Source organism: Glycine max, chromosome 7, assembly GCF_000004515.6.
Source record: "Glycine max cultivar Williams 82 chromosome 7, Glycine_max_v4.0, whole genome shotgun sequence".
In the NCBI taxonomy this organism is placed as follows: Eukaryota; Viridiplantae; Streptophyta; class Magnoliopsida; order Fabales; family Fabaceae; genus Glycine; species Glycine max.
This window is the reverse complement of record NC_038243.2, coordinates 38,872,770-39,012,476: the sequence shown is the minus strand read 5'-3', so window position 1 is coordinate 39,012,476 and position 139,707 is coordinate 38,872,770. Positions and strand designations below refer to the sequence as shown.

Genomic DNA, 139,707 nt, shown 5'->3' with positions numbered 1-139,707 from the left:
GAAAGAAGTAGAAGTAAAAGGTAAGTAAGGATGTTATAAAGACATATTTATCGATACTAATATTTTCATATAATTATAAAAATGTTATTTTAATTGTCTTTTTGGTCCTCATGTTTTTTTTTTCTTTTCAGTTTTCTCCCACAAATTTTCACACTCTACAGAAAAAAATATTTAGGTCTTACACACTTTTCTTTCATGTAACTTCTCTCATTTTTCCAACAATATAAAATTTTATTGGTTTATATATGATTTTGATTCCTAAAAAATAGGGTTATTTTTAATTTGATCCTTAAAAAATGATTTTGGTACCTGCACAATTTAATATATTTTTTTAATTTTAGTCTTTATTGTCAAGTAACAACTTGATGACATAATAATAATATTTACAACTCAATGACTCATCACATCACATACATTAAGGAGTATGTCATGGGATGGATACATGTACTATAGTACTCACCCCGTCCCGCCCCACACATATATACATACATATGCATATATATATATATATATATATATATATATATATATATATATATATATATATATAGTAATTTTTTTATGTAAAAGAAAATTATGCATTTTTTAATTTTATGACTACTAAAAAGTAACAAAACCTTAAATCTAAATGTCTAATCCCTCCAAGCCTTCACCTTCAATCTTTCACGTTCATGACTCACGAACGAGTACTCACTATCACTATTCAATGCATCTCTTCTCTTCTCAAATCTCAACTATGATTGTGAGTATCGCCACCACCGCAACCCACGACACCATGCCATTGCGACCTTTGCCAACACAACTTGTGCCACTATGCTACTGCGACCCGTGCCACTACGACCCCGAGCCACCACGACCTCTGCCACCGTACCACTACTATATATATACTAATAATCTTCCTACAACTATATATGTATTGATCTTCCTACAATGTACATTGTGCCTTTTTATTTGATTTTGTCTATCCACCCAAGTTAGATTCAAGTGTCTTTCTTTTATTCTAAATGGTCGGTAACTGGTTTCTGGTAGCCTTCTTTTGGTAAACAACATTAAGGTGAGAGAAAATCGAGAATGAAAAGACAAGATACATACATTCTTACATTAGTGATTTTTCTTTCTATTTTCCTTCAATGCCCCAAACAAATCTTCACCCAAAAAATTTGTCCTGTTGAAATGAGAAATTTAGGTATTTTATTTACGAATCAATATTTTTTTTTGCTGAATATTCTGTTTGGTGCTTCAATTGTGAACTAAAAATTAATTATAATATACTATTTGGTGCTTCAATTGTGAACTAAAAATTAATTATAATATTCTATTTGGTGCTTCAATTGTGAACAATATTTTGTTTGCTAAATTCAGGAATTTTAATGCTACGATGCATGTTGTATTGTTGTTACAATATTCTGTTTGTTATAATATTTCTTCAAAGTGTAGATATATACTATTTGTTATAATTTAATGCTCTAAATTTGTATTCTTTATGGTTTAGTGCACACTGTAGTATGTAATTTTTTTTATTGTTTCCTTTTTTATATAATGTTAATTATAGATGGAAACTCAACATGACGTGCCTCCTTCAAAGGAATCTACAAGTAGTAATCCTATGGATAATTTGTGTGTTAAAGATCAATCTACATTTGAAAACCTTCTTCCTATTATTAATGTAGATGAGGATAATGAATCTAAAGATAATGAAGTAACCGAGGATGACAAAAAAGGAAGATATTTGTTGTTTGGAACCACTTCAGGAGAAGAAAGATCAATGGTGAGGATAAGACGATGTGCAATTATTGCAACAAGCATTTGACAGCTAAGAGATCTCATGGAAAAACTTATTTGCATAAACACTTGGCAACTTGTAAAAGAAAACCATATATGCATATCAGACAATCACTTTTGTTGAAAGAACAAAAGAAGGTAGATGGGTCAAGTACTTATATGTGTAACTATACTTTTGATCCAGAGCAATTAAGAAAAGACCTTGCTTACATGATTATAGTTCATGAGTATCCACTTTCAATGGTGGAACATTTGGGGTTCATAATATATTTTGAAGGTCTTCAACCTTTGCTTAAGATTCCAAGTCGAAACACAATCAATAGTGATATTGTGAAGATATATGAGTATGAAAAGGTGAACATCATGGGATATTTAGAAAGCATTGGAAGTAGAATTGCTTTAACTACAAACCTGTGGACAGTTGGTAATCAAAAGAAAGGGTATATGACCATCATAGGTCATTTAATTGATGATAATTGGGAATTGCAAAGTCGCATCTTATGGTATGAATTTAGTTATTATTTTTAAAATCCAAATACACATGGCATTTTGCATTGTATTGTCATTTAATTAATTATTTTGCATGATATGTTTGTATATGTAGCATGTTCGCACATGGTTGAAGTTCTTTCTAAGGTGTTGTTACAGTGCATTATGGAATGAAATATTGATACAAAGTTGTCCACCATTACTTTGGATAATTGTGGTACTATTTATTCTCTTGTTGGATTGTTTGTTCAACCAAATTGATTCTTCTTCTCTTATGCTTGCTGGTCAATTATTTCACATAAGATGTTGTGCACATATTTTAAATTTAATTACCCAAGATGGGTTGAGTGCTCTTGGAGAGGGCATAGCGAAGGTTAGAAATAGTGTTGTATTTTGGACAACTTCACCTAAAAGAGAACAAACCTTTAGGGAAGTAGCACATCAAATCAAAGTTTCAGTCACAAGAAACTTATTCTTGATTGTAAAACTAGATGGAATTCCACTTATTGAATGCTTGTTGTTGCATTGACTTACAAAGATGTTTTTAATCTTTTGAAAACAAGAGAACATTTATATACATGTTTGCCTACATTAGATGAGTGGGAAATTGCAAGAGAGATTTGTACTAGGTTGGAAGTTTTTAATCGTGTAATTGAAATGTTTTTTGGGACACTATATCCAACAACCAATGCATTCTTCCCTTTGATGTGTGAAATAAAACTCTCTTTGCAGCAATGACGAATTTGTCCAATTGTAGCTATTAGAAATATGACTTCAAAAATGATTGCCAAATTTGAGAAATATTGGTTTGTTATTCATGGAATTATGAGGATTGCTATTATTTTAGATCCAAGATACTAATTTAAGTTGTTGGAGTACCTTTTTCCTAAGTTTTATGGAAGTTCATCTTCAATTGAAATTAACAAATAGGAAGTTGAGTTACTCATTGTTTGAAGAGTATCAAGTTAAGGCTAAGGGAATAGAGGAAAAATCAACTTTAGATATTGAGTCAAATTTGGATAATCTGAATGTTAGAAATTTCCTTAGTGACTATAACTCATTTGTGAAGGAAACAATTGAGATACAAACAAAGTATAAACTACACCTCTACTTGGATGAGAAAGTTTTGCCTAGGAGTGAAAAACAAATGGGATCAAATATCCAATTATGTAGAAAATTGCTAAGGATGTTTTGACAATCCCAATTTCAATGGTTGCTTTAGAATCTGCTTTTAGCATAGGAGGTAGGTTGTTGAGTCCTCATCGTTCTAGGTTTCATGAGTTTACTTTGAAGACACTTATGTGTGCACAACGTTGGTTGAAACATAAATAACAAGGTAATGAAAATTACATTATTTTTTCATTCAATTAGAGTTGTTTTATCTTCTATTGGTAGTTTTATTTATCATTTTTTATAGTCTAATGTATTCGTCTTTTTGTCATGTTCTAGTTTCTATTGGTATTAGCAGACCAAAACAATATATAGACTTTGGAGATAAGTGTTTGCAAAAATATGGAGAAGCTGATGATGAGATCAAATATCCTATCCATTTATGTTTTTTTAAAATTTATAATATATAATTATAAGCTAATTAGTTTTACTATATATTTTTTTATAGGTCTTGGAGAATATTTTCACCACATAATGTCCATGTTTAATTAGTGTTTTTGTAAAACGATTAAAACATTAACTTTAAGAATTGCGCTATGTTGGATGATTATATTTATAATGTTGTTTATTTATGACTTGAGTTTGGATGTATCAATGCAATGTTGCTTGTTTATGTGTATATGTTCTTAATGTTATATTTTTTAAATTTAAGAATGCATTTTGAATTTTTAGTAATTGTTTTGATTAATTTTTATGTTGATTTATTAACTTTATACATAAGTAAAGTGCAGGTTGCACGTGCAAGTATGGGTATGTAGGTACCCAACGAGTATGAGAATGATGATTAAAGTTACTACCCATGCGGGTATAGGACCATGTATGAGGATTTTTTTAAAATGTATGAGAATGAATGTTATAGACCTACCCATTGCCATCTCTAGGAACAAGTAGGAGGAAGATGATGATAAATCAAGAAAAAACATAAAAAGGTAGAAAAGAAAAAGAAAATAAATCTCAATAAATTAGTATATCTAGTGGTACAAAATGACTTTTTCATGACGAGAAATATGAAGTAATCTCCCATATTCAACTGTATCTTACCATCATGTTGCAATACTTTGATTTCGGATTTTCTTGCAAAAAAGCACTACAATTTATAAATGTCCTAATTATTTAGGGACTACTTTACAAATTCCATTACATTATCTCTTTGACCAATTCTACCGGTTAAACTTTAATGATCTCCCTCGTTAAATTAATTATGTTGGACCACATAAGTCATGGATCCAAAAATTTGAAAGTTATCTTAGACCATCTCTATCACTAGTTCTTAGTGAGTTCTTGTGTGAAGAATGATTCTCAGTGTGGGATGGGGAGGGGAAGCGAGGAAAGTGGGGTGAATCATTTTTTTTTACCATTGCATTTTCTATGGTTGCTAGTCAAATAGTTGATTAGTTGCTTATCAAATAGCTTATTAGTGTAGTTATAATTTGGAACCTTTCCTACAAATTTTTCTATTTTCACTTAAAAATTTAATGGTTTGCTAGTGTAGTGAAGTGATTTTTTGTAATTTTTCAAATTAAAATATTGTAAAATTTGGCCATGTGAAATGCTATAAATCGTTATTGGTGATCATATTTTGCACAACATCTATCATTCTCATTCTTAATTTCTCAATCTCAAATTTTCAATTTCAATCTTATTCCCAATTTCAATTCTAATTTTATTTCTTTATTGATAAACGGATTCAATTTAATTGTCACTCTTATTATAATTTCTTGCAAAATTATCAATTTTCTCATGAGAGTGAAAATTCCTAAAATCCTCTCTGTTTGATAAGCATATTAATGAAAGATTAATTCATTGGCAACATGATGGAGTATAGTTGGTAACATTTGAGGCATGAGAATAATGAAAATTAATTTTGATGTTCACATAATGTTATTCATTTGTCATCAATTTAACTTTTAATGATAAATTAATTAAATTTTTAATATTTTTATTATTTATGTATTTATTGTTTCATAATTGAAATTTATATGAATAATTATTTCAATTTACATCAAAAATAATTCTTAAAAAATATAAAAATGTTAGAATCCATTATGGAAACCACAAAAGTAAGTTAAGAATCTAAAATTAGTTATACTTTTAAAGTGAAAATTTATGTGAGTTCTTAAATTTTACATATAGTACTAAAGGATCCAAAAAAGTGAGTTAAAAATCTAAAATAAGTTCTACCATTAGAAATACCCTTATAACATTTGGAAAGTAATATGTGAACATAGAAATTTAAGGGGTGATTTGGTTGCAATCAAATGTATGAGAAGAGTAAGGAAAGACAGAGAAGTGAGGAGAAGTACGGGGATGGTGGTGGTTCAACTGCGATGAGATGTAGATAACTTTTTTTTTAATTAAATTAGTGGGACCCATAGAGAAAAAATTTCACATTAGAATGAAGAGATTTGCAAAGAAATTGTACTTTATCCACTTGCTGTTGTGCTAGTGCTTAACCGGCAAGTCTTCTCCTATTCTATAATAATAGTAATAATAATATATTTTTACTTAATATTAATTTTTTTACCTACTAAAATATTTTAATTTAAATATTTCTATTCTATTTCATCTTATTTATTTTCAACCAAATCACTTATATTTTTTTCATATTAAATCTATTTCTCTTCTCACTTATTCTCTTCCATTTCCTCATTTCTCTACTCACAACCAACCCATGACAAAAGGATAGTAAGATTCTTGAGAAGGAAACAAGAGACCCAACGTCAGGTGAAGACTAATAGAAGGTAAAGGTCAGTTGCTTTGAGTCAAAGTGATGGGAAAGTAAGTGGTTGAGATCAAAATAATTAGAGAAGAGAAGGGAATATAGAGTCAAAGACAAAGTGATGGGAAAGTTTCCAATTTGCCTGCTCCAACTATTCCACGGCTTAATCATAGTCAGGTTCAGGTGCATATGCTTCTCTTGATAATTCGTATCTACTTTTTTTTTTTCTTTCTGTCAACGCCTTCTATTCGTGAATAACTTAGTATACTGAGCTAGGTAAAAGAAAAGATTAACTAAAAACTATTTCATAGTTATTTAATATGTCAAAAATATCATTATATATATATATATATATATATATATATATGTATGTATATAAATGAACTCGTTTTTTATTTTGCTTTCCATTCATTTTTTTATTCTCTTATTTTACTAATTAGTTTGATTAGTAAACTCGACCCACTCTGCAATTAACCTACCTGTCCCCGTGAGGGCCGTGACAATCATAATGTTTTAAATAGATATGAAATTGATAACGTTGCTGCTTGTCCCTTTCAATGGTATACTTGATTTTAGACTTTACTAAGTTTACTCCATCTGGATTCTATCACGAAAACAACATAATATGTAAAATAGAAAACAATAAAAATCATTAGGATAATGATTTTCATATGAAAAGAAAATTTATGATTCTCAAACCGGTTCTTAATATAGTAAAATAAGAGAGAGACTATAGGAGTGGTATTATCTTAAAAAACAGTAACTCTCACATGTTAAGTGTTAAGTCCAAAGATTTTGTGATTTAATTATGCCGAATCTTTTGAAGACAAATTATAAGCCTTTTAAGTTAAAGTCTTGGCGAGTTTGCGTATGTGTATTTCAAAATGAACAAGTATGCAAGAGGTTTGAGATAACTTTGAAGATATTGATGTTTTGATGATTTGTATCTTCTTAAGCTAGTTTTTGTTGGATAGTTTGTATTCTTTTATACAGGTTTTCTTATGCATGGGAAATTACCCATGTGTTATGTATATTATATCGTTGCATAGGAATGATGTATGAATTTACCGGTTGGGTTCTTGAGTAATAATAATCATATATGATGTTATATTCACTCCATGATATGAAAAAATAATTGTTTAAGGTAACATTCCTTTAGGGTGTTACAAAGAGTTCATTTCATAAAGATTTTTCATCCTAAGCTATTCCAAGTGATCCATAATGTGCAAGACGTACATGTTGTAGACATGACTAGTGTACACATTGAAGTGAGATACCCCTCGACTATATTGTAAATTATCATACAAGACTAACTATCCCCCAACCATAGTTCAACATCCCTTGGCCACGCCCAGACACCCCTCAACCATAGTCAAGCCTTTCTTGACCCTAGCCAAGTAAGTATCCCTTAGCCATAGTTGAACACCCATTGACCATGGCTAGCCATCACTTGGATATATGGTAAGATAGAAATTGACTGAGTGAAGATTAATGGATGAAGTTTACTTAAAGGTAATATAATCATTATTAGGTAACTATGGACTAAGACTTCCACTAATCTAACATGTAAGGCCCATACATCATGGATCCATAAATATGTATATATAAAACGTTAAATTTTATAAGTAACACGTGTTGTTCATTTTAATTACCCTATTACTCTCGTGCCGTACATGCAACATTATACATTATGATACAAAGTCCATAATGTGGAATATATAACTATTGCCATCCCCTATGTTGGAGAGGATCCAAATTCCCCAACATGCCCATTAGGTTCCTCAATATAACCATAGAATACCATTCCTTATTCCAAAAATAATATTTTAAGCCTAACTTTGGACCGTGAAAATTCAAAATAGAATTCTTGCTATTTAGACTATATTGAACTCCTAACCCCATTCACCCTAACAAAGGTTTTTTTTTTTTTGCAATTACTTAGTCGAAATGTAGCTAATGCTTCTAACTAAGAGTACTTGTCCATTTACTTTCACCAAACCCCAAACTTTACATTAGTACTTACTTGTTCCTTACTGTACACCTCAAAATCACCTTACAGAGCTAAACCAAGAGGCTACCCATCCAAATGCTCGGCCATTTAGTGTGGTTTTCAATTTATCTTGGAGTCAAATTCGGAACCTTGGTGCCTTGTTGGTTGTTATCGAAGACTGTGAGGTTACTATTCTTGAAGAAAAGTGACGAAGTTAAAGTTTTAAGTGATCATAGTAAACAAAGAATCTCAAATAAATAAGTTAATGGATTAAAAATTTAAACAATTGCTAAGTACCACTATTTCATCTAATTAGAGAGGGATAGAAGTGGTTTTGTAATTAAAATTATTTAGATAATTTATAATGAAATTTAGAAAAATGCTGTACAAAAAGTAGGTTAAATGACCCTAGCTAGTTTTGGTAGAAAAACCTACAAGAAGTTATATAAGGTTTTTTTTTTTTATTAGCCAATATTAGTTATTAATTTTGTTGAAATATTAGTGGGAGAAATTCAAACCCACAATTTCTTTTTCTTTTCCTTTCAACCCTTAAACTCTTCTTTCCAACCCCAACCCTTTAAGTTATAAAATTGTAATGTCTCATCTCAATAACTATTGTTATATTATTATTAAATTAAATTCACTGAGAATAGATTTTCTTAGAGTTTATTTTGTATTTTTAGGTGAAACAAGACTATTTACTTGATAAATTAAATGAAAGGTAAAATGGTCATTTTACATTTGTTAAAAATGTATTTTAGATTTAGAATAATTTTTCAATGGTTATTTCCCAAAATTTTCAAAATTTAAGGTTTTCATAATTATTTATTTATTCATCCCTAATTTAGTAATTTATTAAGAATTCAATGACATTTTTGCAATTTTTAATTTTACATATATTTTAATTTTGAAAATTCGTTATTATAGGAGAAAATTCAGAAACTAAAATGTAAAATAAAATTGATTTAAAATTTGCAAGTAGAATTAATTTGACACACATAAAATGTAATAACATATGTTATTGTAGTAGACAATAAAAGTGACCAAATAAGTTGGACGGGTAGAACTTTCTTGAACTTGTCCGATAAATTAAATATAGGGCTTGAGCTCTAAATTTTGAGCCCAAATTAAATGTGGGTATTTTTAGCCCTATCGGTAAAGCTCGTAGCATAATTGAACCATCACATTTCAATTTTTTTTCTAAGTGTAATAATATCATAAAATAATTATCTATATTTTATTTATTGCACTAAAATAAACATGTTAATAAACAATTATCACTATAAATTTCAATCTTAAATTTTAAAGAAACATAAATATGTCAACCAGAGAAAGAAAATAAAAATGATTGGTCAACCCAAAAAGCATGCACATTGTTATATCAAACACTTTTAACTAGAAGGCATATTACACCAATTCCAAAAATGGTGTTGTTCAACACAATGATAAATGTAAGTATATTAAATATTAGTTCCAAACCAATGTAAAATCCACAAATTCAACATTGGTTCCTCCAGAATCCAACGTAGGAAGTGAGTCATTCTACATATCAAGCCACTTCCTGCATTAGTTTGGTAATAATCGACATGGAATGTGATTTTCTACACCGCTTGGCACTAGAATTCATGTAGAATATAGGTTTTTAAAATAAAAAATTGACATTTTATATTATTTTCATCATGACATCATCCCATATTTTATACCCATAAGTATATTTGTTTATACAATGTGAGCTATATGATGTCACTTTTAGATTCATACATGTACTATACGATACTTGCAGGTAGTTGACACCAGATAATCGACTACTACTCACCACACGATGTTTTAATGTATATCATGGGGAGTTACCACCTTGGACGTCGTCACTCCCTATAAGATGACAAATGACGTATATGCATGTAAGTTACTCTCCATTCACCATACTCATCCAAAACAGACACTGAATTTAGCATCAGAGTCCCTTTTCAAGTACCTTTCCCCGTCATTGAAGAAGGAGCTCAGAAGCATTGGAAGAAGGTTACTCAAAGATCAGATCTAGGATAATCTGATAAGAACATTTGGTGTCCATCATGGGACCGAAGTGAAATTTCCTTCGATCACAAGAGTATAGTGACTAGGATTTCCATGGAAGAAAGTTCGGTGATGGAAGGGTACAAAGAGCCGTTGGAGGCTCTACAGAAGAAGAAAGCATAGAAGATGGCTAGATTAAGACAAAAGCAAGGAGCATATTTGCAAGCTCTACATGAAGAGAATAGGGCCATCCAAGCCCAGTTACAATAGTCTTAAGCAAACACATAGTAGACGATTCCAACTCACAATGTGGTAATAGAAGGAGAGCACTCTTCACACGATACCAACCACCATACAAACATGGCTGATGATCCACTCAAAGATAGCAAAGCCAACCAATCGAGTTACGTCAGCGAAATCTTTTTGTCAATGAAATCCTCGATGCTCCTCTTCCTCTAGGATGATAGCCTCTAAACATTGGTTAATATGATGAGACCACAAATCCTGGTGAACACTTGGAAATGTAGATTACCCAAGTAAATTTGCACACTACTAATGATGTCATTTTATGCAGGGTTTTTCCAAGTTCCTTGAAGGGATCCACACTAACATGGTGGCATCAACTGCCCCCTCGGACGATTGACTCGTTTGACACACTTGTTTAACGTTTTGGTGCCCAATATGCCATATGTTGACCTCACCACATGACATCGGTAGCATTGATCAACCTCCAACAAGCAAATAATGAATCATTACATGACTTCGTGGCCCAATTTTCGCAAATCGCGGTCAAAATCCAAGATCTAGAGCCCAGAGTGGCCCTTCATGCCATGATAGCAACAATGAAACTAGGAGCATTTGCAAATAGTCTCTACACCTCATATAACATCTTACTTGGCATACCTACTTTGAACAAGTTAGGAGCCATTGTCTCTACACCTCATTTAGCAATGAAGTTTCCTTCATCCACTAGGGAAATTGTCATTATGAAGGCTAACCAAGTTGACGCTTGTGAATGCTATGTAAAAAGTTGCAAGATTGAGATGTACAACATGGTAAAAGAGATAGACAAAGGAAAGGCACCGATCTTTAGTATCAACACTGTCGTCACCACTTTGGAAGATCTTAATCCTCGATCAAATTACGAAGATTGACGACCAACACCTACAAAGGATATTGAGCTTTTCCAGATCGACAAGGAATCAAATCAATGCACACAAATTGACAAGAAAATGGAAGATATAGTGCAAAAAAAAGTAGAGCAAGTGCTTTTAAGCAACATCGACCTGTTTACTTGGAGCATATCCGACATGCCAAGCATCAACCCTAGATTCATTTGCCACAAGCTTGCAATTTTCTCTGATGCCAAACTAGTAGCTTAGACAAAATGCAAACTTGGTGAAGAAAGGAGAAAAACTATGGAAGCAGAAACCAAAAAATTGTTGAAGGCCAACTTCATTTGTGAAGTAGACTACACCATTTGGTTAGCCAATGTGGTTATGGTGAAGAAATCAACTGGAAAATGGAGGATGTATGTGGATTATTGTTAACGTTTTAATTACATTAGGATTTACGTTGGCCAAGTGTAACCAAATCCCAATTGTAGTGAAGCTCAAGTCATCTCCCAAGGGAGTAGTGCAAAGATGAATATTCAAATTAAAACCTTTCGGATAAAGATATTTTTGTGTTTTTATATTTTAAACTACCTAAAACTAAAACTAATCAAAACAGAAAATAAAATATATATTTTTCTAGAGAGATTAATGTGCTAAAAATTTAATAACATAAATTAAAAGAAAAGATAAGAAGTTACTTGTTGATGCAATAATAATCGTAGACAAAAAGAATAATGTTGAGATGCTAAGATTGTACTCAAAATCCCCCTATTTGTTGTAATTCCTCACACTTCTACGTCGTTATATCATTCATCCTCGATTGACTAATGTATTATATCCCTAATCCCTTAGGTGATAGACCCTAAATCAGTTGCCTTGATTCCTAATCCCTTGCCAAACCAACATAAGCAAACAATATTATCGTTGGGAAATAGCAAGGCTTAACTAGATTGTTCTATCCTTAGAGATAACCCCAATTAATTATCCAATTTAGTTTAGGTTTCAACGAGACTTGTCAAAGTGCACATCAATTCCTGAAATCATCTATAAGGTGTACAAACTCACAAAACATTAAGTATAGAAGGTGAATAATGAACTCAAACAATATATTAATGTAAGAAAATTGCATCAAGTATGGTTCAATGCTTTCCTCTCTTAGCTAAGAAAGAAACTAGCCACTCATGAAATACAATAAGAGAGAAGAGAAGAGGATTTTTCAGTGAAGGATTATATGTAGAGGTGTCTTTTGTTGTTGCCTATGTCTCTCTATTTATAGAATCATATATGTGTTTAATAGAGACAAATAATCTCCTTAATTTACAAAATAATGTAACCTATACATGGACATTATTTCTATAATGTTTTAATTGTTGCAATTATATTTGAGCTTCAAGCTATATCTCCATAAATATCTCTATTTTGAATTAATTCAATTTCTAGACGCATTGCCTGGTGCTCTCCTCACTTAAGCGAAATATCTTTTGTAAAATTTCATCTTCTCCTCTATTTGAGCTGGCTTGAGCGACCTATATCTCTCTTAAGCGAGACTACCTTGTATAATTGTCCTATTTCTCTGTAAAAACTCACAAAATCATATTAAAAACTTCTAAAATTGTAATTCCTATTTAAAATATATTAAAAATGAAAACATAACAAATTTGATTCAAAACAAAGCCTAAAGTATACTAAAGTATCAAATAAACGTCTCAAATTGCATATGAAAAATATGGTAAATTTGACGTTTATCAATTACACTGACCTCAACAAAGCCTGCCACAAAGATATTTATCCTTTGCCTTGCATCAATAGACTAGTTGACGAAGCATGTGGGTTCAGATTAATTAGTTTTTTAGATGCCTATTCGGGCTATAATCAAATCAAGATAATCCTACCTGATCAAGAAAAAATGACATTCATTATTGATGGAGCCAACTTTCGTTACAAGGTAATGTTAATTGACCTTAAAAATGCAGGGGCCACATACCAAAGGTTCTTGGACAAAGTTTTCAAGGAACTTATCAGAAAGAACGTAGAAGTGTATGTAAACAACATAATAGTGAAATAACTCTTTCTTGATTAGCACACTTGTGACTTGGCTGAGATCTTCACAGAGCTCAGAAAGCACAACACGAGGTTGACCCCTGAAAAATCCACTTTTAGGGTCAGAGGTGGTAGGTTTTTAGCTTTTATGCTAACCTATAGGGGAATAGAAGAAAATGCAGAGAAATGTGAAGCTATAATAACAATGAGAAGTCCAAAAAAATGTAAATGAAGTCCAAAAATTGATAGTGAAGCTAGCCTCTCTCTCTCTCTCTCTCTCTCTCTCTCTCTCGATTCTTGCCCAAGATGGTAGAAAAGGCAAGGCTTTTCTTTAAGTTGTTGAAGAAATAAAAGAATGACGTTGTCTAGAATGAAGATTGTGAAAAGATGTTTACATAATTCAAATATTTCTTGGCGACCCCTTCATTCCTCACTCGACCCACACTGAGGGTTGAACTCCTAGTTTATTTATTTGTTTCCAATACAATTATTAGTTCAGTGTTGATGCAAGGAGACAGTAAAAGAAAACTACGGATCTACTTTACTAATAGAGTCTTACAAGGGGTTGGAAAAAGGTACCAAATGATTGAAAGAGATGGCATTATCGTTAGTGAACTCAACAAGGAGGTTGCACTCATACTTCCAAAGTCATTGGATTAAGGTTAAGACCAACCACCCTATCAGATAAGACCTTCAAAAGCCAAAGCTCATTGGAAGGATGGTCGCATAGTTCATGGCGCTATTTGAGTTCGGATTGAAATTCAAACATCGAGTCCTCGAGCTACCATATCCCTTCCTCCTAAATGCATGCCATAGATTCCTCCTAAATCGAGCAATAGTGACAAAGGCGGAGATATCTCACTTGATTAATCGTTAAGGTTTGATTTCAAAACTTCTAACAATCAAGCTAAGTATGAAGCTCTGATTGTAGGGTTGAAATTGGAAAAAGAGTTGGAGTGAAGAAAATCAGTTTCAAAAGTGACTTCAAACTTGTCACTAGATAAGTAAATGGAGATTTTGAAGCCAAAGATGCACAAATGTAGAAGTACTAACATCTAATGATGCGTTTAATCAATTGCTTTAATTAGTACTAGCTCAAGCACATTCTCAGAGAAGACAATGATAAAACTTATGTGTTATCAAAGTTGGCAAGTTCCAAGAAGCCAGTGTAACACAAAACATTCATATAAGAGACACTTGTTATGACAAGCATATATGAACCTGATATCTTTACAAATCATATTGGTAGTGATTCTTGGATGAGTTGGATTTGGAATTATTGGTGAGTGATAAATTACTTGTAGATGAAGTTAACGTGAAGAAATTATAGTTCAAGTCAACCCACTATATTTTTGTTGATGGAGAGATTTTTTGACAAGGAATTTCTGCCCCATTATTGAAATTTTTGAATGATGATGAAGCCAAATATGTCATGAACGAGATTTATAAAGGCATCTATGGCATGCATTTAGGAGGAAGGGATATGGTAGTTCGGGTTCTCCGAGTCGGTTATTATTGGCCTACAATGTGTATTGACTGTGCAGAATTTTAAAAAAAAGTGCAAAGAATGCTAGGAGTTCAACAACCTCCCCACGCACCACTAGAGAAATTGCACTACATTCATTCAGCATGGCCTTTTGCATTTTGGGGCATGGACATTCTTGGTCCCTTTTTTATCGCAAAAGGCCAAGTGAAATACTTACTAGTGCCCATTGAATACTTCACCAAGTGGATTGAGGCAGAACCACTTGCCAAAATCATTGCTCAGATTCAAGAAGAAGCTTGTAAGAGGAGGGCAATTCGAAAGCATAAGTCAAAATTGAAGAGAAGGAAGTTTTGAGTTAGCGATCTAGTGTGGAGAATGAAAGAAGAAGCAAGGAAAGATCATGCAGAAGGAAAACTTGCTCCGAATTGGAAGATCCTTTCAAAATCACTGCAACACTACAAAATAGAGCATATTGACTTGAAGAGCTTGTTGGAAAGGTCATTTCAAAGACCTAAAATGCAACACATTTGAAGCAATACTTTAGATAGAAAACCAGGTGTCAAACTTTTTTTTCCTTACTTTAGCCTTTTTTCCATGTAAAAAATAATGGGGTTTGGTTGAAGAGGTTTTAACGAGGCACACTTAGGTCACATATAAAAGGAACATACTATCATTTCAATACTTAGTGGAATCGTTTTGCATAAAACATCTTTTTTTCTCTATCTTTTATTGCTTGTTAATAGTTATTTGTTGCTTGAATCAATCACTCAGAAATGTCTTACACAAAACTGTGTATTGACTTATTTATGTCTTACACAAAATTGTGTATTGACCTATTCATCTTGTACAAACACCATGTTAACCTTATGTCTTTATGCAAACACATAATGACCTTTAAAACCAAGTATGACAAGTACATCGACACAAAAGTAGAAATATGGATTATGACATGCACGTTAGCATAACTCTGTCTTATTTCTTTTTTTGTTCATACGATTTGTTTCTGGTATGCTTTAGAAACTCATGAGATCAGATTTACTTCCTTTCTCACTCTATTGTTAGCTAATATCTCAAAACACTTAAGTTAAAACATAAACACTTAAAACTTTGGGATTTCTGCAAACACTAGTTCCATTGAATATCAAACTTAATACATTATGCTTCAATGTCTTAATACATAATAACTTGAAAAACAAAACAACTAGTTAGAAACACCCTAAATATCTTACTCTTCTGTCTTTTATGGGAGGATTCTACAACATCTACCCCTCATTACCACCACCAATAGCCTCATCTACTTTTGTAAGTGGTTTAAATACATCAACTTGAAATCCCCCCACGTCGGAATCCACTGAAACGACGTTAATATCGATGCCGCTGATGATGTTAACACCATAGGAAATTTCTAGACCTTTCATCAAATTCAGAAATTTCTCCTTATTAGAAAAGGGAAGAGATGCAGTAGAGTTCGAGAATGATTCTAACTCTTCCCCTATGTCTAAGATATCTTTTTTTAGCATAGATTTTCGATGGGAAACTGGAGATCCATCACTATCAGAACCAGAAAAAGACATCTTAAGAGTAGAAAAGAATGAATGACAAAATGCTCAACACAAAAGAGACAAAAACTCAAGGGCGTACCTAGTAGAAGCGATAATAGAACACACAACAAGGAGATGATGAAGATGACGTAGAGAAAAAGAAGGCATAGGCTTTAAACACCTTCAACTCAACCCTTCACCGGAAGTTGTCAAACCCAAAAACCTTGAGATAAATGTGAAAGATAAAGTGAGTGGAAGAGGAAAATATGAACACGCTTTAATAAGGCTCAAAAACCCCAATTGAAACCTTCTGACTCCTCACCATAAGTGGTGACCTTAAGAGTTAGAAACCCATGGAGGCACAAAAACCGAAGCACCACCTCTATCAAGGGTTTCAACTTTCTCTCGCTGCCATTTGGGGTTTTTCTCCAATCGAAGCCACATGTTTCATTTATGACCACAAACGTGATGACATGTGGCATAATCAAGAGTCACCTAGACTGCAGTGTCTTACATCGAAAGGTCATGACACTTTTGGTCTAAAAAGTCATTACTATGTCTAAACACCCACATCATAACATTTGATCGAGATAAAATCGGTTGTCTAGTTTGCTCTTTGTTAATTGAGATAACACAACTCAACCATTTGAACAAATCAGTTTCATTTTGCTCCTATGGCATATCAAGTCAGTCTTAAAATAACTCTTTGATAGATAGATAGACTAAGGTAAACCATCCTTGTCAGCTATATTTTAACCTCATCTACATGACTATCACATCGAACAACCCCCACTAGCATAAATTATGTTGTCATCAAGCTCTTTCGTCTTCATCAAACTCGAAACTTGGAGGATTTGTGTACTATACGGGACCTATGGGTAGTTGGCACCCACTAACCGACTACCACTCGCCCGCACGATGTCTCAGTGAACATCATGGGCAGTTACCACCTCGGATGCTACCACTTCTTATAAGATGACAAACGACGTATGTATATGTAAATTACTCTCTAATCATCATACTCATCCAAAATATACACTAATTTTAGTATTAGAGTCCCTTTTTAGGTACTCCTCCTCGTCATTGGAAAAGAAGCTTAGAAGCATTAGAAGGTTATTCATAGATAAGATTTAGGAAAATATGGTAAGAACAATACAAACACATAAAAAATATAAATTAAAAGTTATAATCGATAAAATTATAAAACAAAAGCTTAACAAAAGACACAATTTTTTTAACGTGAAAAATCTTTTAAAATAAAGATAAAAATTAAGAGCCATCTTTTTTTTATCCGTAAAAATAAAAAATAATATCAAAAATTTATAATAACACACGTATTTTGGTTTAACTAATTCATACAGCTTAAATGAAATAAAAAATTTCACTATTATCAATAAATAATATAAGATTTCCCTTATTAATTTCAGTGATAGAATCCTTTACGGAAATCATCATCGATCTTGAAGAATACCCACATTAATGTGCTAACATATTTCTCGACTTCCTGCTAATAAATCAATGTGATATCTTTTTAGAAGAGACGCCTATTGCCCTAACAATTTGTCAGAAAAAGAAATCTTGTTGTGAACAACCTCACCACCCCATCTAATGACTCAAGTAAAAATGATGAGCTCTAAGTTTCCTTTTCTCTCTATGAAAGCACTCATTTTTCTACACAAAACATTTATTTTATTTTAAAATAATTATCATTTTAAACAATAATTGAAAATCATTAAATATTTTTAAAATTAATTTATTTAGTTCTACTATTTCTTACTCCATTAATGTTCTTTTATTTTATTTAAGAAATATACTAAAATGACAAATAAAATTAATGTATTTTTTTTATATCTAAAGTGGGAAATAATTTAAAGCAAACCATAACCTTTAAAATATAGTGACTTTTAAGGATTATTTTCTTTCTAAACTTAAAAAAATCATGATAGAATATTTTTCAGATTTTATCCTTTTTGGCTTCCCTAAAACACAAATAATTTTTCAAATTTTGGAAAATCATAAATAATAATTTTATAAATGATTTTTAACATATTTCTAAAAACCATTTCCCCATAAAAATATTAACAAAGAAATAAATTTTACACTACGACTAGTATTTCATAAATTTTATTTCTTCTTTTACTTTTAATCTTAATGAGTGCAAGAAATAAGACCGGAGACCAATATGTATTAACATAAACAATTAATCATAATAAAACAAAATTCTCGTATTTTCCACAAATATAATTTAGAAAAAGAAAAACTATAAGATTAGAGAGAATATTCTGTATCAAGGGGAATAATAGAATTAGTAATGGTATAATAATAATATTATTTTTAATTTTCTAGCAACACATAATTAAACCAACGTAGCAGCATCTGTCTACGTGTACGAATTTCACAGTTGAGTTGAGACCCGAACCCAAAGTCGTTATTATTAAAACACTCTCTCTCTCTTACAAAAAAAAAAACTTAAATTAGTGTTTATAGATTACTGTACGCTAGGTACTCTGTCCCTTTAATCCCTTTCTCTCTCTCATGTTTCTTTCTTTCTCTTCCCTTGTCGTGTTCTCATTGCCCTCTTCTGTTCAATAATAATAAATTAATAAGAGAAAAAAAAGAAGAAAAAGTAATTGAAACAGCGGAAGAATCATCATCATCGTCGTCACGCTTCCCAATCAAACCCACCACCCATCTGAATCAATCCAGGGATCCCCTTCTTCTGGTAATAATTTTTCTCCATTTCCAAACTCTAATAACCTCGATTTCCTTCGTTAATGCTTATGCTAAAGGTGGTTATGGTTGTAAAAAACTAAAAATCCCTTTTTGTTTTCTGGGGCTTTGAAAGTTATCTGAATCTGGGTTTTTCTGCTGGCAAGTTCTTGCACCTCTTTTATCGGGTTTGGGGGTTGGAGGATCGCGTCAACCCATTAGGTTTTTTGTCCTCAATTTTGCTTATTTCTTTCTTTCCGCCTTTTCTTTTTTAATTTCAACCCTACCCTTTTGAAAATTTTAATCGATTCGAAGGCATGCCTTTTGTTTCTGAAAAATTTCAATCGAAGTTTCAATTTTTTTATAGTTTGGATTCGGCTTATTTTGATTTCCTAGGTGGATTTTGCATCCTAGGAATGTAGGGTTGGGTATTGTGAAGTTTCACTCATTTGATGATCTGGTTGATCTTTATCCTCGTCCATTTTAACCTGATTAATTTTAAGCTCATGTAGTGTTTTAGCTTTGGTGCCTTAGGGTACAGACATTGAGTGTTGAATTTTTACCCTCCTTGGTATGGGTGAAAATTAGGGGAAAGTAAAAGCTTTACATTGAGATAGACTTTGTACATTTTAATACTTTCTGAGGTGCTGATTAACAACCATTCCCTGGCCTTCTAACAGCTTTAGCTTTTGCAATGGTTTGTTCTTTGACATTTTCAACGGGAAGTAAACGGGTTGGTGGACATTTCTTAATAGCTTATGATTTTGGAGCATTTGATTTTTTAATAAATAGTTGAGTGCATGATGAATTTTCTCCACTCATCCCACTTAACAGATACATTCGTTGAGCACACTTCCTATCTCCTGTTGTAGTAAGATTATCTGTCGTCAAGACTACCGAATTTTACCTCTGAACTTGTCTCCCAATCTGCCCAAGTCTTTAAGGCTCTGGTGACGTTGATTTCAGAGGTTTAGTCCTCCATGAGGCCACCTTTCTCCCTATCCTCCCCACGTGCTTGCATCTTCTATATAACCGCCCAAAAAAAAGTTGACATTTTCCTTCTGCCTCTACCGTAAATTTCATAACACTGGCTTCTAGTCATGTCTTTTTTAACCACTTATCAAGAATCCAATAGTTGTCAATGAATTTAAAGTTGGCAATTTCTCTATTTATTTTGCTCCTGTCTTTTTGTGACTTTGTGGATACTTGGCACGTATCAGTGAGGAACCTGCCAGTTTATTATGGCTGTCTGCTTGGAATGAATGAGGGGTGTAAAATTGTCTTGGAAATTGACAGAAAACTGGCATCCTATTAGAAAGAATACAGGATTTCTCCCTTGAATACAGTGTCTCACTTGCAAAACTTCAAGGGTCTGCACATTCCAATGCTCAAGAGCCTTGATTATCTCACAATGATCAAATATCTCAACCCCTCTTCTTATTTATAGGCAACACACTTTAATGTTTAACATCTTGGCGCAAGTAACTAGAGTATGTAGCTAACTAACTGATGGATATCTGTGAATACTCCTCTCCTAAAGTTTCACCTTGTCCTCAAGGTGAACATCTTGTGGCTGCTGCCTGAAATAAAGTCCCCCTGAAGTTCTAATTGATTGAAGCATGATGACCATGGTTTTAAATTGTTGTTGTGGTGAGTCAGAAAACCTTCACCTTTTGGGCAATTGCGGGAAAATGCAGCTGATGCGGCCGCAATGCGGTTGTGGTGAGTCGAAATACCTTGACGTTGTGGCCGCAATTGCGGTTGTGGACCGATATTTAAAACAATGATGACGACTTAGTCAAACTTACCCTGCAGGTACCTCCTACTCCAGGGTCAAACACGGGAATGCCCTTGCTTCTCTAGCGCCTCTTTTTTTCACTGTATTGTTGGTGACTTAGTCAAACTTACCCTGCAGCCCACCTCCTACTCCAGTTGGTCATGAAACAGAGCATCAAAGCCTTTATAGTTATATCGAGAAGATCCCTTAGCTGAGTTGGCTCTCTTGCAAACTGCACTAGTGCACATGGTCGTAGCTGATGATTACCAAGGTCCTCTTCTTTATTTTGCTGGACTTTGCCCATTGGGACATGGGAGCAATTCAATTGTTGTAATTTCCTGTTTGCTTCTCAATAATTTCCTCTACTAGAATTCCAATTCTTTTCCTTACTCTCCTTTGGGCTTGGTCTATCAAGCCTGAAAATGAGTTCCCTTTGTGTTACTCCAACCTAGCCACCATTTCCATAGGCACTTCTTCTGCAATTCTTCCACAAAAGTCAGTCACAAGACTCCCACAAAGAGAACTATTTTTTCCTTTTCTTTCACTCTCCATTTGATACCCAAAAGGTGATTATTACAATCCATGTGTTGCTTGTTGGTTTTCATTTGTTCATTTTCTTCCATTGGCTGATCAGGGTCTTCATTGACCACATCTATTTCATGTCCTCAAGATTTCCTCTTTCTTTCTGTTTTCTTGCTTCCATGATTCTCTTCCCTCATTGAAATTTTGACTCTTGCGCTTAAATCCTTCATTTTCCCTTTCACTCTTGCTCACTTCTGGTTCTGTTACCATTCACTGCATTCCCCTGGCTTTTGCATGCCATCAAAGGTCACTGATTCGAATTTTCAGAAGTTGTGCTTCGTGGAGCTCACCTTGTTTGGATTGTTCCCCATGGGTAAGCTCTGCTTCCCTCCAATCTTCTTCCAAGCTCCATCATAGAGCTTTGACACTCTTCTCTAATGTCTCTAATCGACCCTATATGGTCATGTTCATCCTGAATTCCTCCCAACATTTTGATTTGTCAGCTCTAACTTTCCATCATTCTCTGCTTCCACAGTATAGCTTGCTTCTCCCCCAGCCTGGTTCTTGATTTCAAGACCATCTCTGCTATTTTCCAGCACCTAAGATTCTTGCTCCTCATCTTGGACCCACACTAGTAGATCTAGATCAAGTCTCAGCTGGAACTCTTTGAGAATTGCCACCATGTTGCACTTGGATGGTCCCCTTTCCACCCAAACCACAAATAAATGCACATGTCCTCACATAGGCTTTCCAATCAGTTGTATATTTTCTTCCTTGGTTATTCCTGTGGCCTCAAATTACTACTACACATTAATCAGCCACGCTCAGGCTCCTTTTGCTTAAGAGTTCTGGAATCAGCTTAAGTTTTAATACCCACAACTCCAACATTGGAGTTCTGATACCAGTTGACAGAAACCTGGTATCTTATTTGAAAAAATAAGGGACTTTCCTCCTGAATACAGAGCCTCATTGCAGAACTTGGAGGGTCTGCACCTCCCAATGCCCAAAGGGCCCAATTCTCTCAAATGAACAGATATCTCTCCCTCTCAACCTTTCTTATTAATAACTGTCAAAACTCAGAAAACAGCAGGCCAGAAATCTGTGTTCTACTGCTGGAAAATTCTCATATATATAGTATTTAATTACAAGCTGACATGCTAATTCTTGCCCAAAATATTAGCTATTAAGATGATTTTGGGAATAACAGAACTGATGACCCACTCCATGACTTTTGAGCATCTTTTATCGCTTATTTGGCATGTTCATCCTTATGTTTGTCTTTATCAGGAGCAGAAGCACTGCCATCAATGTGATCCAATGATCTTTTCATTTGCCAAATATCTGGAACTGGAATGCCCAGGCTAGGTAGTTCTTGCCATTAAGGCGAACCATTAAGACATTTAGTTTTTTTGAAGACATGACAAAGAACCAAACTGGACTGGAAAATAAAAATAGAACAGAACTGAGACTGAACGACAAAAATTGTGAAATCTGGAACTAGGTTGAAAAATAAGAGAGAAAAACTCTGACTGGGTTAGGACCGTAAGCCAGACTGATACCATGTCAACCTCTGAAAACTGTGTTCTGCTGGAGGATTCTTATATAAATAGAATATAATTACAAGCTGACATGATGATTTTCTGCCCAAAATATTAGCTAACTGACATATATACATTCATCCTAATTAAGAAGAGAATAACAGTTACACCTCCAGCTGTGGTATCATCCTAGGAGAGAATAAAAATTACAAAATGTACAATTACGCAGCTAATTTAAAGTCCAGAAAATTTTCCATTTATTCTATTAATTTTCCATTAATTCCATTGACAAGAGCATGCCTTAATTCTTCTATTCATCTTGGCCCAGCTAACTAACTGAAGGGTATCTTCGAGAAATATTCAGTAATCAACATAATATTAGAGTAGTTGGTTTTCTTAGTGACAATCTACCTGTAAAAGGTTCATTTTCCTTTTTGTTTCTCTTCAGTCTAAATCTCCCATTGAGGATGTATTTGCACCATCACACTGAAACAATAATTTTGTCCCAGAAAAATGCATGTTTGAGTTCTCTGGGCTAGCTCTATCTGATTTATGGGTTACTAGAGCAGTTTTAGGCTTTTCAGCTAACTATTTTACTCTCTAATATTTGTATATCTTACCTCATTCATTTTATTGCATTGATTACATAGCTAAATTCTAATTATATCTGTGGCAAAGCATGCTATACCCTTAAGTTTCACAGCCGTAGTTGTCATCTATAGGTTATATATAATATGACTCTTGTGCACCTTACTTATAGCTTGAGATTTGAGAATCTTATATATTTTTCCTGTTGATTAGTTTAGGTGGGATAGCTTGATTCTGATGCAAGGACAAAGGAGGACTATTGGATCATTTCCAGCAATTGTAAGTATGATGCAAGGGCCCAGTTCTAGTGGCACTGATATGAGTCATCAGTCTTCCTTGAATCATGTGCAAAATGCAGTAGATTTCCGGTTGTCAGATTACAGGGGATCTTCTGGTGAGACTGCATGTTTACGTGGCACTGGTCATAATGTTCAGAGCTTCAATGGCTGGAGTACTGGTGAATCTAGTTCTAGACTGAATCTGATCAACCAAGTCAATGATGAAGGTCTAAAATCAGAACATGGGCTGTCTTCTTCGTATAATGCTGCTACTGAGGATGGTCTCAGGTCTGAGGAAAGACAATTCGAACCAAATAATGTAATTTTTCCTGTTAGTTCAAATACTAATCTACATGGCAATCAATCTAGAGTCCACCCTTCCTTTTTGCAAGGTTCCAGTTCTACTCGTATTAGCCAGAATATTAGTCTAGATATGGGGCATGTTACTAATGCTGCTGATCGTGGGAAGGGCAAAGAAGCTGGTAGTAGTGTTAATGCCAACAATACTAGTGGAATAGATAGAGAAAAGACATTGTTTGGCAGTGCTTCTTGTAATCACATAGGAGCTTCATCTGAAAGCTCTGGATACATGGCTCAGGGTGATAGTGCTAATTCAAGTTCTTCTTTAGTTAATTGGGGTCCTTCCTGCAAGAGAAAGGCTCTTGAAGGTAGTTCTAGGCAACTGTGCTCTGGAGGAAGCTCAAGCACTCTTGTACAATCTGGTAATGGTTGCTGGCCTATTGACCCTGTTGATCTTAATGCTTCTAGCAGCTTAAGTGATTCTACACCTATAGAAGATATTCCTGTTACTAGTCCTCCATTATTTCAGAATGCAAGAAATGAAGTGAGACAAGAAGCTTCCAATGCATTTCCTTTGATAAGTATTGCAGAAAATGTGGAAAGGCCTCTAAGAAACTTTGATAGAAGAATGGGCCATCTACAGCATCAGGAATCTGTACCTCTCAATTTACCATCAACAGGGAGTGCTAGGCATCATAATCATTCTTCTCTGCATCAAATACCTGGCTCTCACTCAATCAATGATTCATTGGAATTGAGGTTAACAGCTGGAGTGTCATCTGCTAATTCTGGTGCTTCTCTGAACCAATCACCTGCCTTGCGCATCCATTCTTTTCCTTGGAACAGAACTGCCAATCGTAGAGGGGCCAGGTCTTCAACTTCTTATAACTCTGGAGAAAGAGCTGTCTGGGAAGATTTTAATTTGAGAATGTTTCCAAGAGATAGTACTGAACACCCCATGAATGTGCCTGCGTCTTCAGGACATGAACCTACTGGTTGGCATACACCATCTGGTAATGTGAATAATTCTGGAGGTGTACCTCCTCCATCCTGGATTGGATCTAGTTCAAATGTTCACTCTCCCCCTAACCCTAGCTGGATTTTTAATCATGAAGTCCCAGCAGAAAATATGCAGAGTGTGTCAGAGTTCAGTCCCTGGTCCCTTTTTCCATCAATTAGCTCTGCATCTGGTGTTCATAATGGCCATTCAGCCCCATCTTCTTCTGGTCCTCCTTCATTTACCCAGGGTTCTAGCAGCAACCAACCATATGCAAGAACAGCATTGTTGATGGAAAGAAGGGGTGGTGATGTTCTCTCTGGTCCCCATTCACTGCGAGCATTAACCTTTGACAATGAGGGGAGACGTCGACTAATATCTGAGGTATCTTTTCTGTTTTCCTTTGTACGTAATATGTTGCACTATTATTTGAAGGCTACACCATGAAGGTATGATGATTTTCCTATAAAAATATGCTCATATAGCCAGGATCAACAATTTAAACAAGAAATGTGCACAAGTGAATAAATAGTACAAATTTTTTAGATTCATATTATTCTTTGATGATACATACGGTCTTGATGCTTGTCTAATTTCTAGTGCTGCCTCATTTTCTCATAACCTTTTTCAGTTTACTTTTCAGCAGAATAGCTTTTTTGTGGCAGCCCCCTAAGTACTCACAAGCATCTCGATAAAGTGAAATTTGATCAACAAATTAGCTAAATTTACTGCCATCTTTGTCCTACCTGAACTAATTATCTGATTGTTTTGTGTGCCAGATTCGCCAAGTCTTGATGGCAATGCGGAGGGGTGAGAACTTACGAGCTGAGGTTCGAATCTAATACATCTTGTGATAGTTTATGATGTTAGTTTGTTGTATTGTGAAATTAATATTAGAGTATGTATTATCATTGGATCACACTTGAATGACTTGATGGATTTTCAATGTGCGTATTTCTCTTTCATCTTAGGGAGAAATTCATCTATGGATATAATACTGACACTAAGGTTGGGCTAGTAGTATGTGAGCAATTGTCAATTTAGCGACAGTAGACTCCATTTCTCTTGCAATACTGATTAGATCATTGTTGTTTACATGTTTTTTAGATAAAACTTGTTTTGTGCATGATTCTCTTCAAATTGGCATACTTGTTTATGCATATAGTTATGTTGCAAAAGAAAAATTTGCATTTGAAGCAAGCACAAGCCAGCTTGTGTAGGCTATGTTCCACTGGATTTTGCAATAATACTCTAGACTATTGAAAATACTGACTTAACATTTTCCTTTGACATTTGTGAAATGTCAGGATTATATGCTCTTTGACCCTTTCCTATATCATGGCATGGCTGAAATGCATGACAGGCACAGAGAAATGCGCCTTGATGTCGACAACATGTCTTATGAGGTAAAAAGGGGATATATGGTATTCCCATCCATCAGTAGCTCTCTTATTTCTTCTGACTTTAACTGGGGTTGCAGGAGTTGTTGGCATTGGAGGAGCGTATAGGAGACGTGAGCACTGGATTGAGTGAGGACATCATTATTAAGTTGATGAAACAACGAATTTACGTGTCTGTCATGACAGACTCTTCTATTGATTTGGAACCTTGCTGTATCTGTCAGGTATGAGCAATGTCTGTCTCAGTTTATCCCTTTGACCCTTCAAACTCCCCTTTCCAACCACCAAGTTAACCTTATAACTTCATGTCTCAGATAGGAAAACTACAAAAGTAAAGAGAACATTAAAACAAATACAATAGTGTGTGTAACTTCTGAGCTAGATACGTAATGCATTTTTCTTATTCTTTCATGATGGCAGGATGAATTTGCTGATGGAGAGAATGTTGGATCACTGGATTGTGGGCATGAGTTCCATAGTGGCTGCATCAAGCAGTGGCTAATGCAGAAGAACCTCTGCCCTATTTGCAAAACAACCGCCTTAGCTACTTGATAGGGAGAACCTCTATCCTCTTAAGCTGGTTCTACCTATAGCTTCTTTTATTTTTTAAACTTTATGAACTTCTTTGAACTGGACCTCTCATTTGTCATGATTGGGGACGATAACATGTCCCCTAAAAAGAAGTAAACAAAAAACATTGGTGGGTGAACTATAACTATTGTAGAGTTTCATTTATACAGTTGTAATGGATGATTACATGTGGTTTAGATAAGCTATAAGCACTTGGATATTATTAAATTTCATTATAAATCTAAGGTTGGTGGCTGATGAGACTTGAGAGGATTATATAGATTAATGGATAGTCTTATTGTGTTTAATTCATTTATGCATTGTTTGGATGAAGTTTTCAATAAGTACCTTTAGGAAAAGAAAAAAAATAAAACTTTTATGAGTTAAAATCATTTTATGTATTTCTAATATTTTCAGAACTTTTGTCAATTAAGCTTAGTTTTATTATTTACGTTTTTAAAGATTGTCAATGCTACATAGAGTCGATACTTAATTTCATCGGTCAACACTTCTTGGTTTGTTGATATTTTTAATCGGCAATTCATGTCAAGTTAATTATTTTTATTATAAATTTTGAAATTGTTAGTCCAAAGTTTAAATAGTTGAAGATTGCCCGTAAGAAAAAAAAAATAATCCTTGAAGAATGAGATTGTAAAGGATTGAGTCACCATAAAGCGTTCGGGCCTATATTTCGCAGCAATCTTTGTGGAAATCTTGATAAAACAATATTGTCAATTGACAAAAGGTATATTTTAAAAATTATTTGATTTTTTTAAAATGCAATGAGAATTAATAGATAGGGGTCAATTTGAAAATTTTCAATCAAATTTTTGTGAAGGGAAATTGTAAATCTACAACAAGGAAAATCAATAGTTTCACCATTCCTTTTCAAGGAATAGTATCTTGTGCGCGGATACTGTATATAAGTACATTAACTAGAAATTTAATATTAAAATATTTGTTAGTCATTCTATTATTATTTTAATATACCTTGCTTTTAATTGATGGTATTCATTAAGAGTCACTCAGAAAAAAAGTGTTGCGGGGAGATGAAAAATGATCATAATTAATCAAACATATATGATCCCCAAATTTTAGATATTGTTTTTAAATGATAATTAAACAATTTAATTATAATTTCTGCATGTTTGGACTTACTTAAGTACATTTAGCAGCAATTTTTTATGATTATTTTATCACCTCGAACCAAATCACATTAGGGTGTTAATTTATTTGCCCCAAGCCCGCAAATAATGCATGGTCAGAGCATCTTTAAAGCAGATATTTTTATGGGTATTTTATGATGTTAATTTTTTTTCTTCTAATAAGAGCAAGCCTATATGATATAGAAGATTTTTTTTAAAATACAGTTTCTTACAAATAAAAAAAAAATCATTTTATTATATCAATTAAGAAATAATTAATATTTTAATTTGAAACAAAGTTAAGTGTAAATAAAAAATTACAAAAAATGAGTTATTTAATTTTTTTTAATAAATGAGTCGTTTAACTTTTTCGATCATTAAAACAAATTTATTCATAGATTGCTTAAATATAATGTAGTACTGCGTCCTTGTAAAAAAAATAATGTAGTATTGAGAGGTTCACTTTAATTGTTTTTATATGAGATAAGATATTCAATTATACTTGAACACTGCATGCACCTAATCATTAGTCTTTTATATCCTTTTCTGAGCCAATCAATGCTCCACCCATTTTTGGTTTTTCAGCTTTGAAGTTTATGCTTCTGCAACGTTAGAAGTTGGCTTTGTCACCTTTTAAGAACACTCTATCAGTGAAATCGTAGTTTAATCTGTGTATTCCAAACATGATAGTGATTTGTCTTATTTGATATTATAACGTTCGTATTGTAACTTGTGTAGTCGGTGCCACCATCTATATAAGAATCATGACACCACCATGATTCCCTCAAAAGTAAAAATGAATATGCCTCTACGATATCGTATAATAAACATAAGTATTCTACACATATAGAGCTACGTATGTGTCGAAAGCATTTTAAAACCATATCATAATTATAGTGAGTAATCCAATGTGCATTATTATTATTATTATTATTATTATTATTATTATTATTATTATTATTATTATTATTATTATTATTTTTTGTGTTGATTACTTTCTGAACTAATTAATAATGTTTCTAACTAATTATCGATCTGTTCTCCATTCTTTAACAATGATTAATTAACATATGTTAAGAAAAAGTTAGTGAAACTCTTATTTTTGTTTTTCTTTCATCAAACGGAAGCAAAAGGTGCAAATAAAAGAGAGACAATGCCATTTCATACTAGTGCAGAAAGTGCATTCTACGTCGATTATTATTGATTTTTTACGCCAGTTTTGCATCGTCTTTGAAGTTGTCATCGTTGAAAGCAAAGACTTTCGATGACGTTTAGTTAACAACCGTTTTAGAATAATCAACCATTCTAAGACGTTTTTTATTTGAAGACCATCTTTGAATGAGACCATTCTAAGATGATTTTTAACTAAACATTGTCATAGAATGGTACCATTCAATGGCGATTTTAACTTAAAAATCAACTTTGAATGATTCTATTTTACGATGGTGTTTACTTAAAAACCATCTTAGAATTCTCACATTCAAAGACGATGTTTATGTAAACACCGTCTTAGCATGCCATCATTCAAAGACGGTTGTTAAGTATTACCTGTCATTGAATGCTTCCATTTTAGGATGGTGTTTAGTTAAAAACCGTCTTTGAATGACATCATTCTAAGACGATTTTTAAGTAAGCACCGTCCTCGAATGGTATAATACAACGATGATTATTTGCTAATAATTGTCTTTGAATGCGTTCATTCTAATTATAAGTTGTGTTTTTGTTTCACTGCACCTATTTCACCAAGTTTGATTGTAGCAATGAATATAAAACAAACTTAAGGATAACAACAAAATAATTTGTACAAATTTAATACCATTCATGATTGAGATTAACATACAAACAAATTAAGCAGCTAATACTATCAATATGGAACATCCAAAGCAAAACAAATTACAGAAAATAACACAAACAATTCAGCTGATTATGATAGCACCATGGACATATAAATAAATAAATAAATCAAATTCCGAGAGGCTTCATAAAGCGCTTCCTTAGGAGTTAAACTTCTATTTGTCCATATTTTGAGCTTTTGTTTTTGGATTCCCATTCACATTAGAATGAATTCTATGATTTACGTTTGGAACAACCATAAATGTGGCATCAAATGCTAATCACAGGACCAAAAGTATTATTAAGAGGTCACAAGGGTGGGAAGAATTTGTTCACTAAAGCATCAAACCATTACTCAAATTCTGTTAGTTGAGGGTAATTCCACCTACAATACAAATGAAAATAACAATGTTGCTAGTGAAATATTCATCACTTTTTCATTCATTTTTTTTTATCAATGGTAGACATTTATACATTGATATTCCATATAATCAACTATAGACTAATAGATAATCAAAAGCAGTTGGTCACAAACAAACAATTGATATGGTGTAGGATACCTAATTGTATTCTAAAAATGATGAGTCATCAAATTTTATTGTGAAATTTAGAACAAAAGTAATACCTATAAATTCCATAACCAGAACATGTAGCCTCAGAAGATATGGTGTGGGACACCTAATTCCTGCTGCCTTAAGCTTGCAATCAAATATAAACAGGGTTAAATAAACAAACAACTCAGGCCAGCATCACGAAATCAAACTTTTTGTTTTTGTTAATTGGAAACAACTAAAGGAACAAGCCCATAGGCACAACAAGTATATTTGTCAAAAAATATCTCAACAGAAAAAGATGCCCAATAGGAAATTAAGGGAATCGAAGTCAGAGGATAAACAACTGAGTTTAAGGGAGTTTAAGGCAATAGGCAATAGGCAATTAAGGGAATTTAAGGGAGTTGAAGCTATGAAAACAAATGATTGCCCAAACTTCTTATCAAACTTCGATTGAGACATCAGTGATGACTTCTTATTCAATACTTTTCCTGTGATCGAGGTTTCAAGACGAATACAAAATGTCATTAAAAAACTAATAAGTTGGATAAGCATACGAAGACCGTAAAAGTATGCACATAAGTACATTATAATAATGGATCAAAACTCAACCAAATGCATCTCAAAGTACTATTTAGAGGCTTAGAATACATATCAATGTTTCCAAATGAAACACATGGCTAATTTGAGACATTTCGTACCTTCAATTCCTTCTTCAATATTTTGTATTGCATGCATTTGCTTTAAATCATCCTTATTCTTTATCTTCTTTTTCACACTTGACTTTGCTTTAATCTTTTTCTTCTTAGATCCACAACACATACAACACCACCATTTAGGCCAACAGTTACATGTCTTAGATCCATAACATTTAGGCCAATACTCTCACCTTCACAATCAATCAACAAAGCATTACAAAAATGGTCTGATGATGGAGAAAGAAGAAAACTAAAAAAGTTTTCAATTTTATAGTTAGAAGGACACTCTACCAAAGCATTCATAGGTCCACCTTTTTTGTGGTGATGATATCCAGCTCTTTTCTCACAAGACACATACACAAGACGAGGTAATTCATTTCCTTCAATGTCATGAACACCATTTTCACCAAGGAAAACCTGTACAATACCATCACAGTTTAACACTTCAACTCATACAAACATGCCATGTCAACAAAGCATTTTCAATCTACACAGAAGACCAACATTGCATCATAACATGGTACTCACTTGTATCATTTCGAGATGATCTCTGACATTGTTCCCAGGCTATAACCATCATTTTCTTTATAAATGAGTTCAATTAATACGTAGGGGTAATCAAGTAGGACCAAGTGGTAATCAAACTACATAGTCCCAGGTCTTGGATATGATTCCTACTAGTGGTGCTCCATTGGTAGATTGCCTCAAAATATCACTATAAGCTCGTGTTGAGGCTTAAGGCATGTTTTAACGAGTTGCAGATTGGTCATCAAATGCACTGTAGAAAACCTTGTAGAATTTATTCCTATAATTATAGAGGTGGTCAAGAAAACTGGATGTTATCCTGTTGACAAGCAATTACATGAAATACTTGTGAAGATATTGCACAAGAGTAAGTACCGACATGCTTCAAAACATACATATATATGCACACACACACACACTACCTAAATGATCAAATCAAACAAATAGCTAGCTAAAACTATGGATAAAAACAAGATTAGTATATAATTCAAATTGTATAAGTAACAACAACTCCAATATGATTGATAATTAGAAAAACTATGGAAAGCACACTATATAAAACTGAAAGTGTCCATAATACCCCTATACTATTATGATAAACAAAATCTCAATCTCATCCAAACATGTTTGTCAACTAGAAAGGAAGGAATCCATTGATATGGCCAAATAATAATAATGCCTTATGCCCACCATAATGAAGTCGTTGTTCAAAGTACCAAGTGCATAAAGAATATCAAAACTTCTTTGACATTTCCAAGGTTGGTAGTTGAATAAAAAAAAGCTCACTGCCATAGCAAGCAAAACACATTGGAGAGTTTGTCGTTCAACATCCCATAGAATTTTAGCAAGTGGATCATCTTTCAAGTCAGCAGTCACAATCAATAGCAGATTACTGCCTCTTAAATAAACAGTAAAGGGTATTGCGTAGAGATTTTAATCAGCCCTTTACTGCCAGCATGATTTACTCAATCAAACTTGCTTGTAAGACCAGTGACGATAACCCTTGATAGTCTATTTATAATATATCATGACTCTGTTGAGAATCCCCTTGTTTAAGTAGATTCACATGGATGGATGCTAGACTACATAAATCGACTCTGGCATCAAATCTGCAAATTAAACTGAAATGACCAGATTCTTGAATTTCACCCACCCAAAGGTGCAACGATCTTGGTCTCCTGTGCTGTTGATGCTGCCGATTTAATCACCGCCCTAGTTTTTATCAACTCTTTCTCTATCGGTATTCTAGATTTTGCCTTCATCTGGAAGAGTCACGTCCAAAAAAATATGATTAATAACTACTAACCAAGTTGTATAATCAATTAATCATTCTTAAATTATTTAACTTGAATAACATATAGTTAACAAATTATCTTGAAAATCTGATTGGTTTGTTTGCTTAAGCTTTCAACAAATTATTCTCATTAAATATGTCCTTGCATCATTTAGTAAGTACCTTTTCTATACAAAAAACAGTATCGAACACATGGAAAAAATATGAGAACAGCTTGTACAAGTCTGCTTTTATGTACTGAAAAATCAAATAAATATTTAGTTAATTCATAACACTAAAGCATTAAGGCTTCACTATTATAATCTATAAATTGTTAATTTTCAACAAGTTCATGGAGTCAAACCTTTCTAACTAGACGCCCATTGTAGCGAGGATAATTTGGACAAACAGTTCCTCTCTTAGAATCACAAACCAACCGATGATTGATACTTCGCATTGTATGCTTACATGTTTCATCATCACACTAGATGCAAAATCAGCCAAGGATGATGAAACCTAATTTTTACAGGCAATTAATAGTATAATATATCTAGAGAGGTGCTTACCACTAGTAAACCTCTGTAGTACATTAAAACAAACCTCTATGCTTGCCTTTTGATCTGACATGAAGTAAAAGTATAATGAACTGTTAAGTATATTCTCAAGAATAATATTCTATGCTAATTCAAATCAACAAACATCTTAGTGTTATTGCAAAGTCTATTTTGAAGTTAATCCTAGGATTTGCAATTGGTGTAAGAACCTTCCTAGGGTGAAACGCTGTTGAACAAGCAAAATTTTGGAGGCCTTAAATCTTAAATTAGTCAAACCTGATTAGCTATCATTACAGGAGAAATTTTAACATCTGGGCATTTAGGATAGCACAACTTACGCCAAAAAATTGTACTCAGCTTCCTCCGAGGCTACATTGGTTGGTCTTTGCCTTTCACTTCCCAACAAACAAATAGATTTAAAAATAGGTGGGTAGTCAAATGTACCAGAGTAGCTAGGGTATGACAAGACCAGCGGCTCACATCCTCGATACCTGTAATTATTTTAAAACATCCAATCAATTAATAATTAAGGATAGGGAAACCATTAAGAAAATTCCAACCATAAATAATAGTGAACACAACCCTAAAATTGAGGAAAATATAATGCAACACAAAGATATAGAAGAGAAATGAGTGAGTGGTTAGAAATTGTAGGTGAGTAAAGATTCATTTGGCCTGTAAGGCTACATGAATGGATACATCAATACATACATAGGGAGCCTAACAATCACCGAGTGCATCACATAAATTCTCTATCTATGTTGTATTTTCTCTCAATGTTGTTATTAAGAATACTTGTGATTAGAAGCCTCCCCATATATAGGCATTGGATAGAGTGAGGGACTAGCAAAAGGAGGCCACAAAACAACTGCAAAGAATTTGGCTAAGTTAGAGAACGTTGTAAAGGGGATTGAAATGAGTGAAAGGACAAGGTTGGGAATACTCTTTACAGTAAGTAATTGAAAAACCTGGAAACGATTTTCACCAAAATCATAAAAGAACACTTAGAAGTAGAAGCAAATAAAGTTCAGTAGTAAGTAATGAATGTACACATACAATGACTTGCTTGTGGATAAATTTGTCACTTTTCCTTCCTGTACAGCTTCAAAAGTAGCAAATATGGGTGGAAGAAATCCATAGGTTGTTCCACCAACAATACTTCCAAGGATACCAACAATGACATACACAACCAACACCACTGCTAGTACACATAGGCCAATAACAAGCTTCAGAATAGGCCCAAATTATTTAGTTCTCTCCATTAGGGAAATCACTATGACAAAGTAATCACAATTTCATAATACATGGATAGAAATGTGAGCAAAAACTTGAAAGAGTGGTAGTCAAGGAAAGCACCACACAACAATCTAATATATTTATTGTCACATAATTGTCAATAATACTACAAACTTGTTTACAATATTTAAACAATTGTATCGAATACAGCACATTCGATCTTCCTATGTCATGTTTAACTTTCTACATCGGATGTTTTTAACTTCTAAAAATATGTTGTCCATTTCTTGCAAATTGTTGTCATAGTCTCGTCTAACGGCGTGCCATCACCAAACCACTACAAGTTATAATATATACAAGTTAGTGGCGTAGATATAAAATGAATTACAAATAATAGTCAACAAATAAGGAATTTGGACAAGTAAATATACCATGGTCCAATCAGTCTTCAACTCCCTGCTTACTATGTTTCACATCCAATGCATGACGTAGTAGCCACACTCATAGCCTCCGGTTTGAATGTGACTCTACATTTAATATGAAAAATTATTAAATATGATATACATTACAAAGTTACAAAACATCAGCAATACAAAATAAGCCCTGAATGATATCACTAACCTTAACTTCAATCCACTTAAGTGCGGCTTGATTAGTATGACCATGCAAAGTAGTCTTTAATGTGTTCATTGCACTACTTACAAAAAAACATCAACGTATATACAAGGACAAACTATTTATGTATCAACGTTTAATAAGATCACATTATAAGTTATATGTTAAAACTTGTTAATAGTATGAACATTAGGTTTCTTATGCAACGAATAGAACCAAACGACAACATCCTACATAGGACACAAAACAACCAGTTGTCATTGGGTCCTACCTGAATTTCAAATGAATTAGATACGTATAATACAAACATTGTTTAGAGGCATTTCATAAATATGACTCATTGATTGAAGTAATTAAAATGAACTCTAATGGAGTCGATGAACAAGCTAAGTTTAAAATTAGTAGTGAATCATATACAATTATTTATATGAAATGATATAATTAAATTTGATGAATTGTTTTCATTTTTTATGTTGTAGCTTTATAATTCTAAAATTTTATTTAGAATTATTAAACCCTATGGTGTACTATGATTTATACAGAAAAAGAAGAAAATTGTTATTTCCACTCCTCCTCTATGCTAATGCACTACCCTTTTAAATTCGATTACCCAAACCACCCTCTAACTGGAAAATAGATTCTGGAATTTATTTACACTCCCCTCTTTCCGGAATCTAATTTCCAGAAGACTACTCTATTAAAGAGAGGAGTAATCAGAACGTAGTATCAATTAGTGTATGGAATGAGTCATTATGATGTGCAGAATAATTTGCAGTGTATGGATACAAGTATATTGCACCAAGATAAAAGCTACAATAGCGTTCAAGGAAACACACAAACTCAGCCTATTAAAAAACCCCGAACAGGATTGCACCAAGATATCGATCTCTCTATTGAGAAAACACACAACACGCAACATCATGGACCAAGTCCAATTCTGAACTTTCTTGTCTGATCTGATGTAAACAGGATATAGCGAGAATCACATACCACTAGCATCATTCTTCATTACCAGCATTTATGCCTTCCAACTGTTCGATAAAACGTCCAGGCCAACTGATCCTTCTGTTTTAATTAAAGCCACACAAATCCCGCCTATCTCCATAGGCCACCACACATCCCCTGGAACTGCCTGATACAAGGTCAACAAAACATGCCTACCAAAACTCAATATGACCACGAACCTCTTTTCCACACCCATCTGTCACTACCTCAACATATCTGTCTACCCTTCAAGCCTCCCAAGCAAGACATATTTAAAAGGCCAAGCAGTTTACAAGATTTATTGACCATGATGAAAGTGGATAGAATATTTAGAGTATCGAAAGTCAGAATGTTGGGTGCAATTAGTTGGCGACAAGGACATTATTTCACAATTGGCGTAAAGCTTGTTAGTATTGAAAGAGAGATAAAAGGATAGCTTTTTGATAGATGTGAATTTTTGTATTAGGTGGAGAAACATATACGATTCATGCTGCTTGAATCTTTTTGTATCGTGGTTTCTTGAATTGACACTTCTTGTACTTTTTTGGATTTTTTAATAAAGATTTTGCTTATCCAAAACAACAATTCCAGAAAGAGGGGAGTGTAAATAAATTTTAGAGTCTATTTTTCAGTATGAGTATATTATGGGTAAACAAATTTAAATGAGGAGTGCCTTAGAAAAGGAAAAGTGGAAATAGCAATTGTAAGGAAAAAAACAACAAATAATGTAATTTGGGTCAACAGTAAATTGGCCGCAAAAAATGTAAGTGGGCCAATAGTTAAAAATTTTACCATATAGTAGGAAGATACTATTTGCACTACCAGAATCGCTATTTTAACTACCCGTGTTGGTGAATTTTCATGTTATTTCAAAATTAACCTTCCCACAGAAAAATGATTTTGTTGTAGACTTATACAATGAAATCATATTTCTGTTGTACACATGGGGGCGAAAAAAAATAAAACAACAAAAATACAATTTTGTTGTATAGTGTACAACAAAATCGCATTTTTGTTATTTTTACTTTTTTTAGCCCTCTACTCAACAATAGAAACATAATTCCGTTATACTGGACAATAATAGAATCATATTTTTGTTATTGGTTCAACATCCCCGATCACCAGAACAACAACCACCTTGACACCACAAAACCCTGATCACCATCTCAAACCCATTAACAGTCACAAATCCAACAACACAAATTCAAAATATCTCACTCTCAAACCCATAAATCGCTCAACAAAATCCAAAATTGATAAACAGACAAGGGGTGTGTGGTGCTGCTTGATCTTGACAAAGCAGGGTGGTGTGGGACAACGAAAAACTTGTTGATGTCCCTCACCATCATAATCTCGGGATCTGTACATCAACAATGTTGGATGCTTGGATCTGAACGGGGGAGGGATGCATGACGGTGGAGTTGTTTGGGTGAGAAAAAATGGAGATGGAAAGTTGGGGTGGGGAGAGAGTCTCTTAACAAAGAGAGAGGAAGGGGTGTGGGGACAAACAAACAAGAGCAAGGATGTCTTTTCAACAATACTGATAGTCAAAATAGCAAAAGTGGTAGTAGGAATAATAGCTCCCTAATAGTAGTATTTATGATATTGATTTAAAAATAATATAATTTGAGTTTCCTGTGATTTTGGGTCGATGGTTTCCTACCCCAAACTCTGAGGATGTTTAAATAATATGGCCCAATTAAGAATTTTAAGTGGGCAGCCCAATTAAATTTAGTCTTTTCTGTCAAGACCACAAATGATCCATAGAGATTTCCTATTGCTAATTGGTCATTTAGTAACATCTAATCATGTTGATGCAAGAATTTTAGGCTTGGCTGTAGAACTATTAATTGTACTAAATTATTTAGTAAGTCACCATAAAAAATGATATTTGATTTCTAAGTTTTACGTGTAAATACTTCATTTTATAAATAAATGTATGCATACAAGATGCACACTCACCTCACTATGACAAAATCAATAGTGAAACAAATATACAAGACGCACACAGACCTCACTCAGTGTGTACTTTAGATGAAAAATTGCATGTATGTTATATACAGAACAATGGTCACCATCAAGGACAATGGGACCTTCTAATCACTCCTAGTCCTTGACAACAACAGTTCCAGTGTTGGTCTCTGCACTCTAAACAGCAAGTGCACTATTCTGGAATCACCGAACTTTTTTGTCAATGAGAAAACTTGAGAACCAAAGCAGTGAAGAGAAGAGCACGTGTGGTTGGTTGGTTATTCACTTTTGTAATTTCAATAGTGTGTGAATGTGATTTTTGAATGCAAAAAAGAACCCAATATGCATGGCAAGGTGGCAATATGGCATGCACATATGTATATACAGTACATACAGAAGTAGTAGTAGTAATAGTAGTAGTCGTCACTATATAAGACGAAGACCCTTCTGCTAAGTGTTTGAATTGTTGTCTACAGAAAGCATTCTTTAACTGTACTGTAGGACTGCTGAAAACAACTTATCATGCACGCGCATGAACAGAAACAACCTCATTGTCAAGGGCATCAATGATATCATATCCTCTAAAATAGGGGAAACAATGTAAAATATCAATTTGACTTCTTTTCTTGGAGACAGCCCAAAAGCAGCAAGGCACAGATAAATCATAATTCATGAATGAAATCTCTCACCCTACGTTTGTTTCTTTTCTTTACATACAATACACAAACAAACAATCTCTGACCCGAAAGAAATTAATACTTTTATTGTTGAAAACTCGCTGGAAAGGTTCCCCCATCACCTCATCATCCCTTAGGTGACGTGTTTCACCTTGTAGAGAAGAAAAATTGAGTGGTACTGGTTGGTGTCCCAAAAGGGGGAATAAAAGATAATTAGAAAAAGCTAAAAAGGGTGACAGTAGATGATGGGTCCCTAGTGCTACATACCCTGAAATTTGAAGACAAAATAAATTCTCAGAAACAAAGTTGGGCCTGAGCATGTGATGTGTGAGTAGTAGTAGTAATACACAAATAGCCATCACAAAAATTGAAAAAAGGGGGTGAAGAGAATAACAAATAAGCAAGCACCCATGTGACAGCATGGTTTGATTCTCATTTGCCACCAACATGAGATGACTATCACTCCTAATATTTGTATGCCACATAAACCATTTTTCCTAGTCCTTGTAGTAGGACCCTCTGGGCCCCACCATGTTCCCTCACATGTGTACCCTCTTTTCCTTTTCATTTAAAGACTTTTCAAACCCCTTCTGCTCTCTCTGTTTTGTTATTGCTCAAACTTCGTGGTCATAGACTAGTACGCTATTCAGCTACAGGTTGATGGTTATGGCCCCATACAGATAGCCCTTCCACTGGAATGCAGCAACTGCAGTTTCACTTTCACATTTTTTTTTATCGTGTTCTGTTCTGTCAAATATTAAAAAATATCACGTAAGTTTGAAATTACCTTTCAGATTTCCAATTCAACCCAATCCACATCTACGTATCATTTTTCACAGGGTTAAGACGAGAAAATAAAAATCTTGTTGAGGTCGCAGAATGATCCAGAACAACGTTCGAAATTGATGTACAAAAGATGGATTAAAAAAAAAGGTAGTACTATTTTTCTTCTTTGGTGAGCGATGGAAAGGAGTCCCCAACATAATGATTATATTCAAAATGATGTTCCTCGGAAGTCAAAAACACTTCCGTCTATGGAGCTAACAAAAATGTGTACTTCACGGAATGGCAGTGAATGTTTTCTTTCCACCCAATAAAACCACAAGCTTCCCACATGCAAAGCAGATTCACAAAGATACTCAACCAACCAATTCAATCATAATTACATTGCATTCCTAAACACAAACTTTACCACAGACAAAACAAGAGAAAAGAAAAGGAGAAAAAAAAATAGAAAACAGAAAAAGTTAGCTCTATATTGATAAATTTTTTCCATCTTACAAAAATTACAACTCTCTGATCAAACATTTTTGCTTTCGTTCTTCACAATAATCGTTACATACAAACCAAAGAGAAAAAAATAATAATTAAATACAGAATTACATTGCAGATCTATTTATTTACCAATCTAAACCAAAAAAAAAAAACTCCCTAATTAAGCTTTCTTTTTCTTCAAATCTAAACATTTTTTTCACTAAAATGATGGAGATTGTTACAAAAAATAAAATCGGTCAAAAGGGAACCACAACGACCTGACTGCATGCAAAATCGTCAGAGTTTCCGACGGAATCTTGCGGCCACGAATCCCGAAGAAGCTTCAGCAGCATCTGCGCCTTCCTCTTCGCTCTCTCCGTGCAATCGCTCTGCATGAGAAGCAGAAGCTGAGTCAGCACGCCCGCCGCCACCGCCTCGCGCTGGCACCGCTCCGACTCCGAGCACAGCGAGAGCAGCGCACCAGCGGCGTACTCCGTCGCGCGGTTGGAGATCTTCAGGATTATCTTTACCAGCATCGGCACCGTCAGCGCGTGCGCTGCAAACGCCGCGCATCCCGCCGGAATCCGGCAGAGCAGCTCCACCGTGGCCAGCGCCCTCTCCGCGTCGCACTTCTCAAAGTCCGCCAGCCGGTCCACGAGCACCGCCGGCGCGCCGGCGGCCACCGCCTTCTGCCGCGTATTCTTCACCAAACAAAGCGCGAACAAGGCCTTGATCCCGATCTTGAGCGCGCGCGGGTGAGAGATCGGGCTCCGGAGCAGATCCACCACTCCGTCGTAGATTTCGTCGACACTGCTCACCTCCGCGCGTAACTCCGGCGAGTGCGTCCCGACGACGACGATCTCAACCAACGCGGCCGAGTTGACTCGGACGTCGAACGAGTTATGCGCCAACATCCGCGATAAATAGCCAATCTTCATCGAATCAGATGCGAGCGAAGCACATTCCGACTCGCCGAGCGGAAACATAACGAGCAGCGCGAGCGACTCGTGACTCAACTCGTCAGAACCGTTGTTGAAAACGATTGGGAGAAGGATCTGGAGAAGGTTGTGAGAGGCAATGAGAGAACGATTCTTGTCCGAGTCGCGAGCGAGTTGTCTGAGTCGGCGGAGAGAAGAAAGGCGAAGGTGAGCAGGGGCAGAATCGGAAGAAGCTTGGTTGAGGAGAGAGCGAACTAAGGCAGGGTCTGCGGGCTGTTTGGGAGTGGGGATTCGCTCGACGCCAAAAGCGCGGTTAGCAACGCACCACTCTTGGATAAGGCGGCGAAGGGTGTGGTTCGGGATTAGGGTGAAGTCGGTGAGAGTGGCGCGTGTGACCGGACATGTGGTGTTGCCGGTGCTGACCCATGCCTCGATGCTGGCGCGGTCGTAGGTTTGACCGGTGCAGACAGTTACTGGGTCTCGCATGAGTTCGAGCGAGATAGGGCATCGGAAGTGGTAGGGTATGTGAACACCCAAATCTAACGGTTCTAAACTCCCAGGCATTGTAATGGGATAAGAGAGGAGAAGAGTGTGTTGTGTTTGGTACGAGAAATGATTAATGAATGATAATAATAATAAAAATAAAGAGGTAGCTAAATCTGAAGGCTCTGCAAATTCTCTTTAGCTATGTCACGCTTTGCTTTCTCTTATATGAGATGGAACAGAGGAACATACCCAACAGGCAGAGAGAGGGGACTGGGCCTGCCACCCTCTCTGACCCTCATCTGACTTCTCCCACACGTGTGGTGGCATGGCATGGCATCTAACTTGGTTGGGAAATGGGATTGGTCAAACCCAATATGCCACTTCTGGGTCCCACATTTGCTGCTCTAAAATCCTACTCCTGTGAACATCAACTAATTGCGTCCTCCTTTTGATTTTCTTTTCCTCTCCTTCATTTACTATTATTGTTTGGCTGTCACTTTTTCTGCACATTCGCCCCTCTTCTTTTCATTCTTGATTTTCTAGCTTCTTTTTCATGCATGTTTGTAAATTAGGTGAAAAAAAATATGTTTGAAGTAAAATTATTTTTACAAAAGGATTATGTTTTTCATTTTTTCTTTCATTTTATATTTGTTTGTTGAATTATATTAAAATGTGCATTACTATCATTTTAACACCAAATCAAACATGTGTAAATTTATCCTTGTGTTGTATCTGTAGCCTTTTTCCTTGGCTCTCCTTTTGCTCCTCTGGATGACCCTGCTGCCACTCATTGTTTAACTATTGAAGAGAAAGCTTTACACTGTTCTATTGTAACTTGTTTGTCATCAAAGGTTTTTGTAGTGTACAGGAGATAAATGTGTATGATTACTTGATGGCTCATTCAATCTTTCAATATGAATGAAATTGACTAAATCATTGTTTATTTTGATGGCCAAATTAATCATCTTGCCGAAGCTTTTCTAATGAATAAAGAAAAAGTAGCAAAGCCTTTTCCAAAATTTAGAATCAAGTAGGAAGGTGCCACCTTTTTTGTAAAATACAATACTTTTACTAATAGTACAATGTGAAGTGGATAGCATGTGTCACTCAACCATTTGGAATAAAGAAGATTTGATTAAAAAAAGAAGTGGTAAATAAGTTGTATTATATATTTACATTTCATGAAGGAAAAGTGATGAATAAATATTTTTACATTTTTTATAATTTAATTGTGAAATAAATTGAAACCTACTTTGAAATTCGATTAAAATTTGAAGTTTAAAAAGTTGAAATGATGAAATGAAAAAACATAAAGCCAATACTTTTTTTGGAAGAATCTAGAAAGTTAGTAGCTAATAGGGTATAATACAACCCCCCTGCCCTAAACATATAAAAGGATCCAATAACAAGAATCACAACATAAGGTAGATCCAATAACTAGAATAAAGACTTAGAGAGTTATATATTTAAATCGTTAGTGACAATTTTTTTTTAGAGTTAGTGACAAATGATCGTTGGAAAAATGGAAATGGGAAAAACAAATGGTTAAAATTTATCGGTAATTAAAGGCTAAAATAAATAGACATTGTCCATGTACATGTTTTGGACACTTGCTTTTATCAAATGTTCTAGTTAATGACAAGCACTTTATCAAATGTTTTGTAATCTTTAGTAATCTCGTGCTCTACTTCTTTATTTAATAATATTTAGCTTTTAAAAAAAAATACAAGCACTTTTCTGATCAATAATATGATCATTTTTTTCTTGATAGGTTTATCCTTTCACTTTTTTAATAAAATTACCAAGAGTTTTATTAATTTTGGCATACCATTTGTGTAAAATACTATCAAGTAATTAGAAATATTCCACATACGACTGTTAAAGTAATAACTTTTTTTAATAATTTTCAATTATATTATAAATCGTGATTAAATGGTACTGTATAAAACTTTTATAGTATTAATATATTTTAATTAAATTTAATTACTAAAATTAAAATTCAAACAATAATAAAAGCTATATCTTAGCGATGGAATTAATTTCCATACGATTTGATTTAAGGATATATATGAATGGAGTAATACATTAATACTTCTCAAAACAGTGCATTTAGAGAACAAAATATTGAAAATATCACTCTTAACAAAGCATTGCTACTTTCGTTCTTACTTATAAGATTTTTTTTAAAAAATTATTTGCCTATTTTTATAAGACTTTTTATAAATTTCTAAATATGTTAATTATTTTTTTTACATATATTTTTTTATTTTCTCTTCAAACATTAATGAGAAATAAGTAAGTGGATAAAGAGATAACAAAATAATATTTTTAAAATAATAGTATAATTAATTAACTAAATTTAATATGATTAATTAAATTAATTACTTTTCTTAAGAAATATAAATTAATTAAAAAATTATAATTAGGATAATAGGAATACATAAAATAGAGAATGCTATTAAATTTTCTGTAGTTATTTTGCTACTTTATATGGTTGGATGATGGATGGATGGATGGGATTATGGGAATAGAAAGAAAGCACAAGGAAGAATTTGGAAAATAGAAAAAATGAAAGGGGCAGAATGCAAAAACAACTTTGATTAGGAAAGGAAAGTGGGGGGTCCAGGTTGTCTATCCACCTCTTTATTGTGGCTAAAACAACTTTCGTGTGGATAACAATAAACGAACGGGTGCTTGCCATCTTAACAAAAGTGTGGTCCCTCCTAAGTGTACGTGGTTCGATAAGTGACACCTGCATCAGAAATTCCTCCATCTTTAAAAATTAGTAACTCAGTTAAATAATTAATTGAATTTTGAAAATTTAATGTTAAAAATTACAGTAATAAATTAATTATTAATTTATTTAATTCATGAATGTAAATTAAATAGCAGAAAATGACATAATAAAGTAATTTAATTAAATATATTTTTATTTCTTTGAAGTTAAATTTAAAAAAAAATTGTGTATGAAATTTTTAATAAAGTAATTATGTTTTTCATAATTTTAATTTTTTATCAATAACAATTAAATATCTTATTAAAAATTAAAATAAGTAATGATATAAGTAAATAAAAATCAATGCAAATTATTAAAACAGTAATTAAAAGTAGTTTGGTAATGACAAATGATGGCACGATCGGGTGGATCACCACTGATTGAATGAAACATTGGAGGCATCGAATGTTAAGAATTAAAGTAAAATAAAAATAAACGAAGGATTATAAAAAAAAATGTTAAGAATAAAAGTAAAATAAAAATACTTTCAGTTATAAGCTAAATGACGAAATTTTACTTCTGATAGGATTTCAGAATTATTTATTTTGAAGGATCTGATGAATATTTTACTTCGCGTTCATCAAATAATAATTTCCTTATCATTAGTCATGCATATTTTGAAATTTTTAGACATTTGTTATTTTTTTTAAGGATCTGATGGCTACTTCATAATTGTTTCATGCCTGACAACTTTTCAAACTTTTGTTATTTTGTTAATATTTCAAAATTCTCCAACATTAATGTCTATTATCGATGAAACAAATCTTAAACATTATTTACTGTTTATTACTTGTCTTTTCTTTCTAAATTTTCAATTTAGTCTTCACGGTACTGTTTTTCCATTGAAATTTTTGTTGATGGTCTTTGGACATTTCAACAAATTAATGAAGAAAAGGTGTACACAGTCAGCAAACAAATCAAAGAATAAAGTTCAATCTTTTAATAATTGAGTGAGATATTCAACCATTGAAAATTTTAAATTAATCAAGATTACATTGATTTAACTTTTAAATTTATAACTAAGGGACGTCTGTTTAGCATATTATTTTTTCTAATCCTGGAAATATTTTTTCCGAGGAATAATACATGAAAATGTTATTTTTGAGTATTTCAAAAATTGTTTTATTACCTCATACTTCCTCCATTTTAGAATATACGATATTTAAGGTTTTTACATAAATATTAAAAAATGTAATTAATTTGTTGATTTTTTTTTAAAAAAATTAGGTAACTTCTTAATATATTTTTTTATCTCTGTAATATGAATTATTTACTTTTTCTATATACTATTTTCACTGGGTATTTATTAAGGATAGTCTTAAAAAAAGTATTTAATGTGACATTAATTTTTTAAAATAACGTATATTTTGCAACATTTTTTCTCAAAAAAACCATATATTCTGGAAATATAATTAGTTCATAATTTTTCGATCAGTTCATAATTAATTTGATCCAATTTTTCACTCATTCGAAAACATTGCACAATACTCAAAATACTGATAAATTGATGGTAATGCTGATATAAATTGTCAATAAGCAAATTACTAGATTTTGAAGTATGTTTTTCATACTCTTTAAATCAAATGTCACATAAATTATGAGTCACAGTAGATTACCTAATAGGAAAAAAAAAAAAAAAAACCTCAACGACAATTTACGATTATTGCTGCTTATTTTAATATTTTTCTTAATGATTTTTCAAAAGGTACGTACTATGTAATACATGAAAAGAGTAGCTACTAAAAATTCTCTGTGATGATTATTTGACCTCTTAATTTCTTAAAATTTTAAATTCAGAAAAAAATATGAATGAAATAATTTCACAAAGTTAACCATTTCGCATTTTGTCAATTTGTTTTTGACAAGGGGAGAGACAAGTCGGAGAAGAGGGATTTGCCCCACCTCCGTTCACCTCGGGGACTACGTTCACACTAGCTCACCAATAGGTAATTTATGGTAATTTTAACACAATTACTACATTGTGTTTGGATAAGAAATTTTTTAGGGAATTTAAAATATATAGAATTTGAATTATTTTGATTTTAATTTTGATGAAAATTTTATTTCCTTCATATTCAAAATTTTAATTTTATATTTTAAATAGATGAAATTTTAATATTAAACTTTATAAAAAATAAATACAATTTAATTTTGAAATATTAATTAAAAAATATTTTTCAATTTTTAGTAATTTATAAATATAAAATATTGATAATTTTAACTATGGTTGTTTTGTCTAACCACAACTAGTGATGTTTTTAAACCACATCAATTAAGATTATTTTTCGATCGACATCAAATAAGGTTTTTTTTTTTATCAAAGTATGTTGGGAATATTTGTCAGCTGATGTCAGTCGGGACTATTTTTCGGCTAATGTTGGTTGAGTCCATTTTTCAGTCAATGTTGACTAGTTTTTTTTACCAACGTCGACTATGGTTTGTTTGGCCGACACCGACTAGGATCTTTTCGAACGACATGACAACGATCTCATTGTCATCTCTGCAGTCTTGATGAGGTTTATGTTAGAAAATTAAAATAAAATAAATAAGAAAAAAATACAAAACCTTAAATTAAATAACAAAATAATAGTAGCAAAATAACTTTAATTGGCAGAACATGAATCAACAATGCATTATATAATACAATAAGCACAAAGAAAAATAAATTAGGAAAAGAAATAATTAGTCTGGGTTGAAGCGCGCAAACGTTATCCTTAGAGAGAAAACGTCCCCACTGCACTGGTAGGAAAATCTGATTGCGCTTCTCTCCTAAGATACGACAACCCGTTGGTTCCAATCATGTGCAGTGAAAGGATCCCTGAACCTTTTGAACACCAATGCTCTTTCTCTCAAAAATAAAATTCACAAATGCAGACTTCAAAGGTGTCTCTCCACATGACAACGATCTCATTGTCATCTCCGTAGTCTTGATGAGGTTTAACATCCAACACATTCTGTTTGACGGAGGTAGCTTGACTGATGTGATGTATTAGGGCGCTTTTGTTGACTTGAAAGTCCTAAAGAATTTAATGATGCCCCGAAGAGTTGTCGATCGACGTCCGACTCCGATAGAGGAAGTGAAAGAACTAGAGATTGCAGAGGGGAAGAAGGTAAAGATCGACACGACTCTTATACCCCTGCTTGAAGATGGCCTTTTAAAGGTGCTAAAGCGTAACTCGAATGTTTTTGCATGGTGTTCTAGTGACATGCTAGAGATAGATCCAAATTTCTTATGCCACAAGTTGGCTTTGAACCCCTCGACAAAGCCTATGATTCATAAGAGAAGGAAGCTTAGGGAAGAGAAGATGAAAGTAATCACTAAGGAAACAAACAAGCTAATATTTGTCGACCATGTAAGGGAGATTCAATACCCCACACGGTGGTCCAAGCAAACCTTTGATTTTTGCGTAGGTAGCAAAATAGAGGAAAGGCCTCATCGGTCGACCTGGAAAGGAATCTTGAAAAGGAATTTATCCGACCCAACAATTGTTTAACCTCTTTAACGTTGCTTGGACTCCGCATGAGCATCAATCAGGATTAGCCTTGATTCATCGATATCTGAGCATGAACTTGAGGAACTTGCCTACTCGTACCCCAAACGAGCACTTCTCAAAGTTCAACTAAAGTTGGTATTGGCCTAACATATCAAAAAGTTTTTAGAGGTCAGCAAAACGTTTACCAACTTCTAAGGACTTTACTACCAGTTCATTAACATAGGCCTCAACAATTTTCTTGATAAGTTTGGTCAAAATCTTGTTTATCAGTTGTTGGTAGGTTGCCCCTGCATTCTTTAACCCAAACGACATGACCTTATAGCAATAATTGGATTGCCCAGTTATGAAAGCCATTTTGTCCATGTCGTCTGGGTGCATCCGGATCTGGTTATGACCCGAGTAAGTATCCATGAAGCTTAATAGTTGGTAATCGGACACACCATGCATCTACCAAGCTATCAATGTTCAGTAATAGGTAGGAGTCCCTAGGACACGTTTTGTTCAAATCCGTGAAGTCGACACATATTTTCCATTGCCGCTCGACTTTTTCACCATCACAACAATTTTAATATTAAAAAGAAATCATTTGTTTGTTGTTTACAGATAAACTTTAATTTTATTATTGTTCTATAGTAATGTGATTATTTTTTATGTGGCAATGAGAGAAATATATACAGTATTAGAGTTTAATTAGTATGCACGGTTATATACAATTTTATATTACTAATTAATGAAAAAATTCTTATTACTGTAACTTTAAAAGTAGTTATTATGAAAATTAATAAGTTTATTGTATATAATGATCTGTAATTACTATATGATAGAGTAAAAGACATCTACATTTTTACTATATAATTATATGACAGTGTGTTATTATTTTTAACTATTAAGTTTTATTGTTATGAATTGTCAATATTAAAATATACTGTAAAAATTTATGCGAATTTTTTAATAAATTATAGTTTAAAAACGACTATATAAATTTAATGCAAATAAAATTAATGCAATAAATTGGACAAACTATAGTATATGTCACTTTCTAAACTTTGGTGTCCTCCTCTACTGGTTGAAAATAGAAACAAAAAGGGGGCCTATGTTGCGTGGTTGGGTGAACAACGTGACTGATATTAATTAAGGCAGTGCTAGTGACAAATGACAATAAGAGAAAGAAGGTTTTTCCTTATATATATATATATATATATATATATATATATATATATATATAATCATTTAATATAAATTAAAATGATTTTATTATATTTTTCAAAAATTAAATAATATAAAAATAATATTTAGTTTGATTTAAAAGTTAGTAATATAATTACAACAAACAATATTTTAACGATAATAAGATTTGTTAGATTTTGAAATAAAATATAATTTAAATTAACTTTAGTGATAATTACATACTCATAGTAACAATAATTAATATACTCTAATTTAAGTTTAAAAATAGTAATACTTTTATATTTTAAATTAAACTAGAATTAATTTATCTGTATTTTTTTTATTTTTTTGTGTGCTCTTAATTGATCTGTATATTGTATAAGATAAATATATATTTTATATTATTAAAATGTATGATAATAAATATTTTGAATATATAAATTGTGTTTTACTTAAAAATCATAATAAATAAGTATATTCGAACATATAAATTATATATATATATATATATATAAATAATTTAAATTGTAATATAAGATTCTTTTTAACTATTAACACTTCCTTTAAAAAATACTGAAATTTAATGTAGAGATAGAGATATATAATAGAGTTCCAGTGAAAAGATATAGACAAATAAAAATAAAAGGAGGATATAAATTTAATATGGATGAGAAACAATTTTTTTCCTATGAATAGTGTGTGAAATTGCACTTTCAAGAAAGATAAGAGAGAGAGAGTAAAACGTTGAGTGTATAAATGAGAGTGAGAGTGTCACTCTTTAACTGTTTATTCTATTTTATAGTATAGGAGTACTAGAAATACGATACTACCAAGCACATAAATCAATTAGGACAGTATTGTTCATACTTTGTAAGTTTGAGTTTGAATCTTAAGAATGTATTTTCTTTAAATATCTGAAGAAAAAACTGTCACTTTACCTAGCTTGAACAAGCATGCATTTAATAAAGGAGTTAAAGTTCCACTCTCCAAAGTAAATACTCAAATTTATAATATAAGATTAAATTTTTAAAATAAAATTCCATCATTCAATATAGTATGTTAATGCTCGTGAGAATATCATGAATGCAAGTCATGCTACTATTAAACTAATAAAAAAAGTTGTCTTAAGCTCAAAAATATGTAAGGTCTAAAAAATATTCACACAATTTAAAAAAAAAATATATCTATCATTCATTTGAATTATCATTTGATAATTTTTATTGTAACATGAGATATTATCTCCAATATATCCATTTAAAAACTTGTGTAGTTGAGCATGTGGAATAATTGGTGTAATGTTGTTCTAATTTAATCAAAGATTTTCAGTTTTTTTATCTATGGAAATTATAGATAATGTTAGGAATTTGTAATAACTTGTGCACCCGACTCAATCAATTAAGTTAAATTTTTTGATAAAGATTTTAAATTTGAATCATGGATATGTTGTTGCATTAAATACTCAAGCTTTATCACTCATAATGATCCTATATAGCTCAAACAAAATAATTTATAGTAGAAGATATGATCCTAAAAAAATATGTATTTAAATATTGTTGTAAATCATTTAAGTTAATTTAATGTTATTATTTCTTTTTAAAAGTTAGGAAACTAGTTTACACCTATTTTAAACTCTACTTTTTCCTTCCAAAAAATGTTTAATAAAAATAGGATTAAATAAGTTTTTGTCCTTCAACTATTTCAGATTTTGAGCTTTTTTTTATAATTGATTTTGAGTTTAAATATTGGGTATGAAACAGAGTTTAATATTCTACAATAAAACTTTATAGTCTATAATAATATTATCTAACTCATGTAGAATTATTTTTCATAAAAATGACTTAAATATATTTTTGATCCTTAATAAATATTTGATTTTTGTGTTTGTTTCTTAATATTTATTATTTTTGTGTTAAATTCCTAATAAAATAATAATTTAATTTTTGATCCTTAACACATATTTTTTGTCATACATAAATTAACGAATTTTGTATTTATTTTTTATAATTTTTTTCATTTATTATTAGTTGAGATTAAAATAAAATTCGTTAATTTATTATAGAATAAACATAAAATTTATTAATTTATCAGGACTAAAACAAAATATAAAAAATCAAGAATAAAAATATTATTTTATCAGGAATTTAACGTAAAACAAAAATTTATTAGGAAATAAATATAAAAATTAAATATTAATTAACGATAAATACATATTTAATCCTAAAAAAAATGTATGTGATTCTTAAAAAGGTTTACAAATTTTGTTTGCATTAGTATTGAAATTTCGAACCAGCAAAAAAATACTATTGAAATTTCTTGACAAATTGAAAAACTTTAACCCATAGGCTATATATCATTTATGGTCTAACCTTTTTGACTATACATTCATGAGTATAATAATAATAGGAAGATGGAGGGAACATATGAGAAAATGAAATCCATTAAATAAGAGTGTACAACTGTATGTAGAGTTAGGTTGAAGGTAAGTACAATGCATGTTTTGTGTAGTGTTGTATGAAAGTGGATGAGAGGAAGGTGGGGAGGATTTGGACGCACGCGTGTGGGGAGAGACAAATGCGGTCCAGGGGCACGAGCAGGATGGACGCCAAGGTAGTATGACCCTGTTGTCCCCGGTCAACCCGGCAATGTTTTGCCGCTACAGCTTCTTCCAAAACCCCACTCTTGTTGCTTCTGTTTCCCTTCATTGCACGTGTTTCCACCTGTTTCTTTTTCACCCTCTTTCTTTGACTGCCTAGAATCTTGTATCCCCTGTCCGTACCTTCTGCATCATCATATACATGCATGGAATTTCTCACTTATATTCTGTTATATATATATATTAAAAATGGTTTTGTTTTTGATGGCCTCAAAGTGTTATCGGTGAACTCGATCCCCAATAGAAATCCCAATGCTTGCATGGGTATTGACTATTGTGGAATAAGAATCTAGAACTTGGTCGAGAGAAAAAATGTGTAATATGATCATAAATTAATTTTAAAAAAATAGAAAAAATATAAATTTAATTTTTTATTATGTAAAATGTATTATAAATTAATTTTATTGTTAAATTTGTAAGATTATTTAGTCATTAAATTATAATATTTAAAAACTAATTTAATAATAAATTATGTTTTTAAGAATTAATTTGTCATTAATTAAATTACAAAGTTAAAATCATTAAATTGTCTGCAAGATTAATTGCATATTCATAAATTAAATTTAAATTTTTTATTTTTTTATGATCAATTTGTTAACATTTTATATTTTCAGAGACGAATTTAACTATTTATCCGAAAAAAAATAGTAAAATAATGGATACATATATATAATCATTAATTTTTTCATCATTAATCATTAATTTACTTTATTGTCAGTTAAAAAATAACTATTCATTTTAAGATATCACTTAGAAGTATAAATAAGTCAAATAATATTGTGAATATTGTTCAAATTATAATAATCATGTAAGAGAATAACATTATGAAAAATAATTAGGAAAAATTATAAACAAAAACTTAGTCTACACACATGAATTATTTTATTTTTACAATGATGACGTTGAGGATTAGATAAAAATATTAACATATAAATTAAACTATGTATTTATAAATAATGAATTTACTTAGATAAGTAAAATATATTGTGAGTATTGTTCCAATTATAAATTACCTCTAAGTATTACATTATAAAAATTAACTAGATGAAATTATAAACATTTTTTACTACAAAGGAGTGATTTATTTTTTGTGTATGATAACAAAAATTAGATTTTTTTTGTCACCATGAAATTAGGCGGTAAAAGTTGTTGGATGCTGTGACAGTTAATTTCATTGAATGTGGCAGATGAGATTGACAAGTGAGGTCGGTGTATCCATAAGGCATGACATCAAGAGTCTATCCTCAAGAGGATGATCGTGGCACTAAGATTTCGATGCAAGATAAAGAGTGAGGATGTTTAGAGATCACAGTTGTACAAATGATTAGATGAATGGATGAGAGTCATCAATCGTGAGGTTAAGGGTTGACCTGGTACACACACATTTGGTTGCACTTAAATAAGGGAGGAGAGGAAGGAGATGTTGAAATTTTTAATAAACCTTATAAAATATCAAATGAGTACTAAAACACGTTACGTCAGATTATAAGAGGTTTTAAGGAAAACCTAGATCTATAAAGTTTGATCAACACGCAGTGGAATCTTACAGTGGTCACAAACAATTGGTTTAATGATATTCCACAACCAAATCACTTTCTTCCTTATGGAACCTTCGTTTTCTCTTCAGAGGAGAGGAGAAACTATTTCTTGATTTGGTGTATTGGGGACCATAACCATACCTTAGATTTTAACCTATTAGGGTTCTCATTATCCCCTAATGGGTCAAGTTGGTTTCCGCTTATTAAGTCCATATCAATTTTCAGTTGGTAGTCTAATGAGCTCATTGAATTAGATTACTTTATATTGAACCTATTTAAATGTAAATAACGAATATAAATGTTATAATATAATATGTAGTCCATATTAATTAATTAGGAATTATAAAATTCCTAACAATCTTCCACTTGGGTTTCATATTAACATTAGATATTTATATCACAAAATTCTTTAGGCGCACAACCGTATATTATTTACTTTTAGACTCCTTTTGTACAATCTAGTCCATCTCATATAGCAATAGGAAATCATTGCAGTTTTCATCACAATTCAGCATGACTAAGCCACAATGATCACCATTGTTACTCATACTCGATGACATAGATCAAATATGGATAAGCAACATGGAAATTACATACAATGTGATCTTAATCATGTTTATTTCCAAATAGTCCAAACTTTATTCTTTATAGAGATCAGTCCAAAGCGTAATACAAATATTGCACACAAAACAAGCTCAGAATAGAATGATAAACATCAACTTTATTTTTGTAGAAAATCCAAACAATACAAATATCTAGAAAACATAAGATATAAAACATAAATAGGACTCCCACTAAACTAAGGTATTGTTAGGAACTACACCCATATGAGCAATGTGCTCATGAAAAACTCTAGGTATCAAACCTTTAGTAAGTGGGTCAGCTAGCATGGAATCTGTCCCTATATGCTATATGGAAATCTGCTTATTCGAAACCTTTCCTTCACAACCAGAAACTTGATGTCAATGAATTTTGACTTGGTTGTACTCCTATTGTTGTTGGAAGCAAGATCAAAACCAAGTGCACGAGCAGGTCTTCACCAAGCTCTAACTTAAGTGACTTGAGTTTCGATATGAGATTGGACATCTCCGTAATGTACTCCCTTATGTTCCCTTTGCCTTTATACTTCATGGAGATGAGTTTAGCCAAAAGGTTACTCGTCTTTGCGTTTTCATTTTTGGCAAAGCATTGTTCAATTTCCTCAAGGAATTTCTTTGCACTTTGACCCTCAGAAATAGAGCCCCCGAAACGCCTTTGGAATAGAGCGCTTCATGATCATAAGGCACATTCAATTGGACCGATCCCACTTCTCAATCTTTACCTCATTAGAGGTTTCCAGAATGGAAATGGGTCGTTCCATCCTCAATGCCAAGTCCAAATCCATACAGCCAAAAACAATTTCTACAGCTTCCTTCCAAACCTTAAAATTTGTCCATTCAACATTGGGATAGAATTCACTTGGACAGTAACATTTGCAGCACTAGCAATATTAACTAAAGAGAGAACAAAAACTAATAACATGTTCACAAATAATCAAGCAAGTCATATAAAGTATATATAACAAGACATGCAAATATTTCCCATAAAAGATCCATCACAAGATACCCAGCACAACATTAATTCTAGTCTTTGGACAGAGAAATTAATTTGTAATTGGTACGCAATGATCAAATATTGACAATTAGTTCTGTCAAATAATAGTCACATTATTTGGCCAAATTGTGTCTTCCTTTGGGTCGAGCACAATTCGCATAAATAATTTCATACTAACATTCATGCAATTTAATTAAGTCAATTTACACAATAGAAGTTACTTTGGCAACGTAATGATTCAATCAATTTAATTAAAATTACTGGACACGCAAATAAATGGAAAGGATCCGTAATGGTTAAATTTGCACTCAATTATGATAACAGTAAATATTTGAAAACAACATTATAGTAAACTAATTATGCATTTGAAACGAACATACCACGGTACTATCACAAATTTATACTAATCACAAGAATATCATAAACTATCAGTCTATCACCGATTCATGACGAAAAAGCAGTTGAAAAAAAACAATAAATTATTCATATAAGACAAAAAACCATTGCCTCATTACTGATTTATATATATATATATATATATATATATATATATATATATATATAATTATGCTATGTACAAAACATCATGATAATGACATACATATAGATTCACAAATTGCACACAATGACCTTATATAAAAATACAAGTCCCTGTAGCTTTGTATTCGATGTAAAGAGTTTTCGAAAACTTTATATGTATAAAACAAAAAAAAACTTTCTTGCTCACGAAATATATATTGTTCAAGAAAACCAACGCCGGATACGTAAAACCTTTATCCCAAATAGAATAATATGTAAGCACAAGTGACATAAACCCGTAAATCAAATGCAAATACCTTTTATTCATTTGAAACAAAAAAAGAAAAACTTTACAACGATAACACATAAATTTACGAGTTTTACTATTTTATTGATCGAAATAGTTTCTCTCCAAAATAAAATTAGGGTTCATATAACTAAAACGATCCAGATATAATACATATCAAACAACTTTAAATCCCAATAATCTAACAGTAATGGTGGCTCTGATACCACTTGTTGAAATTTTTAATAAACATTATAAAATACCAAATAAGCATTAAAACATATTACGTCAAATTATCAAGAGGTTTTAAGAAATATTTGGATCCATAGAGCTTGATCAACACGCAGCAATTGATCAACACGCATCTTACAACGGTCACGAACAATTGATTTAATGACCTTTCTCAACCAAATTACATTTTTTCTTATGAGACTTTCGCTTTCTCTTCAGATGGGAAGATGAGAAAGTGTTTCTTGATTTGATGTATTGGAGATTATAATCATACCTTAGGTTTTAATCTATTAGGATTTTCATTATCCCTTAATAGGCCAAACTGAATTTCTGATTATTAAGCTCATATTAATTTTTTGTTAATAGTCTAAAAAACTCATTGAATTAAATTATTTTAAATTAAACTCTTCTAAATATAAATAATATTATAATATAACATGTAGTTCAAATTAATTAATCATGAATGACAAAATTCTCAACAGGAGACGCGCGAATGAGCGGAGAATTCAATGGACTTCGTGATTTGGTTGGGCAGAGGTAGTGAAGAAACTTTTGAAAGTCACGTGAGACCCAATGGTTTCATCTTCCTCTCAAATGAGAAAATTTGCAGAGGAATACAGCTTTTTACTTTATTGTCCTTGTTCTCTCTCTTCATTTCTTCTTTCATCATCAAGGTCCATCATTCCCGTCATTGGAATTGTCCTTGTTGACATCAGACGCCTTCAAAACGTGCAACTCCTCCTTGCTGTCGAGATCCGCCGTAGCGACGAATGCCATGACTGTCATTGAATGCCTTCGAATCATGCAACTCCTCCTCATCATTGAGATCTGCCGGGCAACAAATGTCGTGATGGAATTTGCACTTAGTGTGCATGGCCAGATTTGTTTGTTGGTGGAAAGAAACTTCGGTGGTGGAATTGTTTCTATTTTTCGACACCATTACATCAAATATGGTCTATCTTGCTTAAATTAGTTCTTTATGTTCGGTGTTGTGTTTTTTATTCTCATATTTGTTTTTAATGAATTATTTTCAATGCTATTTTACTGTGATCTATTCTACCAATGTTAATTTTGTTGAGAAAACCGCAATTGACTATTACATCTTTTTTTGATAAAATATGAATACAAAGAGAGCAAAAAGTGACGAACAAAATTCTATCCTCTAGGACTGCGTCATTGGAATAGTAAAAAACAATTATTGGATTTATGGTTAAAATGAAAAAAATATTAATCTTAGGAGGATAAATGAATATTTTCATAAATCTTATTATTCTATTTTTATTTTATTTCTTCTCTATTTCTCTTCAATTAAATTACTTCTATTTTTATTATATTTGTCACCTATTTCTTTTGTCACATATTTTCTTCCCTCCTCTTTCCTTCTCACAGCCAAACAACCCCGTAATGTTGGCTCGAGAGCATAATGAAAGTGTGGGAGTGAAGGCTCAAGATTCCTCTAGAACAAAAATCAAAGTTCAAAATTTATAGAGATTGACACCGGACTTTAAGAGTTTTATAGGGATGAAATTTTTCTAAAAATAACACATACAACACTTGTTATCTCAATGTCATGTGAGTGACGCATGGTTGTCATATCACCCAAAATGTCTATGTGTACAACACTGCCGTATAAAGAAATAAAAATTCACTATTTTATATTTTTCTTTTAGAAATCATTCAAATTCAATTGATAATATTTTTATGACACAAAAAGTAGGGTGCTCCTTTGGTTCTCAATAAATCTGGCACAGTGCTCAAATGATCTCCCATGAAGAACACGGCTTAATATCATCATAGTGAAAAGTTAAGCACTAGCTATGCCTCGAAATTTGTGAAATCTGAACCGAAGTGGCTAACTTAGCTCTGTTCTTTTTACGCATACGTAACTTTTAATGAATATATATCACGAATGGTGACCCTAGTTCTAGTTAAAGTGATGCTAGTGGATGAGGTGCCAGAAAAGCAAATCAATGGGATGACTTGCCCTCAAGATTCGTGAGTGAGCTCTATAATATCTGGATGCCATTTCACTTTACAAATAGATTATCCCATATACTATTATATTAGAGTTACAATAAATAACAAAGATAAGTTATGACATGATAAAAAAGTAGATAAGCTACTCCTATGAATGTTATTTACGGAGACATTTCCTATGGCACCATGTCCCATGAATGGAAAGTCTCTGGAGAGAGAAAAATGAGTGTGGAAACTAAGCAAAGCCTAGTTGGCCTTGTGATTCGCCCTAAGTAAGAATAATATTTATGCTTGATTCGTCTAATCTACTAATTTTTTTAAGACCAAATAATCTAATCTAATCTTTTGACCAATAATTGAACTCACTTTCCACTCTGTCCATCTAATTGCTCACCACGTGTTCACCCCTCCTACTCTTTTGTTTTTAATATCAAATCCAAACCCTTCCTACTTTCATTACCATACATAAATCAATGTGGATTGGTGCGTGGTCCCCTAATAACGTCCATCTTTTTTTTTTTTCAATAGCGACCTCTGACTAACGCCAGGGCCAGACTTTGAGGTGCAACAGTTTTTAGCATTTAGCAACGCCGTTTATCTATATCTTAATCAATGATTTTATGTTGGAAAGTCCACAAGTATTTCAAAGCAAGCACTACTGAAAGCGTGATTCCAGAATTAAAATTGGCTCGATACCATCTTAACATGTATAATGTGAAAAAGTTAACTCAATTTTAAAAACTAATTCAAGGGATGAGTGTCCCTCTCTTATATATTCTAATGTGAGATTAGTTTTAATCGATGTGAGACTTTAATTATTTCCAACACTTTATACACAATATATATTCTACATATATTAAAGCCCTGCAAACTATACTTTTAAATGGAAAGATTTTATGGGTCTATACCTCGACAACGTGTTGTGAACTGTGCATGCCGATAATCAAGAATAAGTTGATAAAAAACAAATTCGTGTTATATAAAAATATGAATTCGTTTTTTGTTATTAATATGATGATTTTATTAGTTAGTAATTTTTAAGTATTTTTATAAACACTTTTTAAATGTTAAAGTATATAATGTGAGAAGCTTAACTCTATCTCAAAAGCTAGCTCAAGGGATAGAGTTGTCTCTCAATGATATATTATAATTTGGAATTACTTTTAGCCAATGTAGGATTTAGATTATTTCCAACACTTTATACACCATATATATTTTACAGATATTAAAGCCCTGCAAACTATACTTTTAAATGGAAAGATTTTATGGGTCTACACCTCAACGGCGTGTTGTGAACTGCGCATGCCGATAATCAAGAATAAGTTGATAAAAAACAAATTCGTGTTATATAAAAATATGAATTCGTTTTTTGTTATTAATATGATGATTTTATTAGTTAGTAATTTTTAAGTATTTTTATAAACATTTTTTAAATCTTAAAGTATATAATGTGAGAAGCGTAACTCAACCCCAAAAGTTAGTTCAAGGAATAGAGTTGTCCCTCACTGATATATTATAATTTGGAATTACTTTTAACCGATGTAGGATTTAGATTATTTCCAAGACTTTATACACCATATATATTTTACAGATATTAAAGCCCTGCAAAGTATACTTTTAAATGGAAAGATTTTATGGGTCTACACCTCGACGGTATGTTGTGAACTGCGCATGCCGATAATCAAGAATAAGTTGATAAAAAACAAATTCGTGTTATATAAAAATATGAATTCTTTTTTTGTTATTAATATGATGATTTTATTAGTAAGTAATTTTTTAAGTATTTTTGTAAACACTTTTTAAATCTTGAGCTTTGTCCTAACTTTGGTGAACTTTCACTTTGAGACTCAATACATGAAGAAAAAGGAAAGTGAAAGTTATTTGGCTAGTTGCGGTCCAATATCATGCTTCTGCTTTTTTTTTTTTTAAAAAAATATTTTTAAAATTTATTCTTGTTCAAGTTTTGTTTGGAACAAATTTAAAATAATTTAAATTGCTTCTTTTTACATGTTATGAGTAAAAATGATAAAAATAATAAAACAAAATATACATTTTATTTTTATCTACATAAAAGAAAAAGCATCTACAAGAGTGATAATTAACATTAGACTGATACAAATATTTTAATAACTTGTCCAATAAATACTCTACTCAATATTTCAACCAATCATTTTTTTAAAGGGATCCATATAAATTTGAGACAATTCAATCTATATAAATATTGAATGCAATTTTATAAATGAAATGAAAGCATAATCGTATAATACTCTATTTTTTTTATTTAGAACATAATAATATGATTATGACTTATAACCTAAAATATGCATCTATTTTTCATATAAATGAAAAAAAATCACTGTAAGATTGTAAACATAGAATTTGAATAATTAAATGTTATATTTTATTAGTAAAATTAAATTTAATCACGAGATAGTCATCAAATAACATCTAAATTTTTTTTATTCTTCATAAAGAAAAAATGAATAATGTTTTCTCTTTTTCTTAGCCTTTTTTTTTCATTACGTTTAAGCTTTAATTTATTTAATTAGAAAAAAATAATTTCAATATTTTTAATTTTTGAAATTTTGCTCAATATTTCTATAAATGAGAAGTTTTTTTTTTCTTTTTCGAATTTAATGTTTACAACATATTCATCAAATACAACATTCATTTACAGGATATGTTACTAATATTTTTGTTATCATTCAAATAATACTACCACAGTTATAGATATTTTTATTGTGTAAAAATAAAATGTGTATTTATTTTTTATTTTCTTTTCACCGTTGTTTTTAGTATTTCATGTGAAATAAAAAGAGTAAAAATTTAAATGATTTTATTTTTTATAATTAAAAAATATTAAATGAAAGACTAAATAAAAAAGAAATAAACATTCTAGAATGTTAAACATTACTAATAAACTCACTAATATATAGTATGAATGGTCACTGGTCAGTAGCCAATTCAGTTTTTTTGTTTGCTTCATGTAATTAGCCAATTCAGATTCAGTTGCTGTCAAAATTTGAATCTAGTACTACTGAAAATCTTCCCAAATTAATAAATTAATGCCACTCTGTCTTATACTTATATCTATAATAAGTCATAAGATATGGGTGTGCATTTAAAGCATGGTAAGTGGAAATTCTAATGTACTCCCAATCACGGAAGAAAATGATGCCCCGTCGTGTGCATGAGTGGTGAATGGTGATGCATCTGGAGTTCAATGTTGCTTAGAACTTACTCCTTTACACCTAGTCAATTTTAGTTTTACGTAATATGTTTAACTTGACATATATAAGAGAGACTAATACTCTCAAGTCTCAAATATGACATAAGTCATAGCTCATAAGAAATAGATTTATTTGCAATGTGTGGCTTACGTGATACTAATTATTATATTGATCTCTTAAGTTTGAGATTTAAGCTTTATATATGAAAAAAATTAATATTCGTTAAAGTCTTATTGTTATAGAATATTATATAAAAATGTCCTTTATTAATAGATAAAAATATGTTAAACATAAAATTGCTTTAATTTATTAATATAATATTTGTAGAATAAAAATTAAACTATTTATGCTTCATAATAACAATATGATACATACATAATATTTGATTAATATTTTCTGTTCTAATAATATTTATCGATCAATATTTTATATTAACAAAATTTTCTATTATTATAATATGACCCTACTGTATATAGACCTATAATAATAGAGTAAAGTAAACAACTAATTTTAATATCTGAAAGTGTAAAGTATTATCACTTTAGTCTCCTAAACTAAGTATATTTTAAATAAGTTCTTAAATTTTCCAGTTATTTCATGCAAGTTCTTAAACATAATTAATTACTTACTATCGTTTTTGTCTCTAAATATATATTAATATTTTTTGCGTAAGACATTATTTTTTGAAGTTTGTACTAATGTAATTGACAAATTATACATATTGAGACTTATTTGAAATTTCTTAATTTTAGAGAATAATCTATGTAAATTTTCACGGACTAAAGTCGTGATTTATTCTCTATAATATTCATATTTATAATTTAATTTTTGGTAGTTATAGAACCACCAATGAAGACCAATTTAACATAAAACAGTAAATAACACTTCAAATTAATGTTTTTAATTTGAACAAAATTATCATCCACGGTGATTTCATATGATAGATAGAAAGAAAAAAAGATACAACCTGGTTAAAAAGTTAATAATTTTAAGCTAAGGTTTATCATCTATAATAAATTTGCAGTAAAAAAAGTATCTATAATAAATTTGGACCATATTGAGTCAAACAAATAAATATAAATTAAATAAGAGTTCATACTAAAAAAATCTCGAGTCTTAACCACCGAATACGTGGATTTACTGAAATGGAATTATTCTCTCTTAATATTTTTTTTTGAATTCAAATTATAAATATGTAACTACGTTAAATATTTTTTTAAAAATGTATTATTTATAATAATTCTATTCAAAACTTAAACAAGATTGTTCGCAAAGATATAAATATTTCTGATTTAGAAAAAAAATCTTGAGGCTTGAACTCTTGGTCAAACTCTATTATCCACATGCCATGCGTATAAACCATTCATCTAAAGCCCCCCCTTTTTTTTTTCTTAACAAATACTTTTGGTTGGTGTAAAAAAGATACATGATATAAAGGGATAGTTCCCCCAAATTGGGGTCAAGGGAACTCAGTCACCGGATTCAAGAAACACTCATAGCAGACTTGAGAACAACTCAACCCAAGAGAGTTAAACCCCTAAAATGTTCTAAAACTTAAACGCTCACCCAATTTTACTAGCAATAAGTTGTCTTCATCTTTACGTCCACTTCTAATTTCAACTCCTTTCAATCATAAATTGAAATTTATTCGAGCAGACATTAAAGTTTGAATTTGGTCCAGTTTATTTTCCTCTGAACGATCGGTCCAGAGTCTATTTTCTCTTCTATATCTAGACAATTACTTCCTGCACCTTTTTAACCTTCCAAAGCATATTCTAAATTGTAATTTTACATTATGGGTTAGTTTTTCTAGAGTGTAATCCAGAATGAAAGTTTTTACATTTTGAGATGACTAATCCAAGATATAAATTACATTCCGAATTAGGATGAGAAACAAATTTGGGGATGCTGGAAGCAATTGCCTTATATTTATATTACTTCTTTGTTGATGGACCATGCTGGCTAGAGCAGTCAGTGAAGTACCCGCTTGACTGTACTTTTTCTTAAACTTTTGCTCCCTCTGTTTTCAAACTGGCGAATTTTGTCTTCCAACTTTTTAAAATGTTTTAATTTAGTTTTTATATTTAAATTTAATATTTAGCGATGAATTTTAACTGTCACCAAGTTGGATGAGGAACTAAATTCATATATATTTTCTAAAGCTGAAAGATTAAACTCATTGATTTAAAAATACATGAATCAAAATTAAGTTTGACAAAAAAAAAAAGTACAGGTATCAAAATTATATATTTTTTTTCATCAAATCATTAGAAATAATGCAAGTGATACTTGTGAATAGTACTCAATAAGATTATAAATACAACTTATAGTTCTTCATCTCCGTTTTTTATTAACACAAATTTTCAAGAAATGCATAATAGTGAAATTCCTAATTATTTTGGATTCAAAACAAAAGATTACGTGGTTGAATAGCAGACTAAACATATGTGTCGGCTGCAACAGTACAAACTTCCGCAACAGATGCAATTTGAGGATTAAGGCATCTTTCAACACATGATGAAAAAAGTAGGAGATTAAAAAAAATATTAAGATGCATACTTGATACTTATAGGCTGTACCACTATATTGACACAAGCACACCAACAATATGCTAAACAAGTGCATTTTCAAACCCCAAACATTTTTCTTTGCCTAACCCTCAAACTCAAGTTGAAGGATTTATCTTATATGCCAGAAATAGCGCATAGTTTCACTAACTATGTGCCTCAAATTTCCTTCCATATTATTTCCCCTCTAGTTTTCATTTTTTAGAATGTTCACGGTGAATGTTATCCACGAAATGAATACTGACTCTCAATGTTCACATATGTAGCAATGACATCATATTGTCATCTATGTCTTTGAAGGAGCAATGAAATAATGAATACGAGGATAGATGATAATAGTAGAAGTGGGTCAAGAACCAGAGGTGAGTAAGCACAACAAATAGTGAAAAAAAATTGAACACAAGAACTTCATTGTGTAACCTAAAGAAAATTTTTCAAGTAATTTTTAACTAGATTATTTTTACTTTGATTTTATATAACTAACGGAACATTACAAAATCAACTAAAGAATTAGCGGTTAACATAACAAAATTAAGAAATAAATTAAATAGTCTAAAGTTAACATTAGCATTATTTTTTTTTTAAAATTAATGACTCTGGATTGTGGAGGATGAAATAGAACATGATGTTGAGAATTAAAGAGTTTAAAGTTAACATTAGCATTAAAACTCACAACATGAGTGTTGTTGTGCAGGGTATTTTGGTGTTTTCTTCATGGTGGTTGTTGAGCATTTATCCACCACATGCAAAGAGAATGGTTGAGAGAGGTGACACATGAGGAAGATGTGATGGGCCTTTCTTGAAATTAATGAGGGACTACTATTGATTCCTATCATAATTGTTCTTGGCCCTTACCTGAAGGGAAAAAGACTATTCTATCCCTATTTCAAATTCCTCACCCCTTCCTCTTCCCTCTACTATGCTCCCTTCTCACCCCATTCCCTCTACACTCTTCCTCTTTTCTCTTCTCCTCCCAACCTTTTCTCTCTTCCTCTTCTTTCGTTCCCCAATCCTCCTCCTTCACTTTGCAACCTAACCTAACCATGCCCAACCCAATCCTTCTCCCTCTCCTTCTCTAACTCATTCTGAGGTACATTTTTTTTCTTGTGAGTTTGTGGTCAACAAAATCATGATTCCATTATAGATGTAGATACAACGGAATCTTGATTCCATTTATATTTTTTTCTAGGAAAAAATGGGTAATGAAGTTACGATTTTGTCATCTATTTTGACACGATGGAATCACGATTTCGATGCCTATTCTTTTTGGGTTTGTAAAACTACAATAGAATCGTGATTTCTTGTGGCTCTAAAAAACAACACACAATTCTGCTATGCATTTTGATGAAACACACAAAAGAACCGTGATTCCATTGTATGTTTTATTTTTTTATTACTTTTAGGAAAACGTACTTTTTTTATTTTATTATCTTAGTTAAATATAGTTGTTTATTATGTTGACTTATTTTTTTCATTTTTTTCAAATGGCTTGAATGAAGCAGATGCCATATGTTGTTGGACGTGACCCCTCCGATGAAGGTCCATTGCAACAAGGAGTAGATGTTGCAGATAGACATCGTAGAATGACTGCGTCAACATGCTAGCATTGTGATGACAAACACAACAACAACAGGTAGAGCCAGAGCTACATGCTGGTAGGATCATTGGACCTTCATTTGGAGGAGGTCCAGTTGATATGTCCCTTTTTCAGTCGTTTAGGGACCACTGTATTGGCCACAACTGGATCCCTTAGGAGCGGTCAGAGTTGAAGCTTGTAAGCCACAATGGCCAGGTGCTACCGCCCCTACTCATCTATAGGTGAAGGCTTACGTAGATTGATCGGGGTTAGCAAACCTTGCTACGAAGTAGTCTCATACAACAAACAAAGGCTCAGTGAATGGGTTTTTGGAGAGGTGGCACCAAGAGACGTCTTTCTTCCACCTATCCATTAGAGAGATGACCATCACATTAGATGATGTGTCTTGTTTGTTACACTTTCTTGTGATAGGCAAGTCCATCAATCATGTCCCGTCACTTTTTGATAGAGAGGCAGTAAAGATCCTGTTGATGAGTCATATGCACATTCCGACAGAGACTGAGGCCTTTGCGGCAACAAATGTAGGTGTCAAGATGAGGTTGACGTGGTTGGAAGACCTTTACCACCGCTACATTGAGTAAGGCTTTTATTTCTGGGCTGTGATGACTTATCTCTTGCACTTGATCAACAATATGATATTTGCCGACAACTCCTCCACTCACATCCATGTCACCTACCTCAAGTACCTCAACAACCTAAATGCTTGTCATGAGTACGCTTGGGGAGTAATTACAATAATGTAACTGTATGACCATCTCTCCTATGCGAGCCAGTGTATTAGCAAGCAATGCAGATGTTATATGACATTACTCATGGTAAGTAAATTATTTTAGTATTTTAATTATGGTTTTTTTTATTATTTTAATTAATATTTTTATTGATATTTTTTACAATCATGGGTATTTGCACATCTGTTCACTATTGGCTACTCCGAGGGGGAGGATTATGTTGTGGACAAATCGGTAGCCACCAGATTGAAGCCGTTAAGAGGTTCTGGGCGTGCCCTTCTAATCATGGAGAGACTGGATGACCTACATATGGATGCTATTATGTGGTGTCCATATAAGGACCATAGGGCAGTGAGACCTTTTGGGTAACAATCCTTTTTCTCTATCATCTAGAGAGGGTGCTTAGGCAATTTGGCCATGTCCATATGATTCCACGTCAGCCACCTCCTCGTCCTACACTTTAGCTTTGTGATCGGGCATGGGCAGAGTGACAATAACATATCATTCCTCTTGACGATGTTGGGCCACCTAGTCCTTGGGCTTACACCTATGACTATTTGCCTTGGCTTTACAAGGTTTTTCGTCCTTATGTCATTTTGTCAGAGGAGGGACAACCATCTCGTGGTCCTGTACATTTACCACCTGTCATAGTACAACCATAGCTTGGGCAACCATTGACAGGCTATGTACCAGGTGGAGACTACTCTTGCTAGGTAATGCAAATTGGATTTTGTTGATTTTTTTCTGCATTGTCACTGAAAAATAGTTACTAATTGCAATGTAATTTTTATTGCTGGATCAATTCCGAATAACGTCATAAACTATGCAAAACTTGTTGGACCTCAGAGTTTTTCCATAGGGCACGAGCCATCATAAACTTATGCAATAAGCTTTGGATTTGATACAAGAGGGCTTAGCAACTAGAGAGACCTAGGAAAAGGACTAACAAGGATGGTGGCAGAGGCCGTTGACTTTTTGTTATATTGTTGTATTATTAGTATATTTTGATGCATTATGCACAATTATTGTTGCTTTAACATATTTTTTAGTTTATGTTGTGGTTAAATTACTTTTTTTTTTTGCGTTCAACAACTGTTTAAACAACACGTGCCTAGTAACAAGAACTATTTTTTCAATTGATTCATAAAACAAACATTAACATGAACAACTAAAAAAGCACTAATAATACTAAATTTTCTTAAAAACAATCAACGTATGATTTTTATAAAGTAAAAACAAATATGACTACATAGATTTATCATGCAAAAAAGCAATGATCTCATTAGCAGATTTGAGTTTCCTTGGTTTGCATAGTAGGGCAAGGACTTCATCTGAAGATCGACTAAAAGTTGCATTCAAGTCAACGAGACCTTTGCCACTAAATTCCGAAAAGATGAAAAACATTTTTCCTACATTATTGTCGTGTTTAAGCTTCATACAATCGTATTCAACACAATCATCACCTACATAAATAGGTCGTCAGTAAAAAAGGTCAAGTAAAATTTGGTTACCTTTAATGACGTCCTTAATTATTTTCCTTAAAGCATCAAGTGACATATTTTCACTTATTCTGACGATTTTAGAACCACTAGCATATTCAAACAATACCCCTTCAAATGATGAAATCATTTCACCATTGCAATACACAACAAGTATATTCTCCATGTTTTAAGCAATATCGTGAATATCAAGGCAAGAAAAGAAATTGGAACTTTGGGAACAATGGTAACCAAGCTTGGAACTTTAACAAATCCTCTTGGAGTGCTAGAAATGAAAAAAAGAATTCTAACTAGAGTTTTGGGGATCCTAGAAATAAAGATTCTAATTAGGGCAAGAAAAGTAATTGGAATTCTAGATCCGGGGATGCTAATCAAAACACCATTTGGAGAAGCAATAGCAGTTTGAACACAACAAATGTCTCAAGGGATGATGGTGTAAATGAAGAATCAAATGAAAATTCCGTTGGAGTAGGTGGTGGGAACAAGAGAGGTGGTTACCAAGGTAGACGTGACTTTAGAGGTAAAGGAGAACCCAATGGCTTTGGTCTGACAATATAGATGGTTTAGATCGTGTCTATATTTAATATAGTTGGTATGCGTGTTAGAAAAAAGTAGTGTTCAGTCAATATATCTCAGGGAAAGCAATGTTAAGTCAATCAATGCAGTGTTCCAATGTTCAATCAATAAAAAACACAAAATGTATTTTTCCTTTTTTATTCATTTTTTAAAAATAGTACAATAGAATCGAGATTCTGTTGTTTAAGTTTTTTTTATCACAATGTAATCTTGATTCCATTGTGATAAGGGGGGTGCTAACAAAAAATAACAACGAAATCGAGATTCTGTTATGATAAAAAAACTTAAACAACAGAATCAAAATTTCGTTGTGATAAAGGGAGTGCCAAGGAAAATAACAATATAATCGCAATTCCATTATGATTAAAAAACTTAAACAACAAAATCAAGATTCTATGTGATAAGGGGGATACCAAAAAAATAACAACGGAATCATGATTCTATTGTGATAGGGGGGTGCCAAAAAAATAACAACATAATCATGATTTTGTTGTTATGTTTGGGGAGAACAAAAATATATGGCAATCGTGATTCTGTTGTATAGTATACAATGATTCTGTTGTATAGTATACAACAGAATCACGATTATGTTGTGATAAGGGGGACAAATTTGGTTATGTAATAGAATCGGGATTTCATTGTGCATTTTATTCAACAAAATTATGATTCTGTGGGAAGGGCATTCTTGGAGTAAAAAAAGTTACCAACTCCTTGATAGGGGCCAAGAGCAATTCCAATGGGGTTAAGAGCAACCCCTTAATGGGTTCAAAGATGGCAAGATGAGCCTTTTTTTTGTTAGATTATGGGGTTGGCAAGATGGCTCTACCTTGTTTTTTTTTTTTTTTAGAATATGGGATCTAAAATGGGATAAAATTTGGTAAATGAACAACTATGCATGAGTTGTGATTATGGCTTATTGAGATAATAAGCTAATTTTATATCTTTATTTAAATATTTATTTAAGTATTTTTTCTATAAATTAAGTTTAAATAATGATAGCATTCACAAGGATGTGATTAAGATAGTGATTATACTAATAAAAATATTGGCAATGACAATGGTGACAATGATAATGAATAATATCAATAGCTATAATGAGATGACCATAAGATAATGATAGTAACAATTATTGTGATGATGACAATATTGGTTAGATCAGGAGTGTGGTGAGAGTGCATTTGATAGTAATTACAATTGTGGTGACTATGACAACTCGATAATGGTGATTGTAATAACGATCACAATGATGAAGGTTGTAACAATAATAATAATGATAACAATGATTCAAAATGATTTTATGAGAGAATAAAAAACTTGTATAATTTGAAGTGACAATGAAAAAGAAAATTTTCTTTAGCTTATCCTATTTATTTTTAATGTTATTCTCCACCTGAAATAACTTTTGCACTAATAATTATTATCAATAAATAAGATATAATAATATACCCTATCATATGTTGTTTATCCTGGCCACCAAATTCTATAACAACCTTGGGTTTACAAGTATGTAACCCATTCTATTATAGTTGATATCTTATAATTTTATAGGACATAATTCATACATAATAACATTACTAAAGGAGGATTTTTTTTTAAAGAAAAACTTAATGCTATATAAAATAAATGGCTTTTCTTGCACAAGGTGTATAAATATGTCAAATATACCCAAGGATAATTGTTAATTGGATGGGCATTTCATGAACATACAGCCTCCCAAATTCACTTCTATATTTTTCTTGAGTGCGCGTTAAATTAATGATACCATAACCTCACCACATGTTTGCACACTAATAACTTAGCAATACTAAGTTAGAGAGCCAATTGCATTTGCATACCCACTATGACTATAAAATTACAACTACACCTTCCAAAGCTCCTGTCTCAAAATCAAAGTAAAATAAAAATCATTGCACTGCACCAAATGTTCACGCTCCATTCAGCGTTCTCCCCCAAAAATGGTTTCTTTCCACACTTTCTCCTACCCTTTTCTACTTGGATTTTTGTTAAGAGAAATGTCTGTTCACAATGACACGAGCATGCCCCCAAAAACAGTGGTGGCAAAAGACCACAGCAAATAAACTGGCTTGCAATTTCGAATACCAAAGCTAGTGTCACGTGCTGCTGCTGCTGCACGGGGAGGAGTGGCTTCAGCCTCAGGTAGCTGACACACTCCAAATGTCATATTAGCCTGCACAAATGCAAATTCATCTTAAGCAAACTTAAAAGAGTGAGAGTACTATATGGTAGACTACATTATCTCAACTAATTTCTGTGACATGTTTTTTTTTAATCATATTATAGGTGCGAAGTATTCATTAGCTTTGTCAATTACTAATTTTCATCATAAATTTGACTAACCACTTTTGATAGGATCTCTTTTCTCAATTACATTTTTCTCATCTATAAGATTCGAATTTAATACCATATTTAAGGAGATAAAATCTAATTCTTTTCAGACCAACGTCATGTTAGTTCTATATGTCATGTTATTAACTCTTCAATATAAATTAGTATATAAATTAGTATAGATTAGTTGGACCACTTGTTCTCAGACTATGTAATAATTTCATTTAGCCGAGTGGAACTGTAAATTCGATTGCTGCAAACCTTGCAGGAGGCCATGTTTTCACACCCGCACACTAGATGACCATTAGCAACATCTATTGCATCTGGGGCTCCTCCTCCATCGCTTCTCTGAAACATCAATGTAAGGTTTACTATGTTTACTTACATCAAAATTCTCTAACTGTATAAGTTGGCAATATCAATCTTGGCTAATGTTGCAATACCTTGTAGAAATCAACAGCAATGAAATTAGGCCAACGTTTGCCAGCTGCTTCATAGCATGTATTGACCATGCTAAGCAAAGGAGCAGAATTGTCCTTGCAAGATTTAGTTACATCAGGAAGATCTCTAAAGAAATTCACTAGAACTAGTGATCTTGATGTTGTGTTCATAGATGGTGATTCCGCACGATTTGGGCACGAACCAGCCTTCATGCCTCCATTTCCATCTGCAAATTGCATTCTCAAAACTACATTACCATTTACCATTAAGAGTATTATCGATAACACACTCTTTAGTATTGGTTAAAATTCATTGAAAATTACAAAAACATATCTGAGATTCACTGAATAAAGAGTAAGACTCATTTCTAATAAATTCCAGTCATAGTGTGCTTAAAACAATGTCTTAGAAAGTACTACTATGTTGGTAACATTTCTCTATAAATAATGTTATTAGCAAACTTAAATTTTAGGAACTTGTAGTACTTGCATTGGTTTTCTACTAAATATCGCCACTCATAAGCTATCCCTTCAGAAGCTTCCTTAGATGATTTTGAAGTGAAGACTACTAAACGTTGATTCTTCTTGACCATATCATCAACGGTTGGCCAGTTTCCACCATTTTTGGGCATTCTAGACACTGGAAACCAGTATTTTCTCAGTCCAGAAGCATCAAACACCTTTGTTAGGCCTTTTGGCGATGTAACATAATCCTCAATGAAAATGGTAACAATCTCTGATGGGTTTGCATCTAGAAACACTTGAATCTCTTTGAGAACATTTATGGCAGGTTGCTGCATTGTTCACATTTCAGACAACTACTAATTATTATGATATAAAAGCATAAACCAGATTTCATGGTCACAGAGAAATAGTAGTGTTTTGTAATTGCATTATTGATTATCCTTAATTTGGAATACCAACAACTAAGTCATTTCTTACTGACAAAAGCTGTGTAGTTGTAGCACTGGCCACCAAATGAGTGACACAGCCAAATATCATTCTGGAAGTCATACATGTCTAGCATCAACCCTCGTACTCCATTCTGCAAGAGAAATGTGAAATGTAAGCATAAGGTGCCAAAGCTCTTGAGCTGAAATCATTTTAGATTTCTTTTATGGATTGGTAAATTCACGAGGGATAATTTCTCTTTCTCATCGACAGTGAAAATCGAATGCACGTCATCGTGAGATGAGTTTACTCTTTATCAACTGGAACTGGATCAAATTTTATTGGCATACACTTTGTAGTTTGTACTAGGTATCTTTTATTTTATTTTTTAAATGATGCTATTCAGTCTGTACAAAAGTTGGTGAATAATTCCGATCAAGTGACCAATTGTCACCAATCTATTCAACGAAGTAATTTTACTGTGTGAATACAAATTAGATGTCTTTGGCTGTTTTGCATATGTTTGAACTTTGACCCATTCCTCATCACTATTGTGCTTCCAACAATTCCAAACGTGTCAATAAAAAAAATTAGAGAATCTTCAGAAAAATAATTAACGTTTCAAACTAAGTCCCTAACTAATCAAATTAAACTAGTAACAACTTGAACTGTTCAACCATGGAAAAAAAATCCTACTTGTTTAGTCAATTTAATATATAAATTCCCACATGCAAGACATTCTTGTTCGTAGGAAACCAGATAAAGCTATCCTCGTCACTGGTGGCCTTCAACAATGTAAGTATGTCATTAAGAAAATTGAAAGATTCCCATTTCACATTAAGTCCCTAACAAATCCAACTAAACTAGTAACCACTTGAGCTATACCAGTGGCGGATTCAAGACCCTAAGTCAGATGTAAATTATAAAAAATAAAATCAATGGGTTCAATTATATAAATATAGATAAATAAAATATAAAAGTATAAAATTTTATTTACAAATTTAATGAATTTTAAAAAATGAGGGGGTGCAAGTGCACACCCTCAAGTGGTTGTAGGTCCGCCACTGAGCTATACAACCGTGTAAAAAATTTCTAGTTGATCAGTTAATTTAAAATATAGATTCTCACATGACACAATCTTGGGCGAAGTTTTCACAATAACGATTTATCCTGCAGCATGCAACCTTATAATCAACCACTTACAGACTTTTTCAGTTAAAAAAGAGTTGAAAAGAAAGAAAGTGGGGACCTAATGTTCTGTTGCAATGAGCACGAAGGAGAAGCTTTAAAGAAATTATTGGGTTAGCATAACTTAATGTCCCAATGCCCATGCTTTAGCAAACATCTAGAATGTAATCTTAATGCATCTTAGTTATTGAGTCTTCGCAAAGGGCATTTGGAAGATAGGTAATTAAGGTAGGCTTGTCATCGTGAAGCATCAGGGACAAGTAGATGAATAGATGTGGGGCATAATTAGTTTACTGGTATTGATAACAGACAAATCCTGAATTCATATATCTAGGCTGATTAGACTTGTTAGGTTTTAGTAATTTTATTATATAGATTTTATTTTTCCTTTATTTGAATTTCGTAGAAGTAGTTATCTTTATCATATCGCAATTTAAATATTTTATCTTTTATCTTGATCTTTCAATCTCTTATCTTTTCTTTTATCTTCTAATTTTATCTTTAAATATCTTATCTTTTCTTTACTTTATCTTCTATCTTTCTTTATCTTTTATTTTAAATTCTTATCTCTTGCTTTTAAATTGGGTTTGCATTAATCTAAGTACAAACAAAGTCCCTGTGGATTCGACACTCGAACTTCCGAGAACTTTACTACTTGTAACGATTTGGTACACTTGCCAACGAGTTAACAATGGCATTGTAGGATAGTCTTTCAGTGATCTTTGGTTTATGTGCAATAGTTGTTCAATTTCAATCAATGTCAAATTTCTAAGAGTATCATCATTGATCTGCAATTCTAAGAAATAAAAAGCAAGTTGTTAGTGAATAAGAAATAAAAAGCAAGTTCTTAGTGAATGATTATGACTATTGGTGTGCAACGTAGAAACAGTCACGACTTACCTAAGTTCATTGTTGATTTGCTATGTTGATATGCAATGTCATCAGCTAGTCAATGCCAACATTGGTTCCAAACTTCTTCAGGTTTGCTCATGGCACCTGTTAATAGGATTAATACAAACAATTTCCTTAGATAATTAGCTGTGCCCCTGTCCTTAGCCTCTTTGATTGCTTCAACATATTCTCTGTCATCTTGTAAAAACCCCATGGCAAAACATGTTTCTCTATATGTTGCATATTGGATATTTGCAACAGTTCTGATATCCTCAAATGAAGTAGGTCCTTTGCAGCTGCCAAGCATCATTCTTAAATAAAACAATTCTCCTGTGGTTGGTGGCACCCATATGAGTCTTCCAATGGTATATCCTTTTTTTTCCTGAGTTGTCGTGATCTGTTTCTTTTATTATATACAAACTTTGACACAAATTGTGAATAAGTAAGATTCCTGCCTTCAGCAAAACATTTATTGGTGTTCATCCAAGCTAGAAATTTTGAATCTGAAATAGTTGGTTTGGATAGTACATCATCTATATCATCATGATCTTCATAAAGAACATTGTGTTGATCTGGAAGATGAAAATACAATCTCTCAACAGCAGGCTTTCTCCCGTGGATTGGAAAAGCAAATATTCTCCAAGCAGCTTCACAGGGAGAAATGTATCTGCCATATAGATTGATCAGTAAAAGTAATAGTGAGCAAATAAATTATGCAAGTTAAGATAAAATTACCTGCAATCTAAATATTCTTTAAGTTCGTCATTTTGAGTTATCTCATTGCTATTAGAAACCATAACAGCTGTCGCTCTGTCATAGCCTTTGTTTATGTATTTAAATAAATATTTGATTGAAGTACTTTGGTTACACCATTCAATATTTATATGTGCCTGATATTTTTTCAGTAATTTTGGATTGTAAGGTACTATGTATCTATTATCAATGATAATACCATTCTTTGAAATTGAATGACCATTGTTTCTTCTATGATAGACTGGGTAATCGTTTGAATCCAAAAGAGTTTGAGGCTGAAATTGTTTAGGATAAAAACGACTGCATTTGGGCCATGTATCATATGGTTTTCCACCAATCTGTAGAGTTTTGGGTCATCTTCATGGGAAGGTATTTCTGCCTATATTATCTGGTCAATGTCAGTTGAAGATGGATATTTATTGTCTGGGTGTAGAAATAACAATAAATGGACGTGAGGAAGTCCTCGCTTTTGAAATTCTATAGTATGCATATCTGTGATTGGTAAATGATAATGTTAATATGGAAAGTATAATTATGTATTTCATATCTCTAAAAGTATCGGTCAAATTGTAAGATTTTAGAAATTAATATATGCATTATAGAATAAAGAAAAGTGGCCAAATGATAAACTTATATTTGAGTTTAAGAATAAAAATTATAGTCAACTTACATGCAACTACTTTTCCGAGTAATTGACCCTTTGTTAAGTCTGAGAGCATTTGTTCATATTTCAATTTGAAAATTCGTGATACAATGTCTGGTTTGTCTGTTGGTTTGAGATTCAAAGGTGAAAGTAATCTACGAATTTCAGGCCAATTTGGATTACAGGTTAGAGTAATAAAAATATTTGGGAAACCAACATGATTGCATATTGCCATACCATCAAAGTAAAGTTGATCTATATAACGTGGGCCGCCAACAAACGTTGAAGGTAAGATGACTCTTTTCCCTTTGGTTAAGCCTTTAGCTGTTCCAGTATCCAATGAATTTTGTAAGCTACAATACTTGTCAACTCTAAGTTTCTTTTGGTTGTTTCTGATGTAGCTAAGTCTTTCAGATTCAACCATGGTATAACCTTCAACAATGAATTGTTGAAATAATTTTCGAGAATGCAATAAAGTATGTGCTTCATTTGACCTGGACTGAAGTCTATAAGCAAACCACTCTTTCATTGTCAGACAATTTCTCTTTCTTTTTTTGCTGGATGAAGTAGAACGGTGAAGTATGTCAGCTCTATATCCATCTTCTCCATAAGGAAAAAGTAGAGGATACTATAGTGGTAGATAGCCAGGGTGCAGTTTATGGATTATTTGTAATTCTCCATTTTGAGTTTCAACAATAATATCTCTTTTTGAGCCTGGATGAAAATCGCCAACAATAAGTGCATCAATTTCGGGAACATTAGGCATATTATATACACGGTCATCTTTTCCCCGAGCAGTTATTAGTTGCAATTTGATATTATCGGCTTGATCATCTGCCAATCTATCCCTGGCCATTCTAAAACTTTTAGCATGAGAATTGTGTTGATCCAGAATGTGAGTTAAACTTGAAACAATATGGCCCTGAATTCCAGAATATTGACTGAAAAAACAATATTTAAAGATATTCATAACTGCAACAAACTATTATGGGTGAATGAATAATTTTCTCAGTAATAAAAATAAAAGAACTTCTACCTCATGGCATTAATTCTATTTTGCACTTCATTTTTTGTGTCAAAGATATATAGCTGTGCAAATTTGGGTTTTTTTTTCAGGCATTGGTAATAGACTGCCTATTTTGTGGCATGGTTGGCCCTGTATTCTAATTGTAGGAGGTCCTATGGAATTATTAATTTTTTTGTCTTGCTTAATTCCAGCAAAAGTAAAGGCAAACGTCATGTTGTATGCTCGTAAGTTATGTTGATAATTTTTACTATCAATTGTATTATCATCAAACAGAAGTTGTTGGAGATATTGAGGTGGATTTTGTAATAATGGCAATTCAACTTTACCATCTCCATAGCATAAGCTGAACCTTGGACTCCCACAATTTTTATCTTTTGATATTCTTTCATCATACCACATTTTTGCATTACAATATCTACATTGCATGAGTTGATCACCAAGATCAGAATATCTTGAAATTGTTTAATACCATAATACAATATGATGATAACAATTGTGAATATTAATTTAAGAGCATGTGCACTGATATCTGAAATTATAAATCAGAATTATAGTTATTACCTTCAGTGTCGATTATAGGCTGATTAGTTGGAGATTGACAATTCTCATAGGCAGTTAAAAAATTAGAGTCTGAACCTGCAAAAATTAGAATTAGATATAATAGCAATATTTGAACCATAGCAAAAAAGAGCATGAAACATTCTTTTTGCAGTACCTTGTGTGGATTCAAAATTTACACTTTCTGATGAATCAGACGCAATGACTAAAAAACAGAGAGGAAACAAAAGAAAATGTGATTAAGCAAGCTATGTAAATTGATTTCTTGCAGAACATGCTATATCAGATGTCTCACTATCATATTCGGAAGTGCAGTTAATTGTTGCCTGTGAAGATGACTAAGCATGAGGATGTCATTTCTACTGCATGATACATTTCCTATTGATCCTGGCTTTTGCAGAATTAGATCTCTTTGCATGTTGAAAATGACTAAAGGCAGAATTGAGTGAATTATAAACTAAACAGTAGATTCATGTTGAAATCAAGAACCAAATGCTTGTTTTAAATCTGCAGAAGGTACAATAAATTTAGAAGATGAAAGAAATGGGAGATAAGGCATCTTGTTGGTTCTGGATCATAGCTTGCCTATTGATGGTGCCATTTGCTGGATTAGATATGTTTGCATGTTGGTAATTCTGCATATTGAAAAAGGGTAATGATATAATTGAGTGAGTTGTAAGGTAAAGAGAAGAATGATTTTGAAATAAAGTAAGAGAAGTTTGTTTTAAATCTGGACGACGTGGAATAGGTTTACAATATGAGACGAATGCCAGATAAGAGAGCAAAACTATGATTCAACATTAACAGCTAGCAAAATTGGTAATATAGAAATCATGACACTTGGTTGCGAATAAAATTGGGTTTTGGGACTGCTGCTAAGCTTGCAATGAAAGATATTGTGTATGTAGGAGTCTGGTGTCAATCTAGACACATAAACCAAGGCCATAATTCAAAATAGGTAAGATAGAAATGATGATAGTCATTGGCACAAATATTGACTTCTGTAACTGCTACTAAGCTTGCAATCAAAGATATTGTATATATAGTAATGAACTTTCCATTCAGCAACAGAAATTTGTTTTATTTGTAGGCTTAAATCTGTTAGATTGTCTGTTCAACTTGAAATCTCAAATTTCTATCTTACATCTTTTATTTGACATTATGTAACAAAAGATGCAACTGAATTTTTTACCAAACGTTATATCAGAGATGGGCATTAGTTGGTTATATATTGCTTGTCTGGCGCACCACAAATTCTTTTTTGATTTCTTTTGTCCATAGATTAGACTTGTTTTATATAGTTTTGGTCTGCTCTAGTTAAAATCAGTATTATACTTGCATAAGCCATCAATGAACTAAAACATTACAATTGAAATGTACAACACATGATTTTAGGCAAGTAGTGATAGCTGAAAAAATAGAGTATGTGGGAATGATTGCACTTATATCTAGAAGGAATTTTTTACTAATATGGATGATAACATTCATGTCAAACACATTCTAGATGAGGAAATATGATGTCAGTATAGAAAGTTTTATTAATTTAAAGAGCACGTGGATCCAGAACCAAAACTGAAACTAAAAATTTCAGAGAATCCTGGCGATTCTATTTTTATTAATATGCTTTTTTGTTGTTATTTTCATGCAATTCAGATGGGAATGGAATTTCATCAAATAGTTTAGCCAGAAACAAATTAAGAACGTGAAAGTATCGACTATCAATATAGTTGCCCATGTACCTTTCAATTTTTTCTCCTTCCCTGTTTTTAATATTTGATGTAATTTGTACATCAATTTATCTCCTTCACTGTTTTTAAGATTTAGTCTAATTCATACATTAATTTGTAAGAAGCATATAGATCATCAATTGTATCATCAAAAGCAGTCCAATTGTATCGAGGGTAACCAAATCATTAATATTGAATAAATGAATTGTTTTTAGTGGCATATATAATATAAGAAAACTTCTAATATTAAGGTAGCAACACATGATACGTGCAATTGTCAATTTAAGACGTCTAAAAGCTTCACAAAAAAGCACCCTAACAGACAATTGCTTAGCTTTAATTGCCCACAATTGAGTGAATTGTAAGCTGTTAAAAATAAGTCATAGTTAGCTCCAGAACTGACAGAATATAAAAGACAAAAATGTACAGTACCAAGAGACAAAATAGCATGAATCCAAAAAAATGGATTTTCAAATGGCCAAAACATCAGCATGGTGGAAAGAAATGTCAGAGGAATTGTCAGAGGTAGTCATAAGCAAAACTACATAATTGTTTGCTTAATCCCACAATATTATAATAGCACCGTGAAAACACAGTCAAAACAATCTGGAATTAGCTAAATTCACTCTTATCAGAATGCCTTGTTAATTTGTTAGACGATAGTTGGGTTGGGGAAATTTGGGAGCTTCCTAACTCATCATCAACTTCATCAGATGATAGCCGTTTTTTGGGCGTTAAAGGGAATCCTGCAACTGGATCATGGTCCGCTGTCACAAACAGAGATTGTTGCATAAAAGATAAACTGATAAATAAAAAACAATGTAACAGACCAACACTCATGACAACAATGTTAACTTACACATTCAGGATGCGTAGCATTATTGCAATCAACGTTCGAAGCATCTATTTTCGAACATGCCTGTATCATATATAAGTTGACAATAGTCAAACTCATGCATCATATCGCTATGGCAACAACAACTAAAATAGACATTAGAAAACAGCACCTCAGTATCAGCCAGCATGTCGAGCACAACATTGATCAAATCTAATTCATTTGAGCATCTAAGAACAACGACATTCCTGAATTTTGATTGAATTCTAACCTTAAAAGCAAGCACATAACCCAACAACCTATCAAGTGCTTGAGGAGAAGCATTTAAATCAACATCACCATCCTGCCAGAAAAAAGACAAATCCACCAGTCACCAGCTACAATTGAAAGAACAAAATATAATACATAAAATAAGAAGCAGTATATGATAAGACACGAACATACTTCAATCTTGACCCTATTCACTTCATCAGCTGTTTGACCAATCAATTCAGCACATTCACGGTCCCAGAGCAAAAACTTGCTACTGTCATTGTTTTGGCTAACCATTACTTCAACTCTATACCTACCAATGCACATGCTAGTCAAATACAAAATCCTGAATAAAAACGTGCTGATGGACTAAAAGTCCAATTACCTTAGAACAGGCTGGTCATTATTTTTGCCACATCCGCATGTGAATGGTCCTGTTTGGATGTCAGTTTTTCTATGACATTGAACGCAAGCTGGATAACACCATGAATGATTATTCATGACTATTTTGCTAATAGTGCCCACTGTAACACAAACAACATCCTGACAGAAAACCATAACAATCAAATTGCCAACCATGAAATGTCAGCATTAGATAAACACCAGACATTAGGCATAATATGTTCATCTGAACACATCTAGGCAAATTGGACTTTTAATTGCAATGAATACACAATAAACACAAATAGCAGGACCACCTCAGAAATGCCATTGATCTCGTAAATAGTTTTGGCTTCAACTTTCGAAAGAAATGCATCCTTTGATGATAGTTGGCTTCCCCTTGAAAGTTGTGAACTTCCTTGATCGCCAGGTGGCAAAACTGGGCTGACCTTAACACCTAAATCTAAAAGCCTAAGCCAATCGAATAAATAGAAAAAAGCAACAGAAAACACTCAACACAATTGATACACCAATTTAACAGGCACAAAGTAAAGGCGATAACCAAAATACCTCTCTCTAAATTCCTGGATTTCCAATATAGGTTCATTAATTAATAATTTTGAGGCCTTGAACGAATTGCTCACTGAAGCTAGATAACTTCCTGTAAGTGCGAAAAAAACCAACACGATAAGTTATCTAATCAACACCTAAATCAGTAAAGACAATATCACACTTACCCTGCGCATCTTTTATTCTGGCATGTGTCAAAATAATAACGATCGGCCCATCATTTCCACGTTCATTCAAATAGGCTAAGAACTGCATACAATAATTTTCCCAAAGTGTGCAAGATAAAACTTCACCACTACAGCAAAGAAACAACATTAAATCTATCACTTCATAAGGATCAAATACAGATAACCATCATCCAGCATGACAAATAAAATCCTTGACAATATAAACTGTCAATAACCAAATATATATAGGAGGGATAAAAAATTGGTGTAAACCATAACCTCAAATCCTTCATTCTAAAAACAACCCTGGTATTTTTTGATGAAACATGCTGAAAAAGCACCTGATCAACGACCCCAATAATATCTTAAAACACCAGAAAATAAAAATAGGTCATTGAAAAAAGAAAAAAAGTTATGATCAAAATGAAAGCACAAATTGTGACTGGGCTCACCAACCAACAGGCCAACCACAAAATTCCCAGCAACGACATTTCCAAATTCAACAAATCTAAATTCCTTAAAAGGTAGTTCATGCAAATCAACTTCTCTAACAATAGTCACTCCAATAAAAGCTAACTTGTACTCATGTTCACACACTCTAAATTGACCATCATTCTTGACCACTTTGAAATTATGCATAACATAAGTGGAATTCTCCTTCAAATCAGCTTTCCAAGACTTTAGGTGGTCCGCTTTACAAACAGCATGAATTTGATCACCCTGTAATATGCAAACTATATAATCAATCGATCATATGAACAACAATCCAACAACCAAATAAAAAGCAAAAAACATACCTCAGAATCAACAATAACCATTTCCGCTTGCTCAAACTTGTTGGGAGTCCCAACGAACCAAAGGTCGGTGATTCTCACAGCAAGCTTAAGCGTCTCTCTTGACCCATCAATAGACTTAATCTTGTCAGGAATCCTTGCCATAAAATTGGATAGAACTGCCAATTCTAAATGAAAAATGTGATAAATCCAAAACCATGCAAATGCAATGTAACCATCAACAAACAGATGGAAGCCGCCGAAAATAAAACCAACAAAGTTTTGTTTACAAAAAATAGAATACCAACACAGACTTAAACGACACATGCAATGACATTTCGATCAATGCCAACATACCATAAAAAGTATTATACTATCCGTTGATCTACTCAGCCAATACATGCAACAACCTCAACCAAAAAGAAAATAGCCAAATCAGCAAACAACAGAAAAGCAGAACTAAAAAACTATATCTCCAAAGGAATAATATTGCAACCATTAACAAACAAATGGAAGGGGCCGAAAACAAACACAACAAAGTTTTGTTTACAAAAAACAGAACACCAACACAGACTTAAACGACACATGCAATAACATTTCCATCAATGCCAACATACCATAAAAAGTATTACACTATCAGTTGATCTACTCAGCCAATACATGCAACGACCTCAACCAAAAAGAAAATAGCCAAGTCAGTAAACAGCAGAAAAACAAAGCCAAAATACTATATCTCTAGAGGAATAATATGATCAATCAAAAGCCATGCAAATGCAATCCAACCATCGAAGCCAGGGAAAAGAGACAAAAACAAAATAGCCAAGTCAACAAACAGAAAAAAAACAGAACCAAAGAATTATACCTCTAAAGGAATAATATGATCAATCCAAAACCATGCAAATGCAATCCAACGACCAACAGACAAATGGAAGCCAACGAAAAGAAAAGCAAGGATTTTTTAATAATAAAAAACAGAACAGAGCACGTGCTAGAAGAAAACAAACATGCAGAGACCAAAATCAGCAAACAACAAAAAACTGACAAAAACACACATGCACAACAGACGAACAAAACTCGAACCTTCAACTACAGAAAACCGGAAATCACAACCTCATGCCAAAATGCTAAACAACAGAACAGGTGTATTGAAGACAAAAGTCATCAGCAACTCTAAAACTCAACTAAAAACAAAAAGCAAAAAGTGAAACTGAAGAGGACACCAAAATGAAGAAGAAAGAATGGAAACCAAACATAAATCAGCAGGTTCCAAGTTGTTAGTGAAAGGACCCAAAAACACTGCAGAAGAAGCCACATACACCACCAACAGAAGTAAACTACCGAAACTGGAAATGCCAAACCTAAACACTGAACAACACACCAAGCTACGTGGCATAAAACCAACCCAACAACCCATAACCATAAAATGACCATAAAACCAAGAAAATGGACAGATGTCAACACCTCAGCCATAGGCATTTTAGTATATTTGTCATACTTCAGTTTTAGTATATAGATATTGATGATTTGTCACTTGGACCACCTCCAACGGAGAAAAAAACGGTTTCTTGAATTTAAGCAACTCTGACGAGATTACTACCCGAGATGGCCTTATTAACTATTCATTTCATTTGTACCTTTGGTTGAAAGAAGATTTTGAAAATTTAAATTAATAAATCTTATTTGTTTTCTACTGCATCATAAGAAATTGAATATTTTAATTATTTTATCAAATGAAAACATTTTATTTTTAAACTTAATTATACAAATTTTATAGCTAATTTTATATCTCAAAAATAAATTAAATAAAATTAAGTTTTAAATAATTTTATAAAATACATATTCCACATATATTATCAAGAAGTCCTAATATAATGCTTGCCTAGGAGATAGGACCTCGAATATTCTTGTCCAATCCTATTATCATTTATTAATGACCTCATTAAATATTACTATGCGGTAGTTAAGAAACTTACGTAAAAGACTTGTGAGATTAATTAATTAATTTTCTTAGAAAGTAAGATTGTCTACTGGTGCAGTCAAAAAAGATTGTCTCATGCTCATCAAGAAAGAAAAAAAATGTCTTATATTTAATGAAAGCACAATATATTATAACTACTCATACAATATATGAAACTATTTGGTTTAGCAGAATTTTGAAGAACATGAAGTAAAATCATTGAATGGTCTTCAAATATAATTTTTTTGTGACAATGTTCATGATATTATAGTAATGATCAAGTATCATGATTTTCATAAATGGCTGACGGCATATTGACCATATATTTCATTTTATCATAGATAAGATTGAAGAAGAGATTGAACTAAAGTTTTAAAAATAATTGTAAACCTATTTGTGAAGCCTATTTTTCAATTTGCAACAAATTTTTAGAAATTTAATTTAAAATTAGAAAGAGGTATTATTATCTGACAATTTTAAAATCTTGATTTTTTCCAATTAAAATCTAAGCATTAATTCTTAGAAAAAAATGTTACCCTAAGTCAATGCAAGTTGACACATGTGATTAAGGATCTAGAATCAACTTTCACTTTTCTTATGCGTGTGAATTTGTGGGTTAAAAATCCCCTTGATATGACTTTCCAAATAATTAGTGGGCACTACATCTCGGGAAGATCCCATAAAGCTTAGAAGCTAATTAAGTAACTTTAATTGAGTGTACGTAAAGTCTATTATAAGAATTACGTCTTTAAACAAAGTATTTATGGTTCAAGTATATGTCACAACTTTAAAATATTTCTAAGAGCTTTATTTAAGTCTATTGATAAACTGTAAAATAATTAAGAACACAAAAAATTAAGCCTAAGATTCAAGATTTGCTACGCCTTAGTTTTTCAATGGAATATATTATAGTTAAGACAAAGTACCATGAGAATAATGTAACAAGCAAATACAAGACTTGTGCTGATCAAAGTAGCAATGAGAAGTTAGTTCTGCAAAAGATCAGTGTGAATATAGGCAATATGGCAGAGCAGAAAGAATGCAAATGTAACTGCACGTACCTCGATCTGCTACTTTATATTAACGCCAAATTAAGTATTACTTAGACAAGCATACTATATATATATATATATATATATATATATATATATATATATATTCTCGAAATGAAACTTCATATATTTGAATGGCTACAAGAAAATATCTTGAATTTTACTAATCTATATTTTAATCATCACATTTCTATTGTCGGATCCCATAAATTTGTCTAAAACAATTGCAAAGGGTTATGCAGCTTAAGAGTAATTTAGGAATGCTTTGGTCTAATGAGATAGCTGAGTCGTGTTGTAAAAAAATTAAATAGTTGCAACAAACAATAAAATCATGATGGTGACCCAAATAATGAAAAGAATATTATATAAATTATTATTTTCGTATCATATTCTACATTAACAAATTATTTGTTAATATTCGATATTTAATTTATTTATAATATAATGAAACTCGCCATATATATATATATATATATATATATATATATATATATATATATATTGATTTTAAAGCCTTTTATTTATTACTTTTAATATGTAAATTTAATCTAATATAAAATATTCAGTCCAAATAAACAAGAATATAAATCATTATAAAAAAAATAAAAATAAAAATTGAAGGTCTGATCATTGTCCATTAGCTAGGCTGCGTGGGCTTAATAATTTTTCAAATTGAACTAAATTAAATGACTCAAGAAAAAAAAAGTGAGCTAAACTAAATTAAAATTGAGTAACTATTTTTTTTCACATAACTCGAAATATATCACAAGTTATTAACCTTTCTAATTTGATCAAATTTAACATCTTAGAAAATAAAGTAATTTTAAAAGAATTCATACAAGTTTTGATTCTTTAAACGGATTGTGATTAATGATTGATCTAAAATTTAATCACACTTAAAATTATCATTCCTTTTCAAGATGTATTTTTTAGGATCCAACTCAAATTTTCATCCAAAAATTCGGCCTGTCATTGCAATATCATTAGTTGGGAGCTCAAAAGATTGAATGTATATTTTTACAACTAAAATTTAAAATAAGTTTTTCAAGTCCTACTTGGGGAGGTAGTGAATTTTTAGTTTTTTACTTTTCAAAATATAAATTTCAAAATAATACATGTTGAGTAAAAATAGAATTGAATTGATTTTTAATTTAATTTACTTTTAAAACATTTTTAATTCAATTATTAAAACTGAAAAAAAAAACAGGATTGGTTTGTGTTTCATATATTTCCGAATACAGTTTCTCAATTGGAGTTATTTAATTAGCCAAAACAGATAAGGATAGCTGGCACACTTTTTGTTAATTATTACTACCATACAATATTTTTTGATCCAGTCACGTTGGCTTGTTTCTATCCCTAAACAATTGGATTTTGCACGTTAACCAACATTAACATTTCTTAATTGATACCTTTGTCGGGCTTAATATTCACTCACTTGGCTTCGCTGAAGTTCGTTATTGGACAAATGTAGAATGGAGTTGGCCCTTTCTTTCTTTATTATCTAAAATTTGTATAATTATTTTGAGTTTATGAGTTTGATTCATTAAGTTGGTAGATCTATTGGATTTGTGAATTATGTATTTAATCAACCTAAGTTTAATATATGTAAGTATTGTTAACTTTTATATTAAAATTTTGATATTTAATTTAGGTTGTTAGTGTTAATTTATTATGTTTAAAATGTTAATATATTTTAATATGATAGATTTTAATTTAAAAATGAAATTATTTCTTTTATTCTAATTTTATATATTTTTTAAATTACAATTTAGACCCATAGATCTGGTCCATCTATTTACAAATTTTTACAAACCTCTAAAAAAAATTCATTTATTTTGTAAACAAAACTTATCCAACTCATTTAAAATGCAAACTTCACATGCCGACAATCGTGGAGTCCAGATGTCGACCCCTTTATTTACCAAAACAAATCTTCAAAAGATGCTCCCAATGAACTTCATATAAAACTAATAAAAGGAAAACGGAATAGGAAATGACCAAGTACATTTTCCTTTTCAATTCGACTAGTGCATAAGTTTTTTCTTTCTAAAGTTAATAGTTTCTTTATATATATATATATATATAACCCTTTTAAACTACATGTATCCTCTTCTCTAATCCGATAGGAACACTATAAAAAAAAGGTATATAATGTAATAATGCATCACCGAAATAATTAATATATTTATTTTGTTAAGAATTATAGAAATGTAATCATAAAACATCACGAAAGAGTATAAAATATATTAGATTAATGTGAAATGAACATGATCGAATGGAAACAGTATTATTTTTTAGATATTCCTCTTACATAAATAATTTATTAGTATACCGACTGAGTTTAACTTACACAGTTTTAATGGGCGTAACCCAGATTATAATAGTATAATTTAATTAGATTTAAATACGTTTTTATCCCTCAAATTAGATTACTTTTGTTTATGTTCTCTCAAATCTAAATTTATTTATTTATTTTAATCTCTCAAATTAAAAAATATTTTTTAAGTCTCTCATGTAATAAAAAATCATCACAAGTTACACATTTAAACCTTCAAAAATAACCAAAAAAAAAAAGCAGCTAAAAATAACATTTTTTTAAAATGAAGAGATTATTAAAAAAAATTTAAATTTAAGAAATAAAAAAATAACAATAATCCAAATTTAAAGAACTGAAACATACATAAGTCTTTAATTTACAACTAGTACAAAGTTGTATATACCATCAATAAATACTAGAACAGAAAAACATAAACATCAATATTGTCACACTAGGAATGATTTCTTCTCTTGAATGACCAGTATATGAATATCTTAATGCAAAATAATTTGGACACGTTTGATAGAAAAACCCGTGGGCAAAGAGAAACAAACATGCTCCATTATCAATGGCATTCTACGCCATTGGGTGCTGTCTGCGGCCACCATATCACATGTATGTAGCAACACAGGTGTAATAGGTCCCACGGAACCTCACATGGTGATGCAACTAAATCCATGACATAATATTTTGTATGATTTTGGAGCTTATGGAGACCTTGGAGTTATTTAATTGGAGCCGTTGAGGTTGAGTGTGACAAACTATCTTGTCTTTCATCTAAAAACAAATTCAGTAACCACGTAAAGGATTAAGCTTTTTACATTCCATAAGAAAAGAATATCACTCCGATGGAGAGTGGAGTAACTCGAAACAAATAGGATAAGAAACATTTTCATTCCTCTTTTTATTTTTTTAGTTTTGGTTGGTATCATTTTTTTATTAAAAAAATTGTCTTTTAAAGAGTTTTTATTAAATTGAATTGGTTATTAATCAGTTCCTTTATTTTTACTAATAATGTTAATCTTGGATGACATGATAATTTTTTTATCTAATCTAACATATTTCGCAGCTTGTCATTTTAGTGTAATAATCTAATGAAAGGACTAACTTAATTTAATAAGAATGGTTTTTTTTTTTGTTAAAATGTTTCCTTTTTGAAAGGTAATTATGTTTGGGACATTATGGATAAAGATATGGGTATCTCTCTCAGCCAAGATCAAACCTTAATTCACCAAGTAGTGGAAACTAATCTCTTATATTTGGATTCAACTTTTATCCCAAGAAATTTGACTTAGTGAAAATGTGTTAAGAATGATATAGGAATAATTCATAAGGAGATAATACTCATGTCGCTCCGTCTCTTGGGACCGTGATGTTTCCTCTCCAAGGTTTTATTTTCATTAAAAATAAAATACTCAACTCTGTTGATATTTTTAGATTTAAAAAACTAAACTACAATAAAAATAAGATGAGAAACAAACTGTGTATTTTAGCCTAACAAATTTTATGTACCTAATTAGCCATTATTTATTAAATTACTAAAAGTAGATATGGAGGTGTTTGATTGAAGCTTTAGCATTGTCGAAAGAAGGCGGCGGCGGCGGCGGCGGCCAAACAAAGCTCCAATCGCATTGCAAGTTGCAGCAACACACAAATAAATAAATAAATAAATTAAAAAATAGTAAATCAAATTTACCCTCATAAATGCAGCAGCAACATGATAAGAAGTGTCTGTCCTTTACATTTGTCTGAACTCATTAGGACATAATCACAGTACAATTTGAACAATGGTAAAGTTTTCAGGTATCAAGATTATGCAAATAATATATACATGATTTCGTACAAATCAAATTTGTTATTATTCAACAACTAGTTAATTTTAAATAATCGTTACCTCGTGTTCAGTAGAAACTTATGAGTTATAGATATTATATTATTTTTGTTTATAAATTACAAACATCTTTCACTTAAAGACAAATAATCTTATTTGAGTCAAGTATAAGTATCATTATTATAGGTAAAATATTTTTTCTTTAAATATTTAATACAATTAAGTATTTATAACTTAATTTCAACATCTCTAATTAATTTGAAATAATCCAACTTCCATAGTTAATTTACATGTTTGATGGATAGTTATACATATTATATATTCAACAACTAAGATTTAAATGTTATTTTAAAAAAAATCATATTTTACTGGTTTGAATTTTGGTGCATAGTATTTGCCATTAGGCATTAGCTTCGAGGTTTGAACAGCTATCACATGAACATTTTTTGAGAGTGGCATGGCATGGAATGACAGAAATGAAAATGGGAGCCTCTGGTGTACTGTGGAATCTGAAACAAAATAAAGGTGTACCCCACGAAAGCATCAATTAAAATTGTTGTTCTTCCTCTTCAGTGCGCATTTATTCAGAGCCAAACAAACAAAAGTACAGAAAACCCTCTCACTCTCACTCATATTCACACACACACCCCTCTCTCTTTCTCTCTCTCACTCACCGGTCTTTCTCAAAACTCTAATAAGACCTATTGTAGCCAGCCAGAAGCGGTGAAATGGTGTTCCCAAAATGGGTGGTTAAACATAAACACACTCTTGTTTGAAAGCCCTTAAATTTTTCATCTTTCTTCCCTTCCATCGCCTCCACCATGTTTTTCTGGCTTGAATCTTTGGTGGGATTGTTGGCTTTTCTTGGAATGCAGCTTCCTGTCATAATGGCTGGTTAGTTCATTCTAAAGTTCTTTCCTTTCTTAGCTATGCTTCAATATCTTCCACCCTTGTGCCTTATTATGATGCTGGGTACTCAAACTAGTGCATTGATTTGTGGATTCTGTCTTTTACCCATCTTGGGTAAGGAATGGTGTCAAGTTAGGAATGAATGAGAATGGGTGTAGGTGTATTTATTAATGTGAATGGGAAAAATTGGAACTCGTGTGTGATATTCTTGCAGCATTTACATATTGGTCATAGTTATGATTGCTTTTCCCCGTTGCATTGCATTCTTGACCTATTGGGAAACTAAATAAAAGGGATGAGAAAAAGGGTTGACAGGTGTTAATGAATCTGGACAATGATACACATTGCCAATGTGTTACTAACTTTTCTCTCACCATGTTTTCCCAAAATCAAAGTTGCTTGAACACGGGAATAAGTATCTTGATGGAATTGTAGCCATAACAGAAGCTTTTACAACCAGAATGGTTGCAGAAATTAGTATAGAAAATGTTCAATCCTCTGCTCTTACATAATCACAATTACTCTAGGTTTGCTCATGGAGGACCCTTTTGAAGAGCAGAAAGTAGAAACATTTGACCGCATTTAATCTAGACTACAATTTAGATAAGGCTATCCCTGCACATCTGGCATTCTCTGTTGTGCTTTTAACTGGTATAAACTATGTAAAATGTAAGTGTTCATATTGTGATGAAAGCTAAGGCATGTTATTGGTGATACCAAACAGTTGCCAGGTTTTACCAAATAGTGCTTTTAAGAGAGTTTGTCCTTGATAGTCAAGAGTTTCATAATTGCTTCCCCTATTATTCTTACTACTATTAAACTAGAGTGCATACACTCTCTTCCCCTAAGAGGTGCTTAAATTACACAGCATTCATCTCTTACCTTAAAAATTGCTCTCCTCTTGCCGGAGAGATCAATATGTTCTGCACTCTAATCCATTTTAGTGTAAAGGTGTGTGTGTGTGTGGTGAGCAACTATGAATGGATTTCTTTTCAATTTTCATGATCACTGACAACTAATTTTGAACATTCTTTTATTGAATTTTGGACTTTAGTAAATGAAATGATGTTTTGTACATTCATGCTACTGACTTTGAAACTTAGTTAAAAATCTTCATTTTATCTTCTAATGTCCCAAAGTTAATAGTATAGGATTCAAAATTAGTTGCTGATAATGCTGAAAGTCATAAAAGGAGAAATATTTGACTCTAAGAGGTTCATTTAAATAAAAATAGACTAAATTCAAGTGCAAATTAATCTCTTAGGAGAAGAAAGTGTGATTTTTAGAATAAGAAGAGAGGAGAGTATAATTTAAGCATCTCTCTAGGAAGGAGACTATAATTCATTAAATTATAATTTCAGAACAAGGTTTATTTGGCTTGTGCTTTGTTCATGCTTTGAGTCCAAAGTCGTTTGCATGTTAGAGATATAAACCATGTCTGGGCTTCACTTGATGGCTTAAGATTTAGGAACCTTGACACCCTATTATAAACCTTATTAATAATAAGTGAGTTCAAGAACTTGTTGCAACCTTATTATAACAATGCTCTCGAGTAAAATAAAAATCCATAAAATCACATCAAGTCCATGTTTATTCCATTATATGTCAAAGTATATGCTTTACCCAAATAAATTGTAAGTCCATTGCCTATGAACATCAGGCGAAACCTGAGCAGTAAACTTATTTCATTAAGATAGATGCCCTTCCACAATATTTTTCCATATTCAAGATTTATTCAAGGGGAATTATGACATAGGCTGGGAGCCTAAAACTTTCATGGTGCACATATTGTGACTGTAAACACTAAACAGTAATAATCAAAGAACTATGTATTCAAAACTAATACCTCAAGAATGTCATGAAATGAAACTAAGATTGGACCTATTTTGGGGTATAGTTTTATGCCCTGCATTCCGAATACTGTCACAAACAGAATATGGCTGTACTTTGTACAGTTTCTCTAACATTGCCTTGAGGGAAATGGCTAAGGAATCGACAAATAGAAAAAATATATTGGTAATATTTGGAAGTTACATTTTTTAATAAAATTTTCACTTTTGAGTGCTGAACCATTTCCCTTAGGGTAATGGTTAGCTAAACTGATATCTTTATATCTTGAGGATTGCAGCTGCATGGTAACTTTATGGGAGTTAACACGACTGGTCAATCTTTTTAAATGTACTAGTAGTAAATTGTTGGCAATACAGGTGAAGGATTATAAATGTGATTTAATGGTCTAAATATCACTGCTCCTTTTGCAGATTGCCCTTTGGATTTTACTGGTTCGAACTTCACACTGGCATCCTCTCTATGCTCCAACCATGGTGACAGGGGAAAATGTTGCCGCTACATCAATACTAATGTTGCAATTTCTGTTGCTCGTTTTGCTAATGCAACAGGCAACCTAGGGGTCCCTCAAAATGCGTCTGACACGTGCCTCCAAACCATATTTCAAACCTTGCAACTTAATGGAGTTGCACAAAATGCAACAGCTTTCTGTGGTTTTGGGACAAAAATTCCTGTTAATTATGAATGCAGGGGGAGAACTAGTGTTGCCCAAATGCTGCAATCCCCCAGATTTACGGAGGTCACAAAAAATTGCAAAGCACCACTTGGAGAGGAAAGTAAATGTAAGAAATGCTTAAATGCCGGCTTTGGTTATCTGCATCATATTGGAATTGAAGATAATATATCACTAAGTACATGCCGTGATGCCACTTTTGCTGCACTAGCAAGCCAGGTTGATGAGATATCTATTATTGACATTGCAATTTGTTTCTTTGGGGTTCAAGGACTTCTCATACCTCCTGGTAAGAACAGTTTTAAATTAATTTTTTTAACAAGAATCACTGTGATGCTCTCCCTCTTCAGGTCTCTCTGTTTTTTTTAGTGATGTTTTTTGTTTACCTCTCCAGGTCTCTCTCTGTGCATGAGTTCCTTCATGTGTTAATGCTACTACATACGTTATATAATTATGTCTTTGAGACTTATTATGACGTGAAGCCGATAAAATAGATGAGATCTCTACTTTAGAATGTTATAGATCCTCTTCATACTCATTTCTCACCAAATAAACAATTGTTGTAAAATCCCTTTCTATTGGTACGACAGGACAAGAATAGAAAACAGTATTAACTAAATTATGCTTGAAAAAACTGTATCAAGACTAGTTATAATAATTAATGTGTGCCAAATGACTGCACTTTTTGTTTCTTTTTACCCTATTAAATATTCATTCCACGGATGCAATGAAGTCTGTGTGTTGTACCAATAAAAGTAAAATTTAGCTGATCATGTTTTTCCATTTGTGATGCCAGTTTCAGAGTCATCCCCATCCTTTCCTGCTCCTAAGGCTTCACCAAGCCCCCCACTGGTTGCTGATGGGCCAAGTCAACCATTGTTAAGTGCACCTTTAAAGGGAAACCACCATTCATATCATTTGACATTAGTTCCAGGTATTGCTATTGCAGTTACAGCTGTTGCTGTTATCACACTCATAGTCTTGATAGTTCTAATTCGCCAGAAAAGCAGAGAGCTAGACGAGCCCGATAATTTTGGTAAATCCTGTTCGAAAACATTACCTCCTTGTGCAACGTGGAAATTTCAGGAAGGTAAGGTTTTGGTTGATCACACTTGTTTTGTTTATTTCTTTCTTAGAAGTAATATATTGAAACCGGGACTTTTTATTTTTTCTTACTATGTTTCCTGTTTGGGGTGGGGGTGGGGGTGTGGGGATGGCATGCAGGTTCTTCATCTATGTTCCGAAAATTCAGCTACAGGGAGATAAAAAAGGCAACAGAGGACTTTAGCACTGTCATTGGCCAAGGGGGATTTGGAACTGTGTATAAAGCTCAATTTTCTGATGGCCTGGTCATAGCAGTAAAAAGGATGAACAGAATATCTGAGCAGGGAGAGGATGAGTTCTGCAGAGAAATTGAACTTCTTGCTCGACTGCACCATCGGCATCTTGTTGCTTTAAAAGGCTTTTGCATTAAAAAACGTGAGAGGTATATCTGTTTCTGTGTGCTTATTATGTTCTTTGACATCATATGCCAATGAATCAAACCCTACTGCATCTTTATGGCAGGTTTCTGTTGTATGAGTACATGGGAAATGGAAGCTTGAAAGATCATCTTCATTGTATGCCTCTCAATATCTATATTCGATACATTGTTCTACCTTTAAAAAACATAACACACACACACACACACTGTTTTGAATAACATATTTACGATAATATTTGGTCAGACTACAAATGGAACATCCATCCTCCCCCCTTGTGCTTGCATTCATTTTCATGTGGATCTTCTGTATGTGCTTTTCTGCATCTTTTAACTCAGCACTTTCAGCCAGACTGAACATGGCAATAAAACATATTATGCACCAAATTAATAGCATTAAAGTAGTGAGGAAACAGATCAATATCCTTAGCTTCTTTTCCCTATTAACCCCTTAATATATTTTGTTGATTTGTACAGCCCCTGGTAAAACACCTTTAAGTTGGCGAACTAGAATCCAAATTGCCATTGATGTCGCCAATGCACTGGTAATATCTCATATTGGTTTAATTTCAAGATTTAGCTCAATCAACTGGCTGATTTCTTTTAATCCTCTCTTTTCTTTATTCTTTTATTTTATGGATTTTAATTTTAATTCTCAATCTCATATTCTCTCGTGCAGGAGTACCTCCATTTCTATTGCGATCCTCCTCTGTGTCACAGAGATATTAAATCTAGCAACACTTTACTGGATGAGAACTTTGTCGCTAAGGTTGGATGACCCTCACACTGCCACCATTTCTCCTGTTAATATTCATTGTCTTTTTGTAGTCCAAGAGCTCAAAATAATGCAAAATTTATATGATGTTATATATGGATAGTGCAAATCTACACTCTCCCATCAGATGGTGTTAAGTGTTTACTAACTTCTTTATTCCTGTATTACGTCTTTTCACAGATAGCCGATTTTGGCCTTGCACAAGCTTCAAAAGATGGCTCAGTATGCTTTGAACCTGTAAACACTGAAATCCGGGGAACTCCAGGTATAAAATTCTTTTCTTCATTATATTTATCTTGACTAATTTTGGCTTCGTACGCAATTCAGAGGATGGTTCTATATCCAGGGAACTACAGCTATAAACCTTCATTATTGACAATACTTAATTTTGGATGTTAAATTCAATTCCAGGTTATATGGATCCTGAATATGTTGTTACTCAAGAGCTCACCGAGAAAAGTGATATATACAGTTTTGGGGTGTTACTACTTGAAATTGTGACAGGAAGGCGAGCCATTCAAGGTAATAAGAATTTGGTAGAATGGGCTCAACCATACATGGAATCAGACACAAGATTACTGGAGCTAGTAGATCCCAATGTGAGGGAGTCTTTTGACTTGGATCAGCTCCAAACAGTAATCTCTATAGTAGCATGGTGCACACAGAGAGAAGGAAGGGCAAGGCCTTCGATAAAACAGGTACTTAGGCTTCTGTATGAGACATCAGAACCAATGCACAGTGAGTTTCTACAAGCAGTTGAAGATGAAGAATGTCAGGGAAGTCAGCACAGAGGCAGAAGAAGCAAGGGGAAAATGCTCAGAAATGAGGCATTGTCTCACAGCGGAGATGGAAGATATCTTGCTTCATCTTCAAGTACGTCTAGGTCGTATTGCAGTAGAACCTTTTTACTTGAGAGTGGCTCTCCACAGTCTCCGCCAAATATTTTCTCTCTCTGAAAGTCTTTAGATCCTTCAAGTTGACTTCAATTTTGCATTTCTCATTTACTCACTGACTTGTGGATTTTTTAGAAGTAGGAGAAACTCTTTTAAGGTGTCCATATATTAAAATCTTTGGATAAATGAGAAATATAGTGCTTTCTTTGCTTTTATCATCTCCATTAGCTTGCTGTTTCACAGTTTAAGTTAAGAAACACGAGCAATGTGGATTATTATATTATAATTTTGAGAAATTATTTTAAGGGACCTTTCAAACCTACGTACAGTGCCTGTAACTGAGGCTTTTGGGGTGACAGATTTCAATTTCATAGTCATGCATGCCAATTTTCTCTTTGTAAGGCATGGTTCTGAAGGAGAAGCTCCAGGTCTTAGTATAAACTGTTTGAAAAGTTATAAAATTGGAATGCACAATAGCCATGTATCTTTCTTGACTAAGATAAGCGGGGTAGAGGGGCCATAATCGTAGAAAAAACGTGAAAAAATGAGAGTCATTGAGAGTTGCTTCACTGTGAACATGAAAATATAATTGATTTCCCCCCACCACACTACCATTTTTGCAATGGCTTACCTTTTATGACATTAGTAGAAAAGCATCAGTAGACATTGATATTTAAAGTACTATAACCCAGGTTTTATTCCTTATAATTTTTTCTCCTTACTAGCTATAGGTATTGATCCTTATTTTCATAAAGGATAATCCCTTTAATTTCTCTTTATTGAGATATTCAGTAACGGACATAGTCAATCATTTCCCACTGAAACTTCGTGGTACAGAACCATAAAAGGAATTATGTTGAAGTTCAACTAGTAATCAGTATCAAGAAAAGTCATGTATGGAGAAAGTGTACATTGAGATAGGATACAGGACAGAAGTACAAAAGCTACTACTCGTACATATCGCCCGATTCCTATAAGTAGCTAATCAGTTGCAGAGACTGGAAGTAAACACAAATTTTAGAAAAGATTCATATATATGCAGGACAGTGACTAAAAAAAACACATACGCCCAGCATATCATTTTTACAAGACTTCTAAGGAGTAAAAAACCAGAAAAGGATGAGTTTGATAGAGAGAACAAGTAACTCCTGAGCATAAGTTTAAAACATCAGAACGGTTAAAGTAGATAGCAGTCCGTTGCTCAGTTTTCTAACCACCCACAGCAGCCAGAAACTTCTTCTTGCTTGCTGGTTCCTCATGCAATACTACCACATCACTCACTTTCTCAAACAAACCTTCCAACTTGTCCACACCAAATCTCTGATATTCCAGTTGTTTCTTGTATCGCTGCTGGTATATAGCCTCGAAACAACCTAGGAATATTCTACAAGAATAGCTTACCAGAATCTCTTGCAGCTCATACTTGAATTGCTCGATAAAATGGTCATCGACTTCACATTTGGCGGCTCTACCCTGATTGCCCTTTCCTATGCAACTGCTTTCATCAGGTTCTTCGATGACTACTCTTTCTTCATCTGAGAACTCATCTGAAGAGCATCCACCAGTGACAATATTCATATTCTCTTCCTGGGCTCCCTTTCCTTTCTTATCTTTCTTTGCCAGAGAGAGAGGAGGAGCACTTGGGCCTGTCCTCCAGTTTCCGAGATACACAAATTTACGATTCCCTTTCCCTTCCACAGCCATGGTGTCACCCATCTTCTTGAAAAGATTGACCAACTTTATTGCCCCATATTCAGATACATAAAGAGGTCTCCCATAAAGTTTCTGGTACTCTGCTGGAACTCGGGCCAGAGGCAGGCATCCTCCAGAAAGTTCGAGCAACCTTACCAGCTGCCCCTTGAGACCATTTAAATCCCCAGGCTGTACCCATAACTGGCATTCATTAAGGTCACTTGAGGGCATCATAGACCCTCCTGGAGCATCGTTCAATACAGATGGAAAGCTATGTGATCTCATAGTTGTTGGCAAGTAAGTCGTGTTCGATGTGCCACAGTTGTATTCAGACAGAGATTGTGACACCATTGAGAATTCCCTCGAGTTATAATAGCTCTGTGACATACCTCTATAAACTATTGCTTCTTCTTCATTTTGTCCATCAGAGTTGTCATTGATATGGCATCCCATCAAATATCCAGCAAGATCAACTGGACCTCCACGGGGTGGCACTAAAGCCTTCGAAGGGGGCACAAAGCCTTCCCCACGAACCACACTGGGCCAGTCCCAGACAAATTTACCAGCATTGCATAGGGCAGAAGAAACACCCACGTTAGCAGGGATGACAAGAATTACAGTATATCCCCGCTGACCAAGAATGTGAAGTGCTGGTGCAAAATCAACATCTCCAGATATAAGCATTATAGAGGATGGCGGAGGGTTGTCAAGAGCAAATAAGAACATGTCGACCAAGATAGCTTTATCAGCAGCATCTTTTCTCCCATTGGGAACATCAATAAGTTTAACACCAGTTCTCTGACAGCCCTCTCTAAGCCGCCTAGGGAAAGCATTGAAATCCCCATATGCAGAAAACATCATAACAGCTCCTTTAATTACTGGGTGCACCTGTAAAGCCATTCTTATATTACCTGCTACATCCTCAGGGCGTACATCACATGGAACAGGACAATTTTCAATATCCCATAGGATTGCTACTGGGCCATCTAAGGAGCTATGGAGTTGCTGGTTTAAAGGACATTGAAGAATGTTTGCGTTTGATTCAGTCATAGTCATAGTCTTCCCTTTTGGTTCCAAAGTGTCTGAAGCTATTATTGGTGTCGATTTACTTGGGGTAGCCATCAATGCACTAGAAAATCAGATGTTCCTGCACATAATGGAGTGAAGACATCATTAAACAAACAAATCCCCAGAAACATCATATTGCAACATAGCGAGAAGGTAAGACTATAGGCATGAAAACCACAAGACCTAAAATAGACACACTTGATGCACCATAAAAGAGAAAAAAGACCTACATAACTAGAATAAAATCAGATTTTTTCCCTTCAATCAGAAGCAGGTTACAACTTAAAGAGTATCTATTCTAGGAACTATCATATGTCAACACGCGCTACCAAACAGTAATTAAAACAACTAGAGCAAGAACCAGAACAGCCTCATTGCCAAAGAAAGCCCAATGCAAGATATCTACGTCACAGATTCCACAATGGAAATCAATGTTAAGGATATTAAACTAAGGACTAACAAGATTATTGAACCCACGTACCCCCCAAAATAAAGATTCTGAAACATATTCAAAAGTCAAAACATAAAATGATTTCATAACATAATATGATTTGTATCCATCACTCCACTTTATATGCATCAGTTCAGTCCATGTATTTAACCTAAATTAGAAGATAATTAGGGAATCCCAATTATAAGGCAATGGTCAAGCCAAGTTCACTGTCACAGTACCATAAGGGTCTATCATCACTTGATGATGTCCCCCAGTGATTGAAAACGACATCAACAAAACGCAACAACGAATATTCATAAGCCCCAACTCTTACCCCCACACCACTGCATATATTGAACCAAGACCCCATTCCAATACCACTGAGATCAAAAACTGAAACACCAAATCAAAAGAAACACACTTTATGCAATTTCTACCACTTATCCGTACAACAAAACACTCAAAACACACAACCAGAAAAAAAAATTGAAGTTCCACAAACCTAGGTCTGGCAACGCAAAATTCAGAGCAAAGAAATTCCATCAGGAAAAAAAAAACACATATTTGAACAGAAAGCAGCAATATTTCTTCCAAATTGCTCACCTATACAAGTCAGTAAGCAGAAATTGTTCTAATCGGAACCAAATCGGAGCAAAAGTGTTGGAAAAAGCAGGGAACTCAAAACCCAAAATCCCACAGCACGCGTTATCTATAAATAAACATCTTTCACTAAAACCAAAAATGAAGAAAATAAATAAGAGAGATACCAATAATTAGTGGAAGTAATTGGAAAATAATTGGGGAGTTATCAGTGGGAAATCAAATCGGTTGATGCAGAAACGCTTTCTAAGCAAATGAATGATCAATGATCCCGAAGAAGAATACTACCGTATAAGAAACGCGTGATTATTGAAGAATCGGATAGAGAGAGTAGAGGAAGTAATTTTGAAGAACAAGGATACGGCAAGGTGTTGTTTTTGGGTCTGGGATTTTACTTGCTGCTAGCGAAAGGAAAGAGTGAAAGTGAAGAAGGATTGGGATTAATGGGGACTTTAGGACTTAGGATTAATCGAGATTTGAATATTTTATTGTACTTTCTTATGACATTGTGATGTACTATACAATGGACATTATGCTATATAGGCCTTTATTTTATGACTCTATCCAAAAAAAAAGCCCACGTGGCCTGTGTCATGTTCTATACAAGCAAATACGTGTGTGTCCTTCCTATCCTGAACAACTAGTAAGTAATCTATAAGTTCACACGGATAAGCTGGAAAATACAACTGATAATATAGACGTTAATTATATAGTTATAATATTATATAATATATTAATTTTCTAAATTTAAAAGCAATTGAATGAGCTAAAAAACAATATAATATAAAAAAGCAGATAATTAGTATGTATAAATGAAATTTGATGATGATATAAAATAAAAGCAGGTGTTATATACCATAACAGAAATAACAAAGTCGTGTTATATACCATAACAGAAATAACAAAGTCATGTTGTTAAAATCAAAGTTTGTCGCAAAAAGTTGAGAAGTAAATAAATGTGTAATTTACAAAAATTTACCAATGTTACTTCAATATTGCAATAAATTTATAAGCAAGGCCAAATGAAAGCATAGTTGACATTGGAATCAGGAAATTCGAACACTAATTCCATGTCAACTTTGAAGCTTTGGGATTTGGAAAAATCTCTCCATCCAGATCCAATTTTTGTCGTCTTTCGCCAGTGATTGTAAACAATGTGGCATTTGACAGCACAGTCTGCTATGTTCAATTGAGTGAACCATTTCTCTTTCATAAAGTAGTGCATACTACTTGGAACATCCTGCTATAACCAATAAATAAATTTGAGTTAATGAATAATAATAAAAAACAAACAAAGATGCTTGTTAATTAATGAAGTATGTAACTAAGTATCTTACCAAGTTGTTGCACGTGGCCTTGTATTCATTAAGAAGCAACTTGAAAGTCGTACTTGATGGTATAATGAGTGTCATTTTAGAAAAGATTTTGCAACACTGGTGGTTTTGAATACGGTTAGCAAGAAGAGAGACTGACCGTAATAGGCTAATGTAACATAGTGAGCTCCCTCGAGCCTATAGAAAGTCCTTAGTATTGTCCATCTGTGCACAATGGTTGGGCTGGTCAAATCTTTATTGTAGACAACATCATGCAGATTGCCATGTTTGTCAATTAAATGCCAGTGATGATCGAGTTGGTCTTTCCATCTAACAACAAAAGGCCTACTGACTTCACAAAACATCTATATTTGAAATAGTTCAACATTAGAATGAGCCTAATTGGTTGCTTAGTTGTAGCACAATGATTCAAAAATCAATTTGGTAATTGGAAATGATGGAAAATAAAAAACAAAATCATGTTTATTATGAAGGTCAAGTTCAAGCTTTTTAAAAAGTTTTTTTAGATAAAAAGGCCAAAATCAAACTATAAAAAAAGTTTATTAAGCTTGACAAGCCGGCTTGTTTAAGTAATAATAATAATAATAATATTAATAATAATAATAATAACTATTATTTATACCATTTTTATGACATTATAAATGACAGGATGAACTGACATAAAGTGTTTAAAGAGTTTACTTGTTTGTGGACAATTTTCAAAAAGAAAAAGATTCAAGTTAAAAGGATAATGCAACTAGATTAATACTTTCAAAGAAAAAAAATATTTTGTAAAGACATTTTCAGACAATTTAAATATTTTTATTTGGCTATATTAGTATAAATCATCTCTAATACATATATTTTTTAATATTATGCTCTTTTTTCATTTTCTTTTAATATATTTTGTATTTTAACAACTTGAATTCAATATGATTTTGTTTATCAATTATTTTTAGATTTGTACATTACTTATATGAAATTTTATAAGTTTCTTTTTTTTAATTAGTATTTCACCATGTTTTAAAACAATTAATTGGTCAAAGACGTCTTTAAGCAAACTTTTAGATAGGCTCGTAGGTCAAGTCAGACTTTTATGTAAGCAGAGTCGAACCTTTAAAGAAAAGTCTATGACAGGTAATGAGTCAAGCTCAAGTCTTGCGTATTCAACTCAAGCCAAACTCAAGCCTAGTAAAGCTTGACTTAGCTCATTTCTACCTCTACTCTCTAGGAGGGGATTTTTTTTTTTTGAAAAATAAATGCCGGATTTTATTTATTTTTAATTTATTAACTGTAAAATTTTGATTGGTTGTGGTTTGGAGTGAGTTTTTATGTTTGTGCTCGTATAAGGATTACTCTAATTTTAAATATGTGTTTAATTTTTTTATCTTAAGTTCAAGTTTACATTATTAGGATTTATAGGCAATCTGATTAGGTATTTAATAGACTGTCAAGATTTTATTTTTAGTAAAATGTTCCTTAGTAGGCGAGAGGAAAAAATATTTATAAATAATTATTAGCCTCAACTCTTATGAACTTTGTATCGATAAGGACATAATTCAAATTATATTGATTTATTCTTTAATATATTTATTATTTAAAACAAAAGTAAATTATAAATTTTATTATGCATTGGTGAAAATATAAAAAGATAATAAATATTATATTTTATCAAATTTCTTTTAATGTTACATTGCGTTATGATAAATCATACTTGCTTTTTTAAATGATGCAATGTCGAAATGAATAATGGTAGCTATTAAATAATTATATGTACTTTATGATAATAATGCCATCATTAGTCATTAGTATACTATAATGTATTTGGAAAATAATTATTTTGCATAGATATTATATAAAATTAAAAATTAATCATTTTTTTGTAAAAATAATTTAAAATAATATTATATCACTTATGTTGTTAAGAAACTAGTGTCCTTTCCTCCCGATGTCTTTAATTTCAAATTTTAGAAAAATACAAGATGGTATAAAGTGAATTTGATTTTCAAATTAAAAATGACAGTAAAATTATAAATTTCTAGTTAATACATTTATTCCCGTCGGTAAATGCTTTTCGAAAACAACTAAGGTATTAAGGTTGTATCTATCTTATCATCCAAATATTTGTTGCATTTATTATAAAAATGTATTTATTTAGTGGCTTAATTAAATTTTTCATACCTCAAATATAAGTTGTTTTTTAATTATTATTTGATATTTTTTTTAATCAAGTACCTAAAAAAAATTCAGTTTTGTTTTATTACTTGTCGTTAGTCACTTTTGATTAAGTTATGACATGACAGACTAAGTGTTACGTCATCACGCTATCAGGCGTTACAGTGCTGAAGTAATCCATGTCATACTCCCAAGAAAAGCTCGAATGACCTTCAACAAATGGGTACCTGTACCCGAAAACCAACACAGGTGGGTAGGTAGAGAATACTTAGGGGAACGAGACAATTCTCTCTAAGGAACTCTGCAAAATAGCCCCATAACTTCAAGAGAAGGGGTGCCTCCTCACAAAGAAGGTCGTAGTGACCAGGCTCGGGTGACTGTTTACCAAAAACACAGGTCTCCGCAAAGTCGTAAGACCATGTATAGGAGCTAACGCTTGCCCAATGCCGAAAGGTCAAGGAAGTTGGTGACCTGATGACATGGGAGCCGACGACCGAAGCCCCAGTGAACAGCGACTATAACTATAACGGTCCCAAGGTAGCAAAATTCCTTGTTGGGTAAGTTCCGACCAGCACGAAAGGTGTAATGATCACCTTATCATGGACACTTCATTGTCACGTCACATTCAATGATGTGACACTCCGTCTCATCATGACTTAACGAAAGGAAATTAACAAGTACTAAAATGAAATTAATTTTTTTCAGGTATGTATTTGAAAAAAAACAAAGTTTTAGGTAATAATATGAAAATAACCTATTTTTTCAGGTATGAAAAACTTATTTAAGTCAATCTTGAAAAAAAAATTTAATTAACAAATAATAAGGAGGAGTTTTCTCAAAATAAATAATTTAATTTCAGATAAAATAATAAATGATATATTTTATTATTTTATTAAAAATAAAAATAAAAATGAAAATCGTAAATTTAAGTTATGTCTAAAAGCAATTCTTATAAGTCAATAAGAAAAAAAATGTCTCTCAAATACTTTTATTTGATCAAATATTTGTAAACTTGTCAAAAAAATTAAAAATTTATTAAAATAACTTAATGAACATATATGTAATTTACTTTTCTATAAACTTAAGAAACTTTATCCCGTTTACTTTTTTAAGATAATTCATCATTCAAACTAAGAAATACATTATATTAATAAGACATTTTTTATTGGTAGAAATAAAAAATAATATTTGAAATTTACAATAACTCACCTATCAATTTATCATGTTTAATCAACTGAACTAGATTAATAAGATAGTATTAAAGGTGAAATTAAAAAGTTAAGATGTGTGTACATTTAATACCTTGACAAAGCTAAAACACAACCCAACAAGATCAAATGGTGAGATATATATTTTAGGTCCAAAGAATAGTGAAGGAAGAGTGAAGAAAAACATAACATGTTACATGTGTACATTGATCATAAACTGCAAAACACCAATTATAAAAGATTTAAATAAGTTTTTCATGTCATATATTAAATAAGTTTTTCATACCTATACTTGAAAAATATGTCGATTTCATATTACTAACAAAAAAATTCATTTTTTGTCAAATACCTACCTGAAAAAAAGTTAGTTTCATTTTACTACCTATCGTTAGTCGCCTTCTATTAAGTGATGATGTGGTAGATGAAGTGTCATATCATCACGCTCAATCACTGACATGTCAGTGCCACGTCATTGAAGGCAATGACGTGACACTCCATCTGTCACATCATCACTTAACGGAAGACAACTAATGACAGTAGTAAAATAAAACTAAATTTTTTTTCAGGTACTTGATTGAAGAAAAAAATATGAGGTAATAATATGAAAATGACCTATATTTTAGGTATGAAAACTTAATTAAGTCTTGTGAAATGATGCTAGTAGACTATAGGAGTGTTGAAATCCAAACCAAATCAAAATAAACAAAAAATCGCTCAAAAATCAAAAATCGAACTAAATCAATTCTTTTTAGATTTAGTTGGATGATTTTATTTCTCAAACATGTCGGTTATGTACCTGCAGACGATTTAACTGATCATGCGCTTGCTACGACATTTGCACATTTAGATGCTACTATTGTACTATCAAGAGGATTAGCAGCCAAATGTATCTATCCAGCAGTAGATCCTTTAGATTCAACCTCAACTATGCTCCAACCTCGAATCGTTGGTGAAGAACATTATGAGACTGCGCAAAGAGTTAAACAAACTTTACAACGTTACAAAGAACTTCAAGATATTATAGCTATGGCACAATAGCCCTAGGTTCAACAACAAGTACCAGTTTGACTTGGGGGTTGATAATTTAGTAGCAGTGGGAAGTAAAGTTGCTTTGTTACCTATTCCGTTAGGAACTGTGGATTTTTTGGTCCATCATATTCATGCATTTACAATTCATGTAAGAGTAATGATACTCCTAAAGGGTGTTCTATTTGCTCGTAGTTCACAATTAATACCGGATAAAGCAAATCTAGGTATTTTTGCAATGAACCAAATCGTAACACTTATATTACTTTAGTGTTATGTGTTTTTTTAGATGATTTTTTAAGATATATTTAGTTTAAAATAGATGCAAATTTAACATAATTTTATTGTAAATGATATATCATATTAAAAAATTTCGTAAATTGTTATTATTAATTTTTTCAATGTAAGTTAATTTAAAAAATATATATAAATTCTAATGAAATAATATTTTAATAAAAATCAATTCAAAGCACAAAATATTAATTTGATTTTATTGAGTTTGATTTGATTTAAATTTTTATTTTAAAAGAAAATCAAATCAAACAGTAACTTTTTTATTAAAAACTGAATAAAACTAAGCCACCAACACCTCTGGTAGAATGCATGTTTCAAGTCAACCTATCAATTCACCTTGTACCTTATGAAGAAAGAGAGAACAAAAGCCATAAGCTCTTTCACGTAGTCAGTAGATAATTGTCCCTTTTCGGTATAACCTGACAGAGCTCCAATGTTATACCTTTTCTCTCTCTAGACAAGACAAACAAGTCTCTTTACTGAAGAACGTGTTCATGCATTTAATTCTCAATCAAAAGGGGAAGATTGATTTACTTAACCACCATGTCTTCACCAAGTATGCATTTAAAGAGAAGAATTGAAAGACGAGTTAGAAGTTCTATGATTTTACACCCTTTGATCATTTAAAGTATAGCTTTTGTTGAGAGTTATCTTGTAAAGACGGTAAAGTTGTAAATCTTTGTAGTTTGTGAAAGTCTAAAGTGACTTGGTTTTTTTAAAAAATACTTGGGAAAATGACCTTTCTAGTATTGGTGGAAATCCTTCAAAAATAAAGGGTTTCAGTGGATCTATGTAGGTGCCGGGGAGCCTTAACCCCCTCCCCCCTAATTTTTTTAAAATTGCTTATATTTTATTAAATATTAATATAATATTTTCCTCCTTTTTCTCCAATTATTTTAAGATAAATTTTAATTAATATCATAAGAGTATTGATTAAAAAATTTAAAGTGAGAATGTTTTTATTGGAAGACTGGTTTAAAAATCTTTTTAGTTCTTTAATGAATGTCCAAAAGACATTAGTTAAAAAAATCTTTATTTTAATATAATAATATATATATGTTGGGGCCAAGTATCTTTTGCACAAGTGATTTTAATAGAGAGAAACATAGGCACAGAGAGTCCAATTTGAACGCAGCTTATCGAACAGTGTGATCTTAACCAAAAACAAACTGGACTGGGGCAAATTACAAAGCGTAGACGAGAGGTAACTTGTTCCACGCACACACCGTTTTCTATTCTTCCTCTCTTCTCTATTTTCCCATTTTGTTCCTAAAAAAATAATTGAACTTCAAGTCCACTCTCATCTTTTGTTGTTACACAATGCTTTTAGCTCCTATCAATTTCTCTTGTAGAGTTGCAGTTTGTTCCCTTCTTTATCTATAATTTCTTTTTTAAATTTTTTCTTATCAATATTTTTGCTATATTATTTCTTTTTTTGTTTTCCGGTTTTTTTTTACTGCATTATTGAAGCCTCTTCTTTGCTGCTAGCCTGTCACCTAGAGACATCTCAAGAATTACATATTTGATTTGTTGAGAACTTGAGGTGTGTGGAAAATGTTATCTTTTACTAGGTTCTTAGACTTCTATAATTAGAAAATTTATTTATTGAATGCCTTATATCTTGTTAGATGGCCGTAACTTTGGCTTTTCATAGTCTGGTTCTTGGTGTTGTTTTTTTTCTTTATTTTGCTAATGTAATTAATTAGATTATATAGTAGTTTTTTTTTTATTACATTGACTCTAATTTTTATAGCTTTTTGCCATTCTGTGGCTTGTTATATTATTTGGATTTATATTCTTATCATTTTGTATATACTTTGACTTATATTATATCATAAATGTCACATTAATTCGAAAGTAATATTTTTAATAGATATAACAATGAAGCATAAAAAAATAGATTTTAGAGAACAAGAAAAGATTAGTTTGAAGTTATATCTTTAACATCTTATTGTGGTTGTTCCTACTCATACTAATCCAGATTTAAAGAACTTATACATCACGTTTGAATTGTGTCGATCATCAGAAAGAATAAGACAATTAATTACATTTTATTTGATTGATCGATTAGTTTATCTTATCTTAACTTTTTCAATTTCTATAATTACAACAGAAAGATCTTTTTCAGCAATGAAGATTATGAAAACAAGATTGTGTAATAGGATGGAAGATGAATTTCTTACAGATAATATGGTCATTTACATTGAAAAATAAATAACTGAAAACTTTATCTCTGATTCAATTATTAATGCGTTCAAGCATTTGAAGGAATGAAAGACCATGTTTTAAGTATAGATGTGATCGTTTATTTGATACTAATAGTTGTATTACAGTGTGTGCTCACTTTTGTTTTAATGAAAATGAAAACATATATATGAGTACAAATTGCATTTAGTTATGTAAGTTGAATTTTAAGTATTTGAATATCACTTTTATTTTGGTTCCCTCAAAAAATTGGTCAAGCTCTGCCATGCCACTGAAAGGATTGAATGAGGTTGGAAACGAATTAGTATAAATCTTTTGCGTGTTTTTCTCTTTCTCTATCCCTCTACACGTTTTCCTTAGGGGCACTGTTGCTTTCGAACTTATATCTTGATCTCCAAAAAAGTTTAAAAGTTCACAAACACACAATTCAACCCCTTCTTATGTGTTATTTGTTTATTTTAATTTGTAATAGAACTCTGCCTTTAGGGGTTGAACATATAGCAGTGCAAGGATAAGAACGATCCTTAAGCACTATCAAGAAAGAAGGACAAGCAGTTAATAGACCACCTCTCTTCAAGGGTCAAAACTATGACAATTGGAAGCAAAGAATAATAGAATTATTTGATGCTTGTCATATAGACATGTGGGATGTCGTGGAAAATGGGAACTACATTCCTATAGATGAGAAAGGTGGAGAGAACCCTCGATCTGCATGGACAAAAGATCACCAGACCAAGTATTTTCTATATTCAAAGGCTAGGAACACGAGACCATCGAACAATTGTTTGGACAACTCCAAAGTCCAAAACATTATGAACAATTTAAGGTCTCTAAGTAAAACTTAAGATAATCATGATGATCATATAACCAAAATTTTGCAAAGTTTGCTTATACAGTAGAGACCATAGGTGATAGCTCTATGTGACTCAAAAGATTTGAAGTCTCTACCTGTAGAAGAGTTTGATGGAACTCTCCAAGTTCACGAGTTGGAGCTGATGGAGGATGAAGGACAAAGAAAAGGCAAGTTTATTGCCTCAAAGGTCCAAAAAGCTTTAAAAAGGTCATTATCCAGAGAAAATGGTTATTTACAAGCAAAATAAATAAATTTTTTATTCTACTTGCTTATTAATTGGGTGGGAGATTTAAAAGATCTTTGTTTGTAGATATCTAATATATTAAATTACATATTTACCCTTAATCATTCATAAGTAAATTTGTCCTTTCTTAAAAAACTCTTGGTAGCTAAATGTATTAGAATTTGGCTTTTGGATTGAGATTTTCTAGTTAATGTATTGATTTATGTCTTTCAATTTAGGTATATTTGATTAACGTGTTTTAAGAAAATATTATGTTATTAATGCTATAATTTGAAGTGTTTTGTTGTTTTTAAATCATATCACTTAATATTACAGAGTAGCAACTACTGCTCAAATCAAGCAACAAAAGAGCATTCAAACTCACTGTGTCCGTGATACTCTTCGTAGCTGCAAAATAAAAAAAATAAAATAAAAAATAGACTGAAGGCTGATCATTAGCATTCTCGCGCTATTATGGAAGTATAAAATTACAAAATATGTACAGTACTCAGTAAAGTTTAATAGACTGATAAAGTACTCAAAATTCAAGAGCAAATGTTTATACCCATTTCTGAACCGATCCACGTTTAGGACTTCAACACCCTCACATATCTCATTGGCTGCCACATTAAACTACATTAGCATGGTATCACATACAGTGTAACATTTCCAGTCATTTTTCAAAAACAATACCATTGGTACAGCCTTAATTTCATAGACTTTTCCCAGAGTGATCTGTTGCTATCTCATCAAATTATAGTCAAAACACTGGGGTGCCTGAAGCCCAGGAGGAAAGAAGGGTGGGTAAGGGGAGATGAATGTCAATGAAAAAGAGCTATTGAAGCAATTCCAACTGATTTTTGGATTAAAGTTTGGAAAGTATTTTTGTGAATTACAATGTACAATAACAAATTCCAACGCACCAGATGAAGAAGGAAAATGTAAAATAGGAGAAAATTGTTTGCTAATAAATTAGTCAAGTGCTGAGAACAGGATGCAAAGTAGACATCATTTACAAGGGTAATATAGGCTGCAACTGTAACTAGAAATCAATACAATAATCAACTAGCCATCATGCAACTGCTTGTAGATTTAAATGAACAAAGGACAAAAACATCAGAGGGATCGTGAGTTTTAGTTCTCACCTAATTTATGGTTACAAAAATATATCATCAAGAAGGGACTTGTAAAATGGTTTTGTAGGTCTAAGCATCACAAATTTAGGTACCAAACCAAACATAATTATTTACCTGTCCTTCAATTCATCCGGTTGGTGTCATTTACAGTCAGCAGGGATCAAGTTTTGCATAATTTATCCTCCAATTACCAAATCCTTCATTACTGCAACTCCCATGCATCGTGTGCGCATTCTGCAAAGAACAATGTTCTCATATTGAAATTTACACATTCCATCAATCTCTACATCCATCATCCCACAGAAAACCCTGAAGAAATTAAGTCAAACCAAAACTAAGGGCAACACAAACGAGTTCAATTGTGTCTGCCATTTGTTGAAAATAAAAAAGATTTGTCACACGGCAATATCAAATGGTTGCAAAGCAATGAATGGAGAATGCACTCTACAAGCAGTAATGGTTCTTTTTTAATTCTTTCATGCAATAGTGGTTTGTCTAAATGCTAATGGGGCCAACGAAACTTAAAAACTACGGTCACAAAAAGGTGAGAAACACTTTCACATAAACCTAGTACACCAAATTTGGGTGCACTATGGTTCCTTATGACACAAATTGCAAAATGGGCAAGACACAACTAAACAACAGAAAACTCTAGAGTTCATTCAAACCCAACATAAAAGATAAAACTATCCAATATAAACACCATGTCCATGTAAATTGAACCCAAAGGAGTAAGTAACATAAAAAATATGAATCAATGGCCTCAGACATTGTAGACGCGGATCAATTCACAGAACAAAAGAAGAACCATTTCTCGAGCAATAATTAAACAAAAACCAATGCTCAAGAGGCAGTAATATTTACACTCCCGCGTCCACCATAACAACAAATTCAACCTGAAAAATCGCATACACCATTCACCAATCTTTCTTTAACCAATCAAGAATTCTTCGAGTCACGAATTTTCTTTGCCACGGCAGCCAAATTGTCACGCAAAGCCAAAGCCTTGGAAGACACAGCCTCACCATCCAACATAGCATTACAAGGCTCGCCATAACAACCTTGATTACAATCCTCAAACTCCGAAGCCAGAGCGGAAAAATCCTCCCTCATCAGCAAACTATTGTGAAGAATGGAGCACGCGCCAATGTAAGCCACGGCCGTCTTAAGCTCCTCACACACCGGTCGACTCAGAACCCCCCAATTCCTTAGACTCGCCGCGGCTCTGAGCGCGGGAAGCCGCATGATTTCATGAGCAGAGTTGAAATTCTCTTCAGCAGAGGCAGGAGCAGGGTTTGCATAGGGAACCATAAGCCAGGGAAGCAGAGGATACTCTGAATCGCCGATTAGAAACTGATTACACGGCGCGTTTAGGAGGGTTCCCTGCTGGATGTCGTTGTAAAGAGTGGAGGCTTGTAGAATTTGGGAATCGGATTTGTGTCCGAGGAAGCCGGCGGCGATGGTGAGGATCCGGGAAGAGGAATCGACGACTATTTGGGCGGCGACTTGAGAAACTGAGACTTTGTCGTTGGTGGTGGTGGTGGTGGTGGTGCTATTGGCGTTGACTACTATATTAAAGCGGGTGCATAGGACGGCGCCACAGCAATTGGGGAGGCCGGAGAGGGATTGGAAGGATTGGGAGATGGAGGGGAGGTCGGAAGGGGAGGGGAAGGAGACCCAGAAGCGGAAGTTGGTGCAGAGGACGCGGCAGAGTTGCTTGACGCAGAATTTAGCGACGGGGTCGGAGACGGCGAAGCGGGCGGAGATTTGTTGGTAGTCCTGGCCCTCGGCGAGACGGGAGAGGCCGATGGCGAGGCGGGCGCCGGAGGAGAGGTGGAGGGAGTGGAAGAGGGGGGCGGGGTCGCGGCACTCGAGGAGGGGCTCCAGGAGGCCGGAGAGCCACTCGAAGGAGGAGGAGGACATGAGGAAGGTGTTGCGGAAGGAGTCCGGGGTGCGGGTGAGGGGATTGGGGTGTTGAAAATCGCGTTTGCGTTTGTTTTTGCGGTGTTTGGGGGAGAGGGAGAGTGTGGCGGCGAGTTGGTGGGAGAAGAGGAGGAGCGGGAGGATGGAATCAGTGGAATTGTTTGGAGGGACGGAATTTGGGGGGAAAGGGAAAATGTTGTGGAGGAGGAGAAGGAGGAGTTGGGAGATGAGGGAGGAGAGAATGGTGGCTAATTTGCGAGATTCCATCGTGAAAGAAAAGGGAATTAGGGGGAACGGAAATCGAGGTTTGTATGTTTGGGAGTAAAAGGGGGACGGAAAATTGTACAGAGTCAAACTAGTGCGTGAGTGTGTGAGTGAGTCATTATTCTTTCTGACACAAGTGCCCTTTCATTGGCTCCATGCGTATCACCAAACCTTCCATTTCGGCGCAGGGCTCAGCTTTTTTCGAACCTTCCATTTCTGCCGCACGTGTCACATGTTCTACCTTCTTCCTGGGCAGTGTATGTTTCATTTAGTCAGATGCTACTCTCACCCGTAGTACATAATTGTAACCATGGAACAAAATCTTATACACACATGTAAACGCAAAATAACCTTACGTCAAGAAATGTGAAAGAGATTGTGACTCTTCAATAAGAGTTCAGAGATGTATATCTGTGAAAAGTTAAATCTATTTACTAAAAACATGCAGAAAAACACAACTAAAGTACAAACAAAAGGATAACATAAAAAAAAATCATATTGTTTGTATCTAAAACTTCTCTCTTTTTTTTTTTCTTCTTTTTTCTTCTTGTGAGCAGATAGAATTAAGAAAATTATTATTCTATAAAATGTTATTAATAATATGTCATTAAGGATATAATTGATGTGGATGTGCAATATTAATGACTACATTATATCATGAAAAAAATTCGTCAAAATATCCTATTACATCTAATCTATATAAAAGATTATTTAAATTGTATAATTTAATATCAAATTGATTTTTAATAAAGACAAATGTAAAAAGTGACAGATAGAATGTATATTTCTCCTTCATATATATATATATATATATATATATATATATATATATATTTTGATTAGTGTAAAATTAATTATATATATTGTTATTATAATAATAATTAAAGTTAGTTAGTATAAAACTGTACCACCACCACACGCACCATCCCCACCAAATCCAAACACCGCTTAACCACGGCGCTGCCAAATTAAACTGCCCCGATCTGCCGCAGAGCAATGCTGCTTGGAGCTCCGGCGTCCTCTTCACACTTGCTCCCTCTAAAGCCATTTGGCTATGTTACTGTTATGGTCTTACCCATATGTTAGCCCATCCCCACCCCCCCTTCCAGCTTCTGGAACGTAAATGGCAGATCTTGATGACAATTGGTTTAGGCATGTATTGATGCAATTCGGGAATTTGTCTTTGAAATTTGAATGAACGAACATCTAAATCTATATTGTGAAGGACACTCTGCACATAACTATTGTTTTTTGGACTAATATTGGTTAAAGGTGCAAAAGTAAAAAGAAGCGATTTTTTTTGTCCAAAAGCAAATTTTCCAAAATCAATCTCTATATTATGATAATGATGAATGAATAAGCAACTTTAACTATAAATCTGAATGTCTGCTATTTGCTTTTTGTCCAAAAACAAATATTTCTTTGTTTCTATTTTTTAGAAAAATTTATGAAGCTTTCTTAAGGCGTTCTTGGTGTTTATTAATTGTTCAAAGAAAAAAAATATGAAATTGTTCTCATAAATAAGATAAAATTATTTTAGACATAAAATTTCATTAAAATATAGTACAAGACAAATGACGTCTTGGAATTGTCAGACATACAATGAGGAGGATCTGTGTAAAGATCCACCAATAATAGGATATGAGTATAATAAGTCTTAAGTATAGAGGATGTGAGTATAATTTGGTTTTTTTTATTATGATAACAATTAAGATTATTATTATTTAAAATAAAAATTAGTTTAATTTTATGTGTAAAACTAGTAAAAAAAATTAAAAAATATTATTTATTAAAAGTTAGATATTTAAACAATTATAACAAAAGAAAAAAAATTCAATCCTCCTTTGATAGATTTCTAGATCCGTCTCACGTAATCAAAAATACAAATCAAATTAATCCTTATTACATTTTAATGACAAAATAATTATACAAAACTTACTAGGTTGAAGACTAATCTTGCTCACGATATGGGAGTGTCGCTCATCCAAATAAGCATGGCAATAAGGTGATATGAAGATGGGTATATGGTTCCCCATCCTCCTCTTCACTTCCTCAAAATCATTCCCAATGGATATGAAATTTTTTTTCTCATTCATGTCCTCGTTGAATATTGGGTATACCCGTACCCGTTTGATAATTAAAAAAATACATACATAAATAAAATTTAAAAAAATTGAACAAAGCTAAATATATTCTTTATTCAATGAGTCAAGGTTAAAAAATAATTTCAAAAACTTGAACAAAGCTAAAATAATTTTTTTTAAAATAAGCAAAGCTAAATCAAATAAAATAAGGGTATTTTAAGAATGATATGTGTCGGGTAGTGGGACAGGTACATATACAAGACAAATAAGTACATATCGATACTCATCCTGTATCTGATCAAATCAGTGATTACCCATTTAAGTCAGGGCGGGAGCAAGATGATACACGCGGGTATGAGTTTATTTATCATGAGGTCAAATTTTTTTAACACATAGTGAGAATCAAACATAAATTCTTTTGATAAATATATTATTCTTTCACATGTGAACATAGTAGAAATTTACATTATTATGTCAATCCTTTAAATTTATTTTATTTATTTATTTATTAAACAAAATTATATTAATAGGGGTCGATAGATTTAGCCCGATCTCAAAACCTCTTGCATTTTCTGACTATATATAACTAGATTTGGTTTTCAAGAAAAAAAAGGAATAAACACGAGTAAAAATCCCTTCATCTGATCTATAATATATTTATCTATTTATATATATTTTTTACAACATCTATTTATATATTATTCATCTATATATATATATATATATATATATATATATATAAACTATTTGATCGTTGTCATGGTAAGATAATTTGCATTTTTTTTCAATGCATTTTATTTTTGTTTTTAAGAAATATAATATTTTATTTTATTGTTTTTTTGTCTCTCACTCTCTTTTTATAAAAAAAATTTGAATAATGCACGGATTTCAATGCTAATTCAAATTAATCTAACCATCTCCTGTCACATGTCAACTTTTGGCTATCTTTTTGTCATTTCTCTATAAAAACAATCGCAACAACTTGAATGATTTGTTTTTTGCCTCGTACTTTTTAGACTAAACTATTAGTTAGTTATAATAAATATGTCCATTTATTTGTTCGATAAGCATCTATTTCCTTAATTTCTACTTTTTATCCAATTATGATCTATATGTAATTTACTGAAAACTATTTTTCCTATAAAAATCTAACCATCCTCCTGCTAAATGTCAACTTTTGGCTTCTTAATTTCCTGCCAATTGAATTTATCGTCATTTCTCTATAAAAAAATAATGGTTGAATGGATTGCTTTGAATTTTGGCTAGTGTTTTTGCTAAGAACCAGTAATACCTGGTTATACCAATAACAACGGCTAGTACAAAATGATAGCCACTTGTATTAATTAATTAAGTGATTGAGAGTTTGAATTTTAGTTAATTTTTTATTATAAAATAAATCATCTTGGGAGCATAACATTCACTTTATGTGTGTTCAAAACTCCCAACAAAGATTTATCATTATTTTCGATGAGAGACAACTTTATATTAATATCATGGTTAAAAAAATAAATACCTAGTTACAATAAACATGTCCTAGTATTTTTCATGTACCAACTTCCTTAACTTATGAACTAGGAACAATATCAATGTTATGTACCCACAATTTATTTATATATTTTTTTTGTTCCATTATAACATCGTCAGGTTATTTTATATAAATCAAGAAAAATTAATAAATAGATAAAAGAGAATAAAATTTTTATAAAATTAATTTTATTATTATTAATTTATTTAATTTTATTATTATCCATCATTAATATTATAAGAGATATAAGTAAAAAAATAATAAGTAATGAAGAGAGTGTTGAAATAGAAGGACAAACCAACGTTTTGTCTTGGATTTATCCACAACTAGCAATGATGAATCAAGCCCAATTTTTTGTTGTTCAACGATGGTACTGAACGTTCAAAACATGGAGCTTGAAATCTCCTGATATAAAATGAACAACTAGAAATTGTTAAGCAATAAATATACAAGAATATGCAAATACTAATCTTATATTTAGATATTTTGTTATATTACTTGTATTTCATTTCATAATAATTTTTCTTTTTTATATGTGTGTGCATGTATTATTCATTTTATTTAGTTTTAGAAAAGTTAATTAAACATTTGTGTGTTTCATGTGTGTACGCTTGTGTGTTGTGTTATTCCATTTTTTACTTGAAAAAAGTTAGTTGTATATGTGCATGTTGGAAAAGCTAGTTGTGTATATTGTGTTATGCAAAGAGCCTGTGCAAGTATGTTATTTATTTTTTAATATTTAGAAATGTTAGTTGTGTGTGTTATTCATTTTCTAAACTTTATAAAAATTAGCTTAAAAGATAATACAAACCAATATTTTAACCTATGTAATGTATATGATAAATGTTCATTTTATATAATTAACATTTATAAAAAATAGTTTGTTTTGAATATATATAAATTATAATATAATTAAATCCGTAATAAATGAATATTTTTTAACAAATTATATTTTAAGTGGTTAAAGGATTTCATTTGATGAGGCAACGTTGTTTTAATTATTTGATATTTTGTTGTTTATTTATTTTTATTCCTTAATTAGATGATATATTGTTGTTTTGTTTCTATTTAAGGTATTGTTCTTGTCAAATAAAGGATATGATTTAAATGAATTATCTCAGCACAAAGATGTACAAACTGGGGGGAGACTCCCTATAAACATGTATACCTAAAGGTAAGGTATGAGCAAAATTTGCTACACTATTAGCAACAAAATTTGCCTCTCTATACACATGAGACACCTTAACAAACCAATTTCTTTCTAAAAGTTCCTTCTTCACAATAAGAAACAGCCGCATATATATGATGATCAATCAGAGTAGGAGAGAGAATCATATTCGCCATTACCTTGGAATCAGTCTCTAGCCAAACCTTCTTGAAATCCATTCTCCCATGCAAGCTCCAACCCGAGATGATACCCCAAACTTCAGTTGCAGTGATAGTGTGCCAAGTTCTGTGATCATCAGAATGATCCCAAATGAAACCTCTCTAGATTTTCTCTAAATCCTTACAAATAGAAGAAGGGAGGAGAATAGTTTGCATGGAATATATAGGGAGATCGTGTATCACCCAATGGGCCAGAGCTTGCATCAGAATTCCTTTCAACTTTTTTATTCTCTAGTCTTAGGTTTTGAAATTTTTACAGTAACTATAGTTCATGTACTCTAATTCTTCACATCTTTTATTTAAATATAATTGGACATTTTTGTTTATGGTAATTTTGTACAGTTCATCTTTGAAGAGATGTATAAAGCATCATTTGTTTGGCTTTACAGACATAGATTTGCCGACTAATAAGAAACTTTCTCTTAGGAGTTTGGTATGTGCAAATGTAACCTTTGCTCTTTGTGGTGTGTGAATATAGCATTTATGAGCTCCAAGACATTAATATATAATTGCTTAATGTTTTTCCTTTTTTTCAACTGAATGACAAAGTGAAGAGTGTGGAAGTAGAAGGCAAACATTTTGTCTCCAATTTATCCACAACAAGTAGTGATGAATCAAGCACACTTTTTCGAGTTCAACAATGGTACTGAACCAATCACTGTCTAAAACTTCAAAGCATGAAGCATGAAATCTGCTGATATAAAATGAACAACCAAAAATTATTTAACAAAAAATAACATGGGTGGGGTTATGTTTATACTATGTAATCCTCCACTCATTTCTTTTATATACCTTTCAGAACCATACAGAAAATATTTGAAGTTATTGAGCTTGCTTAGTAACTTGAAATATTTTTTACCATAGCCTGCTGCCACTAAGGAAATTCTAGTCACTGATATTTTTTACCATACAAAAGTTGTACACTAATTTGTTAAGACTTCCCTCTAGACGCCTAACACGACAGCTTGAGTAGCTGAGTTTCAGTTAATCTAATTCAATTTTAATGCTAGGGAATCCATGCTGTCTGTCTACACATATATAATACATAATTTATCCTCCATTAGGACTTAATCTAAGACCTTAAGTACAAGTCCGGCTCAATGTTGAATAAAGCCTAAAACAAACTATGAAAAAGACCTTTTTACCCATGTTAAGTCTTTTTGTTAACATATGTAATCTTTTTGCTATATAAAAACTTAAAACAAATAGAACCGAGATCTCTAGCTATTAGTCAAGGCAGAGTTGATATTATTTTATGTGGAATCGTCCTTATCATTCTTTTCCTTCACTTCTGCTGGAATTTGAAGCAACCTGTATGGAGGAGTACACGTTTAGGGGATGGATGCCTCAGAAACCTTTACATAAAACATATTCAGCATGATATTTGATCTTTACTGCTCTTGTAGCACCATGATATTGAGCATTGGATATAGGCTTTACATGCACGTTATTACTTAATTAAACAGGCAATTTTGAATATATACAGTTATTACTATAGTCAAACACACTACGCTGATCAATGGACATAAGTCACAGAAAATGGAACAATGGTTTAACAAGAGAAATAAGCACAAGGCAAATAAAATCCTACCTCCAGAATAAAACTGTTCGAATCAAGTACCAAAGGAACACTTAAATTTCAACTATGATATTCTCTATAGCTGAACAAGATTTTTCAAAGGAAATTATAGAGATTGAAAGTGGATCATTACGAAAGCAGTCTCACATGGCTGCGCCTATTATGGAAAAAAAAAAAAAAGGAACCAAAATATGTACAAGAACTCAGCAATGCTTCGTAGTCAGACAAACTAACAGAAAATTTAACTGAAAATGGACAAAAAGTTCACTCCCTTCACTGAGGTTTTGCCCGCATTGATCCATGATTACGACTTGAGCACCCTCTCAATAGCAGCCACATAAAACTCCTTCGGCATGGTACCAATTACAGAATCACATTTCTCACCATTTTTAAACATCAAAACCACTGGTACAGCCTTAATTTCATAGTCTTCAGCAATTTGCATGTCAGTGTCTGTGTTGACTATAAAGCACTTGAGTTTCCCAGCATACTCAGTTGCAATCTCGTCTATTATCCGGTGAACCATCCTGCACGGGCCGCACCAATTTGCGTAGAATATAACAAGGACTGGGGTTTCACTTTTCAGAATGGAATTATCCCACAAGTCTTTGGTAACTGGTGTAGCTGCCAAATAACAACTTTACATGATTAAAGGGCAAACCTATTGATTCAAGCCACAATAAACACTGACATCCCATAAATGACAAAATTGAAACCAGGACCAGCTAAAAGTAAGAAACAAACAAACAAAAGCATGAGCCTTGAATCACTGAGTGAAATATTTCAACATAAATCCCCTCCTTAGTCACTAACATAGTTACATAGAGAAATACTTTATACTCATTAATAAACACAAATGATTTCAGATGCCTTCTAAATGGTTGATTCTTATCCTCTCTCTTTTTTTTTTTTTTTTTTTGTGGCAGAGGGGACATTATGTATCTGATTCCATAGGTTATCCCATCATTATGATTTAATTCAAATAAACTAGCAGTCTGAAAAGGAAACAATTTAAATATATTTATTATACAGCAATGTGGTCAGGTAGCCCAAGCATCCAAGCATATTGATAAAATAGCCATCAAAAGAGGAAAGACGTGGTGACAAATGAACTTCCCAAGCTCTTAAGCTGAGAAAACAAACAAGACAGTTCAGAATTATCAAATTGGCCTCAAAGTCCTAGAAACGAGAAGAAAAAAGTAACTATTACAGTAATGCTAGCAACTCAAACTAGGAATCAATACAATGATGAATGATAAACTAGCCTACACAATTTCCTTGAAATTTAAATAAGCAAGGATAAAAAGATCAAATGGATACTTTGGTTTATAATGCTTCTGATCTGTATTTACAAAAATCATCATTGTGACAGGTCCTGTATGCTGGGTTTTCTGGTGGAAGATAATCACAGGTAACAAACCATATGTTACATGTCAATCCTTCCATCATTCCATGCCTCAACAGGTTATTTGGGGCAAAAATGATTTACTAGGAAAAGTTTTGCAAAACTTAACCACAGTTCAAAAGAATGAATCTATTCCAACTGCAACTTATACTCTGAGTAGTTTGGAAAATTTTTACGTATGCATTCATTCATAAAAAATAAGAAAAGAGAAAACGAAAGGACAACTATATTCTTATTTTTAAGAAGATCCAAAATGACCATTTCAACACTTCCAATGTTTCACAGAACTAACATTTTTTCCCAAAGGTTTAATCATGCACAATCTTTACGCTTCCCTAATCATTACTCATTTGGACCGCAGGGACTTGAACGGATGAAAAAGTGTATGTGTAGGGGCTAAAACAAGTTAAAAAGTGTATGTTTGGAATCTAAAACAAGTGGTTTCTAGATATAGGGACTAAAATTTACAGATTGTGCAAATATAGAAACCAACTTGAGTAATTAAACCTTCCCAGAAATACCTTTAAGGACATTGGTTGAGTTTATTTCTTCAGACTTGAAATGAGTACCAAAACAACACCTAAAATTGTTCTTTTCAGTCACTCCAAACCTATCACTGAGCAAACTCACGTCGTAACACATTCTACACACCTTATTAAAAACCTAAGCCTGAAAAAGCTAAATAAATATGAAAGTTAAGCGCCAAATAACACACTTTAAGTGTAAAAGGATTAAAGGAAAAAATACTGACACAGGCACCTAAAACCAAAAGGACAAAGCACTCAATCAATCAATAACAATCCAGAACTTCACAGCAAGAAAAGCATTATCAATGAAAGAATGGAATCCAAATCAATAAGTCATGAATGCTCTCTTGAACACACACAAAACACGATCTTGCCCTCGATCTCAAAAAGCTTAAAACAAGAAATCCCAGAAGCGCAAAGAGGAAATAAAACTAAAAAAAATACCTCTAGTTTTGTGGCGCAAAGATTGAATCTTGGGCAAAACAAGAGGGGTTTGAAGGCGACGGGGTTGGTGGGGCATTCGCAAAACGAAGGGGGGACGGTGAGGGAAGGCATGAGAAGAAGAAGAAGAAGAAGAAGAAGAAGAAGGGTCGATGATGGTGGCTTTGTGAAGGGTAGGAGACGAGGAGGTGAGAGAAAAGGAAGCCATTGAAGAGAGAGAGAGTGACAAGTTCAGTTGAAGAAGACAAATGCAAAACAAATAAATGGGACCGCACGCAACAAGAGCACAATGAAACCTCAGAAACAATAAACGCACGAGGGAGAAAAAACGTTGGGTGGACGCGTGGATGTGGATGCTTGTGACGACTGCTCACAACTCAAGTTTTGTAAGGATTTTTTTTTCACGCTCAACAATCTCTATTCGTGGAATCAAATATTACACTTCTGTTTGATTTGTATTTTTTTTTTTAAAATATTAAAATCTTGAAAACATGTTTGATTTTATTTTGTATTTTTTTTTTTAAAATATTAAAATCTTGAAAACATGTTTGATTTTATTTTTTATTTTCATGAAATTACCGTAATTTTATTTTATTCGAGATGAGATTTTTGTTCTCAATTAAAAAATCAGAATTTATTATTTTTATTTTGTGATTGTTTCCTATTTTCATTTTTACTTAAAATATTTTCAGAAATCCAACTAAACATATTTTCATCACCGTTTTATATTTTAATGAAGTAAAAATGAAAAAAAAAAACCACTAAATCAAACAGCCGTTACTATATTTGTCTTGTATTAAATCAAAATACCACTACCATCAAATTATATTCACTTATTGTTCATGTACTCGTATTTAATTTATAACTACCTGATGATGCACTTCTAAAAGTTCTAACTTCTGTCTATTCAGTATCTTTCTAGTTTTAAAATATGTAAAGTGAAAAGGTCGATGTAGTATTTTTTTGCATGTGTATTACGCATGTTAGATGTTTTTATTTATACAACTAAAATATGTAAAGTGAAAGGTCGATGTAGTAATATTTTAGTATGTGTATTACGCATGTTAGATGTTTTTATTTATACAACTAAAATATGTAAAGTGAAAGGTCGATGTAGTAATATTTTAGTATGTGTATTACGCATGCTAAATGTTTATTTATATAACTAAAATTTATAATAGCAAGTATCTTTAAATATATAACATTGTGTATATTAATTACATGTAACCTTGTGCATTTTTTTCTTAAGATAAGATTTAAAATTAAGATTTAAAGAATAATAAAGATAAAATGAAATTAAAATTTTAGATAAGGTTTAAAAAATACTAATGATACAATAAAAATAAGAGAATATAAGATAAACAATTACAAAGTCAACGATCTTAAAGTGATATTTTATTATTATCATAATAAGTTATTCTGAAAGATATTTTTAGTTAGGAAAAGAAGTTCTAAGGATGTACTCCTTTAAAGAAAGAGGGTATAACGGATAATTAATATGTAAAAAGGGAAATGGGGTGTATGTAGTGGGGTTGTAAATAGCAATTAGCTTCAAGCTTTTGTCCTATCCCATTATAGTGTGGCCCACATCGGGCCGAGTAGAATGTGTTAAATAACCCATTTTGCCACCTTAATATATCATAAGTATGGAACCATGTGTTCGTGGTATTATTTTTTTATTTTTATCTTTCACTAAATTGTCCTTAACATTACAGTGAAATTAGTTTTTGAGTACTGTTGTAATCATATTAAAAAGAGTATTTTTTAATAAAAAAAGGTAGAAACATTAATTAATACTCTAATATTGGTTAAAGTTAAAAGTAAATTTTTCAAATCATTTTTATACAAAAAATAGATCATTTTATGTTTAGATTATTGAAAACATACAATAAGATATATCTAATGTTTTTAAAGTAATCGTTAACAAAATATTTATAAAAAATTCAACAATTGTTTATATATATATATATATATATATATATATATATATATATATATATCATTTTATTAAAAACTCGCTAAAATCAACCTAATAGTAAGAAATTTGAATAACTTGTACAAGATCTTGAGTTCTAAGTTATAGCTTTATTATCCTACTATTCTTTATTAAGAGAAGAATATGAAAACAACCAAGTTATTAGACCCTAACCACAAAAGACACTAATTTCAAACTTTAAACTACATCCAAATTCTTTCATTGCTTTTATGTTAGATTTTAATGATGATAAAATAATAATATATTTTTTAAATTTGTGATAATGAAAGATATTATCATGATTTTACAATAATTCATATATTTTGTTTAACAAATTGAGTGAGTTAGATTCCTTTATGACAATGTAAAACAGTTTTAAATTTCACAACTTTTTTTTTTTATTTAAGCAAACATTATTTTCTTTTAATAATTCATTTTTAATCTCCTTTAACATATAACAAAATGAAAAAAAAAAATGTTTAAGTGATGAATTCAAGAGATATTTGAAAGTAATAACACAAAATTTAAATCACGCCCGGTGGGACTCGAACCCACAATCGCTTGATTAGAAGTCAAGCGCCTTATCCATTAGGCCACAGGCGCTTATTAAGCTTTTCGCCTTTAGAAAATTAAAATTTTAAACAATTACTCCCACAAAATCCCTCTCATTATTTGAACAAAATCATCATTCAATTCTGATCTTGCAATATAATATAATTAAAATAAAATAAAAACAAATAAACTGAAAAACAGTGAAAACCATATCGCACTGTACCATAACTTCCACCACCGCCACCGGCGCCGATCACCACCACTTCCGGCGAATCTACGCTACAACAATCAGTAACGCTCTCTCTCTTTCCTTCGCTTCCTATTTCGTAAGACTTTTTGCTTCCCTTTTATTTATTATTATTAGCGCGAACGTGTTTGTTTACTGTGCTTCGCGTTTGCGTTTCTGCCGCGGAGAAAGAAATTCGTGTTGTTGCGAAACGGTGGCATGTGGTTGGTTGCTTGTTTGTTTATGTTCTCAACCGTTATTTTGACTGAAATTGGTTAATTAGAATGGGACAGTGGTAAGTAAATATTCTTCACACGCCGGAAGCATGAGTGATATGAATCTACTAATTTGGAGGTAGATAGAAACAAAAAGTTATCAAGAGAATGTGTAACCCTAACCACGAAGTAGAAATAACACTATAAAGTTTTCTAGGTTGGCTTGCGTTGGGAAATATCAGATTAAGATGAATAATAAAAAAAATAAATTAAGAGAGGAAGAGAAGAAGAATAATATTAAGAAATTTTTTATGTAAATCCTCCTTCCTTATGGAAGGGAAAATTACTGGACCAAGTTTAAAAAAATATCTCCACTATAAAATAAGATTACAATGATCTTAATCTCACCCAATAGGATGATTTATAATATTTTTCAAACACTCAAGTATGATGAAATTATATATAATTCTCTTTTCTTGAAGAGGATTACAAAAATTTTCTCACTCTATCACTTTTAAGGGATCTTATTTGCTGGCTTGCAAATACTCCTAAGCCCTTATTTATATAGTGGAAGAATATGATTTATCCCAAAAGTAATAAATGAATGTTCCAAAAATTATCTCTATTTTTTTAAGATGAATGTGATATCATTAAGAGTCAAAGATGAAATTCAAAAACCTTGAAATCTTCCCCTTTTAATTTCCATGCATTTGATGTTATCAAAATTTGTTGAATGTGGTGTTCGATGGAGGAATTCTTCAAAAACATGTTGAAGAATATTGTATTTGTATATGCTGCGATTTGAAAGTTTCATGGATGTGATGTTTGTTACTGGAAGTAAGTGGAGGATGCTTTGGATATTGAACTTGGAAGATTAATGCAATTATCTGGTGTTTGTTTTATGACTCTTCTAATCTCTACTAGCAACAAAAACAACATCTCTAGTAACAATGAAATTAGTAAATTAAATACGTATTTCATTATTTACATTACCTGTGCCTCACGCACGGATACGGTGTTAGTTTAGTTTGAAAAGGATAAGGTCTGAATTTTGCAGTGTTTGAAGGACTACAAGAGTGAGCATAGCATGGCTTTATCCTTTTCTTATGCTATCACAAAACCGTTTTTGAGGGTCCAAGACAAAAGCATGAACTGTGAACTTCAGAGACCAAAAAATGGTGTTGTAGCTTTGATTAAGTGTGAATCAAAAGAGTCATCACCAGAGTTGCCAGAAAAACCTTCCAAGTTGGAGATAGGGTCACCCATTATCTTTATTGAAGCTCCCAAGATCATTAAGACCGCAGCTACTATGCCCTGCCTCAGGGTCAATTCTGGCCTAGTCAAACCTGGTGATGTTGGAAGGTATTTCACCTTATCATCCACTTATCTCTTAATAGGAAAAATCAATTCTTCAAATATTTGTGTCAATTTAAATAATTGATTCAGTAAGGTCTAAAAGTATATCCAAATATTTGAGTTTAATTTTTATAAAGTGTAGTAGGTTATTACATTGCCAATAAATTAAAAAATTACGATAGGTATGAATTTTAAGTAATTTTTGAAAAGATCAATAAAATTATTATATATGACTATTTTTAATTAGATGATAGGGTATATATTATTTATATCATCAGTACATTGATTATTTTCTCATAATTTTTAGAGAATTAAATTTAGAGTAAACAGTGTGGATATATCCAAAGTGTAAATCCAATTACAAACTGCTAAATTTATTTTGACTTTTATAAACTAAAAGTACCTTAAAGTCATATTTCGGTTTGACAGACGGTATAAATTTTCTTACAACAATAGTGCATGCAAATTAATCTGATAAATTTATGTTTGTTTAACTCTGGTATCTAAATTTGTGAGCATCAAAATGCTTATAGGGGTTATTACTTGCTGCAGGATTGTTTCAAGAAAACCCAAAGATGTGTGGGCAGTGCGGCTAAGAATTGGAACTTATCTTATAGATGGGAAATATTTCAAGCCCTTGGATTTGGCTGAGTATAGCTGAATAATGACTGAGAAATTGCTCCTAAAACCACTTTCACTCAATGCCAACTTGTTAGTTGATCCGTGGCATACGATATTTTGTATACTTTTACTGCATTGTGTAACTTAGTTGAGCAAACTATATGAAATTAATGTTTTTTCGTAATTTTTTCATCTTTTACTAATAAAGTCAAGAAGTTTTGCCATTTTTTTTTCCGCCTAATTTGCATGTAAATTTCCTCTCAGCTTTTAGCACTTAATCACGTAAGGTGGAACAAATCCATGCATAAATCCATGAATTAAAATTCAATGCAAATATCTTTCATACATGATTAATGCAAATGACATTCACGAGAGGTGCTGCACATTAGACGGTTATTAATGCAAATTTCATTAATATCAAAATATAGACACTTCGTTTCTGATTATTCACGCAAAATGCGCCAAATTATAAATGTTAGAATTAATTGACTCTTCTTAATATCAAATGTGCAGCACATTAATTATACAGCATTGGGAATATGATTGGTTTTAATTTGAAAGTGGGCTGCATTGCATCGGGAATCCTTTTGATGAGAAAAAAAAATTCTTAATTATACTTTAGGAAATACATTCATGGTAGTTACTAGTATTATACTATATACCAAACCTCTTCATTTCGGGTTTAGCTCTGTTTGCACATTCCACTATTTTTATTTTTTCGTCTAAATACAATATTTCCACTTACCAATTTCTCCCTATTTATATAAGAACAAAGTAAATTTAAAAGATCATATATTAATTGTTTCAGTAGTTCTTATACTCTTATCTTATAGTGGAAGAATCGTGGAGATTCATCACTTAGATGAAGTTCTGCCACGCGTGATTGTGCTGGTGTCTCTGTTCCGGTTAGCAGCGTCAAAGCCTTGACTACGAACAGGATACTATAAATTTTAAATGCATATCTTTTTCCCCCTTCGTAATTCTATTGCAAATGAAGCAAATCTTTATTTCTTTAAAATTTGTATTCCATGTTTCTTAGATATTTTTTTTACGTTTTTAATCATGCAGGATGAAAGGTACATTTTGATACCTTAGTTAAATAGGTAGCTTAAAATCTTTAAGAAGGATAAGTCTACAAAAGAGATGAACCACAAAATATCCTGATTAAAATCTTAGATACGAGGGGTATGGTTTATATATGTCCTTTTTTTATATTTGGTGTTCTAATACATACACGTACCTAATTTTCATGTTTTACCTTTTATGATTAAGTTCTGTTGTATCGTGAATGATTAGTGTAGTTTTTCTATTATTAGTTTGTTTTTGTTCTCAGTTTAGCTTCTATGAGTTGTGAATTAATTTTTTTTATTAAATATTCCTTTTAGCAGGATGGAATCGAGAGAAATAATAATTGTGACTATGGATCCAATAGAAAATTAAGAAAATGTGCAGATAACCTTGCTACTGTGGTATGATAACCTTTTCCTATGGATTTTACCTTAAGCCAATTCTGAATCTTTAATGGTGTAGGATAAGAGAAGAGGACTGTGAATAGGAGGGAAAATAAAGGCATGGAGAAAATCATTGTTTGGTTTATACGTATATGTAGAATATGTAAATACAACCTTGCATAGATCGATCAAAAGATAATGCTAAAGAGTGTCATTAGTTGTTACTTTTTTTTTATACTGTTTCTATTTCATATGACCTTTGGATTACATTGGTTCACTTAGTTATCCTAGTCCTCAGAGAGGATCTAAATTAACACAGTGAATAGCTTGGTTATTTGCACTATCTATTTTGATCAACTTTTCCCGGTAAGTCACTCCTTTGATGTTGTACATGTTGTTTAATTTTATTGGAGCATAGGAACTATCTATGCACAATCTGTACTTCAGTACAAATATGAATATTAAATATTGTCATATTATTACAGGATCAAATGAGGATTCATTTCCTTATATCTCCCCCTTAATTTTCAGAGTTGGACTTTATATTTCTATTGATAAAATATCTCCCAACTAGGCTTAAGTGCAAAAAGAGTATTAGAGGGAACTTAGTGAACAATAATGAAAAGGCTTTTCTAACACATTGTAAGGAAAAAGAAGATTTTTGGGGTGCTTCAGCACATTATGTGTGCTGGGTTATTATTTATGCAGATAATTGATTTCTGATATTCAATTAGAGTTAGACTGTTTGATTGATATTAAAAATAGAAAAAGATACACTAGATGCATCGTTTATAAATTACAGTAAACAGAGTGGCATCCCCTGCTTTCTACTTAACTTACTTTGTATGTTACTAATTGTTCCAAAATTAAATAAAATGGCATTTTATTTTGTGTGCTACGAATTGTTCCAATTCTTACAGTGAGTTTGCTTTGGAACGAATCCGCATGCAAGATTTTGTTGGGAATACGAATTGACGTACAAGAAACATTTTTATTATAAAAATGTATGGTGCACCACTCCGCTTGTTCTCTTTCATATCGTGGTCTTGCCCTTCAACAACCCCCAGCAACGCGCACACTTTAAATTTTTATTTTTCTTAATAACAGTAGGTAACCCCATATTTAGGGCACAGTAAAATTTATAATTTACATTCTAAATACACCATATTTTGTGTTTTCAATGGCACGGTTCAAGGAAGCAGAGATGCACAAACCAATCACTTTTCTTGTATCCGCTGGATCAATGATTCCATCGTCCCAAAGCCTTGCTGTTGAGTAATAAGGACTTGCTTCTCTCTCATATGCCTCCACCACTTTCCCTTTGAACTTATCCTCTTCTTCCTTGCTCCACTATATTACAAGTATAACGCACAATGAGGCAAGCAAAAACAGATGAGAAAACCACAAATATGTTATCAACAAGTGAAAAAAAATAACAAAAAACTTTCCTCCAAATATACTTTACCTGAATTCCTTGCCTTTTCTTGTTGCCTTTCTCTATTTGGGCCAGCACACCAGCAGCCTGATGATCACATTCCAAAAGAACATATATTTAGAACCCCCACAAACCAGATGAATATCAAACTAATGACCAATCAAATCTTTAAATCTAGTTTGTTTTAGAAGGGAGAAAACATGCAAAACATGCTTATATATAATGATGTATCTCACACAGTACAGAACAATAACCAAGAAGAGCGATGTTCTGGATCTACTAATGCCAATACTTTCTTGTAAATAATCATGAGTTATGAGAATTATACAACCTGAGCACCACCCATTACAGATATTCTAGCATTTGGCCAAAGGAACAAGAAGTTGGGACTATAGGCACGACCACACATTGCATAGTTTCCTGCACCGAAGCTTCCTCCAACCATTATAGTGACTTTAGGTACCTGCACGTATTTATTTGAAGAAGAACTATTATTTGCCCTTGAAAAATATGTCTCATGTTTTGAGAATCACCATTATTATAAGCATACTTAGAACCTTCTGTTGTTTTCTCCTGTATTGTCTAGTCTTTTTTAATTTGACTACAATCGTAAAGATGATAGACATCAACCACCAAATATTTATTTATAAAAAAATCAGTATAAGAATTAATCAATATCCCACCTTCAATTCTTTCTTTCATGTAGGAGAACCTACTTGCCCAAATGGAATCACATTTCAACTTCCAAGACACTTGTCATTACATGTAGATTAACTTACTCTGCCTTTGTAGTTGTTAAGTCTATACACAGCTAAAGAGTAAAGAATAAGTTATAACTTGCAAGTAGATGGCTGGAACCACAAACCTTTGCACAAGAAACAGCCATCACCATTTTTGCACCAGACTTTGCTATGCCATTTGCCTCAGATCTTGAGCCAACCTACCAAAGAGACAAATATCACAGTTTCATTACTCAATTGTTTAGGGAAAGAATATTTAGGTTTAACAATTCTTGATTTGGAAAAGAAGAGAAACAAACTAAGAGTAAATACTTTCCTTCAGCATTTTACAATTTCCAGATAACAAAATATAATTAGACAAAAGATGGATGACAAGAAGTATTTGACATCCACACCATAAACTAACCTGGATGCCTACAGACATACACCATTTGATAAAGAATAATACTACAGTTAAAAATGCATGATATCAATCAACAAGAATGTTTAAGACAAAACAGGACTATAAAAGTAAAAAATAGGATTACCACTAAAAGAAGGTATAAAAAGATGGATCAATACTGCTTTGAGATCTTATGTGCATTCTCAAACTCATTATATTTCTATTGAATTTCAATTGATGGTTCTCAAACTCTCCTGACTTTACTTAGTCTTATAGTGTCACCAATCCCCCTGTATTTCCTGAAATCTACACATTATTATATTTCTATTGAATTTCAATTGATGATGCTCACACCCACCTGACTTTAATGCCTGATTGCTTATCGATCATACAACTCATTTATTTTTGTAATCATGGAGCATATTAAGATAATTCTTTGTGTTTCAATAAGTAAACAATGAATATAAAATGAAGGAAAGAGGAATCAATCTACTCAGAAGTTAGAATATAATGATACAAAGCATAGTAATCAGAGCAACTAAGAAATAAGTTAAATTCATACCATGAATCCAGTGATGTTCTGAAGGAAGACCAAGGGAATGTTACGTTGAGTGCATAATTCAATGAAATGGGCCCCTTTCAGTGCAGATTCATTGAATAAAATCCCATTGTTTCCAATAATTCCAACAGGCTGTCCGAAAATTCTAGCAAATCCTGTCACAAGTGTCTGCAAAAAGATTTCAAAAAGGTTATAATAAACAGATAGGAATTGCAACTGCGCTTTTCTTCCAGGCTACCAGTATACTGATGAGTTGTAGAAATTTTATTGGTTGTTGCATATACTTGATGGACGCCAAATATTTATTGTCAAATCAACAACCAATAAGTGTGTGACAAATCATCAAGTGTACAGGTGCCGAGAGAAAAAAGATCATTCCATAGCAACCCATGGATATCAAGATAATGGTTAAACAGATAAAAAGTAAAGTGGATATGTCCTCACAGTGCCATACAATTTCTTGAATTCATCAAATTCACTTCCATCAACAATTCTATCAATAACTGATCGGATATCAAACTGTTGCCTAAGATCAGTGGGGGCAATAGAACGAAGTTCATTGATATCATACAGTGGCTCTTTATATTCATAATTTATATTTTGCAATCCATTTGCCAAGACATCTTTCCCAGCCATATGCAAATTCTTAATTATATTCCTCCCAAGCGCAAGAGCATGGAGTTCATCTACAAGAAACAAAACATGTACAAAGTCACAAATAGGAACTAAGTTGATGTCATTAGTTATCGCATTTTCTATACCCTCAGATGTATGCAAGAGAAAGTATCCACGGCAAATACCTTGAGCAAAATAATCAGAAACACCTGACGTCTTGCAGTGCACAGTAGCACCTCCCAAATCCTCTGCTGAGACTTCTTCTCCAGTGGCAGCCTATAAAATCATTTAATTAAGGTTAATTTTGGTTATAAATGCATAGAAAATACACAAACACATTGTTAGTGTTAAAATATTGAAATTTAAAAGAAACAGATTTTAAAAATCAAGAACATAGAAATAGCCAGAGATTATCACACAGTATTTTAGAGTACAAGAGTAGCTAGAGCAAACCTTAACAAGAGGTGGCCCTGCTAAAAAAATGGTGCCATTTCCCTTGACCATCACACTTTCATCGGCCATAGCAGGAATATAAGCGCCACCAGCAGTGCAAGAGCCCAACACCAATGCAATTTGAGGAATCCCTTGAGCAGACATTACAGCCTGATTGTAGAATATTCTACCGAAGTTCTCTCTGTCCGGAAACACTTCAGCTTGCTTGGGAAGAAAAGCTCCTCCACTGTCAACAAGATATATGCAGGGCAATTTGCACTGAGCAGCAATCTCCTGCGCCCTGAGGTGCTTCTTGACAGTAATGGGATAATAGGTCCCTCCCTTAACAGTGGGATCATTCGCCACAAACATACACAGTCGCCCATGCACGGGACCTATCCCAGTAACAACCCCACCAGAAGGCAAGGGTTCTTCATACAAGTCATGTCCTGCAAGCTTTATCACTCAAAATTTAAAAAACTTTCCTGGTCAAACCCACAAACCCATTTCACATAATCACCACCCTTTTTCCAAGACTTAGTGCATCTTTGGATTAAAGTTTGCAAACATAGGATATTCGTGAGTTGTTGTAAACCTCCAGATACCAGAGTTACCAGATTTCGCCAGTAATCTAAACTCTAAAGTGTTATCATTATAAATTTAAAAATTAAATTAACCGGTAATAATAATGTAATGTACTAATTAAGATATGTTTGGATAAGTACTTCTACGAGAAGGAAAATGAATCTAGCTTCTCTCATAAGCTCAAATTACCTTATGTATAAGCTAATTCGTAGAAACTCTCTTCATCTAGCTTCACAAAAAGGTGATTTTAACTTAATTCATTTTTCCTTTTTATTTTCTTCTAGAAGTGTTTATCGAGAAGTTTATCCGGACATATATTTCTCAAACGATAAAAAAAAAAGGTTAAAAGTTCGTTTGAAGAAAGAAAAAAATGAAAACCTGTGAAAGCTCGAGGAAGGAAGAACCGGGATCAAGGAGGCGATCGATTCTTTGGCGGGGCAGAAATTTGTTCCTACTCTTGTTCCTCTTCACTGCCTCGGGTCCTCCACCAGCAAGAGCCTTTTGGACATTAGATTGGAGTTGCGAAAGCAACTCCTCCATGGCACCACCATTAGAAGTGGTTGTGGCTGTTGCTGCGAAGCTCAACCACCTTCTTCTTGTTCCCGATCCTACCAACAAATTGGCCTTTCTTCCGATTAACCCAAACATCCCTTATCTTCTTCTGCGAATCTCCTCTCTAGCTACAGCTATTGTGTTTATCCGATGACGGGGATCCAGTTCCACTCTCTTCCGTTACTGCAAAATAAATAGATTCCATGTCTCCATCGGATAATCTTGCCACCTCTATTTTCTTTTTTGCTATTAAATGAAATTTTGTGTAAATTTAAGTAATAAAATTAATTTAAAAATATGGTTAGGATTTCGGAATATAAAATATAATAAGTTTGGGTTCGCCAAAGATTCCATACAATAAATCACATAATAATTGACATAGGCACTAAGTAAGAATGGTGTCACCCTAGCAAGCTCATGGTTATACCATTGACTTGTTTCTTTGCAAAAACAACTCAATAAAATGTATTCATGACAAGTAAACTCTTACATTGGATCACTTTTCTAGCTATGATGCTTCCTTTGTTGAGTTTTTGATTTTGTCCACAATTGGCTTGCAATCAATATCAAGAATCACATTACTGATCCCCGAAGGAACTAGCAAACTTGATAGCTCCTGCAAGAGCCAAAGCTTCTCCTTCAAGAACCGGCAGACACGACTTCAATAAATTTGTCCTCAGGCAACTACTATCCCCCTATCATCTTCAATCTTCATTACATGCTCCCATGCCAGTTACGATCGGATGTTCCTGAATTTATTTTTATTTTTTCCATTTTGACAATTTTATATTGTATTAATGTTTTTAGGATATAGGATTTCTCATTAGCAACAAATTTTGTCACGCTCTTTTGAACACATCTTTTTTTGTTAGTTGACTTTTTTTAAATTACAAAAAAATTATAGATCTCTTATTTTATTTATTAACTCTTTCGTAATTTTATAATTTTTAATAAATTTCAATCAATAACATAATATATTAAGATGAGTATTTTAGAAAATACGTCGTTGAGACTCTTTTTTCTCCCATGGATTTAGAGTCTGAATAATAAAGTGTGTGTGATAAAAGGAATGTTAGAAAGTGTGTTGATGTGACTTCTTCCTCCAATGAGTTTAGAGGTTACCTACCTCTAAAGCATTCAATGATCAATATGTCCTTTAGGATTTTTTCATAGAACATATGCACATAATTTAGCTAGATTTATCCCAAATTCCTTGGAGGGGTGGTTTCTGCCTCATCATAGGTAAGATTATCTTCTAAAATCTTCAAGATAAAGGATAAGGTAACCATCATTTATCTTCGAAACTCATGAGAAATGTCTTTATTTGATTGTGACATTTGGTGTGAAAGGTCACATTAAATGCGTTTGTGTCTTTTGGAGACGACACTTGAACTGATGCCACGTGTTTGTTTATTGTTGGTTGGGATTTCGTCGGACAAGTCCCATGTTTCAAAGGGATGCGCGTGGTTGTCATGCGTTGTGTCGCAATGATTGGGTCTACTCATTTTGTGAACCCAGGCACCTGTTGGTTTTGTATAAATAGGAGCATGGGTCCTCTGAAGTCCCCACTTCCTTTCGAACACATTTCCCTCTCTATAAAGGATCTGGCACGGTGCTGCGATATCTGTTGTAGTGATTTCTTGATTTCGGTGGTGGTGCACACTAGGTTCCATGCATTTACATGAAAGCATATGCGTATAAGGTACTCATTCGCCCCCCTCCCCCCAATCGACGCTTTCGTTGAAAGGGTGAGTGAGTATTGAGAAGATGGTTTTGGAATACCTTTCTCTTTATCCGTGGGTTAAGCAAGAGGTTTTGAAGGAGGTTTCGTTGTATTCTGAGACTATCCTTTTAGAAGCTGTTAAAAATGATCTCATTTTTACTTTCAATGGCAAAGATGAAAACATCATCGTAGAGTCGTGCGTAAGAGAGGAGCTGGTTTGTGTCCATGTCATTTTAAGGTTTTTGTTGACCATGGTACAAAGGGGTGTACTTTTAGGTTTAAATGTAGCACCCACCCAACTACACCCTAATAGTTGGGCATTTGTCTGAGGCTTCAAAGTGTTGTGTGAAGTGCTCGATATTATGGCAAAAGCACCAGTTTGGGGTCTTTTTAGAAACTATTTATCAAAAGGGGGCTGTTTTGAAACTACTTACTGGGGGGGTCTATTTTTATTTGTATTGCGCCAAAGGCAGGGGCACAATTCAATGGGGAGCTGACATGTGACATTAATTTGTTGTGCCAAAAGCTTTGCGCAATGGGTTGCTACACATGCAGTGGCGCAACCACTTTTGGACAGGCTATGACAGTGTTGACTGCTTTAGACAACATGTGACCAGCTGAAAAGGTGTTGTGACATGTCAGTTGGAGCAACCCTTTGCTCAAATTACCTAAGTACAACGTATTGCGTGCGCCATTACTACCGACGCAATACATGCCTATATAAAACCTCGTTCCCCTTCCATCCAGACACACTTTCTGGTACATTTCCGCATCTCTCCAATTTTCTTTCTCTGATACATTTATGCATCTCTCCAATTTTCTTTCTCTCTATATTACAGCTTTGTTGATATTTCTTTTGTGGGGGTGAAAATCAGTAATATATTTATTAATTTGTATTATTTTTTGATGTTATTATAGTTAATGAAAATTATTGATGACATTATTGATTTATTTTGTAGGTTTTATTATAAAAATGAATTCTTCGATTATTGTTCTGGTTTATTTGAATGGAAGAATATTTCAAAGTGATGACAACATCAGATTTGAAGGCCCTAAAAAGGCTATTCAAATTAAACGTGGTGTAACTTTTGATGGGTTAAAAAAAAAGAATTCGTGATAAGGTAAAATTAGATAAAAATGAAAGTATATCTACTATGACTTGTCGATTTTTAGTTGCAGATAAATATATTGCATTGCAAATTTGTGACGATGAAGATGTTAAAACAATGATTGAAAGTTTTCAACAGCAATAAGAAATAAGTGTCATTGAATTGTGCGTTGAAGTAGATGTTGTCGGTGCTTTTGTGTTGAATGTGACAAATCACTGTTATCATGTGGGAATAATATATCTGGCAATGAATCAAAAGTTGAAAGATTTGCAATAAATTTAGATGATGATTCTGACGATGATGATTACAAGATATCTAATTCATATGTTGAGGACTCGTTTGATGAGGAGGAAGATATCGATGATATATCTGACACAGATGAAGAAGGTATATTTAATTAAATAATATTGTAATCTTATAATATGTTTTCGTAAATAGTATACAGAAGAGACCCATATTGGTATATAGTTTTAAAACAGTAATGGACATTAAATAGCACTAAAAGAGGCCTATTTTCATAAATACTTTTGAGAAAAAACCGTATATTAAAATTTATTTGCAGGTGGAAGTGGGATTGCATTTTGGGAATCTGCTTCTAATTATAGTAACATTAATTGGAGTCATCCAGATGAAGAAGACATCTATGGTTTCGATATGGGATCAACCTTCAATATTGGCCAAGAATTATTTGTTGGCATGGAATTTGAAAGCAAAAATGCACTACAACAGTATGTTATGAAGGTGCACCAAACTTTTAAAGTTGTTGAATCAAAATCACAAAAATATGTTGTTTGCTGCGTAAATCGAAATGATGACATCCCATGCCCTTTTTATATGAGGGCAATTGTATCTAAAAAACTGATACATGGAAAGTTACGCAGTGGGGGGGGACCGCACACGTGTTTGAATATAAGCATAACACAAGACCATGACAAACTTGATTTTGATTTGATTGCTACATGTGTAGTAGGTATGATTTTAACTATTTTAATTATTCATGTTTGTTTATCATTGATTTGGTTTATGTTGATAATTAATTTTGTTATAATTATTTTCATAGGGATCATTAAAGAAGATCTATCATTGAAAATTTCTTTGATTCAAGAAAGGATCAGTGGTATGTTTAACTATAAAATTTCATACAGAAAGGCCTAGAAGGCTAAACAAAAGGCCATTATGATTGAGTATGGTGATTGGGATGAATCTTATGGCCAAATTTCGTCATGGCTGAAGCACATGCAAAATCATTGTCCAAGATCGTATTATCAAATATTTGACGATGATTTTGTAGTTGGCAATACGGTGAGTCATGAATACCGTTAGTTCCATCGAGTATTTTGGACTTTCGGTCAATGTAAAGAGGCTTTCAAGTATTGCAAGCCAATCATGCAAGTCGACTGTACATTCTTGTATGGAAAATATCGTGGGACGCTGTTAATGGCAACAACACAAGATGGAAATGGCCATGTTCTTCCGCATGCATTTGTTGTGGTTGAGGGAGAAAAATTAACAGCATGGTCATGGTTTTTGGCACACTTGCGTGAACATGTCATAGATAAAGAGGGTATATGTCTCATTTCTGATCGTCATGCAAGTATAAAGTCAGCCGTTGCTAATGAAGCACTTGGGCGGCAACCTCCCCATGCTTATCATGTTTACTTCGTGCGACATATCGCAAGCAATTTCAACCACAAGTTCAAGAATGAGAAACAAAAATAAATGTTGAAAAAATTAGGTAAGATTTGACTTATAATATATCTTATTTTTTATGATAATTTTACTGAAATTGGTAATGACTAATGTGCAGGATACACTCCTTGCAAGCATATATTCGATAGGAATTTTGACAAATTTTGTGATTTGAGTCTTGCCATAAAAACATGGATTGACAAGATTTCAAAAGAAAAATGGACCATAGCATATGACAGAGGAAGGCGTAGGTACGGTCATATGACAACTAATCTATTTGAATGTGTAAATAAAGTTTTTAGAGGTTGTCGTAACATACCAATAACTGCTCTTGTGAAGTCAACATACAATAGATGTCGACAATATTTAGTAGACCGCAATCGTAAAGCTCAAAGAGAATTACAAAGTGGTCAGACTTATTGCTTGAAGGTTATGAAAGAGATTCAGAAAAATCAAGAAAAGGCTTGTTCTCACATTGTCCGCATTTATGATATTCAAAGAATAATGTTTGAATTTGAGGAGGCTTACAATCCTATGTCTCAACGAGGTGGAAAAAAGTGGTCAGTTAACTTAAACGACCGTTACTGCCAATGCGGTCAATTTAGTACTTACCATTATCCATGTTCCCATATTATCGTTGTGTGTGGTGTTGTCAGCATCAACTTCTATCAATGCATAGATGTTGTATACATAAATGATCACATCTTATGTGTTTACTCTCCACCGTGGTGGCCCCTGGGGAACGAGGATACGATTCCTCCATCTGATGCGTTGTGGACACTTGTGCCTGATCCAAGTTTTAATCGTATGAAAGGAAGGTCAAGATCAACACAGTTAAGGAATGAGATGGATTGGAGGGAACCTTCTCAAACTCATAAAAAATGTGGTAGATGTGGTGTACAAGGACACAACCGATGCAATTGTCCTCTACAATCTAATCAGGACAATTGTTAACGTCAAGGTTTGCATGTGATTAGTTATCATTGTCCGATTCAATTCATGATTTTTATTGATGTTGTTTGCTCAATTTTGTTACGCACATCTTCTAATTAATTCAAACAATTTAAAATAAAACTAATCAATCATCATCATCATCATCATGATGTGTGTTATGGCGGGAGGACGTCCCACATGGTCGCTCCCATCTCCGAGCTTATCGATCTGGATTCCTTCTCCTATCGCCCCTCCTTTCATCAGCCTCAGCAGAAAATTGATTACCTAAATCTAGCCCTAATAAACCAATAATGTTGGGAATGTTTCCAGACACAGTCCATGGAGGGCCCATTGGGGCGTTAGGCGTTCATATCTGACAACCATGTGTAAATGAAGGGGTTCCCACAGGAGAATGAGACCCAAATAAGTCAGCCATAACATATCCTGTTGTAGTGGAGGTTGCGTTCCCATGAAATATAAATCTACATATCATAATATATAACATAATAAATAAACAATAAATTAAATAAAATACAATATTAATGGACATTATAAATTAAATTAACACAAAAATTGCGTACTTGATGAAGTTTCGCTTTGATATGGGTACAGATACAGGGGCGACATTTGAGACGGATCTTGGGTGAACTGATCAGGTGTGTAATACATTCCATGTTGGCGCTCTGGCATCATAGGAATAACATGTGCTTCTGCATCCACACTTTCCCTATGTCGCCCTAAACCTTGGGTCTCCACACTCCTACCCAACATATCAAACTGTTGACGTTCAAATTGTGGAACCAAAGGAGGAGCTTCTTCACGTGCCTCAATAATTCTATCCTCTTCCTCAGCTAAAAGAGTCATCTTATCAAGGCACGACACCAAATCGTCCAAATTTGACACCCTTCTCCCATATGGGACAACATGAACTTGTTTCTATAATTTCACCCAACATATAAATTCTTGTTAAATAGTACATATATTTAGAAAATGTATGTAAATAATAACCACTTTTTAGAATATTAAAATAAATAAGTAAGACCTACAATAATTAATAAATACCATTAGTCCTCTTCTTGCATGTTGTCAGCTGATATACAATTTGGTTTTACGCCTAAACCACTTCATATACTCAGAATTCACACTGAGGGGCCCAACTTGTGGTGGCGTTTCTTGAAACCGTCTTTCATAGCGACTATTCTATTCATTAAGCACTGGCTGCTGTAGTCGCCTCCAATTATGTCCATTTTTTCCTTTTAGTGTTAGGCCATGTATATTGCTAGGTTGCAATAGAGGGCCATGTATAGGTTGTTGTAGTCCAAATTGCCTCATGACTCTATCTGGATGATGCCATTCAACAACATTGAAACAAATCATCGACACTACACATCTCCAGATTGCAGATCCAACAAAACATAAATGACTCAACAATGCTTGGACTTCTTCGAAGTAAGGGACCCACAAAAACTGCAAGGCAATTTAAAAATTCGTTAAATAATTACAAATAATAACATTGTTCATTTGAAAAATGTATACTTAGTTACCTCGCCCCTTTTCATAGTGTCTAATTTAAAACGACAGTGTTCCACACTATCACTGGCCATATGAGGATTTCTATTTTGTAACCATATGTATAACAATTATGCAACAATAAATAATAATGTGTTACATACAATAATAATTAAAATTATAAATGAAGTCTATAATTTAAAAATTGTGTACCTATAGCCAAGTGGATTGTTTTGTTGTTGTGGAGGCACAATCGATGGGACTAATTTAGGGCATCGTTCCTATGCCCACAATTGAATTAAGAAAACGTAAC

At 32.6% G+C, this 139,707-nt stretch overlaps 10 protein-coding genes, 2 long non-coding RNA genes and 1 other non-coding gene across 35 annotated transcripts; 3 read left to right on the top strand and 10 right to left on the bottom strand.

The window, feature by feature from the left end:
- The first annotated feature begins 18,850 nt into the window (after nucleotides 1–18,850).
- On the top strand, nucleotides 18,851–27,300 carry LOC100809024 (E3 ubiquitin-protein ligase MBR2). 3 transcript variants are annotated; one of them, XM_006583828.4, is made up of 6 exons: nucleotides 18,851–19,067; nucleotides 23,698–25,438; nucleotides 25,834–25,884; nucleotides 26,362–26,460; nucleotides 26,535–26,678; nucleotides 26,875–27,300. In XM_006583828.4, exons 2-6 carry the CDS (start codon nucleotides 23,717–23,719, stop codon nucleotides 27,004–27,006), a joined length of 2,148 nt encoding a protein of 715 aa, XP_006583891.1. In that variant the 5' UTR covers nucleotides 18,851–19,067; nucleotides 23,698–23,716; the 3' UTR covers nucleotides 27,007–27,300. The 3 variants fall into 3 exon arrangements, with proteins under 3 accessions (XP_006583891.1, XP_003528516.1, XP_040873306.1); XM_003528468.5 differs by having other exon boundaries at nucleotides 18,867–19,067; nucleotides 23,693–25,438; XM_041017372.1 differs by lacking the exon at nucleotides 18,851–19,067 and adding an exon at nucleotides 19,222–19,276.
- A 7,667-nt stretch (nucleotides 27,301–34,967) lies between these two features.
- On the bottom strand, nucleotides 34,968–35,411 carry LOC102660455 (uncharacterized). Its single transcript, XR_001389257.2, has 2 exons — nucleotides 35,271–35,411; nucleotides 34,968–35,176 (listed from the first exon to the last, which is right to left on the bottom strand). It is a non-coding gene; the product is annotated as an uncharacterized lncRNA (long non-coding RNA).
- A 4,908-nt stretch (nucleotides 35,412–40,319) lies between these two features.
- Nucleotides 40,320–42,372, bottom strand: LOC100778730 (U-box domain-containing protein 26). Its single transcript, XM_026129324.2, has one exon. The coding sequence runs from the start codon at nucleotides 41,840–41,842 to the stop codon at nucleotides 40,598–40,600; it is 1,245 nt and encodes a 414-aa protein (XP_025985109.2). The 5' UTR covers nucleotides 41,843–42,372; the 3' UTR covers nucleotides 40,320–40,597.
- Nucleotides 42,373–70,215: 27,843 nt separating this feature from the next.
- On the bottom strand, nucleotides 70,216–74,748 carry LOC121175204 (PI-PLC X domain-containing protein At5g67130). The gene is made up of 8 exons (XM_041017542.1): nucleotides 74,687–74,748; nucleotides 74,373–74,618; nucleotides 74,034–74,247; nucleotides 71,928–72,080; nucleotides 71,472–71,775; nucleotides 70,985–71,208; nucleotides 70,803–70,889; nucleotides 70,216–70,383 (listed from the first exon to the last, which is right to left on the bottom strand). The coding sequence occupies exons 1-8, from the start codon at nucleotides 74,746–74,748 to the stop codon at nucleotides 70,216–70,218; spliced, it is 1,458 nt and encodes a 485-aa protein (XP_040873476.1).
- Nucleotides 74,749–75,588: 840 nt separating this feature from the next.
- LOC121175172 (uncharacterized) lies at nucleotides 75,589–77,074 on the bottom strand. Its single transcript, XR_005892372.1, has 2 exons — nucleotides 76,936–77,074; nucleotides 75,589–76,288 (listed from the first exon to the last, which is right to left on the bottom strand). It is a non-coding gene; the product is annotated as an uncharacterized lncRNA (long non-coding RNA).
- A 2,029-nt stretch (nucleotides 77,075–79,103) lies between these two features.
- LOC102661204 (replication protein A 70 kDa DNA-binding subunit B) lies at nucleotides 79,104–84,759 on the bottom strand. 12 transcript variants are annotated; one of them, XM_014778164.2, is made up of 12 exons: nucleotides 84,656–84,759; nucleotides 81,662–81,825; nucleotides 81,317–81,584; nucleotides 81,144–81,228; nucleotides 80,865–80,992; nucleotides 80,698–80,788; nucleotides 80,445–80,598; nucleotides 80,132–80,289; nucleotides 79,939–80,059; nucleotides 79,667–79,837; nucleotides 79,519–79,578; nucleotides 79,104–79,426 (listed from the first exon to the last, which is right to left on the bottom strand). In XM_014778164.2, exons 2-12 carry the CDS (start codon nucleotides 81,800–81,802, stop codon nucleotides 79,394–79,396), a joined length of 1,410 nt encoding a protein of 469 aa, XP_014633650.2. In that variant the 5' UTR covers nucleotides 81,803–81,825; nucleotides 84,656–84,759; the 3' UTR covers nucleotides 79,104–79,393. The 12 variants fall into 12 exon arrangements, 11 of the variants coding, with proteins under 11 accessions (XP_014633650.2, XP_014633651.2, XP_040873304.1 ...); XM_014778165.2 differs by having other exon boundaries at nucleotides 81,662–81,816; nucleotides 84,656–84,754; XM_041017370.1 differs by having other exon boundaries at nucleotides 84,521–84,697.
- Nucleotides 84,760–89,234: 4,475 nt separating this feature from the next.
- Nucleotides 89,235–95,588, top strand: LOC100807955 (probable receptor-like protein kinase At1g49730). Its single transcript, XM_006583825.4, has 9 exons — nucleotides 89,235–89,691; nucleotides 91,968–92,516; nucleotides 93,024–93,317; nucleotides 93,452–93,713; nucleotides 93,794–93,846; nucleotides 94,185–94,252; nucleotides 94,387–94,476; nucleotides 94,663–94,747; nucleotides 94,894–95,588. The coding sequence occupies exons 1-9, from the start codon at nucleotides 89,619–89,621 to the stop codon at nucleotides 95,436–95,438; spliced, it is 2,019 nt and encodes a 672-aa protein (XP_006583888.1). The 5' UTR covers nucleotides 89,235–89,618; the 3' UTR covers nucleotides 95,439–95,588.
- A 682-nt stretch (nucleotides 95,589–96,270) lies between these two features.
- LOC100807418 (uncharacterized) lies at nucleotides 96,271–99,681 on the bottom strand. 3 transcript variants are annotated; one of them, XM_006583824.4, is made up of 3 exons: nucleotides 99,457–99,680; nucleotides 99,172–99,297; nucleotides 96,271–98,214 (listed from the first exon to the last, which is right to left on the bottom strand). In XM_006583824.4, exon 3 carries the CDS (start codon nucleotides 98,187–98,189, stop codon nucleotides 96,585–96,587), a length of 1,605 nt encoding a protein of 534 aa, XP_006583887.1. In that variant the 5' UTR covers nucleotides 98,190–98,214; nucleotides 99,172–99,297; nucleotides 99,457–99,680; the 3' UTR covers nucleotides 96,271–96,584. The 3 variants fall into 3 exon arrangements, with proteins under 3 accessions (XP_006583887.1, XP_006583886.1, XP_003528513.2); XM_006583823.4 differs by lacking the exon at nucleotides 99,172–99,297 and having other exon boundaries at nucleotides 99,336–99,681; XM_003528465.5 differs by lacking the exon at nucleotides 99,172–99,297 and having other exon boundaries at nucleotides 99,457–99,681.
- A 9,232-nt stretch (nucleotides 99,682–108,913) lies between these two features.
- On the bottom strand, nucleotides 108,914–112,055 carry LOC102659551 (protein ALP1-like). Of its 6 annotated transcripts, none has more exons than XR_005892369.1 (3): nucleotides 110,498–112,055; nucleotides 109,716–109,835; nucleotides 108,914–109,242 (listed from the first exon to the last, which is right to left on the bottom strand). XR_005892369.1 is itself a non-coding variant. In XM_006583822.4 (2 exons), exon 1 carries the CDS (start codon nucleotides 111,789–111,791, stop codon nucleotides 110,541–110,543), a length of 1,251 nt encoding a protein of 416 aa, XP_006583885.2. In that variant the 5' UTR covers nucleotides 111,792–112,055; the 3' UTR covers nucleotides 108,914–109,835; nucleotides 110,498–110,540. The 6 variants fall into 6 exon arrangements, 1 of the variants encoding a protein (XP_006583885.2); XR_005892370.1 differs by having other exon boundaries at nucleotides 108,914–109,085; XR_005892368.1 differs by having other exon boundaries at nucleotides 108,914–109,085; nucleotides 109,159–109,242; nucleotides 109,716–112,054.
- Nucleotides 112,056–118,487: 6,432 nt separating this feature from the next.
- On the bottom strand, nucleotides 118,488–121,015 carry LOC100306680 (thioredoxin-like superfamily protein). The gene is made up of 2 exons (NM_001251710.3): nucleotides 120,739–121,015; nucleotides 118,488–118,986 (listed from the first exon to the last, which is right to left on the bottom strand). The coding sequence occupies exons 1-2, from the start codon at nucleotides 120,941–120,943 to the stop codon at nucleotides 118,667–118,669; spliced, it is 525 nt and encodes a 174-aa protein (NP_001238639.2). The 5' UTR covers nucleotides 120,944–121,015; the 3' UTR covers nucleotides 118,488–118,666.
- A 2,225-nt stretch (nucleotides 121,016–123,240) lies between these two features.
- Nucleotides 123,241–123,313, bottom strand: TRNAR-UCU (transfer RNA arginine (anticodon UCU)). The gene has a single exon. It is a non-coding gene; the product is annotated as a tRNA-Arg (tRNA).
- An 88-nt stretch (nucleotides 123,314–123,401) lies between these two features.
- On the top strand, nucleotides 123,402–125,864 carry LOC100778186 (uncharacterized). Of its 2 annotated transcripts, none has more exons than XM_014778155.2 (3): nucleotides 123,402–123,553; nucleotides 124,761–125,065; nucleotides 125,612–125,864. In XM_014778155.2, exons 2-3 carry the CDS (start codon nucleotides 124,791–124,793, stop codon nucleotides 125,718–125,720), a joined length of 384 nt encoding a protein of 127 aa, XP_014633641.1. In that variant the 5' UTR covers nucleotides 123,402–123,553; nucleotides 124,761–124,790; the 3' UTR covers nucleotides 125,721–125,864. The 2 variants fall into 2 exon arrangements, with proteins under 2 accessions (XP_014633641.1, XP_014633642.1); XM_014778156.3 differs by having other exon boundaries at nucleotides 123,406–123,588.
- Nucleotides 125,865–128,102: 2,238 nt separating this feature from the next.
- On the bottom strand, nucleotides 128,103–133,154 carry LOC100777651 (methylcrotonoyl-CoA carboxylase beta chain, mitochondrial). Of its 2 annotated transcripts, XM_003529353.5 has the most exons (10): nucleotides 132,922–133,154; nucleotides 132,258–132,614; nucleotides 131,316–131,750; nucleotides 131,048–131,138; nucleotides 130,692–130,933; nucleotides 130,251–130,415; nucleotides 129,432–129,506; nucleotides 128,898–129,029; nucleotides 128,597–128,653; nucleotides 128,103–128,481 (listed from the first exon to the last, which is right to left on the bottom strand). In XM_003529353.5, the coding sequence occupies exons 2-10, from the start codon at nucleotides 132,525–132,527 to the stop codon at nucleotides 128,278–128,280; spliced, it is 1,671 nt and encodes a 556-aa protein (XP_003529401.1). In that variant the 5' UTR covers nucleotides 132,528–132,614; nucleotides 132,922–133,154; the 3' UTR covers nucleotides 128,103–128,277. The 2 variants fall into 2 exon arrangements, with proteins under 2 accessions (XP_003529401.1, XP_014633640.1); XM_014778154.3 differs by lacking the exon at nucleotides 132,922–133,154 and having other exon boundaries at nucleotides 132,258–132,899.
- Between the last annotated feature and the right edge of the window lie 6,553 nt (nucleotides 133,155–139,707).

Bases quoted from the DNA above. Each gene is read 5' to 3' on its own strand.
- LOC100778186 (XM_014778155.2), top strand. From the start codon at position 124,791: ATGGCTTTATCCTTTTCTTATGCTATCACAAAACCGTTTTTGAGGGTC. The intron at 125,066-125,611 runs GTATTTCACCTT...TACTTGCTGCAG, and splicing joins AAACCTGGTGATGTTGGAAG to GATTGTTTCAAGAAAACCCA.
- LOC102661204 (XM_014778157.2), bottom strand. From the start codon at position 81,964: ATGTGTCGTTTAAGTCTGTGTTGGTATTCTATTTTTTGTAAACAAAAC. The intron at 80,290-80,444 runs GTGGTCCTGCTA...GTTTTCTGTCAG, and splicing joins AGATCAATGGCATTTCTGAG to GATGTTGTTTGTGTTACAGT. The intron at 80,060-80,131 runs GTAATTGGACTT...GTGCATTGGTAG, and splicing joins AATGACCAGCCTGTTCTAAG to GTATAGAGTTGAAGTAATGG.
- LOC100809024 (XM_006583828.4), top strand. From the start codon at position 23,717: ATGCAAGGACAAAGGAGGACTATTGGATCATTTCCAGCAATTGTAAGT. The intron at 25,439-25,833 runs GTATCTTTTCTG...TTTGTGTGCCAG, and splicing joins GACGTCGACTAATATCTGAG to ATTCGCCAAGTCTTGATGGC. The intron at 26,461-26,534 runs GTAAAAAGGGGA...CTGGGGTTGCAG, and splicing joins TCGACAACATGTCTTATGAG to GAGTTGTTGGCATTGGAGGA.
- LOC100807955 (XM_006583825.4), top strand. From the start codon at position 89,619: ATGTTTTTCTGGCTTGAATCTTTGGTGGGATTGTTGGCTTTTCTTGGA. The intron at 93,714-93,793 runs GTATATCTGTTT...TCTTTATGGCAG, and splicing joins TGCATTAAAAAACGTGAGAG to GTTTCTGTTGTATGAGTACA. The intron at 93,847-94,184 runs GTATGCCTCTCA...TGATTTGTACAG, and splicing joins CTTGAAAGATCATCTTCATT to CCCCTGGTAAAACACCTTTA.
- LOC100306680 (NM_001251710.3), bottom strand. From the start codon at position 120,943: ATGGCTTCCTTTTCTCTCACCTCCTCGTCTCCTACCCTTCACAAAGCC. The intron at 118,987-120,738 runs GTATTTTTTTTA...GTTATTTGGCAG, and splicing joins TTTGCGCCACAAAACTAGAG to CTACACCAGTTACCAAAGAC.
- LOC121175204 (XM_041017542.1), bottom strand. From the start codon at position 74,748: ATGGTTTCTAATAGCAATGAGATAACTCAAAATGACGAACTTAAAGAA. The intron at 71,776-71,927 runs GTCAGTAAGAAA...TGAACAATGCAG, and splicing joins GCTACAACTACACAGCTTTT to CAACCTGCCATAAATGTTCT. The intron at 70,890-70,984 runs GTATTGCAACAT...TTGATGTTTCAG, and splicing joins TTGCTGTTGATTTCTACAAG to AGAAGCGATGGAGGAGGAGC.
- LOC100777651 (XM_003529353.5), bottom strand. From the start codon at position 132,527: ATGTTTGGGTTAATCGGAAGAAAGGCCAATTTGTTGGTAGGATCGGGA. The intron at 129,030-129,431 runs GTTTGTGGTTCC...AAATACGTGCAG, and splicing joins TGGCTGTTTCTTGTGCAAAG to GTACCTAAAGTCACTATAAT. The intron at 128,482-128,596 runs GTAAAGTATATT...CTTGTAATATAG, and splicing joins AGAAAAGGCAAGGAATTCAG to TGGAGCAAGGAAGAAGAGGA.
- LOC102659551 (XM_006583822.4), bottom strand. From the start codon at position 111,791: ATGGAATCTCGCAAATTAGCCACCATTCTCTCCTCCCTCATCTCCCAA.
- LOC100807418 (XM_006583823.4), bottom strand. From the start codon at position 98,189: ATGGCTACCCCAAGTAAATCGACACCAATAATAGCTTCAGACACTTTG.
- LOC100778730 (XM_026129324.2), bottom strand. From the start codon at position 41,842: ATGCCTGGGAGTTTAGAACCGTTAGATTTGGGTGTTCACATACCCTAC.